At 41.4% G+C, this 144,179-nt stretch overlaps 2 protein-coding genes across 5 annotated transcripts in view; both read right to left on the reverse strand.

Moving 5' to 3' along the window:
- The window catches only part of ITM2C (integral membrane protein 2C), a 12,638-nt gene extending 12,120 nt beyond the window's left edge, over window positions 1-518 (reverse strand). Inside the window, exon 1 of one of the 2 annotated variants that reach the window (XM_036912607.2) lies at window positions 285-518. In XM_036912607.2, coding sequence (XP_036768502.1) covers window positions 285-416 — 132 coding nt within the window. In that variant the 5' untranslated portion in view covers window positions 417-518. The remainder of the gene's footprint in view (window positions 1-284) is intronic. The other variant, XM_036912599.2, reaches the window with a different exon arrangement.
- A 25,006-nt stretch (window positions 519-25,524) lies between these two features.
- CAB39 (calcium binding protein 39) lies at window positions 25,525-117,045 on the reverse strand. Of its 3 annotated transcripts, none has more exons than XM_036912812.2 (9): window positions 116,667-117,045; window positions 80,242-80,397; window positions 49,356-49,520; window positions 47,161-47,279; window positions 41,972-42,140; window positions 35,203-35,262; window positions 31,756-31,821; window positions 28,680-28,823; window positions 25,525-28,113 (listed from the first exon to the last, which is right to left on the reverse strand). In XM_036912812.2, the coding sequence occupies exons 2-9, from the start codon at window positions 80,353-80,355 to the stop codon at window positions 27,925-27,927; spliced, it is 1,026 nt and encodes a 341-aa protein (XP_036768707.1). In that variant the 5' UTR covers window positions 80,356-80,397; window positions 116,667-117,045; the 3' UTR covers window positions 25,525-27,924. The 3 variants fall into 3 exon arrangements, with proteins under 3 accessions (XP_036768707.1, XP_036768697.1, XP_057359428.1); XM_036912802.2 differs by lacking the exon at window positions 116,667-117,045 and adding an exon at window positions 115,880-116,199; XM_057503445.1 differs by lacking the exon at window positions 80,242-80,397.
- Between the last annotated feature and the right edge of the window lie 27,134 nt (window positions 117,046-144,179).

The raw sequence follows: 144,179 nt of genomic DNA on the forward strand, positions 1-144,179 counted from the left end.
CCCCTTCGCGGTATCAGACTCCCCACCCGCCTTCAATTACCCGCCAATCAAGACCCACCGCCCTACTTTGGGGAAACGACGTCCAGCCTTCCTCCCATCCCCCACCTGGAGACTCGCCTCTCAGCCCCTCCGCCCTGGTTGGAAGCAGACGCACACCCCCCACTGAGATTCCTCGAAGTTCTCCGGACCGGCGCCCTCCCTCTCGCTGGGAGCCGGCCGCCAAGAGCCCCCTCCGCCTCTGGACGGGCCCTCGGTTCCGCGCCCGGGCCCTCGGCCCCTCTCACCCGAGCCGGCGTCAGCAGGATCTCCGCGGCTGCGGCCGGCGCCGCGGCCGCGGCCGAGGCCGACGCCGAAGCCTTGTCGGCCTTGTCGCCCTTGATGCCGGCCACGGCGGGCTGGAAGCTGATCTTCACCATGGCTGCGACCGGCCGCGCGTCCGCCCTGCAGCCTCGGCTGGTGCCGGCTCTCTGCGAGCAACCGCCGCTCCGCGCTCCGCACGCACCGGAAGCTTGGCTGCCGCTCAGGTCGCTTTCTCTAGCCCCACCCCCAGCTCTCCCCGCCCCCCTGCAGGAGCGCCTGGGCGCCCTTCTCGCCGGCGCCCCCTTTCCGCCCCCGGGGCGCGCAGTGATCCCTGCCGGGCGTGCTCTCCGACCTGGAGAGGACTGATTCCCTCGACCACTCACTCGCCCGCCCACTCCATCCATCCATCCATCCATCCATCCATCCATCCATCCATCCATCCATCCATCCATCCATCCAATTAGGCATGGACTCAGCCCTCTTCGCAGCTTTACTCCTTCTGGCTTCGTTTCCAACACCAGCATCCCCAAAACACAGTCTTTGTTTAAAGTGTTTGCTAGGCAGATGCAGCTTCTAGACAAGTACCCCATCTCCCCTTCCCGACTTCGTACCCTCTTCGGAAACTGTCGCCTTCGCTGCACCTGCTGGCCCTGCACCCTCCTCCCATCTGGGCCGGGTCCGGGAGGAGCCTTCAAGGCCATGTGCCCAGCAGCTTGCCTGCATCCTGCACCCATCCACACCTCTTTCATTCTCCATCATCCTTTTTCCTTCATGCTTCATTCCCGCAGAACGTTTCTGAGGGTCCTTGGGGGGTGCATGCTAAGGACGCTGGGAGTAGCCTGAGCCTCCATTACTGACAGACCCTATCGCCCACTTCTCATCCATTCGGGAGGATGGTGGCAAATGTGGTGGGAAGATCCTCATGGCCAGTGTCTGGAGGCTTGTGTTTGGAGTTCCAGTCAAGACTCTGTCCCTGCAAAGCATCACAGGAATTGTGGAGGGGCAGGGCCTTCTATTGCTGAGGCATCTCTTGGCACCAATACCCTGGATCTTTCTTCACTGTCCTTGGTCCAACTGGACTGGGGACAATACCCAGCAACACACACACACACAGCCTTGGGCTGAACCCCAGCTTTGTTCCACAGTTGGACTGACAGGGGAAGGCAGGGGAGTCTGAGGCCTTGTTGGGGACAGTCTGTAGGCCTCCACTGACCCCTCCTATCATGTCTCGGTCAGCTGCTTTGAGCCATGGGTGTCCACCCCGCCATCCTGGCCCAGACCTGGATGAACCTAGCAGCCTTGAGGACAGACAGGTTTATAAGGAAGATCTAACTGATGCTAAGGCCAGCCTGATGGGGAACCAGGAGGAGGGATGGGAATGTGAGGAAGATGGCTTGGAGGAGGTGAAGAGAACTTTGGTTGGATGAGAACCAGACCGGAAGATTATATGGACTGTTGTTACTCAGCTCTGAGAACCCCCAGGTGAATCTTGGTGTTTGGAAAAGCTAAGCTCCTGGCCCTTGGTTAGATTCCCACACAGTGACCCCAACATTCATTCCTCCACTCAGAAAATGTTTTTCAAGTGCCTCTGCATGCCGAGCATTGTGGCAGAAAACAGAAAGCCCCAAGACAACCCAGAAGCCAAGGGCTTGATCACGTTAAAACTTCCATCTGCCAAGTTTTCATGTCTCCTCTCATTTCACTCCAGACCCCTGACCTACCATTGCCCACATGCTAGTCATGGAAAGCAGTTGACTAACCCCAGGTCACAGGGCCAGTAGGGCACAGATCTCAGGTGGGTGAGACAGGACCACATGGCTGACACATCTGTGTGTCAGGTTGGCAGGCGTGAGTGCCACCTTGTCCTGAAGGCCTTCCCTGAGCTCTCTGCCCTGAGTTAAGTCCCTTTCTCCTGGGCATCCTTCATGTTCTGTACATCACCCGCATACCTTTCCTTATCTTGACCATGGGCCTCACCTCAGCCAAGTGCTGGGCCCACATCCTACTTCAGTGATCCTAAGCTTTTTGGTTTCAGGACCCCTGAAGGGCTTTTTCTTATGTGGGTTATATCTATCATTTACAATATTAGAAATTAAGCTAGAAAAATTTAAACACATATTTCCTTCACCATCAAAGTACTTCGTCATCATATATTATGTATCCTCTGGAAAACTCCACTGTACGCTCATGAGAGAATCAAAGCGAGACAGGTAAAAAACACCTTTGTATCACTGCAAAAATAATTTTCACCTTGCAATTCCCCTAAATGGATCTTGGAGACTTCTGGGGTCTTCAGATCACACTTTGGAACTTCTGCTCCGGTAGAAGCTCAAGAATCCATATTCCATGGATTCCAACACACACTTTTGAAAAATATATGTTGAGATCTCTGAGATCAAGATATCTTTTACAACTATAATTGACAGTGATTTTTTTTAATTGTTTTTTTTTCATTTTTAAAAAATTTTTTTATTATGAAGGTTTCCCATGAAAAACATTGTGGTTACTACATTCACCCGTATTATCAAGTTTCCCCCACACTCCATTGCAGTCACTGTCCATAAGTGTCATAAGATGCCACAGAGTCACTACTTGTCTTCTCTGTGCTACACTGTCAGTGATATTTCTTAATGTGCTTAAAGTAACGGTGTGTCTTACAACAGACAGAGTCCTCGAGCTGATGGAGTGCAGTGTAAGCAGGCACTAATCCAAGGAGCTCCAGCAGGCAGCGTAAGGTTCATCATCACCCTATGGGTTTTGTAGGTTCAGGTAAGAAGGATGGCAAGGTGAGCCTGGAGAGCAGGGGTGGGTGCAGCTGAGGCTCCATGGAAAGCACCAGGTTTAGGTGGGAGCTGAAGGGTGAGGCGTGGAAAGGTGACAGGAAAATGGGAGGTGTCCTAGTAGGGAAAGAGCGAGCCTGAGCTGGGAGCCCTCACCCAGCACTGCAGCCGCTGCCAGCCCTGTGTTACCCTGTCCTTCTGTCTTTATTTCTCACCCCAGTGACAGAGCGCCTCCTGCCCAGCTCCGTGATTCCAGGGCCTACTGAGGGGTCACTAAGTTCTGGTGGGGGAAAGTGACACCATCCTGCCGTTTGGAACCACAGTGCGACCTCCTCTTCCTTCCTTCTTCGCCGCTGAACTATCCTCTGGTGGTCCATGTGAATGGTGGCCCTCGGAGACTAGCAACAGGCTGGGTGTGGCTTCCTTCTCTAAGTCATTGTCAAAGTGAGGACTTGACCAGCAGCACCTGCAGTCCTGCGAACTTAGAAATGCAAACTCTTAATTCTGAACCTCTGGGTTCAGCTATCCCTTCCTTCCTATCAGCAACAAACATGCTTGTATCAACCTTCAAAGAAAACAAAACACCTCCTTTGACCCCACGTTCCCTCCACTTGGTACCCTCTCTCTCTCATTTTCTTCCTAGCCAAACTTCTGGTAAAATCAAGGCAGAACATTTCCATAATTCCAGACAGTTCCCTCCCTCTCCTTCCCAGTAAACCCTTACTAGTCTCCCTCTATTACCAACCACAGTTCTGATTTCCAACCTTACAGATAGTTTTGTCTATTCTTGAACCTCATATAAATAAAACTGCAATCTGTACTCTTTTATGTCTGGTGATTTCACTCAACAGTGTTTATGAGATTTATCTACAATACTTTGTTCTTTTTTATTGCTGAGTAATATTCTGTTTTGTTAATATACTATAATATACTATCCATTCTAGTTATGGATATTTGGGTTGCATTCAATCTTTGGCTATAACGAATAAAGCTGCTGTGGAACATTCTGGTACATAGCATTTTTTGCTGACGAATGTTTTCATTATTCTTGAGTAAACAGTTTCCACAGAGGGTAAGGCAGGAATGGCCCCCACAAGCAGGTAGGCTGATTTCATCACATGACATTGTTTAGAATGCATTGGTACATGGTGATAATATAGAGTAGACTAATTTTTAGTTGGCTTGGTTTTATTATTGTTCTTAAATTCTCCACAGGCATTGCACCCCCCGGCTGCCTGACTCGAGGCAGACCACTCACACCACACTCTCCCCACTTGGCACCCACTTCCTAGGAGTGGAATTGTACCATTTTCTATTCCCCCCAGCAACACATGAGAGCTCTAGTTGTTCCACAACCTCATTAACATTTGGTGCTGTCAGTCACTCTAATGTTAGCAATTCTAGTTGATAGAACAACTATCTTATTGTGCTTTTAATTTGCATTTCCTTGATGACTAATGATGCTGAGCACCTTTTTATGTGGTCTTGGCCATCTGCATATCTTCTTATATATCTTGTATATCTTGGAAGCATCCAAGTCTTTTGGTCACTTAAAAAATTAGGTTATATTTGGATTATTGATTTGTAGGAGTTCATTGTATATTCTGGATACAAGTCCTTTGTCATGTATATTTATTGTGAATATTTCCTTCTATGAGGTGGTTTATTATTTTTTTTCTTAGCTCTGTCTTTTGATGAGCAGAAGTTTATACTTTTGATGAAATGTAATGTATCAGTTTTAAATTTTTGGTTAGTGCTTTTAGCATCCTGTCTAAAAAGTCTTTGCCCACCTTGAAATTGTGAAGATATTCAAGTCTGTTTTCTTTTAGGTTTGTAGTTTTAGGCTTTACATATAGGTCTATGATCCATTTTTGATTGTTTCTGATGTATGATGTAAGATAGGAGTTGAGGTTTCTTTCTGTTCCTCGTCATTGACTAGATGTTCAAGCCTCAGTTGTTTAAGAAGCTCCTTTTCCCATTGAATTGCCTTGGCATCTTTGTCAAAACTCAGATGACGATTTATATGTTGGCTTATTTCTGGATTCTGTTCTGTTACATTCCTCTATTTTTTCTATCCTTATGCCAATTCCACATTTTCTTGATTGTTGTAGATTTCTAATAAGTCTTGAAATCAGGTAGTGTGAATATTTTTCTTCTTTTTCAAATCATTTTGGCTCTTTAGATCCCTTGACTAGCCATATAACCTTTAGAATTGGCTTGTCCAATTCTACAAAACAAAATGTTAGGTATTAATTGGGTTTGAGTTGAATCTGTAGATTGATTTGGGGGAAACTGATGTCTTACAATATTGAATTCAAATCCATGAACATGGAATATCTCTCCATTTGTGTAGGTCTTCTTTAATTCCTCTCAACAATGTTTTATAGTGTCCAGAGTAAAGGTCTTGCATATCTTTTGTTAGATTAATGCATAAGTATTTCATGTTATTTTGATGTTATTGCACCATTATTTCCATCATTTAAAAATTCTTAATTGGTAGTATATAGACATAGAATTAATTTTGGAAAATTGACCTTGGATCCTGAAACTTTAACATATTCACTTACTAATCACAGTATTTTAAAAATAAATTCCTTGGGTCTTCTAATGCATATTCATGTCATCTGAGAACCAGGACAGTTTTCTTTTCTCAACCTTTATGCCTTTTATTTCTTTTTCTTGCCTTGCTGTTTAGGTCTCCAGTACAATGCTGAATAAAAATGGTGAGAGTAGACATCCTCACATTATTTCTCATCTTACAGGGTAAGTGTCCAATATTCCATCATGAATGTTGCAGCTCAATGAATATTCACATAACTAACACACACAGATAACTAGCACCCAGATCAAGAAACAGAACATGCATGTTCCTCTTCCTGTTATCACTTGTGACCCAAGAAAAACTACTACCTGATTTCCTGCCCAGTGAGGAGCTTTGCCTATTTTGAAAACTTTACATATATGTACCACATAATATGTGTTCTTTCCTGATTCAACATCACAATTGTGAGAGTCATCCATGCCAGGAGTATTGGTGGTTCATTCTCACAAATGTGTGATATTCTCCTGTGCACCACTTTTGGTTTATCCATTCCATTGTTGATAGATATTTGGGTTGTTTCTGGTTTGGGGCTATGACAAACAGCAATCACTGCTTGAGAAGTGCTGTGTGAACATTCTTGCTCCTGTCATACAGGAAAACTGAGTTTCATTTTTTAATATGTGTTTTCCACTTCCCAGGCAGGAAGGCAAGCCTTTCTCAGCAGCAGGCTGAGTTCCGTACAAAAGCCTCTTGAGTAAGGTGCAGGCCAATGGGACAGAACAAAAGCTCTTGGTTAACAGCTCAGAATCTTCTGCCTGCCCTTTCACTTAGCATTTTGCCACATGTGTCCTTAGGTATGACTCAAAGAGCTGGATTTGTGCCGTTAAAATATTTTGGTGGAAGGTATTTCTTTGGTGAGGTGGTATAGTGGTTGGGCTCTGCAGATACACCCCTTGGGACTGACTCTCCATCTCCATCATTTCTCAACTCAGGGGCCTCCTCAAATGAGCTTCTCATTCTCTCCCAGTATCTGGACTGTAGGAAGAGGAGACAGGCTTGCAATGACCCCGACTAAGAAGGCTTCCAGCAAATCATCACACCACCTCAGTCACTTTGGGACGCACCATCGTCAATATAATGCACAAGACATTCTCTTCACAACAGCAACTACCAATGTGACATTCCTAGGACTAAGTCTTATGACCTATGTAAAGACATTTTACTGATGGCATAAAGCTTAAGTAAATGGAGAGACAAACCATATTCCTGGATGGGAAGATCATGAAAATGTTGATTTTTCTCCAAATCAAAGCAAATCCAATCAAAATTCGAATAGGTTTTGGCAGACAAATAGAAACACTATTCTAAAATTCGTCTTGAAAAGCCAATATAGTGCAATTGCCAAGAACTTTAGTAAAAGAAAAAAAAAATAATGATGACTAAAAATTTCAGCATAACAAAATATAATGTTGAAATTTAGCAGAGGAAAATACTGGTGAATATAAAATAGAGATTTCCTACAGGCAAGACATCATGATGGAAAATTTGACATCTGAAAATACCATGAATGAAATAAAGAGGCAGATGTCACACTGGAAAAATTCTAGTTATTTCTGATGGGTGCAAGGGAGGCAGGAAATGTAGTCTTTTTAACTAGGTAACAATGAGCTCAATTAAATGAGTTTCCCTTTCTAGAGAGTTAGAAACAGGGAATCAGAATTTCCTGCCAAAAGAATCCATAATTTAAAAAAATGAGAATTCTTAGTATAAAAATAAATGACTTAAGTATTAACACCAAGAACTTAGGGGGGAAACAACCAAATACACCTGAAGAAAACAGAAACTAAATTAATGGGAAAATGGAAAAAAATGGAAGAACTGATAAGTATATAATTTTTTTCTTTTCTTTCTGCAACATCTTTTTTTGCCCCAACTTTTTTGAGGTATAAATGACAAATAAAACTTGCATATTTTTAAGTTTTAAAGTGTACAATATAATGATTTAATATATGTATATATTGTGAAACAAGTGCTACAGTCAAGTTCTTGAGCACATCCAACACCTCACATAGTTAGCTTTGTGTGTGTGTGAACACTTAAGAGCTTCTCTCAGAGAAAATTTCAAGTATACAGTATTATTAACTATCATCACCATGTTGTACATTAGATCCCCAGGTCTTATTCAATTTATAAATGAAACTTGATACCCTTTGACCAAGGTCTCCCCATTCTCTCACCCCCCAGCCTGTGGTAACCAGTCTTTAGTTGTATGAGTTCAACTTAGATTCCACGTAAGTGAGATCACACAGTATTTGTCTTTCTCTGTCTGGTTTATTTCACTTAGCATGATGTCTTCCAGGTTCATACATGTTGTCACAAATGGCAAGATTTTCTTCTTTTTTATGGCTGAACAATATTCCATTATATATATGTATGTATATATATAAATAACATTTATATACATAGAAAATATTCTTTATCTATCACCACTTAGGTTGTTTCCATATCTTGGCTACTGTGAATAATGTACCAGTGAACATGGGAGTACAGAGACCATTTTGAGATACTGACTTCATTTCCTTTGGACATAAACCCAGTAGTAGAATTGTTCCATCGATGGTTGTTCTATTCTCAATTTTTTGAGGAACCTACATATTATTTTCTACAGCTATACCTGGTATTGAAGAGATAGTTCTTCTGAAAACTTCAGTAGAAAGAGGCAAGACTCTGGAATATCCAATTTAATAAATAAGAGAGAAAATATTAATTCAGTGAGAAAGAAGGTATAACTATAGGTAAGGTAGATAGTACAAATTACAAAGTATTTTATATGCAATCATATCTAGTAAATACAAATATTCTGAAGTGGATGATTTTATGGAAAAGTATAAATGGCCAAACTGGACTCAAGAAGAAGTGGAATATATAATGCTCTATAATCAAGGAAACAACTGAAAAAAGGTATCAAGAGATTATCTCAAAAAATGGTTCTGAACAGCCAGGACACTTAACTAGATAGTTCTGTCAAATTAAAGGAACAGCTGATTCTACTAATGCTTCAATTAACTTTAGGTTATATATTCTGACACAAAAATCTCGCAAACAAAAGAAAAAAACATAATTTTAGTAATGAATAGAGATATAAAAATCCAGCAGCACATTAGAGAGAACAGTGAATTGCCATCAAGTAAAAGGTCTCCTAAGGATAAAAGACACAAATTTCATGTTTGAAGATCTATTTGGGGAGAAATTGTTTTGTAAAAGAATGCTTCAAAGTAATAGCTATTCAACTTGAAAAGCATAGAAAAGCAAAAAGAAAATGAAACAACTATTATGACAACACCCACAAACAACCACCATGAATGCATTGTTACCTTTCCTTCAAAATTTTTTACACTGTGTGTGTGAGTGTGAGTGCCATGTTTTTATAAAACTGAAACACATTTTATGTGTGTGTGTGTGTGTGTGTGTGTGCACTTAACTGCGGGTGATTTTGACCTTCAGGTAACATTTGACAATGTTTGGAGACATTTTTGGTTGTGACAGCTCCGGTGGGGAAGGTTCTGCTGACCTTTAGGCGGTAGAGGCCAGGGCTGCTGCAGAGCCTGTAACGCAGAGAAGAGTCCCCACAAAAAAGAATTATCCATCTAAGATGTCAGTAGTGCCAAGGTTGAGAAAAACTGATTGATGACCTGCTTTTTTTCTCTTTAAGGTAATTTCAACATTTTTCATGTAGTAGGCAGAATTCCTCCCCGTTCTCCCTGCCCACCCTCTAATCTCTGGTTCCTGTCAATTTGTTATCTTACAAAGTGAAAGGAAATTTGCTAAAGTAATTAAGGTTATGAATCTTAATATGGGAAGATAATCCTGGATTATCTGCATGGTCCCAATCTAATCACATGCATCTTTAAAAGCAGGGAACTTTCTCTGGCTAGAGTGAGAGAGACCGGCAGAAGGAGAACGCAGAGAGATTGGAAGCCTGAAAGGCCTGGTTGCTGTTTGAAGATTGGGGTGCGGATAACGTGACAAGGAATGCAGATACCCTCAAAGTGCTCAGAGAGACTCCCAGCTGACTGACGCAAGAAAACGGAGACCTCAGTCCTACCACCATTGACCTTGAACTCTCTGGATAACCTGAATGAGCCTGGAGGCACATTCCCTCCAAGAGCCTCCAGATAAGGAGTTCAAGCTGGTTTGGTCACCTTGCTTTTGACCTTGTAAAACCAGGAGCAGAGGAAACAGCAGAACCCACTTGTACTATTGACCTACAGAACTCTGAGATAATGAGTTTGTGTTGCACTAAGTTTATGATAATGTTACAGCAACAATATAAAATGAACATATCTGGTATGACCAAAACTCACATTCACCAACATCTTGGCGTGGAAATCTTTGTCCCCATCTTGTAGGCGGTTTTTGTAAATGTCACCAAGTTCCTTTCAGGAAACATTTTTTTCAATGTATCATCAGCTGTATTTGAGAGATACAGCAACACCATGCTCTTATCAACATTTAGTGAATTCATTGAAAACCTGTCCTTTAATTTCATAAGTAAAGATGTATTATCTGGATATTATATTTTGTCAATTTTCTTGTTAAAAATATTTAAAGTGCCAGATATTTGCTTATTATATTTTTCCCCCAAAGAACTACTTCTTGGATTGATCAATTCTGGGTTTTTTTTCCTGTTTTCTAATTACTTTATTCCTGCTTTTTAAAGAATTCGTTTCCTTCTCGTCTTCATATGTATTCTGTTTTTTTCCTAACTTCTTCTGTTACTAGTGAAGATGAACTTTTTCTTCTCATGTTCATTATGCCTCTATCTACAAATTGGGGAAAATATTATCTGTTCCATGGTAATAATCATTAAACAATATTAGGCTAAAAAGTGACAATATACAGCACAGAATCTGGAGGTATTATAACTCAAATAACTGTAACTTCTGCTGGTGTGTTTGGATTGCGTCCAGTTTCTCACTGTTAGAAACAATGCTCTGGGGACACGTCACTGCTCTTCACAAAGGGCATCTGCTTCAAACCCACCAGCTCTGTGCAGCTCCTGCCTGCAGCCTCCTCAGTAAAGGAGACTTTTTTCTTTACAGTTGAAATTATTAAGAAAAGAGTAATACTGTTTTATTCTGCATTTTTTCAGAATACTGTTCAGAAAATAAAAATAATCATTAACAGGAATACCAATTTGCAATACACCTTGAAGCAAGTTGTTTTTACCCAATCAAGTCATATCAGAGACTTACTTTTTAATCTTATTTATTTAAAATGCAAATACTTTGCTTTTATAAGGATAAATTAAGTGTGTGCATGTTGTAGAAAATTCAGACAACGTAGAAAGTCAGCTATATTAGGGCTGCTGTAAAAAAGTCTCACCATCTCAGTGGCTCAAATAACAGAAGGGTTTTGTCTCACAGTTCTGGAGGCTGCATGTCCAAGATCAAGGTGTGGATAGGGTTGGTTCCTTGTGAAGCTGTGAGGAAGAATCTGTTCCATGCCTCCCACCAGGTTTCTGCTGGTTTACTGGCAATCTCACCCTGACCTCTACCTGCATCTTCTATGGTGTTCTCCTGTGTGTGTGTGTGTGTGTGTGTGTGTGTGTGCGCCCAAATTTCCCCTTTTTGTAAGGACACCTATTACACAGGTTGAGGGCCATCCTACTGACCTCATCTTAGCTAATTACATCTGCGATGACTGTATTCTCAAACCAGAGCATATTCAGAGGTACTGACGTTTAGGATTTCAACATATGAATATTAGGGAGGCACAGTTCCACAATAACAGCAGCCTTGTCCATAATTACAGTTCCCTAGGATAATTGCCATTATCGATATCAGTATGCAACTGGTGTATATTCTTGAAGGCTTTCTCTACATGCATATGTACATTCTCAAAGCTTATTTTGCAAAAACAAATAAAAAAGGATTTTACAGCTTTCTAATCTGCTTTTTTCACTAAATAAAGTGTTATGAACACCTTTCCATGTCATCATATATAGATGATATTTTAACGGGTATATAGAATTCTATTCTTTGATGCATTATATTTTTATTGATTGAAGAATATTTGTTTTTCCCAAGTGTTTGCCCTTTCAAGCAAAGCAGAACGGAAGAAGGATTCTTGCAGGCAGCGTGCTTGATTCCTAGCTGCTATTTCCCATAACAAGGTTCTGCTTGTTTAAACCACTGTAGCAGCTGGCGGAGCCAAGATGGCGGCTACAAGTGGTTCTGCTTGTTTAAACGGCCTGTATCTTGCAAACTATTTTGACGCATATCATCAACCTGCCCTTCAGAAAAGCTGTGACTCTTGACACTCCCACTTCCCCTTCCACACCTGCTCCTCCCCAGCTCTCTGCGCTTCCGCGAGGATAGCTCTGTTCCAGCAACTGAAGCCAAAGCTTGGCGTCATCCTTGTTGTCTGTTTTTGTCGTACACCCCGCACTGGATCCATCAGCAAGCTCCCCGGGCTCAGCCTCCAGAGACTATGCAGACGGGCTGGCTTCTCCCACCTTGGTCTACGCCGTCCCTTCACCTGGAACATCTCACCTGGTCTCTCTCACCTGCATGTTCTCAAGGTCTCCCCCGCCCCCCACTGCCCCACGAGGTCTGTTCTCCCTGCAGCTGCCGGAGGACGCACTTCAAAACCTAAATCGGACCCTGCCTCTGCTCTGACTTCATTCATTCATAATACACCCCACAGCCCTGGTCAGGGGGCCCCAGAACCCGCTCCACAACGCCCCACCTGCGTTCTGTCCCAGTTTTCCTATTCGTGTTTATCTCCATATACAGAGAAGACCTCTTTGTATGTTAAGAATATTAGCTCTGTCCATCAGAAGTTACAGGTATTTTTCCATTTTGACATCTGCCTCTTCATTACATTCATGGACTGTTTTGATACATAAACCCCCTCAAATTTTTCATTATGCTTTCTTTCTCGCCATGTACACTTAGACGTTCTCCTCTTTAAATACATTTGCCAGTATTTTCTTTTAGCATCATCATATACAGAACACTGACATCGTTAGTCATTTATTTCGTTTTTCTTTGAAAGTTCTTGGCAATTGTATTGGCTTCTCAAGATAAATTTCAGAATGATTTTTCTACTTGTGTGCAGAAAATGATTGGGATTTTTATTGGATGCTCTAATTTGGGGGAGAGGTGACATTCCTATCCAGGAATATGGTTCGCTTCTCTATTAACTTTAAGCTTTACGTTCCCCAGTAAACTTTTGTGCCTTTCTTATTTACATAGGTCATAAAATTGATTCCTGAGAATTCGGTATTTGTTAGTTGTTATTGTAAAGGGATTACTTTGCCGCCTCGGTTTTCCTGGGGCCAGCAGGGCAGGCCGGGCCCCTTTCCCGCGGGGGAATCCAGGCGACGGAGGGACGCACGTTTGCAGCGCGAGAACCCGCGGGCGTTGATCGAGCTCCGGCCTGGGAGCCCCCGGTGGCCACGCAGGGTCCACCCGCCGGGACTGCAGAGGCCGCTTCTCCCCGGGCACGGGCGGCTCGGTGGCGCACCCTGGTGGCCACACACGGGGCGGCGCTTCTGCTATTTTTCGATTCCACCTTAACATCGATTTTCATTCCCTGCCAGACGTTTGAGTCACCTCCCTTGAAGGAAGGCAAACGATTTTCAACATTTTAGATTCAGCAAAATGCTGTTTGGAAGATGAGTATGAAACAGTCTCTCTAAAGCCAAGTCGACTCTTAAAAATGTAGCAGCTGTTTATTCATTCACTCAACACCTGCTGATGGAGGAATCTTAGGAACCAGGCTGTGGGGCTTGAGACGGGAACTAGCCAGACAAGGCCCTGCTGTTCGTTTGCATCTTATGTTCTAGGGAAAGGAGACAAAAAATAATCAAGTAAATAACTGTGACTATTTCCAAGAGCGTTAAGGGCATTGAAGACAATAAAACGAGTAGAGAGAGGGGTGGTGATGGCCAGCACTGGCTGGTGGACAGGGTGGGCTTCTTGGAGGAGGTGCTATTATTCCAGTGGCGAGCTGAATGAGGAGAAGTCAGCTCCGGGAGATGAGTGTGTTAGACATCACTCACTTCTGGCAACCCCAGAGCCTGTATATTTTATAGAAGCAGAAATCCAAGTAGAATATATGTATCCTGTTACCTTGTCCTTTTTTATATTCATATGTTAGAGTGCAGTTATGTTTCACCCACAGGGAACAGTGAAGTTCCTATTTGTCCACATAGAGAATCAGGGTCTTCAGGCCCAGCCATTTATATTTGTTTAGGGAATGTGGAGGTTGGAGCTTCGGCCTGGGTGTGGAAGGCATTTCTCTCTAGACCTTGAGCTGGCTTGCAGGCTGTGCTGAAGGACATTTTTTCTGCTGTAATTATTGTCGTAAATACAGAAGAGCAGGCTAGGAATTAACAACACAGGGTTATGGGTTTAACTGTGCAGACACCCCCATTCGCATGTTGAAGTCCTAAACCCCCCAGTACCTCAGAATGTGACTGTAATTAGAGAGGGGATCTTGAAGAGGTCACTGAGCTTAAGATGAGGTCTTTGGGGTGGTCCCCGATCCTGTAAGAGGAGATGAGGACACAGACGCACACAGGGGGCGGCCACGTGAGGACACATCCAGAAGCCAAGGAGATGCCACAGAGGGAACCAACCCAGTGACAGCGGGTCCAGGCCTTCCAGCCTCCAGAACGGTCAGAGAATAATTGTCTGTTGTTGAAGTGATCCAGTCTGTGATACTTGTTACGGCAGCCCTAGCAAACTAGCTCGACAGGTGAATGTTATCGTTAGGATGAAATTAAAACAAATCAAAGCATGAGGGTAGAAATAAATGATTTACTCTAATACATATTTGTAAGTATGGGCTTAGAAAGCTAGGAGCACCCTACTGGGTGGGGGCCAAGAGATTGTAATGTAGAAAAACCTGAGAAAGCCGAGCACGAGCAGCCCAGCTGCACACGATGTGAGGAAAGGTCATGTTAACAGGGAGATGGGAGAACCAGGCGCTCAGATTGCTGGGACCACACGGCTTCAGAAGCTCCTTCTTGCAGCCGGTGCTGAGTTGGCATCACCCACTTGATAGTAGATGGAGGTAAACCAAACCCATGGGAGAGACACATGAAGTTAGGAGCAAACTAGACAGCAGAGAGAGGCCGTGACAACAGGTTCAGGCCATCAGCCTTTTCTGTCACCTGCTGAAATGGTCCCTTAAGTCACTCACCCCCATGGGTACTCACAGGTTTTGACTTCCAAGTCCCTTTACCTGGGAAAGAGTGTCCAGCACCCACTCTGTGCCAGGCACTGGAGACACACAGTGAGGGATTAACAGGGCCCCTTTCAGGACAGGCTTTATATTCTGGGATATGGAGACAAGCGGGCAGATTCAAGCTCTGGAAGTAGGGTCCGAAGAACGTGGAGAGCAACTGGAGGTGTGGGGAGGTGGGAAGGAAAGAGGGTCCTTAAGGATGACTCCTGGCTTTGGGGCCTAAGCACCAGGATGGATGGAGGTGTAATGGGAAGGCAGTAGCGGGGAGAGTCTAGAGTTTTCTTAGTCACGTTGGGTTTGAGATGCCCTTTCGGCAACCAGGAGACATCCAGTGGCAATTTGATACGTGTTCTGAAAGGAGATTGGTCTGGGATATAAATTTAGGGGTCAACAGCTTACAGATGGAACTTCCAGTCACAAGACTGGCTGAGGTCACTTAGGCATACTGCACAGATAGAGAAGCCCAAGGCCAGGATAAATTCTGATTAGGTTTGTACTTTCATTTAATATTTTCTTATTTTCCTTGTGATTTCTTCTTTGACACATGGATTATTGTGAGGCATGCCCTTGAACTTCCAAATAACTGGAGATTTAAGAGAGATCTTTATAAAATTGATTTCTGATTTATTTCCATTGTCTGCAGAGAACATACTCCATATAATTTCAATCCTTTTCCTTTCGAATTTGTTGAGACTCACTGAATGGTACAGCATATAGCTGATCTTGACAAACGTGCCATGTGCACTTGAAAAAAATGTGTATTGCAATTTGGGATAGTTTCAAGTTCTATAAATGCCAGTTGCAGCAGGTTGGTTGATAATGTTCAAAAGTTACCGGTTTGATAATTGTCAAAACTTACCATATCCTTACTGACAGTATTTTATTGAACTTAATATTTTAGAATGGTTTTAGATTTATGGGAAAAATTACAAAAATAGGACAGAGGTCCCATTTTCCCTGTTATTAACAACATACATTTGTATGGTACTTGTACTGCAATTAATGAATCAATATGGATATATCATTATTGACTAAAGTTCATGCTTTATTCAGATTTCCTTGGTTTTTCCTTACTGTGCCTTTTGTGCTCCAGGATCTCACCCGGGATCCCGCATGACCTTTACATGTCATGTGTCCGTAGGTTCCTCTTGCCTGTGACTGTTTCCCAAGCGTTCTTTGTTTCTGATGACTTTGACCTTTTTGAGATGCTTTGTAGAAGGTCCCTCTAATGGGATTTGTCTAATGTTTTTGTCATGATGAGACTGGGGTTGTGAATTCTGGGGACAACAGCCACAGAGGTAAAGGGCCTTTTCATCACATCCTATCGAAGATGTGTCTCATCAACACGACCGACCCGGGTGAGGCTGATGCCGCTCACCTGGCCGAGGGGCTACCTGTGAGTGTACCTGGGCATCCTGCAGTTTGTCTGGCAGCCCTCTCTAGCAGTTCTCTTGATCTCTGCCAAATGTCCATGTGGAACATCAGGAAAGTAAAGATATTCTGCAAAATATCTGAATTCTTCCCCAGTAGTTTTTGTCTGATGACTGTCTCTTCATTCCTTACGTTATCCAGGCTTCCTCAGCCAGCAGAGCGCTCAGCCCGTCCCCACGAGCGTGTTCTTCCCAGGGGAAGTAAGCCGGCTGCAGGAACAACCCAGGAGTCTTTTGAATTTAATTTCTGTTGGAATTTTGGCTTGTCCTCTAGAGGCGTCCAGCACAGCTGATCTTGCCATGTGCCTTGAAAAGATTCTCCGCTGATGTTCAAGGGTAAATTCCCACTAGATTGGATATTTGGAGCACGTGTGTTGATTTTTCTTGCTGTAATTCAGGAAGAACTTGAGTCTTTGAGTCACCTGGGAAGTCTCCGTTCTCTGGTGTGCCCATTATACCCGATTCCCAGCCCCCACCATCCACGGGGCCTTCTCCCGAGACACCCCCGATTACTGCTCTTTAGCAAGTGACCACCTAGAGGCTTGATCTGATTTTCTTGAGAGCTTTCTAGCATTTTTTGTTTGACGCACCCACTCACCCTCTTTTTCCCGGCCTTGGCTTCCTGGGAAAGCAGCTTCCTGCATTCCTGAGGATCATCATTTTCATCCAAAGCATCTTTTAGTATTGTCTCAAGCTGTTCTTTTTCCCGTCTGATGTATTTTGAAGGCTCTGTTTCAGTTGCAGGTACTTGATATTGGATATATTGTGATGCATTTTCTAAAGGCTGAATGTTTCTTGTAATGCTAGCTATTGGCTCAGCTTGTTCTGAATGTTTAGGTTTCTCTTTGATATGGCCTTTGCTAAAAGCCTCTATTTTAAGCCCAGGTAAAGAATTGGCAGTTTCCAGCTCTTTATTACGGTCTCCAGGTCTTTAAAAAGACTTTATTTTTTAGAGCAACTTTAGATTCACAGCGAAATTGAGAGGATTTCCCATATACTCCCTGTTAGGAACACCCCCACCAGAGTGGGGCATTTGTTATAGCTGATAAACCTGCATTAGTCAATCACTGTCACCCAATGTCCATAGTATACATTAGGATTCACTCCTGGTGTTATACTGTGGACAAAGTGAAGGTTCCTAATACCAGGATTCTCACCTGGCCCTGGTTGGCTAGCTCACTACACACATGGGAGCAATACGTTGCTATTGACTCTATATAAAGAGCTCCGCCCAGTGCTCTGGGCAAGAAGGTGGCAGGGCTGCAGGGCTGCAGGGCTGCATGGCTGCAGGAGAGCAGAGACTGGAGTGGGGGCAGCACCAGGACGGAGGCTGAGATGGCTGCGGGGGCAGAGAGGCCCAGAGGCAGAGGCCGGCTTGCTGCCTGCAGACTCGCTCTGAGTGGATGGAATTCTAGTGATTGACCTGCCACTGTGGGAATAAAGTTGAGTGTAAACCCTTTCACCCTAAGAATATTCCATTGTCATTGTTTGGTCTCATTGAATCCATAGTGAACTTGCCCAGGGCTGACACACATTGGCAAAACATACACATTCTATGGGTTTGGACAAATGTATAATGACATGTATCCATCTTTACATTACCATACAGAGTAGCTTCAGCACCCTAAAAATCCTGGTCATTCTAATAGGTGCATAGTAGCATCACATTGTTGTTTTAATTTGCATTTCTCTGATGACAGATGAGGTGGAGCACCTTTTTAGATGCTCATTTGCATCTCTATCTTTTTGATAAGGTGTCTGTTGGGGTGTTTGGCCCATTTTTCAGTTGGGTTGCTTGCTTTCTTATTGTTGAGTTGTAAGAATTCTTTGTATATTTTGGATCCTAGGTGTGTCTTTGGCAAATACTTCTAGTCTGTGGCTTGTCTTCTCATTCTTTTGATAATGTCTTTAATGAGAAATTTTAATGAGATCCTGCTAACCCATCATTTCTTTCATGGGTTATACCTTTGGTGATGTATCTAAAAAGTCATCTAAAAGGTCATCTAGGTTTTCTCCTCTATTATCTACCAGGACTTTCATAATTTTGCATTTTATATTTAGGTCTATGATCTATTTTTAATTAATTTTTGTGAAAGGTGAAAGATTCTTTTGTTTTGTTTTGTTTTGCCTGTTGACGTTCTGTTTCCATTTGTTGGAAAAATAATCTGTTCTCCAGTGCATTGTTGAGGGGTGAGGGCAAGACTTGTCCAGCCTAACAAGTAGCTTGATGCTATTGATAATGAATCTGTAGGCTCTCTGGGGTTGACTGATTTAGGTCCTGTGACCTCAGCTGGGCTCACTCCTGTGTCCTGGGGGCAAATGAAAGTTGACTGATCTTTGTAGGCCTCTGCCTGGTTCGCATTTGCATGAATCTCAGGATCTGCTGGAGGCTGGCTGGCTCTGAGATGGGCTGGGTGGCCCTGCTGATCTTGGCTGGGCATGCTTGTGTTGCTCAGGGTTGGCTGGCTGGCTGCTGATGTGGGCAGGGCTCAGCTGGTTGCTCAGCAGTTCAAGAATGCTGCGGCTGGGGGATGAGTTTCCACACCGAAGGGAGCTCAGGTGGCCCAAACCTCCTGCTGCAGAGGCCCAGGCAGCACCTACTAGCCCCTCAGGCTCTGCCTCATCAAGCATCTCACTCCTGCAGGAAAGGCTGAAAATCATGGCCGCCTTTCTCAGACTGGTCTGCACATTCTCGAGGAGCCACATGTCTTTCATACTCCTCTGAGGGGTCAGCGATTGTTTCAGGGGCCTTTTCCTTTCTCTTCCTGAAGTCATCATCCTCAGAAGACTGCAGGTTTCTGAAACCAGGATTTGGAGCAGGAACAGATTGCTGGCCATTTCTTCTTCCCCATCCCCCCTCCTCCTCCTGCTCCTCCTTTTCCTTCCCGGCAGCTCTATTGTGGTATAGCTAATATACTCTAAGCTGTGCATATTTAGTGTATACAATCTTTTGTTTCTATGGCTCACCTCACCAGACACTGAACAGTAGGAAACACATGAAAAAAATCCCCAGTCTCATGGGACTACAGCTACTGTGGACCCTTCATCCTTGGCAGGAAGACCTTTTCTCTGAAAAAGCTAGTTTTCGACCATTATAGTTTTCATGAAAGGCTAAGTCAACATCCACATCAAAGTCGCACATATTGATGTACAAAAGTCGTATCTCCTCCAAACCTCGTCCAAAGTTACAAGCCTTTGAGTCTTGCTGGGAAGAACTCCAGAACCGCAGCCAACTGGACCTCCTGCTCTTCTCTCCTCTTGTTTTCACCTCTCAGAGCCACTGGCCCTCCTTGGAAACTTCCCACCAGCCCTCCCTTGGGCTGGGCAGCTGCAGCAAAGGGCAGGGGCTGGAGAGCGGGGACCTGTGGGGCAACACTGCTGTCTCCATGGCCTTTTGTCTGTTTGTTCCATCAGTTTCAAAGAAAGATGTGTGTCTGTGATCTGATGCTACATTACAAACCAGCCCCAAACTTCATAGTTTAAAAGAGTTTATTATTCCCCATCTGTGGGTCCGCTGAGCAGTCCTTGCCGAGGGGCCTCTGATGTCGCTTGTATAGCTGCAGCCATCTGGATGCGCAGCCTCCCAGCACACGTGGGGCGCTGGTCGTGCTGCCGACTAGGCCATAACAGCTCTCCTCGTGGCTTCTCTGTCTCCGTCTCAGTATTCAGTTGTCTGGGCCAACATATTTTACATGCAGCTGACTTCCAAGAGAGTAAAAGAGGACCTTTGAGGCCTAATTTAAGGGCCAGGCCTGGAACCAGCACAGCATCACTTCTGCTACATTCTGTTAGTCAAAGCAAGTCTCAAGGGCCATCCTGGCCCTGCCTGCGGGGACTGAAGCTACCCAGCGACTTTGGTTCATCCATCCAGTCATGGAGAGGCAGCCCCAGTGATATTTCGTGGGCACTAACATCAGGGCACACTTTCCCCAGGACGTTTTACTGCCACCTGCTGGAAAACTGTCAAATAGACAAATCTGGAAATGACATGAGTGTGAATAGCGCCCCCTGGAGGCGTGTGGCTGTGGCTGCCCGGTTGGGATGGGCTCTCAGCCGAACCTTGAGTTATGGCTGACATAAAGGTGTGATACCCGGTGGCCGATCCTGGAATGCTCGTGGTCTGGTGGGGACAGTGCCAGATGCAAACAGGTACCTGTGTTACCACAGGACAAGGCTGGGCGCTCTGCTGAGAAGGGCTGCCCTCGGCCTTGATGCCAGGCTCCAGGGCCCTGTGAAGGTAAGACCTTCCCAGGCTGGCCTGTGGGGGGGGTGCCAGACAAATAGACTCTCCTCTTGGGTGTTTAATGTAACAGTTGGTCAGAGTGGGTGGGATTCAGAGACTCCCTTTGCCTTGATTGTCTGTTCTTGACAATTTTGAAGGAAGGCAGGAACTTGGAGGAGGGGTGAAGAGTGTTGGACTAAAAAGATGCTGCCTGCCAAGTCCACTTCTGGCTCTGCTGCCTACTGCTGTGTGGCCCTGGCCAAGTGGCTTACCCTCTCTGGGCCACTGTTGCTTCATCTGTAAAATCAAGATCATAGAGGACCTATCCGTCAGGGTGCGGTGAGGAATGAGCCTGTGTAAAGTGCTTGGTAATCATTCGGTCAGTACTAATGAGGGTTGTTGGCAGTTAATGGAGAACCTTCAAAGAATGGGGATCTGTTGACATGGGTGTTTTGGAAGACTTGATGGAGAAGGTTAGCAAATATTTGCCTACCAGTTACCAAAAAAACAGAAATCAAATTGATACAACTCCTGTATCGTATCAACTCCTGACTGACTTTCTAAGTCTGTTGCCTAAGAAGGGACAAGAGCTTTCTGATCATTTCAAATGGCTTGTTGGAATCGTTCCAAGGGTGTCTGGTTTGCAACCTTGAGGCTGATGTGTTCCCAGGCAGAACAAAGGATTTGCTGTCAATGGGACAGGAGGAGGAAGAGGAGCAAAGGCAAGGACTCCAGGATGATTGCCGACTGCGGAACCAGAGCCCTGGGCTGGGGGGCCTGGCAGCGGGCCTGCTCGGCTCTGGTTTAGACTCAGTGCATCTGGGATTGTGTTGGAATCCATGGGCGGCGGCCACTGGGTGGTTCTGGAGAAGGTGCTCAGTCCCCTTGCACCCCTGCAAACCACGTGCCTCTCACCTTGTATTCAGCAACACGTGCTGGCCCTGAATCCCTCCCCAACAGCCATTTTTTTGACCACTTGTTTCCACCATTTTATTATGAAATATTTCAAGCCTATAGAAGGTTGAAGGGCTTTTACAGGGAAAAATGATATAACAGGAGAAAAGAGACATGTCTGCCATGAAGGAAATTCCAAATAATGGACGTGATCCTCATCGGGAGGTGGTGGCGCTTAATCCCCACTCCCTGAGTGTGGGCTGCACAGAGCACTGCTCCCTAGGGGGACGGAATACAAAGAGGGAAAACAGAAGAGCGGCTTTACAGTGGAGACTCTGCCAGCACGACCTCAGCCGGCAACCAGGCGTGACATCACCAGGAGTAAGTCATGGTGACGGTGTGCGCACACCCTCGAGGTGATGCGACGAGAGGTGCTTTCTCTGTGCCATCTTCCTCTCCCAAACCATAGTCTCATCCTGTTCATGAGAAAAACACCAGACAGATATCAGCTGCAGTAGATTCTACAAAGTACTTCCTCAGAACCGCCATTGAAAACCAGCTGCGTGCGGGAGACCGCACAGCCAAGTGCAGAGACATGATGCCTGCATGTCACGTGGGGTCCTGGATGGGCTCCTGGCACAGAAAAGGGACATCAGGGAAAAACCGAAGGAGATCTGAATAAAGCATGGGCTTTAGTTGATAGTAACACATCAATACTGGCCCATTTATTAGGACAAATGTACCTTGCCTGATTGAGATGTTAATAATTGTAGAAACCTGGAACTCTCTCTTTGCGACTTTTTCTCCTAAAAAATAAAGCTTCTTAAGAAACAGCAACATATACCCGCCGCCTACACAGTACCCTTCATGCTTTACTGTCTCTATCACACATTAGGTCTGTATTGCACGTCTGTTCCTCCCTGTCTCTTTTTTAACAACCTTCTTTTTATGCCCTGACTGTCCTTTTTGCTCTAAACGGGCATTTTGCTCAAGAAGCCCAGGGCAAGCTGGCATACGACGCAGCCAAGGGGGCTGCGGGCCTATCCACAGTTGCCTTGCTGGATTTGACCTAGGACTGCCCAGGCCCGCCGCTGCTGGGACAAGGAGCTCTGCCGCCACCCAGTGGATTGTTTTAGAGTTGCTGCCGGAGAAGCGGGAGGCGCCCTCAGGTTGGGGAGCGTCTCTGAGCCCAGGATGCACGCGACCCTAGCCCCTTCGCCCCTGATCCTCATCCCAATTCTTATCTGGAGCTGCACATATGGTCTAGTTCCTAATTGTGCGACCATTTTGTAGGGTTATACTACACTTTTCAGAGAAGTCTTTTTTGAAAGGTGCAGAGAATGAGGGAGCTGGGGGTTTTCCAGTTTTTATGATCAGGAGGAACAATTCGGGGGCAGTGGGTGAAGCCGGTCCGGCTGCTTTTGAAATGAGTCTGGAGGTTTGGGCTGACTGGGCCCCAGGGGCGGCGGGCGCGGGCCGGGGCCGGGGCGCTCAGGCCGCAGCAGCTGGGGACTCGAGGCCTTGCTGAGCCTCAGGTGCCTGGTGTCAGGTTTGGCCGCAGGCTCTCCTAGACGTTGAGGCGAGGGACAGGAAGGGGGCTTCCGAAGGGGCGGGAAGACCCCCTTCTAGGGGGAGGCCCGGAGTGTGGTGGACCACAGGGCGGCGGGTCACGCCTCCCGCTTAGAAGGGACAACGTAAGCGTGTCTTAGCCTGGGTTTCTCCGTAAGCAGAGCCTGGGACGGGAGTTTGAATGCTGCTCATGCACTTGGACATGACCCCAGGAAGCCCTGGTACAGAGCACATGAGCCAGAGGAAGGAAAGGGCCCGAGGCGGCATCAAACCATTAACGACTGTGACTGTGTGCGGCCCAGGCCTGCTGGGGGCACCGGTCCCGGCCCAGCAGCTGCTGCTGCGGGGAGGGCTGCTCCTGCGGACGTTAGCTGTGGCCTTTCTGGGGCCCCGGGCCACAGCCAGCAGCTTCTGGAGGGCGGAAGTGCGGGCCGAGGGGACGGGGCACTGCAGGTCCTGTGTGTTCGAGGGTCTGGTCACCACCCTGCGCTGCTCGCCTCACCCCGTGGAAGGAGGTCCCAGGAAGCTGCCTAGCTGCTGGGGAGAGCGCAGGGCCACGGGGAGGCTGAGCAGACAGGCACAGCTTGGGTAGGAGTGGGGCCCGCTTCCATGGGACCCCCTCGGCCCTCCGCACAGGTGAGACTTGTAAGGCGGGGAGATGCGGAGGTCTCCAGTGCATGAAGGGGCCCATGGGAGAAGAGGGACCAGGCTGGGGAGTGGCCTTGTCTGGAAGCTCCCTCAGCCCCAGGCCCCCATCGTCCCAGTGGAACCTCCCCCAAATGGAAGACACAGCCACTGAGTAGAGCCAGGACCGTGCTCATTCCACAGAACAAGTATTTAGGTGGAAAAACGTATCACCAAGGAACAGGAGTTCTGGTGAGCTGCGGCTCATCTTGTGGAGAATGTTGACAAATATAAATCTTTCCCCCAAATCCCTGGTGTGTCTTCCTGAAGCACTACCTAGAGGTCTTCACAACCTGCAGAGGACAGTCTCCAGCCTAGACACCTGGTGGTCCCTGTGCTTGGAGATGTGGATCCCCAGGCACCCGCCTCGGCAGGTGTGCTGCACCTCTGCCACGGCAGGCCGGGCAACAGGACGCCCCAGCTTTCAGTTCCCCTGAAGACCACTCAGGGGACCAAACATTAGAAAGGCCTCAGAGGTCACTGTGCACAAATACAAAGGCTTCCCACAAGCTTTGAAGTGATACGCCCTGTGCAAAGGTCACCATCACTGAGCCAGCGTGAACGCTGGCAGGCAGCAGTCCCGGTGGGAGGGTTTGAAGGTGTTTTATCCCGACGACTATGTCTTGGGTTTTAAGTGCTTGGTGGAGTTACGAATGCAGGTTGACCAGGAAGGAAGCACTGGCGGGTGGAAGATGATGGTCATTCCTTGGCGGAGAGCTGAAACGGAATGTGCTCAGACTGCTCCCGAGGAAGGTCTCTCCACGGGGTGGGCTTCGGGAGCCAGACAAGAGGACCGTGGGATTGTAGTGTGGGGTCTTACCTTGTCCGTACGCCTTCTGGAGACCACAGCGTCAGAGAGAGGGTGTTGGGCCCTGAGCGGTGTGGCAGGGACACAGGAACGCCGGGACAGACACCCTTGTAAGTCTGGAAGTAGCTAAGGGCAGTGCGCCCTGGGCCGGCTGTCCTCGGTTCCTCTGAGAGGCATTTTTGGTGAATTCTCCGGTGGGATTATTCATTTACCTTGGGGTGGCTCTGGCCTCCAGAACTGAGCATGGCAGCCCTCCAAGATCTTTTGCAGTTATCTTGTTTGGTCCTTATGAATATGCAGGCAGGGCAAGAACTATGTTACCACTGAGCAGCCTGAGACTCAAAGTTTGTGGCTTTTTGTGGGTGGGGGCGATTGGTGACTGGAAGCATGAATCCAGCCCTCAGTGCACCCACTGCCCCCTGACCAGGAGTCCTGCGTTCACTCTCAGAGAACAGGCAGTCACAGGGCCTCACCCTGTCATCTGCAGCACACCCAAGGGGACTCAACGACCTGGGGTATCATTCTCCAGACGGAGTGGTTTGGCCAGATGTCCCATGCCGTCACCCAGAGAACGCAGGTCCCGTTTCCCGAGAAGGGCTGAAATAAAAATTGAGGCTGGGGACTGCACACTGCTGGTTACAGCAGCTGGAGGACAGGCCTGTCCCTCCGGGAGCACTTCTGAATACTCCTGCCAAGTGCCTTAGTCTTATCTTAGGGTGTTAATAACAAAGGGTCACAGAACCAACGGGAAAGGCTTCACTCCCCCACTGTTAGGGTCTAAAAAGTGATGCTAGTCAGGTGTAACACTAGTTCACTGAGAAAGGCAGGAGCCCTATACTGTGCTGTCCTGACACTAAAATTCAATTTTTGACATCAAAAAGAAAAGCCTGAGTAGGAAAAAAAGGCATGGAGGGGGCGTGCGTATGAACGGTTTCTGGTTAGGTTGTGGCAGGATCTGTGTGGTGGGTCTCCAGCTGGGGCTGTTCAGAGTGACACAAATGCAACTGTCTTTGAGTCATCATAAAAACACACAACGATGTTTCTTCAAAATTTTATTTTAACTTAAATTACAGGGCCAGCCAGATATTCTGAGAAGAAATTTACTTTTCCTCAAGAGAAAGGAAATGCTTTCATGGCATTGTTAACAACTGTATACATCTCCACCTTTTTTTTTAAAGGGTTAAAAATCACATTGAGTAACTAACTGACATGAAATTAAACCTTTATGACACAAAAAGAAACCACTTCCAGGATAATAGTTTTGGTAATATGTATATATTACATAATCATAACTTCAAGTGTGACTTTCCAACTTTGAATGTTTTCACATTTTTGTTTCAAAAGAAAAAAAAGATAAAAAACCAAAATCCAAAAAGAGTCAACCATCTCCAGATTCCAAGGCGACAGTAACTCGTCCGTGTTTTCTCTGACATGCTGCCCGCCCCCATCTTCCACACAGGAGGCTCTGGTGCCACAACAGCATCCCTGAAGGGGAAAGTGTTTTGTTGTTTCAGGGTCTAAGAACCATCCTGGCATGGAGACCTTTCTTCCATTTGGTGCGACTGCTGTTTTCACACTAAACCCCGATACCGAGCACCAGACCAGGAGACCCGGGATGCTTCATCACACAGCCAACCTGCCTTCCTCAACAACTTGGATATTTTCATTTCAAGGAGCTTGGATCATGGATCACTTTCCCTATTTCCAATAGAAAAACATGAATTATTTTATTCAGATTTTGGTAAAGACAGCCTCGGGAAAACCAATTATAATGTAGACTGACCTTTTAATTAGATAAACTACAGCTATGTTTTATGGAGGTTATTTTCCTAACTGGGGTTCCTAGAAGTCTTAAAACCTGCTGAGACATCAGCTGGGAGTCTCTTTTTACTGGCTGATAAATAATTCAATCAGTAAAAGAGGCTCGCAAAAAATAATTATGTAAATTTCTTAATCAGCTACAGCTATGCTGAATTTGAACTGGCAAACTGATTTGTGAATTGTCAGTCGTGATCTTTGTATCACTAAGATGAACAGATACCATTCTAGTAACTTTACACAGATCTATTCTAGAAGTTGCTCTGCTGTGGTCACAGTAACAAAAAAGTGGTGCAAAATCAGTTACTTTATAAATACTGATAATTTGCAGCATTAAAGAACAGGACGTTAAAAAAAAAAATTTCCCCATAGGACACCTATGACTAGGAATTCCTCTTCCTAAGAAGCGCTGAAGTTTTAATTATTCAGTTTCACAACTATTGTACTGGATTACTTACTATAAGAAAGAAAACGTGTTCTAGAGGTTCCCACACACACAAGGAATCAGCATTAATTTAGCATAATCGGTATCATTCATAGATCTGGCAAACTCGCAACTCATTTTCAATGAGAAAGGCCAATATTATGTAGAAGAGTATAGCTGACTGAGCTCCAGGTCTGTCTTGCAGACTATTGATGGCACCCCATTAGATAACTAAATACAAAGGATTGGTTTACTTTTTTTTTCTTTTAATGCTGTGATACTTAAATGTTAAATCAGCACTTTCATGTGATCTGAAGTATTTCAATTACATATGAGCATTCATTTTTTGCAAAAACTCAATATTAGGTAATAGTTACATACTAATACAATAACATTCCTCTGCTGTACAAATTAAGTCATTTAAAAGAAATGAGCATTCTAAGAATTATATACAAAAGAAACTTGTAAGCATCAATGAAATGAAATGCAAGGTGTAGTTGCTAGCTCTAGTTTTAAAATACCTTCAAAAAGTAATTAACAAATACCCTTCAACATTTCCAGGTTTACAAGTCTCAAGAAAATCAAATGTCAAAAAAATTCTAGAAAGCTGTGAAAAGCATATATACATTTTCCTTATGACCTTATGAAGCTTCACACTTTAGAGAAGTTGCTAAGTTTCAGTATCAATTTAGTTGCATGTCAACTTTATCCACCCAAAAAGCCCACATCTTGGATACAGTTCCCCTCTGATTTCAAATAAAGCTCTGCACGATCTTCCTTTAGTGAAGGCGTATGATCTCACCAAGAATCCATACTCAGATCTTAACAAAGATAAATGCAAACATGTAGGTTTAATCTGATAATATCAGCACCCTTCTTGCCTAAAACCACACTATCATCTATACATTTGCCCTCATGAAACTAGCCATGTTCAAAACTCCTATAGCAAACGGAGTCTTTCAATTCTGAAATGACACAAAGATCAAGAGAAAGTCCATGTGTGCTCTAGTGTGCAAGAAAGCAGCAGCTACGTTCTCCGACTTGGACTAAAAAACAAAAAAGGTAAAATGGAAAACCGTTCACTTAACAGCAGGTTAGCGGTAATGTTCCTCATGAATCGATAAGAGTGCCTGATGCTTAATAGCTAACAGCAAATGCTGAATTTGGATTTAATATTGTAGATGTTTATTGGAAATTAGGCTTCTTGCTGAGCTGGTCTCTTCAAATCCCTGATCTGTTTAACTAAATAGGTCTTCTCATCGTTAAACTGTTCGTCCTCGGTCCTGTCGTTCTGGAACTTGCTGAGGAACTCTATGAGCTTGGTCTGATTCTTGAGGAGGATGTCTAGGATAGGCTGCGTCTTGTTGGGATTGGCTACAAACACCTGTGTGGGGAGAAAGCACCATCAGTCCCCGGGAAGAACAAGACCCAGACAGGCCGCGCCGCAGGGAGCAGGGCACACGCGCCGCATCCAGGGCTTCCCCGGATGCAGGCAGAGCCTGCACAGCAGACGGGAGGGCTTTGCTTTGGAAGACCTACTTTACAATTTTGAGGGAAAAATGAATTACGTGTTTCAGCACAAAAAGAATGACATATTCATTCATGCTCTGAAACTAAGTAGTGGTATTAAACATAGACCTTAATTTTAGAATAAAATGGGCAGAAATTATTTCTGGGCACAGACGTCAGAATGAATTTTAAGTACAAAAACCTTTTAAGAAATAGATTACCCTTTGTGATTATCTTTTTTGACAAAGATAAATGACATTCTTCTGTAAATAAACTTTTATCCAAATTTTTGTCTCTATGTTGTAGTACACAAATATCAAAGTTGACTGAACTGTATTGTGCAGATTACCAAAATGAAGCCAATAGCATTTTGGTAACTGGTAAATGGAATGAGACTAACAACTCTAGAGGAAAATAATCTTTAAGATTTTAGTATCCTACCTTAAAAACATGAAAGGCCTCAAACTGAATGTTACGACTCTTGTCTCGTAGGAGGTTCATCATTAATTTGAGGTTCTCAGGCTTACTGATGTATTTTGTCATAATTGTGAAGTTGTGTCTGTCTAATAGTAGCTCACCGAGAAGCTGTGAAGACATTTAAACAATTACGCTTACATTGAGATGTGAAGTAAAACAAAGTTTAAAAAATAATTTGTTTGATAATCATTATTATTAAGCATAGAATATTAGCAGGCCCTCAAAAGACTGATGAACTAGACCCAGTGATGACCTGAAAGCTGTCGCGGGTCCCCCGTCTGCCACTGGAACACCCACCTTTCCTCTTAGGGATTAAACTTACAGTGGGTCTGACACTGTTCTCTGAAGAGGACATTCAAAGCATATTTGGCCCAGAATCTGAGACCGTCAGGGCAACTCTTTAGATATGCGTTTACATTAACCTCGCTATGCTGTCAGTGTGCCAACTTCGAGTCAAGGGCTTGTGTGCAGGTGGCATAACCTGAGTGGGTGAGGAGCCCAGCTGCAGTCCTTGTGGGCAGACAGAGCCGTGGGGAGCCTGTGCCTGGCACCAGAACACCCGTGTTCGAATCCTGCCCCCCTGTTCCTTGTGAGCTATTAGCCTTGAGCATGTTACTTTACTTCTCTGTGCCTCAGTTTCATCATGTGTATAACGGGTGGATACGGGTGGATAACAGTACCTATGTCTCATGACTGTGTGTGAGGGATGAAGGTGTGAATAGATGTAAAACATGTTAGACCCAACTCTAAGGGGAGACGTGGCGCAAGGCCCAAGGAAAGGAGGTGCATGAACCACCTCACTGTGATGTAACATCCTTTGCCAGCTCCTTTCTGGGCTCCTGGCAATGTGCTAGATAACTTGAAGTCTCCAGATAACTGATCTCACATTAAAGAAAAAATAAGCTGATGTGCAGGAAAATAAATCTATTCTATTCAGGATTTATCAAGAATTTATAGGAAGAACTCAAGAGCTCAGACAGGCTTCATATCAATCTGAATCACAAAATCCACAGGTTTCAAGGAAAGAAACAATCAGCATCTACTCTTACGAAGACTCAGTAGTTAAGTATGTGAAGGTTTATAGCTTTATTGCCATTCATTTTCTATCACAGAAACCCAAAAAAGAATGAAAGGGCTCATTATGGTTTGGTTACCTGGAGAATGATGACTGGCAATTTTTTTAACTTCTTTGGACATAAAAATTTAAAAATTTGAGGTGTTACACCGGGAATATAATTTGCTGGTAAAGTAAGTATAAGAATAAATAAATAAATGCCAATGTGGCTACAGAAAGGAGAGTACAATTAAAATCCACTTGTAAAGTACCACTGGTCCTCAGTATTTGTGAGCTATCACGTTACAAGAGGTGAAAGACTTCGGGGTCTCCATTACTAAGGTTTCCCAAATGGCACTCTTTACCTCCCTTTTCATGTTGGTAATTCTGAGGTTGCAGAAAGGTCTTGAAAGCCTTTCTCTTTATCTAAGCAGTCCAATTCAGAATTTGGCTAAAGTCTATTGATTTCCCCATGAAGAGTTATTAGCCCAGGAAGCTACTATGGTAGGCGGTCCTTTCTGGCCTCCTTGGCCTTGAGAGACACTGACTCCACCCAGCTACTCACATGCGTGTGACTGCTGAGAACAGGACGCCCAGGCCCTGGACAAGGAGAGGCTCCTGGCACAGGACCACTTGGCTGAGCGGAGGATCGAGGAAACCTACACTTTATTACACTGATACATGAAGGAAAAATTCCCTAAACGACTGCCAGAAGCCCTGCACCAACCCCCACAAATAAAAGGGTTCTTTTCAGCAATCAGATCACCAGTGATCATGCAGCCAGCATAACTGGGGTGGAGGCTCAGGTTAAGGACCCCGACTGGACTATGGGAAGGCTGGGAGGCAAGGCCCCCACAACCGCAGGGAGTGTGAGGGACCTTTTCAGTGGCAACCCTTTCCACACCATGGCTATCACGCTATTTCTGGTCCCTGATTGTAGGAGTTACAACCTTAAGGGGAAAGGAGGAAGTACCTGGCCAGATGGAAAAGATTCTTTTGGAAATTTGCATGGTAGAGAGTGTTTTTATCAAAGGACACAAAGTGTAACAATGCTCCTGATGTCCTGCAGTCAATTTCCACAGAACAGGAAGGTCTTCGAGAGCGAAGCCCCACGGCGGGCACGGGGCAGTAATGGAGGCCTATGGGAGGAGCTCTGGGCATGGCAGGACTTAAGTGGGCCTGACAAGAAAATGTAAATAGAATTGTGATTCCCTCATCCCAAATCCTTTGCGATTCCAATTACAGTTCATGTCAGGTTCACTTACTGACCGAATGAAGGACAGGCATTTTTAAACTGCAATAAGAAATTTCTAAAGCAGGGGTCAGCAAATTTTCTGTAAAGAGCCAGATAGTAAATATTTTAGACTTTGAATTTGCTGTTGTAGCCCAAAATGGCCATAGACAACACATAAATGAATGTATGTACTTCTGTAAAAAAAACCCTAATTTACAAAAACAGGCAGTGAGCTGGACCTGGTCCATGAGCTGGAGTTTGCCAACCCCTGCTCTAGAGTTTTACACCTTAAATTTAAGTTCCAAGTGGAACTGTCCATACCCTCGTTAGATACACGCAGCCACACCATGTCAGGCTCCCAGCAGCCCCCTCCTTTCGCACAGCAAGCCCAAGCCACTGGGCAGCAGCCAGGAGCGTGACCCCCTGTAGTGCCTTCCCCTGGCTGAGGTAATTCCAAGGTTTAAAGAGGTTTCAAACTCTAAAATACTGCATTGCTAGGACAGAAAGTGAAGGTCCTTTTCAAAATCTTGCATCTTGCACGTTGGTATCTCTAACTTACAAGGAGGTGGGCAGGTGTCCCGCATGGACACTATGCAGCTCCATTCTGTTCCACAAAAACCTGGACCATGGGTAAGTACATTTGTCCCCAAAGGTCTCATTTATTATCCCAGCATATCTCCCTTTCCCCAAATACAAATTTCAAATACAGGGTGAAGAGAAAAAAACTACGTAAAATAAATAATCCGTCATACCTTGAGTGACTGTCTTTTCGTCACATAATTTTCTGAATGAAGTAACTTCTCATATTCACTGAAGAACTAAAAGACATGAAAATATGTATCAGGGTTATTTTTTTAAAGATCGGTAGAGAATAAACGTCTACCACCACCAAAGCCAGCTGCTGCCACGCCTGCCTCCTCCCGCGGGAGGGGCGGCTGTCGCCTCCGTGAAGAGGGCTCCGGGCTCTGGCCAGGCCCGCGGGCAGCTGGCATCCCGTCCTCTCCTGTCATCCAGATTCCCTGTGCACAAAACATGACTCACATTCCCCCACTGTTTACAGGGGTTGACTCAGCTCTCGTCTTTTGGTGTTAGATTAGAAAATCCAGATTTTTCACAACTTAACTAGCCCAAGCACAACTACAAAGAGAAAAGTTACCTATTCTTTCAAAGGGTCAGCAAGAAGAGAAAGTGACTAGAAGAGAAATCCAGCACTGTTAAGCAGGCAGATGCTCTAGAGAAGGTAGGACTTGGGCTCAAACTGGAATAATGGGAAGGATTTTAGTGAGAAATGGGGAGAAGAGACATTTTTTGGGATGAAAAAAGGACACAGTATGAAGGAAGACCCGGAGAACGCAAAATGGTACCGATTTAAGAACTGACAAGCCTGCACCGGACTTATAAGATAGTGTCACTGGAATGGTGAGGAGAAGCTGGATTAAAGCAGGGAAGCAGGAAATAGAAATGAAGGACATGCAGGGGCCAAGGCCAGACTTCCAAAAGTTAGGACAGAAGCCAGTTAGCTTTAAGACACACACACACATATGATGACAGACATATATTTGTTCTTTTTAATTATGGATAGGTTTTTAAAGTTCCAAAATGTTGCAGTCCGAGTACCACTGTGCTGGGCATCGGTGCTTCAGGAGAGTGTTCACGGGATGTGGCGGGGGGCAGAGGACGCTGCCTTGTGATCTGTGCCCATGCTTTATGATGGGTCCTCATCAGCCACTCAACTGTGCTTTAGAGCAAGGGTCAGCAACTACAGCTCATGGGCCGAATCCAGCCTGCTGCCTGTCTGCACAGACGAGGTTTTGTTGGAACACAGCTACGCTCATTCATGTGCTGTAAATAAATTCGCTTATGCACCGTTTGTGGCTGCTCTGCACTGCAGCAGACTGGACAGCTGACCAAGACTGTGTGGCCATGAAACCTCCGGGACCTACCATCTGGCCCCTGGTTTGGAGCTAACCCAGAACTGCCTATGCATTACTTGTTTTGCTTACGTCTAGGCAGAGGTGGGATGGCATTCTATTTAGAATGCAGGCAAGCCCTACCTTCTCAAATGATCCTCAAAGCGATGATCCACACAACTGAATCTGCCTTTATTAACAACACAGAATATGCCCAGCTTGAGTTACTGACAGAAAAGGCAAGTTAAGATTTTCTGACTGCACAATTCTTGGGATGAGCCTGGGTGGAAGAAACTGTTCTCATGGGAACCGCCTGAGAAGGGTAGACCTGTAGTCCCTGTGCTCCCCCGGGCATGTCAGGCTCTACCCCTGCGTCAGGAGCATGCGACGGGGACAGACTTACTGCAGTCACCCTGCGGACTGCATCCACTACGTGACACTGAAGTTTAATTCTCCGTTAATAATGCCATGAGGAAGAATCTGTTACAGGTTCCAGTGTTAGGAAAAGCTGTTTCTTTTGAGCAACAGCATGTTTTGCTTTTCAGATATTGTGATCTCTCAATTTTGTTGCCCTGTATGCTTTATTAGGAAGCTGTATGTATTTCTGTGTAAAACTCAGCCCTGGCTTAATTTAAATTACCCATATATCCCCCCTTGTCCCTTTCTCAGATCTGACCGTACTGTATATATATTTGTTAGTTGCTTCACATAAATTTTTCTGAAGTCCTGTTAGCCAACATCATCCATTAATTACATGAAGGAAAATATTTTATTGCAAAATTAAAGTGATGTCACTGCCTGTAGTAAATTTTTCAAAAATTAGTTTGTATCTTTGGTAGGTTTTAAATTAAGATACTGATATGTTAAATTAAAAACATCTTTGGGACCATGTGGTGATAAAAGTAACATAGCTATTGTTTATTAAATGCCTACTGTATTCCAGGCCCCTGTCAGGCACCCGGCCCACAGTCTTATTTAATCCTCACGACTGGCAACAATTGTGAAGGTGTGATTATGACTTTGTTTTAGGGCTAACAATCCTAAAGGCACATAGGGGGGGAATGAAGGCAGCTGTTCAAACTGATGGTGGGGCTGGGGCTTGAAGCCAGACTCCAGGTTGCCTGGTGCCAAAGCCCAGACTTCTAACTACTCTAAAAAGGCACTGATGAAATGGCTGTGCTGCCACTTTAAAACAACAAACACACAAAAAGAAAACACACCCACATCCAAATCCAAAGTTAAGTGACCTGCAATGTTTAAGCCACTTAAGAGGCTATCTATGAGGGACTTTGTATTCAGCATGTGTTATGATGTTACTGGGAGTGGGCAGGGGAAGACTGGGAAAAAGGAACACAAAAGAATTAGGAAACATATATTCTTCCTCCAAGAATCTTATAATTTAGTTGAACAGCAAAGTGAACAATGGAGAATTAGTAACACCCAGGATTTCAAAACCTCAAGTGACTAGTGCAAGAGGGACAGCCTGAGCCAAGTCTCAGGGGGCAGAGAGTGAATTTACATGGATCACTGTCTCCATCACCTCCCCAAGGGTACCCACCCACTGGATTTCGGACAACATGAAAATTAAAGCCAAGGCATGAGGATGTGCTTATGGGTGCCGTGGACAGCAGAGCTGGCTCGCGGTGGAGGAGCACATCCGATACTCGGGCCTGGGGGCTGCTGTGAGGATCAAGGGCAGTTAGGTCCTGGAGGACTCGGACTTGTTTACAGACCTCTGTGAGGGGTTCTAGGACCAGGCAGTTTGGCACTGACTCAGGCTGCAAGGGCCCACCCTGGGCTAGCCCGAGGTCCTCATTTCACAAGGACTGGCTTCAGAGCGCCTGAGGGTCACGGCCACAAGGTCAGGGGCAGAACTGGGTCCTGACTCCTCCAGGCTAGCACTCTCCTCAGCCTGCCAGCCAACTGTCGCCCGCCTTTCCCTCATTTGTAAGTAGCGGGAATGTGAGCAGCTGATGGACAGGAAGAGAAAGTTAGGAAGTCAGATAATAATTTCTCTTTCATCTTAACTAGTTTATTTCAGCAGCAGAGTGCTTTACTTTCCTCATCTAAAGCAAGAAACGATGCAAAGGGCAGTGTGTCATCAAAAAAAAACTCTGCTTCTGACCAAGGAATATACTCTGTACCTCGTTTCAGTAGACATGATCATAGCACCATTTAAAAACACTGTATCTGCAAAATAACTTTCTGGCACAAAATTTACTTAAATCTTTCATTTCCAGTAATAAAATTTGTTGTTTGTTATTTGAAAAGAGTATTTCATATACTTACTTTATCGTAATGCTGCTCCAAAAATTCTGCACTGAGCAGTTTATGTCTTGTAAGTAAATCCTAGAAAAAGAAAATATAATTTTTTACAGTTGTTAGGCATTCAAGTTCTTTTAGGAGAATCCTATAACATTCCACGCCATTATACCTGATAAAAACTGTTGTTAAAAATTACTATACTTAAAAACATTTCAGCATGAATTGCACTGAACATGTTGATTCTATGTAAGAGCAAATAACAGTAATTCGAAACTGTAATTGTTATGATTATCATTAGTAACAGGTCTATAGCTCTTAGAAGGAAAAATTAAAAAACAAACATATAAGGCAATGGAAATACAAACTCAAAGAAAATAATGAAGAAATGAAGTGAAAAAAAAGGAAGTGGCTGTGGTAAAACGTCAAATAGAATACTGTTCCTGGTGGAAAAAGAGGAATTTCTTTTAGTAGAAAAGTACTGAAGTCTCTATTTTCTTCCTCCTAAATTCAGTTACATCCAGTTCATATACAGTGCAGAGGTAAAATGTTGTTTAAAACCCCAATATAATGTTTACATTAACTCCTAAGCAAGCAGACTAATGCTGCAAAAATGCAGAATCCAGAATTAGCATAACCTAGAGTCCAATTCTGCATTACTATGAAATAGAGCTTATGCCTCACCCCATGGCTTTCCCTAGAAATACCTCAAGGATCATTCATTCAGCAAATAACTACTATGTGCCAGGTAAAGTTCCAGGTGCTGGAGCTACAAAGACAAACAGATGGGGCCCTTGCCTTTAAGGACCAAGAGCTTAGCAATGAACCAGCCTTGGCCTCACCACGGAGGAATGAGAATGGGAACATGTGAGCACATACGGCCAGTCAGTATTTGGTGAATTAATGGTAAAATTCCTTCAGAGCTGCTTACTGGAGAGGTTAGTGCCAATAATCCCCTTCCTTTGAACCAACTTTCCTTAACTTGTTTTCTTTGCTGTACGTATTTGAGTTAACTCAGGTCACAATTAACTAGTGCTTTCTGAAGTATGTCCAAGTGTAATACTGGTCCTGTGAAAAGCTCTACAAAATGTTCCCAAGTCGAACAAATGTGGGAAGTGCTACAGCTCTGAGTCACTCACAGGATCCACCAGGTCTCAAGAGATCCTGCTTTTGTTGGCAAAAGGGAGGTTTTGTTGCCTAGTTCATGAACGTTCTGCCCCAAAGGCCTTCCGCATACAGGCTTTGCCCTCAGCTCAGCCACCTGCTACCTGTGGGCCTTGACTCAAACATCCCTGCCGCAGGGAACCCTCCCCAACTGGTCACCAGCACCAAAGCTGGTCACAGCTATGACTTTTCATCTGTAAGATCATCTGACTAAGATCTCTCATGAATTCTATATGAATTCTATAAATATGAGGGTCATGTCTGTTTTTACTAATCTTTGAATCCCCAGCACCCATGCAGTGCCTAGCACATAGTAAGAGCTTAATATTTAACAAATAAATGAATGAACCAACTGTATCAGGGAACATGTGTGGGGAAAACACCACATTAAGCAACCTACAAAGTATGCTTTCAAGAAGGCTTCCAACTCCACCCCAAAGATTTACAGGTGTTCAAACTGCTGGATAGGGTATGTATGGTATACCCAGGAAAGACCTATCCATTTTTTTTCCAAATCCCCCTTGGGGATTAAACAAGCAGAATTAGAAAATTTGGAGGTTTATTTTGAATACCTTCAAGAATCTGGAAGGAAATGTGGTCGGGCTTCCCCATATGGGGAAAGAGAAGAGGGCAGAGGTAGGAGAGTCTACAGAACCTGAGTGAACTGTATTGACCCGTGGGGTCACATGTCAGGGAGAGGGGAACATGAGAACCTTAAGGGATTCTATTAAGCACGCTTCTTCAAGTTCCTGCCTGCCTTTTAACGTGCTGCTGTGGTCTGTTTACAGTGGGCTCCCTGTGTAGGTGCCTCAAAGCAGGGGTTTGTCTACACAGTTCACTCCTGAACCCCAGAATCTGAAGAACAGTGCCTGACACAGGAAGAGGTACCCAGAGACTTGCAGAATGGACAAATGAGTCAGCAAATTAGGTGTTTCTGTGTCAGGATCCATGTGAGACTGAGTGTCACTTACACTTTTTTGTGGCTAAATCATTCTGGTGGCCGCTGTGAGCAAGTACAGCTCAAGGACCCAGTGCTCACTGTTCTGTTACAATCTGACGGAAGAGAACAACAAGGGAGGGGCTCTCAACTGGGGCTGAAGTCTCAGAAGCAGGCAGGTAGAAAGTAGTGCTTTAAAAAGCAAAGGTGCTAAACAGATTTCTACTTAAAATTTCAGTAAGGTGACTCTGACGAATAGATCTGAATTAGGAGCAGGAGGCTCATAGTAAAAGGGGAAGCCTCCAACCTCTCCCCATCTAGGGGAGATTCTATTTGTTATCTTGTTGAAGAGACCAAGGAACCTGGGAAACCACCGCTAATCTAGGAGTCAAGTCTCAATGGCCTTGGGGGAAGAGAAACTAAGAGGAACGTCTTGAGACAGCTAAAGGCAGAGGTGGGCCTTTGCACGTCCAAACTGCACGACAGGAGGAAAGGCCTTCATTAAGAAGGGCCATGCCAGGGCCTGGAGGGACAGTCAACCATCAGTCGATTAGTTGGAAAGGAGCAATTACTGAGAGCCAGCTCGGGGGAAAAGGCTGGGAAGAGAGGAGGTGGGACTTGGGCAGAGCCTCTATCTACCAGATGAAAAGGAACCTTACCCAAGGGACTAGAGCCAGGAGCTTTAGAGAGGGCAAACTGGGGTGAGGGACGAAACCAACAGGACAGAGGATGAAAAGAGGTCACACCGTCAGGATCTGGTCAGACCTGGTCAGTGACCTGTGACCTTTGTGGGGCGCATATGGTCCCACGCCAGAGAGTAGCTGGGTCAGCCAGCAGCAGGGAGGAAGAACGGGACTTTTGATTTCCCACCTGTCTAGATTCCAGTATTTCCAAGGCCGTGGTGTTGACTTGGAGAAAGGTCAGGTATCATCTCCCAAGTCCAGCAGATTGAGCAGCCAACTTTTAGGGTGGGATGTATTAAAAAAAGATTCCGAAAAGGTCCATGAGTTGGGGGCTCCAAACATCATGTGACAAGACAGCCCTGGACTCTCTGAAGGAACGCTGCTGACCAAGGGTTTCTTTTCACAGGGCCTTGGCAAGTCACTGGCCCAACTTCTTGCTTGATCATGTCCAAGGACAAGAGACTCAATTCTTCCCACTGTGTGGTTCACCTTTGGAGCTCTTAGAGTTAGGAAGTTCTTCCTGTGCTAGAGTCAAAACCTATCCCCAGGTTCTTTCCAGAAACTGTCAGAGCCGACAGAAACAGGTTTAATCCATAGACCCCGCTTCCAACACAAGTAGTGCTCTCACGGCAAGTCCCTACCGAGTCTTCTCTTCTGCAGGCTAAATACGTCCAGTTCCTTTAACCACTCCTCGAATGACAGGTTCTGAGTCCCCCTCACCATCTACTGTCTTCTGAAAGTCATCTACGTGTCTATGTGCCTCTTAGTGTAGCGCCTGGAATGGAACACATTTATGTGTGGTTACCTCACAAGCTTACAGTGGGGTGAGACCACCAGCAGCTCCTTAGGTCACACACCGCGTGGGCACGTGTGGCTTTGGGGCAGCACCATCGTACTGTTATTTTACTGGACACATTCGGGATTTTGTTTGCTCAGAATGGGCTCTGTAGTCAGACTGCCTGGGTTCAAACTTGGACTTCCCCCATTTGTCTGACTTTACCCAATTTTCTAGGCTTCTCTTTCCTTTTCCATAAAGGAGGTAACAGTACTTTCTTCATAGGGTTGAGTATGACATCAAATTACCTACATTTCAGTAATTATTATACTCAGTAATTATTACATTTAGGATTTCTTATCATGATGCCTTATTTCAACATCCCATATTCAAGGGAGTTGGGTCCTCAAGTGGACGGCCTCCGTTGCCTATAATCAAATTTCAGCCTGTTGTGCTCTGGCTTCTCCAGATCTCTGGGAAGCCTTGTTTTAGGATTGTTGTCGTCTGTTCTCTCCCTTCACAACTGTCATCTACACATTTGGTAAGTATGCCCTGTCAGCCATTATCTATGTCATTAATAAAAATGTTCAACTGGGCTGAGTGGAGACAAGGCCCAGTGGAAATCCACTAGCAATTTCTTGCCAGGGTGATGGAAATCCATTTTCTAGCACCTTTTGGACACAGCATTCAGTTAGTTGTGAATCAGTACAGTGAAACTCCATCTAGTTCCTATCTTTCCATTGTTTCCATGAAAATAGATCTGTCCAATTATTCAACGTCTAGTATAAATCCTCATTGTTATAAAGGAATATGGCTTTTTTTACAGCTACTGTTTACTGCATACATATTGCGCACAGCACAGTAACTCTGACATGTGGGTATTACCTCCATTTTAACAGATGAAGAGACTGAGGTTAAATCAGCAGCAGAGCTGGGAACCGAACCCAGGCAGCCATGCCCTTAGCCCCTGATCTACTAGCATCTATGAGATTAGTATGACTGAACTTACTCTTAGTGAATCCATGCTGGCTCTGGGTACACGGTTTCCTTTCCAAATGCTCAGAAATCATCTCTTATGAAATACTTTCTAGAACCTCACACAGGTATAACATCAAGCTCCAAGTTCCACCAGCCTCTCTGGGGAATCTACTTTCTTTAACTCTGGAAAATTGGAAATAAATTTTTGGCCTTCTGATCCCCCTTCTCCATCTCCTGAATTCCTCCCCCTGCCCAACCAAAAAAGTCATAAAGAAGTTTCTGGCCCCTGAATTTCTCTCCAAGCGCCCATTCATTCCAGCTGTCAATCAGGCAATGTTAATTTCCTTTGAGACAGTCCCTGTTCAGCATCTTTAAATCTGGCTTATGGATGAGCAGCATTTGTTGGCAAGTTTTCGTGTGCAGAGTGCTCTTCTGGGGCAGTAGCTGTGGTCACATTCTGAAAGGAGAGCATGACCCTTGGACCGCTTCTCCTTTTCTATTATAAATATATTCCCTCCAAAGAGGACACCAGCAAACCAGGAGAGCAGTCGTCCGCCCTCCGTCCTCGCCAGCACCTTGGCATGAAGCTAGGAGATTCTCTCTGCCCACCTTTCTTCTTGCCATGGCCGGAGGCTTCTAGGGAGAACTGTGGTAGCTTCCATCTGACAGGTCTGTGCCTCTCTCCCATACACCGTGCTGGTTTGAGCTCTACTTCATTTCGTTTCTGCGGCAGTTCTCTGTTCACAGGCCTCTGTAACTAGCTCTCCCCTTTCTGTGTAGTCAGGACCAGCTGAGATACCGTATCTAAGCCAGCCTCTCCATGCTCTCTCTTCTACAGCTCATCCTTAGAATCCTAGCTCCCATGCACTCTGCCCTACTCCTGCTGGCCCTCTCCTGTGCCCATACCGCCCTGCTCCCCAGCTCACAGCCTTCTTTCCACACAGGAGTATCTCTTCTTGACACATGGCACTATCACACCTCCCTTCATAAGAGGTCTGCTGCTTTTGAATGGAGCATTCCCTTCCATCAACAGACCCCAATCATGGTTCTAACCCACAGTGTGGTGCTACCTGAGACATTATATTTACCATCTACAGTATCATCTCAAATTTATCTCATTTTGCTTTGTATACTAACCTTCTGAGGTCTTACCTAAGGCTTCTAACATCCTCTTTATGGTTCCAGGAAAATCAGTCCTAGGCACCTCTCACACTATTACCTTATTCTCACTCAGTGTGAAACCTTAATGGCAGGGTCCCCAGGCTTTCTTCCCATTTGAAAGGTGTTCATTCATTCTGAGGGACATGTTTTACCCAGAGACCAAGGTGTGTGTTCATCATCTTGGGGGCTCTTTACAATCATAAAACTGAACCCTCACAAGAAAATGGGCTACTTCTCACTGTAAGTGTCTGAGCACAGTAGTCTGCAGGTTAGTACTGTAAATTCAGATTATATTAAAATCATAGTTGTAAATATTTACTTACGAGGCCAGACATTTTACGCACAGGAATATAACATAGAGGCTTGCTCTCATTGTGAAAAACACCAATAACGATGATTGCTTTACTGATACACCCTAAACAGCAGAGAACTTTGCAATCCAAAACAAAAATGTGCATGTTGTACAGTATATCATGTATGTATCTAATCTATGCAAATATATACAATAGGGAGATAAAGTAGACCGGGAGGATAGGCAGTAATTTGAATAGGGCAGGTGATTCTGCCAGCACACCCCAGCCTCCTGGCATTTAATAAACATGTGCTGGCATGAGCATCAGTTGGGAGTCTAAGGACACTGCTCCCTTGGGCCTGCCCACAATGGGGAAATCTCTGTCCTGGATGTGGTTCTAGTATTTAAAGATGTGAATATTCCAAATGAACGTGGTCCTGCATCTGCCGAAGTTAACTACTGCATCTGGTGCTTAACCAAAGAAGCTGCTATAGTGCAGCCCACAGGTGGAAACCTGGCTGTTAGATGTACTTTGTATATATATACCACACTTACTAGGTAATCTAACAGAAAAGTCTACTTTTGACCATACAGAACCTAGGCAGATTTTACACTCTAACTCTTCCACCCTTTTTAAGCTGTGACTGTACTGCTAAATCACACACACACATATAAAATATATCTTCCCTATTCCCACTAGAGGGCAGCCATGTATAGTTTTGGAGGGTAGACAGACTTAAGGAAAAACAGTACAACTGTTAATCTGACTTGCAAGTATATTCAGAAATCTACAGTTTTTATGTTACCTTGAATGTGGCAAATGCATCTGAAGCTATGTCAAATGTTGACATTTCGACATATCTGAAGAAATCATAAAACTGTTCTGACCACAAAATGATTTTTGCAAGTGGTTCATGTCTGATGCATTCTCTTAACATTATTCCACAATTTAGAGCTATTTCTGGAGATTCATATCTGCAAAAAGAAAAAACAAAAACCAAACATGATTGCAACAGCTCCAACACTGAAGAGTTCAATTTTAGAACAGGAAGTTTCAGGTGTGTCCTAAGTGACCAGAGTAGAACGTATACCCAGGTGAATTTACTCTACAGGGCACATATATACATTAATTGGTGATGACTGCTTGAACCCAAAGAAAACTAACAGCCACAACAGTGATCTTATGAATAAAAAGTCATTATTTATGCTAAAAAATTTTAAAGAGAATATTTAGGGTCATACCTCTAAATAGGGGTTACTTTTACATGTGGCACTCTCAACACTTCAGAAAAACCAAAACTGAGTATGAAAGTTTCCCAAATTTATAGTGTCTAAATAGGTCTACCAAGTATACAGCATTTATACTTTGTTGCTTCAATTCTACACTCAAAACAGTACTTTCAGGATTCTTGGCAACACACGACTCCTATGAAGTTGAAAGCCTGGTTCCAAGGACAGTACAAGTGCCTTGTCACGGAGCGCTCCAGGAGGGACCCCTGCGGCGAGCACAGGAGATGGACTGCATTCTCAGTTCTGGGCACACAGCTTTCCTCCGCCCCCATCTCGCCGTAATCCGACTCTTCCTTCCCTGTGATCAAATGAAAGCCTGTTTCCCTGTCAGCCCAGCAGCCTCTACCCTTGCGATGTGCACCAAGCCTCTAGGACTGCACTCTGCCGTCTTACTCAGAAGCACTGCACTCCCGTCCACTTCCTCTTACGCTGCATGCACTGGTGTTCGGTCTTTCCCAACACTCAGTCTCCCTCTAGGTTCCTGCAAACAAATGCCAATTCCCAACGCACCCCAAGCAAAGATCTCTTCTTGGCTAAAACAAATGGTCTTTCCTTATTAACATAAATTCTACTCTTTTGTGTCCTCACAGTGCCGAGCTCTGCATCTCTTTTTTAAAAATTTTAGAAAAAAAAATCTCCCAGTTCTCCTTTCTCCCCATCTGTTCCTATTTCTTGCCCTGCTGGGGCCTGTCTTCTGTTGTCTCCAGGCTGCTGGTGCACCCCAGTACAACCTCATGGCTCACACCATGGCTCCTGAATCTCCCCTGTCCAGGTCTACTCTGGAACTATGGTTAGGCATTTTCTGTTGCCTCTGGACAACTTTGGTTAAATGTCTACCAGAAGCTGTACAGGTCTAAAATCAAATCTCATCTCCTTCCACGAAATAGCCCTCCACCCCTGTGCCTTCAATTCTGTAATATGATATGACTACTGGGTTTCAGATACCCAGGTCTCAAAGAGGTCTAACAGAACTTTCTTTAGGAACAGAAAGGCTCTTTTTTAATCTGTTCTGTCCATGGGAGTAGCTACTAGCCAGCCACATGTGGCTAGTGAGTACTTAAAATTTGGCTACTATGTATGACTGAAGGATTGAATCTTAAATGTTTTTAACATAAAGTAATTATATGTTGTTTGTAGGTATTATATTAGCACAGTCCTAACCCTGCCCCTCTGCCTGTTCCCCATCTTCTCATCTGCAGCATCATCAGTCCTTTGTAATGTTTCTTTGAATTATCTTAGTTTCATTTCCTTTTACCCATCCCACTGCTGTATTAACTCATGCCTAAAGAAATACCAGTTCCCCCTAACTAGCATCTTTGTTTAGCCCTCTCTTAACAAATTTACCAACAGCATTTTCAGCTTAGGAGTTTAAAATGGCTTCTTGCAATCAGATGAACTCCTGGGCTTACTGTTCAGGCTTCCCCTCATCAGCTTTATGCCCTGGTACATCCTCAGCTCCCATCATCATCTCCCATTCAGCATTCTGATGATCTCCTCAAGTTGCCAATCACTAAGTTCATTCCTGCCCCTGTGCCTATGCATATTCTAAACCATCTGGAACCTCCATCTTAAATACCATCTCTTTTATCAACTCTTGTCTTATTGACTGAACCTACATTCGATCCCCTGAAATCCCACGGCACTCAATGTTATCTAGTAGTAGTATCCTTTTGTTGTACACAGGTTCATTACAGATTCTCAACAACATCAAAACATTCCTTTGTATCACTAGTGGCATGGCAGCTAGAATGTTGACAGCTCTTAGGCAATTGAAATGTCTGCTCAAAAAATGGCCAATCACAGTTCATCTTCACCAATCTTTAATAAGCAGGAGACTAGAAAGAAGAGGGTAAGACAGTTTGGAACAAGTTGAGCAGGTTTTGATGGCAGTCTGTCGAGCTTGTCTTAAATGATTAAACCATAAACCAGTAAGTGCAAGGCAAACAGTTAGGCTGTACAACCTGTTAGCACTAGAGTAGAGAGCACATTAACATTTAAATCACCAGAGAACGATTGCCTCCAGTTGCAGTCTAACACTAGCAACAACCTTATTTTCAAATGCACACTAACACTGGTGGTGCTACTCCCCCAAATGTCCAACTTCACTGTACTTACAGCCTAAGTAGATAACCACATTGTATGAAAGTAGTCTAAACGAACTTACCAACTACTAGTAGCCTAAACTAATTAATTAAACTGATTGAAAGTACAAAAAATCTTGAAAGGTAGCTCACAGGGCTCCCTGAAATGGCTGTTCCCTGGTCTGAGGCAGGAATCTGTACAAAATGAACAAAGCACACCTAGAGCCAGGAAACAAGGATCTGCCAGACACAAGCAGGGTCTTGCCAAAAGGACATGGGAGCAACCTGAAGAGGCTCCCAAATGGCCTAAGATGGGGCAACTTGGACATAATGACTAAAACAGTTTAAACATCAGATATACTTAAAAAACAAACAAACAAACAAACAAACCAAAACTTGAGTTTATAATGACCTTATCACCAATTTAAAACCACAGAGGGGAAAGGAACATGTTAAATGAAACCGCAGGGATGCAAATCTAAAACAGAATTTTTCTACAAATGACCCAATTGCTTCAACAAATAAATGGTATTTAAAAAAAGGAGGCAAGAATTATAGACTAAAAGAGAATTAAGTCATATCAACCAAATTCAGTTTGCGGACCTTGCTTGGAACCTACTCAAAACTACCTGAAAACTGACTTCTTTTCGGTGAAAATTCAAGAGAAAGTCCTCATGTGTTTTACATCCTAGGTATGCACACTGAAATGAAATGATGGTATGAGAAGAGGAAAAAAGGGGGCAAGGGATAGATGAAACGAGTGGCTGAAGGTTAATAACTGTTGGAGCTGGTGACGGATAGGGAACGGTTTATTATTCCCTCCAGTTTTCCGTATATTTTCCACAGTAAAGGCTAAAGAGGATGAGGGAGACAGGATCTGTGGGATACCAACACCAGCTGCGCCCTCCATGCTCCTCCTCCTCTCATCCCTAGCTGAGGATTCTGCTCTAGTCAGCTCTGCTGAGGGCTTTAAACTGTATCTTAAAATTCTTGATGTTCTTATCACACCTCTGGTTACCTAAAGTGAAAACATAGGCAACTAATTTATGGATTTTAATAAATACTGCCTCCTATGGAAAAGGAAATAATTGGCTTTGAAAACATACAAAGGCATCTGGAAGCTGCTCTAAGCCAAAATTTCCGACTACTTCTACATGTTTACACATGCACCTATGCATTTTGATGTAACAAAAAATAAATGCCAGAAGTTCTGTATGGCAACATCTGAAGAAGAAACACAGTCAGCAATAGAAAGAAGGAAACAGAATGTTGGCGACTAACATACACACTGAATCATGCTTTGTCTCAACAAGTTTGAACTTGGGGGAAGTGTTACACCACAGAGATATGAATCAGAGTAAGGCAAGCTATAAAGCGAGGGGTAGCAGAGCAAGCTGATTTGTGCCAACAGGCATGCCAGTAAAATGCCTGTCCACCAATTTAACAGAATACCACCAATGCTGGGACAGACAAATGCACACCATACCAAGAGCTGGCAAATGACTCTTGTGTGAAACAACAGGAGGTTACCTTGCCAATCAGGGAGGCTCAGTGATGAAGGAGAAGAGGATTTGTTTTTGAGGTTTAGTTTTTAGGTTTTTGTTTATATTTTGAAACCGACAGACTACACAAACATAAATGGCCTGCTTGGTCCAAAGGTAATTTCAGGAAGATGCACTAAATTATCAAATTAAGTGGGTGAGTGAGTGGACACACAGGGGTAAAAAGGAGAGGGTACTATAAATATGTTCTTTGTTGACTGAACAAAGTTAAGGTATGTAGCATCCAAGCTTCGTTACTAGGCAGCTTTTACTGCCTTAAGACATGTATGTCCAAAGAAGATGCTTTTTAATACACGATATAACTTCATACAATTATGCTTTTTAAGTCTTAGGGAACAGAAATGAGACCACAGTGGACCTTTTTTCTTTGGTCCTGCATGATTTGAGAACTTAAGAGTCCACAATTCACCAACCTTTAAACTCCCATGGGCATTTTCAAATTCAAGTTAACTCATATGTTGAAATTTTTTTAACAGTTAGTATATGATTCAACAGTTACCTGTATTATTGAATCCTCACCCCCTCTAGTATGGTTACTATCAACATAGAAAGATGTTACAGAATCACTGACTATATTCTCCATGCCATACTACTGTCCCTGATCAACTTTATTGTGACTGCAAATTATTGTCCCTTTTTCTCCCATCCAATCCCACACCACCACCCCAACCCCTCCCACTTGGTAACCACCAGTCACTTCTCAGTGTCTATGAGAATCTACTGCTGTTTTGTTCCTTCTATTTTGCTTTGTTTTTATATTCTACAAATAAGTGAAATCATATGGTATTCATCTTTCTCCACCTGGCTTATTTCACTGAGAATAATACCCTCTAGATCCATCCATGTTGTTGTAAATGGTAGGATTTCTTTTCTTTCTATGGCTGAATAATATTATACAAGTTGAATTTTAAGGAGATAAATGTGTTTAAGATCTACAGAAAAATGAGCTGATTGAACTAACAGGAGATGCCTTCCCACATTTATCATCCTGTTTTTTGCCCAACAACATCTTTCCTTTTTATTTTTCAACTGAGAATATAAATCGTATTACAACGTACATACCCTTTCAATAACATGAATAAAATATTCTGTTGGGTGCAGATGTATTCAACAGTAGGAGTTCTTGTACCAATCTGTCTTCTGAGAATATTGTTGAAAATTTGAGCCACATCTTTTTTGCCCTATTAGGAATACAATCATTAAAATGTTTACCTGATAAAACATCAAAAAACCCATCCACTCTTCCAAATAAACATAAATCAAGGCATTGCATATTTATAATTTTGACTGAATATCTGACTTTAAAACACAGACATTACATTTTCTATTTATAACTCTAAATTCTAAGTTTCAATATTATACTGTTTTTAACATGAGGAATATGTCAACAAAGTGAAATCGCATTACATATAATTTCAACCATTTCTAACTCTCAGAATCATGCTGCCTCAGTTATGAAAAATGAAACCTTGCTGTATGTGTACCATGTTCAGGGATCTGATTCCCACCCAGATGCAACAAAGCAGCACCCTCAATAAGATGCTTGTGTTGTAAACAATGCATATACTTTCCTTTTATAGTGATGGAAGAAGAGAAACTGTAGTCTGCTAGTGTAATAAAAATGAAAGAATTCTAAGAAGCTGAGCTTTAATTGCAAGCAGACATACACCCCTATTAAACTAGGTCCAGTAAGAAAAGACTTTATACAGATTAATAACAAAGGTATTAAGTATACCTTTGCAATAGTTCAGAGATGAGAATTACACCACTGTATTAAGCCAAAGAGATGAACAGTGCCATTATACAGTAAGCCTTATACTTGGAAAGCTGCACAAGAAATTAACAAATGGAGACTGGATCCCAAGAGATGCTTCAGAATGGCCGCTTGTTACAAGGCTGACAAGTCTGCAGGTGAGTGAGTGAAACCCTGGCTTTAGCACCTGAGATCACCCTGGTGCCAGCACTAGGTCAGGAGTAGTAATGGCAATCCATCAAAATTAATCTCTTAGGGCACACATTTCTTTTATGTTTCTAAACATTAAATTCAGTGTCCAGGTTGAGGAATGGAATGGGTGGGCAAAGGAGAAGGAACTGGATGTTCCAATACATTCTCACCTTTGCAGAAAAAAATTGTTGATGTTGGAATTTGATACACTATTAAAAAATATGACATTAGCTATCTAAATGGAAATATCACAGTTCTATCTGTTCTATGAAGTAAATTTTTACTGTCTTTTATTATCAATATTATATTCAAGTAACCTATGAACCACACCACCTCATCCCTCTCCAAAACTGCATCTGGCTGTTTATCTGCCATTTTCACCCCTGGTTTTTTAAGCACCTGGACAGATATCCAGTCACTCAGGATGAGACACACTAGGACTTTAAAACAAAGCATACCCACAACAGAGTCACAGAGAAGACTGCTCATGACCGTGCCAGAGCCCTTTATTAGCATATATACTTTCAGACTAGTAAGACTAGGGTCAAGGACCATTATTCTGACTGTTAAATTCACTAAATATCTAACATAGCACAATCTGGCTGTCTTAAGTTTGGGCAACTATCTCAACTGCCTACCAGGGCCAGACAGGAGATGCAAACAGGTAAAGCAGGCCCTGAGAAGAGCACGCTGTACTGTGCACAGCACACCCATGCATGGGTGCCCGGTGTCACAGGACAGTAGCTACTCTGCTCTAAACGAGTCCTATGTAGGACTTATAGGCACAACGTCGCCAAATTTTTCAAGAAAATTCCTAAATTTAAAGACCTGTGGATAAAAATTTCCTGCTATTTAAATGTTACCCTAATTTAAACATGTATGATCCCTGGTGTAATGAGTTCTCAACAGATTAAAAAACAAAACTCATAACTAACTAGATGCTCTCTAAGATCTCATCTACCTCTAAAATTCTAACATTCTGTTTTCTTTAGATTGTTTATTCCTTGAGCTCCAAGGACCACTGAATTATGTAAAACAGCAGATGCTTATTAAATACAACCCAAATGAAAGGGCACAACAAATACATAAGAAACTTCATATACAATATGACAAAATAGGGTGGGGAAAAGCTGGCCTTAGCCGAGATGCCCTTGACTTCCTGCCCTGGCTCTAATTAGACAGGCCACCTAGGCAGGTCACAGCTGAGCCAAGAGCCCAACAGGAATCTTAAGATATTTCAAAAAAAGGAGAGATCACATGAACAACTATGAATTGGCTATTGTTTTTAAAAAATGAGAAATTGATTTCTTACCTCAAAGTCAATGAGCTGTAAATCAGCTACCAGGGTGCTAAGGAGCCCACTGTTATATAGTTCTTGAGCAAGTTGTGCCACTGCTTCCGTCTGTGGCTCTTTTTCATTTGTGCCATACAGAATTTCTTTCATGGCAACCAGATTTTTGGAAACTTCTTCTGTAGCCTGATTTTAGGGGATAGGAGAAAGGCAAATTCATTTCAACAGACATATATAACACACCTACAGTGTTAAATACCTTCTCTCTATTTGTATACCACATACCTATGTGCAGACTGCAACGGTAGGTAATCCCCACCCCTGCCCTCAGGAGCCGAAAACTGTGCATATGTGTGCACATGTGGAGACCGACATACGTGCTGAACAGGCAAGGTTGGCAGACTCGCAACATGTACACTCAAAAACTGAAAACAATGTTATTATGGTAGGAATACAACAAGGAGAAACTGCTCAATTCTGCCTCAAATGAGAGGGAAACAATGTGGAAGAGGCACCTGAGCTGATCCTGAGACTAGAAACACTGCAGGAACTAAGGAAAAGGAGATTGAGGGGAAAGGAGTGGCATGTGTTAAAGAAGAGGGAGGGAGAAGCACAGGGTCTGCCAGAGAACAGTGTGGAGGGAGCAAGGGAACAGCAGAAAATGTCACTGCAGGAGGCTTTGAATGCAAAGTTAAAATACTGACAACAAATAAAAAGTCACTGAAAAGCTTCCACTTCCGACCAAGATGAAGGAGCAGGAGCCATTATTTATCTTCCATTATGAAAAAGACTAAAAAGATAGGAGAAAATATTTGAAACAATGAAGTTTAAATACTGAATTTCAGCAAAGGACTGAGAGAAGGGTAAACAAATGAAGTGAACCTCACAATTCTCTAGCTTACTGTCTGGAGGCCACACCATGGCAGGGGTGGGGTGGGGGAATCAGGCAGAACAGGTGGTCTCCATGACTTGGGGAGGCACAGCTGGGAATCTGCAGAGGTGAAGGAGATGAGAATTTGCTGGGCAGAGAACCTGAGAGGAAGGAGCTCCACTGAAGACATGGCAAAGACTCCCTTGCTCTTCAGTGAAGTACTAATTAGCACACGCAGGAGAGGCAAGTACCAACAGCTAGGGATCAGAACCACGGAGCTCAAGCTCACACAAGGCTGGAAATATTTCTTATTTCCATCAACCTGATGGAAAACCTCATATTAGCAGGGCATCATGCAGAGCACAGAAAGGGTTTTGTCTCATCTGTTACACAAAATTAGCCCTAAATTCTATATGGTTCCACCGAACAAAGCTTAAATGCACGCTTGGAAAGGATCAAAACTGGAAAACACAACCAACAAGGAGAAAAATCAATCAACAAAAACATCCCTGCAGATGACACAGATGGGAGAATTAATACAAGGATATTAAGAGTTACTGTAACCATGGTCATTATGTTCAAGAAAAAAATTAGCATGTTAAGTAAAGATACAGAAGACATTAAAAAAAAATTCCCAAATCAAACACTTAGAGTAACTACACTGCCTAAATAAAACTGACACTGGAAGGGATTAACAGCAGATTAGACACCACAGAAGAATGGTTAGTAAACTGGGGACAAAACAATAAAAACCATCCAAGTGATACAAGAGATGGGGAGAAAAAGACAGCACATCAGTGAGCTACAGGATGACTGTTAAGTGGTCCAGTATATATATAAATGCAATCCCAAAAGAGGGGGAAGAACAGACAAAATATTTGAAGACATAAGGACTGAAAAGTCTCCAAATTTGATGAAAACTATAATCACACAGAGCCAAGAAGTTAAAAAAAAAAAATCCTAAACACTAGAAAAAGAAGAAAACCAGGCCAAGGCAAGGTTCAATCAGGTTGCTTATATTCAGTGAAGAGAAAAATCTTAAAAGCAACCAGAGGGGAAAAAAACATTACAAAGAACTAAAGAATGACAACACATTTCTTTACAGAAGTGATGTAAGTTGAAAGATAGTGGAAGAACATTATTACAATTCTGGGGCAAAAACATTAACAGAACTGTCGTCTTAGAATTCTATACCTAGCAAAACTTCATTCAAAAATGAGGGTGAAATAAAGAGCTTCTGAAACATAGAAAAGCTGGAAGATTTTCTCACTATGCTATAGGAAATATTTTCCTAGGCTATAGGAAATGTTTTAAGTCCTAAAGGCAGAAGGAAAATGATTCAAGATGAAAATCTGTATTTAAACAAAGGAATGAAGAGCACTGGAAATAGTAATGTGTGTAAACAGAAAAAATATTTCCCCTCTATTATTAAAAAAATCTTTAAAAGATTATTGGCTACGTAAAACATAAATATGCATTTTGTGGTTATGAGATATATAGAACAAAAATATGTGGCAACAATAATAGTTCAAAGGGGGTAAATAGAGTATAATGTTGTTAAGGTTCTTATATGTGGAGCAATGTAAGTGACAACAGACTGCAATAAATATTCTGTAAGTCCTAAAAGAACCACTAAAAAAAGCTATGTTACATCTAACAAACCAACAAAGGAGACTCCAGTAGACTATTAAAGATATATAAAAAACATAAAGACTACATAAAGGTATGTAAGCTGAAGCATTTAGAACCAGAAATATACTTCAGGGGGATCAAGATCACTTAGCACAGATTCATAGGACATGGGCATTTGACGGTATGTAAAGAATCACCTAATTCCATGGTACTTGCTTCTACAGCCTTCTAACCTTACCAAATGATCACACTGCTTCACCTCTAATACCTTCACGGTCTAGTAATGCAGTATTAGCAGTTTTCACAATCAGATAGTGGTTAGAAAATGTTATAACGAGACACAAATATTGCTTCACTACAGTGCCTGCTGGTCCTGGGTCTGCACTGCTGATCAGGCAGTATCCTAATTTCTCTTTCACACAAAGGCTCCTCTTTGAAAGTAGCTTGCCTGTTGTCCCTAAAAAGTCTTCTCCAGAAAACCTCCTCTCAGCCTCTTTATCCTCTTAAGAACAGGCTAATATTCCTTTTTTTTTTTTGGCTAATATTCTTAAGGCAGGGTTAATACTCCAACGCTATCCAGAATGAAATAATGCAGAAGACACCAGACCACCATTTCCCTACAAATGTCACACATGTTAATGTAGCCCAAGGCTTCCTTTAAGAAATTTTGCAATTATACAGTTCATTCAAAACCACATCTTTGAATGACACTGCAATGAAGGTTTTAACTCTTCTCACTGATTTAATCTCATCAACAGCCCATCAGTGAACACTATGGAGGTATTTCTGGATTCTAAGGATATCCAATATACCAGCTATCACTCTTATATTGGCATCATCTGAAAATCTGATAGATGTACTTCCAATGGCCTCACTCATTAACCAAAATGTTCAAAAGGAAATGACCATGAGTGGAGCCCATCATTATGCCTTTGCATCATCATGCTCTTTACAGTAATGATCTACTAATAATCTTTGGGCATGGTTGCTCAGCCACTTACATATATTTCACAATCATATTGAAAAAGGTTTTTGTTAAATATTTTGATAAAATATGAATATGCCATTTCTTCTGTATTTCCTGAATATTAAGAAAACGAAATCAAGTTAATTTGCTATGTATGACCTTTTTACTACTACTATCATCATCTTACTAATAATTTATTCCATTATTATAAAACCTTATTCAGTATCAATGTTAAAATGAATCTTTACCTTTTCCGGCCTGCTGTTATTGCCCTATTCTGTGAATGCCTTTGATTACTGACAGGAGTTCATCACTCCATATACAAATTTTAAGTACCCCAGAATATACTGTTTCTGGGCCAACAGATAAAATCATTTATCAACTGTAAATGTTCTCATAATCTGTGTGTGCTGCTGTTTCAATTCCATTTTATTAATCTTTATTTTTAAGATGATTCTCCTTTACAAGGAAGAACCTGACATTTAACAGGCTTTCTGTGTGTGTAATCTGTTGATTTTCAAGCAGTGACCCTAATAAGCAGGCCTCAGCCCCTTTGCATCTCTGACTAGGTCAGTTTTGAGGGTCTTAGCAACCCTTCATATGCCTCAGTTTATACTTTTTTGAAATCATGTGATTTTAAATCTGAATTTTGGACCACACTCTCTGCTCTCTTCTGACAGCAAAAGATGAATAAGGTGGGGTAGGGGTAGTGATTGCTAAAGGTTCTGGGGTTTCTTTCTGAGGTAATGTTCTAAAATTGACTGTGGTTATTGTTGCATATTATCTGTGATTAAACTTAAAAACCACTGTATGGTACACTTCAAACGAGTGAATTACATGAAATTTAAGTTACATTTCAAAAAAGTGGTTTAAAAAGCCAGGGAGCTAAGACAGGCACAGTCGCAGGGGGGCCATCAGGTAAGAAATTGGGGATCAACAGAGGTGAGGCTTAGAACCTCACCCCCCCTGTTTTGAGAGAAATCTTCTGCATCCATGGATGTTTTGTTGCCCTTGTGTAGCTTGGATTAACACTTAGTCTACAGGCACACACCTGATCATCTACATTTGCTCTCTTACAACACTAAACTATGTCTTCTACCTTTATCTTGCATCTACCTACCACTTCAGCATTTTATTAAAAAAAAATAATAATAATAATAAGGGAGAAATGTGGGATTCACATATAAATCAAGTATAAAAATCAAACGAATATTCATATTTGACCTGATGGTTTATAGTTCATAATGCGTGATCAAAACTGAAAGTTTCTGTGATGACTGCCCTTGTACTGTTCACCATGTAAGAACTTATTCACTATGTAAGAATTTGTTCACCATGTAAGAACTTGTTCGTTATGCTTCAGAAGATTGGAGAATGACTAGAATTAGGCTTGGGGTGGATTAATGATTGTGCATTGAGCATTGAGTCCCCTATACAGAATTTTATTGTTGTTAACAACCATTTGATCAATAAATACGAGAGATGCCCTCTCAAAAAAAAAAAAGCCAGGGAGAAGATAAGCAGAGAAATAGAAAGCTACACATGATACTTCAAAGATGAAAGGCAGTATGGATTCAGCAGAAATTCACTTTCTTCTTCCCTTTCAGAAGATGACACTTTACCTTCAGGTGGGAAAAGACACCAGTGGAATTCTCTCATTCGCTAACCATTATACTCATCTCCTTTATTAATCATCCCTGCTGCTGGATTTCACTCATCTCCTGCCCTCTCGGACACTCACCCTGTCTGTTCTCTCTTCTCCTCCTCATACAGTCATCTCTGCTCTCACCTCATTTTTAACTCTGATCAGGACATCCATTATCAAAATCAGGTAAGCTCTCCCTTGACTCCATAGTCCCTCCCATCTACTTCCCACTCCTCATTAAACCTCAGAACATCGACTTGTGCTTGCTACAGGCCACATCTCTTTCTTAAGCACTTGTCAGCCAGTCCCATGTGGCTTTTTTACAGATGGACCTTCACAGCTTTTAGCCGGTCACCAATGACCTGCTTGCCTTTAAATACAATTTTCAATCTTCACTGCACGTGAGTTCTTGGCAGCATTTAAAATTGTTAATTACACTCTTCTTTTAAAACGGCTCCTCCCTTGCCCTCTGTGACTTACCACCACCCTAATTTCTCCTTCCTGTTTCCCTGGTTCTCCTTCTGTGTCTCCTTTTTGGCTCATCATTTAAATACTGGGAATTCCTCAAGGCTGGGGATAAGGTCTTCTTCTCATTCTTTCACATCTCCGTAAGTGATCTCTTCCACACCCACAGCTTTAATTAATACCTAAATGCAGATGCCTCACAGATTCCTATCTCTAATCCAGTTCTTACCAGTACATTCAGCAGCCTACTTCAAATGTCTCCACTTGGATATCTCAAAGTACTCAAACCTGACTCATCTAAAACAGAACTCATGATCTTGCCCTAATGCCAGACATTCTTCCCTTGCTGTCTATTTCAGGGAATGATACCACTACTGATGCTCCTGCACATACATGTCAGAAACTCTATCCCCCCTTTCTCACCTTGCCCTACTATCTCATTTATCATGAAGTCTCTCAAATCCATTCATTTACCACCCCACACTCCCGATCCCCAATTTACCAACATCATCCAAGTGAAATCCCGTAACTCTTAATGGACTACTAAGTACTATTGACTGGTATAATTTATTCTTTACATCTCAAAAAGAATGATCTTTCTGTAACACAAATGTAATTTAGTCATTCTCTCTGCTTAAAATGCTTCAGTTACCTATTGCTCTTAGGACAGAGAAAATTCCTTCTTAACATGGCCTGTAAAACCCTGTATGGTCTCTTTGATCATACTCTGCACTACAATTCCTCCCCGACTACCTCTAAAGCCAGTGCTCTGGTCACATCAGTGTACTTACATGGTCCTTGCACATGTGGTTTCCTATGTCTGGAATGTTCTTTATGCCCATATCCTGTCCCCACCTCCCAGCCAAATCAATATATTTTCTTCATCACTCAACTCAATGTTCACATCCTCAGAGACATCTCTATTGGTAAATTCTATCATATATTCTCCTACCATCATGTATTTCTTCATAGTGTTTCTCACAGTTCTATATAATTCTGCTTTTCCTGTGATTTCTAATTAATGTCAGTTCCCTTCTGCTCCATCAGCGCCCATGCTTGCAGGCACTCCACACATGCTTGATGCATGATTGAACATCGTATTGATCAGTGGGATATGATATCCAGATGAAAACTGGATGTGGGATTAGTTACCATCTATACAGGATAATCAGTGGCACAATATTAAAGAAAAACTAAAATTCATCAACTTCATTAACAGTCCTGATAAATGAGAGAATTAAGTTCATATTTCAAATGACATTTAACTTTATACATATTTCAACTATTTGTGTGATTTCTGTTCCCCACGTGTTCCTCAATTACATGTTAATTAAACAAATCTTTTAAAGAAAGCCCAAGTATCACTAAATGGTGGGTAGCAAAAGCTTCAGTCAAGTACTTCACCAGAAAATGGTGATGCACCAAGGACTTGAGGAACGAAGATGCAACATACAGAAAAATGAACTTGGCTGTTCTTTAGATCTGACGTGGTTTCCTTTATCAATATTCATTCACATTAGTGACACCACAAGTCCCTTATCTGTATCTGGCCTGCCTGCATCATGTCAATACGTTCTCTGCCTCTGACCACATCCTCCTTATTTGCCACCTCCATCTGACCCCTCACACCTACTGAGAAAGCTATTCACACTTACAGCTCCTCCAAACACTGTACCCTTTCAAAGCTGCTGAGGTCATCGTGCCACCTAATCCACTGGGCTCCTCAATTACCGTGTTACATGTCCTGCTGAGACTGCATGTTTCAGTGCTGCCCATGCTCAAGGCTCCAGGTCTCCTGCTCCCCTGAACAATGTTGGACAAAAACTTTCTCTACTTCAGTTCCCAGGGTTCTGAGCACTGTGGAAAAAGTGACGGGACGTGTGCGTGCTTGGTTCACTAAAATCATGTGGTTCAATCCAGTGAGAAACATTCTTTCATCCTGGATTGACTTCCAGCTAGTAACTCCCAGCAGCAAATATTTCAAAGTTGCTCTACTTTTCCCAATAGACTTTGGTCTCTCTCAGCTCCATATGCGAACTTATAGTTTCACTCCTTCCATACTGAGGTAAGAGTTTTTAATGAAAATATCCTTGACTTCCTCTATCCATCTTGATGTATTTCTGCCATCCTCTGTCTCATCCCTGGAGACACCAGATTCACTTAAGGGACGTTAAAAAAAAATGCCCAGTCCCCCACGAGACTTATTAATAACAAAAGGAAAAACAGTACTTTTACAGGGAGGTACCATAATAACCATGTGATCAAAATGAACGTAACAAGACCACTGACCTCATGTGCCTTCTGACAAGATGCTGTCAGTGCAAAGAGTGGTTTTCCTGCCAAAAACGCATCACCTGCATTGAATCATGAGGAAACACCAGCCATACCCAAATTAAGGGCCACTGTACAAAGTAAGTGGCCAGTACTTTTTTCAAAAGTGTCAAGGTCATGAATGTCAATGAAAAAGAGAGAAACTGTTCCAGATTAAAGGAGATTAAAGAGACGTTACAACTATATGCAATGTGTGATCTTGAACTGGAACCTGGTCCAGAAAAAGGACATTAGTAGGAAAACTGATGAAATTTGAAAAAGGTCTACGGATTAGTTAATAGCATTATACCAATGCTGGCTTCCTGATTTTGATCACTGTATACCGTGGTTTTCTAAAATGATAGCATCTGGGGAAGCTGGGGGAAGGGGTACTCTTTTGCAACCATTTTATATGTCTGAAAAGTTCGTCAATCCTCTTAATTTGCTTTTTCTTCACAGATGAGAGGTATCCCTTCTTAGTTCCAAGGCTGATGGCTCTATGTATGTGTCCCTAAACAAAAGCCTGGCATCATTTCAAGTCCTCCCTGTGCAATTTTGCCAGCTATGTGACCTTATGGAAGGTTCTGGGCCAGATGACTGCTGAGACCCATTCCATTTCTTAAGATCCCAAATCCCAAACAAAGCTTCTCCCAATTCTCTTTTGCCCAGTCATCTACTCTCAATCTCTCACCATGCACATCTTGGTCTCTCCTCAAGTGACCCTGAAGTCTGAATGCTCATACTCCTCCTCCCTACTACTCCTGAGTCCAGATGCCTTCCCTCACTCCTCCCACTCTCTCTTCTGATGCCACAGCAGTTCCCTTGTTTCAACCCTTGGCCTTGCCGATCTGTACCTCTCATTTCCCTAATACATTCAAGACCTCTGGAAAGGCTTGCACTTATATTTCTTTACACCCCCCCCCCCACCCCTCCAATGTCTAAGATGGTGATTTACAATTGCCTGACTTGATGATTTTGGTAATTAACTGAACCGTCTGGGATGTTTTGTCAGTTCAAACACAGTGTTCTGAGACACAGATGCTACAGCTGTGTGGCCAGTAAGCCTCCTATTATGTTTCACGGGCACAGGCTACTGTAGTAGCCAAATGCTTTATAAACACGTGGTCATGAAGAGAAACTCGTGAGAAGAGCTCCCCTTGTGATGAGCCCACTCACTTGACCGGAAAACGATGTGCATCGTGCCTTACCAACTTGCTTGCTGCTGCCTGGTGTGGCTGAGAGGCATGCAATTTTAAGTTCTTAGTTATTTTCCTGCAGCTTTTGAGAAGTGGTTTGCCCTGTGGATTTCCCTGAACATACACAGTGGGAGTCTGGGAACACCAGCAGAGCAGTCACAGAGGAGAGAGTCTGGGGCTCGGCAGAGCTTCCCAGAGACAGGCTGAGTTGGCAGGCACTGCGCCTAACCGCCAGAGGGTCAGGCACATTCATCTTTCACCGTAAGCCTCAATGACTTCCACATACAACAGATTGGTAACAACTTTATTTGTAAATATCTTTTAAAAATACTTAACAATTAAACTAAGTTACACCTACTCCCTCACTAGTAACAATATCAGAACCATACCTTCCTTCCCAGGGTGAGGGGACAAGTAACTGGTCCAAATTTTTTAAGGGTAGTAACCCATAATAACTTTCCCATTACAACAAGGGCTGTGAGACTGTCCACTGCCTGCTTTTCCATTAAAAAATACAACAAAGTAGAAAAAATAAGCACTTAGAAAGCCAAACATTGGTACAGATGGCCTATTTAAAGACTTCAAAAAACTCAGAAGGTTCCATATTAAATCTCTTGCCTTAAACCCAATGTTCCCACAATACTCATTACTGTACTATTTTACCATCATCAGTGGCAACCACTCAATGCAAAAATACAACTTTAGAAGGCTAAAGGAGATACTCTCTTAACCCATTAGTGCTTCCAGGTATGTCCCTGAAGTGCTCATGGCCCTTCCCTTATCACCCACTCCTTCTCTGGAACTAACAAGGCCCAACTACTCAGTAGATACCAGAGTGACCTCACTGTAGGAGGTGAAAGGTGACATGGTGGCTACTCACAGATGAAGGTACCGGGTTTTACCTGGTGGGGTATAAGACTGGTTCTGCCCTCACCCTTTATTTTTAATAAAGTTACCAGTTAAGCCTAGTCTTAATGCATAAAGCACACAAAGATAAATATAGCAAGAATAAAATGGTTAAGTATAGATACGCCTAATTCAAAAATTAAAAAGGGAATAACCTTTAAAAAAAATACTCTACTTCATAATAATTAAGTTAAAACTGTAAAATACTTTTTTCCTTCCTAACAGTGGCAAAGACTTAGAAAATACATTGGTGGTGGAAAAAAATTATACGACTTATTGCAAGGCAACTTGGAAAATTTATCAGAAAGTTTTAGAAGGTGCAATCCCTCTCAATAACCCATTATACCTATAGGGAAGTAGAAAATTAAACTAAGATATAGGTACAAACAGCAAAAAATTAGAAATAAAGTTATCCTGCTAAACCAGTTAAAACATGGTGCATCCATAAGATGGAAGACCATGCAAGCCTTAAAAATAATTAAGTACATCTATACTGACATATAAAGATGTGAACATAAGATTAAAAACAAACCAGGCTGCAGAATAGCATGATCCCATGTTTACTTATCTGTACGAGAGAGAAGGCCAGAGCTAGAATAGGAACGAGAATCTGCAAGGATACCCCACCATGTTGACAGCAGTCATTTCATGTGGTAGTGGAGCTAAGAGGGGCTTAATTTTTTTCTTTATACTCTGTTGTTATTTCCTGAACTTTTGGAATGAACACTTATTAGGACATATTATTTCATAGAGGTAGAGATAAACATTGAAATCAATTAAAACTATTAGGCTCATGATGAAGGAAGCACAGATGTGTCACACACACATACATACCCCCAGTAGTCCCGCACTACCTGCAAAGTGCTGTGAGAAGAGAAGGAGGGAGATGCTGCACATGTCAGCCTCCTCTCCCCTCACCAAGTAATTTCAAATGAACAGGACTTGGCAAACAGATGCTAAAGGAAGGAGAAAAAAATCTGATGACTAAGGTTTTGAGCCAGGGACATAAAGGTAACATTCCTTAAACCAGTCAGTCAGGAAGAGAGAGACCGATTCTAGGGCAGAGTACATGAATTCTGCATTGAAGTGTTAAGTCTGAAGTGATGCTGCAGTACAGAACCATGGCACCTTACACGCTGAAAGAGATGTCAGAGGTCATCTAAATCAGTAATTCTGAAATGCTTTTGGGGCAACTGATACCCTACTCTTTATTCCTGCCTGCCACCATTTTTCAAAGTAAAAAGCTTATATAGAATCCCAATATACAAATTAGGACAAAGTAAAACTAAGGAAGTAGATGAAGGGTGAAAGAGCACCTGCAACCAGGCCTATAAAAAGGAATTACCCACTCCTCTACAGGAACCTCTGCACATATGCATAACATTAAGCTTAAAAGCAAAACAAACACATATACAAAACACATTTTCCCTGCTCCTTACCCCCCCCATTTCTAACCAAAACAAGAATCCCTGCTATAATTTATCTCATCAGAAGTACCTATTAAGCTTCTCTAGATCAGTAGGTAGCAAACTTTTTGTGGGTCTTATGGTCTCTATCACAACTACTCAACTCTGCTACTGCAGCAGGAAAACCTGGCTTTCCTGAATGGCATGGCTGTGTTCCAATAAAACTTTCTTTACAAACCCAGGTAATGGCCAAACTGGGCCACAGTTTATTGACTCATGCGCTGGGAAATATTTGGTGGGTTGAAGATAGGCCAAAGGGTATGTGAACCTAGAGTTAACTGTAGACAACTATCAAATACTCTCAATTTTCCCTCAGAAATCTAGTCTCCTATCTTGTTTCTTTTCCTTACCCTTAAGCTTTCCTTGTCACCAGAGTTCCCTTACCAAGATCATCTTATGCCATTATGCCCATCTTCCCCAAAACACTTTCAATCTCACTCCATCTCTGACTTTGAAACATGACTAGTAGGAATGTAAAGTGCTGCAGCAACTCTGGAAAACAGTTTGGTATTTTCTTATAAAACTAAACATGTACTTACCGTAAGATCCAAGAATTGCCCTCTTGGGCATTTGACCCAGAGGGATATGTTCACACAAAACCCGTACAAAAAGTTTGCAGTAGCTTTATTTGTAATAGCCAAAAACTGGAAACAGTCTAAGTGTCCTTTCAACAATGGAGTGGTTAAACACACTGTGGTACATCCACAGAATGGAATACTACTCAGCAATAAAAAGGAATTACTAATAGATACAACTACTTGCATGGATCTCCTGGGAATTAAGCTGAGTGAAAAAAAGCCAACCTCAAAAGGTTACATACTATATTATTCTATTTATAAGACATTTTTGAAGTAAAAAAATTATAGATTTGTTATTTTGAAATAACAAAATTATACTAACAGATTAGTGGTTGCCAGCAAGGGTTAAAACAGGGGCAGAGAAGGACATGGCTATAAAAGCAGAGCAACAGATCAGGCGGAGCCAAGATGGCGGCGTGAGAAGAGCAGTGGAAATCTCTCAAAACCACATATATCTATGAAAATATAACAAAGACAACTCTTCCTAGAATAAAGACCAGAGGACACACGACAACATCCAGACCACATCCACACCTGTGAGAACCCAGCGCCTCACGAAGGGGAGAGGAGGGCCACAAACCAACAAGAAGGGAAGTTCTTCGAGCCGTCACTCATCCCAGCTCTGCAAACTATTCCTATCACCATGAAAAGACAAAATTACAGCAAACCAAGATCACAGAGACAACAGAGAAGGAGACAGACCTAACCAGTCTTCCTGAAAAAGAATTCAAAATAAAAATCATAAACATGCTGACAGAGATGAAGAGAAATACACAAGAGAAATGGGATGAAGTCCGGAGGGAGATCACAGATGCCAGAAAGGAGATTACAGAAATGAAACAAACTCTGGAAGGATTTATAAGCAGAATGGATAAGATGCAAGAGGCCATTGATGGAATTGAAACCAGAGAATAGGAACACATAGAAGCTGACATAGAGGGAGATAAAAGGATCTCCAGGAATGAAACAATATTAAGAGAACTGTGTGACCAATCCAAAAGGAACAATATCCGTATTATAGGGGTCCCAGAAGAAGAAGAGAGAGGAAAAGGGATGGACAGTATCTTGGAAGAAGTAATGGCTGAAAACTTCCCCAAACTGGGGGAGGAAATAATCGAACAGACCACAGAAATACACAGAACACCCCACAGAAAGGATCCAAGGAGGACAACACCAAGACACATAATAATTAAAATGGCAAAGATCAAGGACAAGGAAAGAGTTTTAAAGGCAGCTAGAGAGAAAAATGTCACCTATAAAGGAAAACCCATCAGGCTAACATCAGACTTCTCAACAGAAACCCTACAGGCCAGAAGAGAATGGCATGATATATTTAATGCAATGAAATAGAAGGGCCTTGTACCAAGGATACTGTATCCAGCAAGACTATCATTTAAATATGATGGTGGGATTAAACAATTCCCAGACAAACAAAAGCTGAGGGAATTTGCTTCCCACAAACCACCTCTACAGGATATCTTACAGGGACTGCTCTAGATGGGAGCACTCCTAGAAAGAGCACAGCACAAAACACCCAACATATGAAGAATCGAGGAGGAGGAATAAGAAGGGAGAGAAGAAAAGAATCTCCAGACAGTGTATATAACAGCTCAATAAGCGAGCTAAGTTAGGCAGTAAGATACTAAAGAGGCTAACCTTGAACCTTTGGTAACCATGAATTTAAAGCCTGCAATGGCAATAAGTACATATCTTTTAATAGTCACCCTAAATGTAAATGGACTGAACGCACCAATCAAAAGACACAGAGTAATAGAATGGATAAAAAAGCAAGACCCATCTATATGCTGCTTACAAGAAACTCACCTCAAACCCAAAGACATGTACAGACTAAAAGTCAAGGGATGGAAAAACATATTTCAGGCAAACAACAGCCAGAAGAAAGCAGGGGTTGCAGTACTAATATCAGAATAGACTTCAAAACAAAGAAAGTAACAAGAGATAAAGAAGGACACTACATAATGATAAAGGGCTCAGTCAAACAAGAGGATATAACCATTCTAAATATATATGCACCCAACACAGGAGCACCAGCATATGTGAAACAAATACTAACAGAACTAAAGGGGGAAATAGACTGCAATGCATTCATTCTAGGAGACTTCAACACACCACTCACCCCAAAGGATAGATCCACCAGGCAGAAAATAAGTAAGGACATGGAAGCACTGAACAACACAGTAGAGCAGATGGACCTAATAGACATCTATAGAACTCTACATCCAAAAGCAACAGGATATACATTCTTCTCAAGTGCACATGGAACATTCTCCAGAATAGACCACATACTAGCCCACAAAAAGAGCCTCAGCAAAATCCAAAACATTGAAATTCTACCAACCAATTTTTCAGACCACAAAGGTATAAAACTGGAAATAAATTCTACAAAGAAAACAAAAAGGCTCACAAACACATGGAGGCTTAACAACATGCTCCTAAATAATCAATGCATCAACGAACAAATTAAAATAGAGATCAAGGAATATATAGAAACAAATGACAACAATAATACAAAGCCCCAACTTCTGTGCGACGCAGCAAAAGCAGTCTTAAGAGGAAAGTATATAGTGATCCAGGCACACTTGAAGAAGCAAGAACAATCCCAAATGAACAGTCTAACATCACAATTATTGAAATTGGAAAAAGAAGAACAAATGAGGCCTAAGTTCAGCAGAAGGAGGGACATAATAAAGATCAGAGAAGAAATAAACAAAATTGAGAATAAAACAATAGCAAAAATCAATGAAGCCAAGAGCTGGTTCTTTGAGAAAATAAACAAAATAGATAAGCCTCTAGCCAAACTTATTAAGAGAAAAAGAGAATCAACACAAATCAACAGAATCAGAAATGAGAACAGAAAAATCATGACAGACTCCACAGAAATACAAAGAATTATTAAAGACTACTATGAAAACCTATATGCCAACAAGCTGGAAAACCTAGAAGAAATGGACAACTTCCTAGAAAAATACAACCTTCCAAGACTGACCAAGGAAGAATCACAAAAGTTAAACAAACCAATTACAAGCAAAGAAATTGAAACGGTAATCAAAAAACTACCTAAGAACAAAACACCCGGGCCAGACAGATATACCTCGGAATTTTATCAGACACACAGAGAAGACATAATACCCATTCTCCTTAAAGTTTTCCAAAAAATAGAAGAGGAGGGAATACTCCCAAACTCATTATATGAAGCGAACATCACCCTAATACCAAAACCAGGCAAAGACCCCACCAAAAAAGAAAACTACAGACCAATATCCTTGATGAAAGTAGATGCAAAAATACTTAATAAAATATTAGCAAACCGAATTCAAAAGTATATCAAAAGGATCATACACCATGACCAAGTGGGATTCATCCCAGGGATGCAAGGATGGTACAACATTCGAAAATCCATCAACATCATCCACCACATCAACAAAAAGAAAGACAAAAACCACATGATCATCTCCATAGATGCTGAAAAAGCATTTGACAAAATTCAACATCCATTCATGAGAAAATCTCTCAGCAAAATGGGAATAGAGGGCAAGTACCTCAACATAATAAAGGCCATATATCATAAACCCACAGCCAATATTATACTGAACAGTGAGAAGCTGAAAGCTTTTCCTCTGAGATCGGGAACTAGACAGGGATGCCCACTCTCCCCACTGCTATTTAACATAGTACTGGAGGTCCTAGCCACGGCAATCAGACAAAACAAAGAAATACAAGGAATCCAGATTGGTAAAGAAGAAGTTAAACTGTCACTATTTGCAGATGACATGATATTGTACATAAAAAACTTTAAAGACTCCACCCCAAAACTACCAGAACTGATATCAGAATACAGCAAAGTTAACACACAGAATACAAAATTAACACACAGAAATCTGTAGCTTTCCTATACACTAACAATGAACCAATAGAAAGAGAAATCAGGAAAACAATTCCATTCACAACTGCATCAAAAAGAATAAAATACCTAGGAATAAATCTAACCAAAGAAGTGAATGACCTATACTCTGAAAACTATAAGTCACTCTTAAGAGAAATTAAAGGGGACACTAACAGATGGAAACTCATCCCATGCTCGTGGCTAGGAAGAATTAATATCGTCAAAATGGCCATCCTGCCCCAAAGCAATATACAGATTTGATGCAATCCCTATCAAATTACCAGCAACATTCTTCAATGAACTGGAACAAATAATTCAAAAATTCATATGGAAACACCAAAGACCCCGAATAGCCAAAGCAATCCTGAGAAAGAAGAATAAAGTAGGGGGGATCTCACTCCCCAACTTCAAGCTCTACTATAAAGCCATAGTAATCAAGACAATTTGCTACTGGCACAAGAGCAGAGCCACAAACCAGTGGAACAGACTAGAGTCTCCAGACATTAACCCAGACATATATGGTCAATTAATATTTGATAAAGGAGCCATGGACATACAATGGTGAAATGACAGTCTCTTCAACAGATGGTGCTGGCAAAACTGGACAGCTACATGTAGGAGAATGAAACTGGACCATTGTCTAACCCCATACACAAAAGTAAACTCAAAATGGATCAAAGACTTGAATGTAAGCCATAAAACCATTAAACTCGTGGAAAAAAATATAGGCAAAAACCTCTTAGACATAAACATGAGTGACCTCTTCTTGAACATATCTCCCCAGGCAAGGAAAACAACAGCAAAAATGAACAAGTGGGACTATATTAAGCTGAAAAGCTTCTGTACAGCAAAAGACACCATCAATAGAACAAAAAGGATCCCTACAGTATGGGAGAATATATTTGAAAATGACACATCCGATAAAGGCTTGACGTCCAAAATATATAAAGAGCTCACATGCCTCAACAAACAAAAAATCAAATAATCCAATTAAAAAATGGGCAGAGGAACTGAACAGACAGTTCTCCAAAAAAGAAATACAGATGGCCAACAGACACATGAAAAGATGCTCCACATCACTAATTATCAGAGAAATGCAAATTAAAACTACAATGAGGTATCACCTCACACCAGTAAGGATGGCTGCCATCCAAAAGACAAACAACAACAAATGTTGGTGAGGCTGTGGAGAAAGGGGAACCCTCCTACACTGCTGGTGGGAATGTAAACTAGTTCAGCCATTGTGGAAAGCAGTATGGAGGTTCATCAAAATGCTCAAAACAGACTTACCATTTGACCCAGGAATTCCACCCCTAGGAATTTACCCTAAGAACGCAGCAATCAAGTTTGAGAAAGACAGATGCACCCCTATGTTTATCGCAGCACTATTTACAATAGCCAAGAATTGGAAACAACCTAAATGTCCATCAGTAGATGAATGGATAAAGAAGATGTGGTACATATACACAATGGAATACTACTCAGCCATAAGAAGAGGGCAAATCCTACCATTTGCAGCAACATGGATGGAGCTGGAGGGTATTATGCTCAGTTAAATAAGCCAAGCGGAGAAAGAGAAATACCAAATGATTTCACTCATTTGTGGAGTATAAGAACAAAGGAAAAACTGAAGGAACAAAACAGCAGCGGAATCACAGAACCCAAGAATGGACTAACAGCAGTTCCTGTGTGGTGACCTCCGATGAGTTCTACACAATGGTATAAAGGGCAGATCAAAGTGTGGGCAAAGGGTCTGTTTGTGTTTATACAGAGGACCAAAGCCTAATTTGGCTACCCAGAAGATGAACTAAGATACGATATGAAGAAGAACTTCCAACATCAGCACTCTTTGGAAGAGTCATACCAGAAGATGATCATCAAAAAACCCCAACAAAGATCCAGGTGATGCTGCAGTTGTAGCTGCATTCATCCCACCGGTTCCTGGAATTGCCATTGGAATGAAGAAGGAGATACCTAGGCTGGCCTATGCATACAGTAAAACAACAAATTTGACTGGATCTATACTGTTGGAACTCAACCAAGAATTAGGAGAAGTGCATGTTGTAGCGCTCCAAAATCTTACAACTACAGACTATCTACTGTTAAAAGAACATATGGGATGTGAACAGTTCCCAGGAATGGGCTGTTTTAATTTGTCTGATTTCTCTCTGACTGTTCAAGTACAGTTGGACAATATCCATCACATCATAGACAAATTTTCACAAATGCCTAGGGTGCCTAACTGGTTTTCTTGGCTTCACTGGAGATGGCTCGTAATTATAGATCTGTTTGTTTGTTTGTTTTTTTAAAGCAGAGCAACAGGGGGCTTTGTGATGATGGAGCAGTTCTGTATCTAGATTATGGTGGGGCTACAGAGAAACCACATAGGCTACATGTGATCATACTGTATAGAGCTACACACACATATACATACCCTGTAACACTGGTGAAATGTGAGTTAGGCCTGTGGACTGTACTAATGTTGAGTTCCTGGTCTTGATAAAGTATATAGTTATATGAGATGTTACCACCAGGGAAAACTGGGTGAAAGGTACATGGGATTCCCTGTTTGCTTTTTTGCAACTTCCTGTGAATTAATAATTATTTTAAAATGAACATTTAAAACAACAAAACAACAAAAGATTTCATCGGCTCCCTCAGTGTCTTGTTAGGATGTATACAAGGCTGTTTTCAATCCACCACAACCCTACACCTCCAGTCTCACTTCCCACCATTCCCCTCTATCTGGTTATCACTTTCTGAAAATGCGACCTTCAGGCTGTTTCATATTCCATTCCCTCTCACTTTGTTTGCCAAACACCTTAAAAACAAGTTCAAATGTCACTGCAAACCTACTGCTATCTCTGTACCTGTTTCTGACAGAGGCAGTAACTTTTTTTTCTATATCGTTGGTAACTATAACTTTAATTTGTAGAATAAGTATGTGCAATCCATATAGCTGTTAATTACACGGTATGAGGCAGTAACTTCTTTATGCTCACAGAACTTCATTTATATCTTCAAGGATCCCTATACTATATTATTTATATACCTATTTCCTCTACTAGATTATGAACTCCTTAAGAACAGGGACAATATTTGATTCATGTGCCCATCTACCTGCCCACAGAAGTGAGGGCACTACAATGGTCTGTGGAGTAATTGGTGCCATGGTTATCTTTCACAAAAGAATCTCCTGCCAACTACTGTGCACACGAAACTCAGCACAAGAAAACAGTTCAGATAGGAATCACTTATAAAGTCACCTTTTTTAGAAACAATTTTGAAATGATCTATTAAGCTGAATTTTCTATGCTTCTATTCACCACTAGTTTACTTAGCTGAGTTTATTATAATTTACATGTAACTAGTTATTATTGAGAATGCCTCAAAGAGCCAGATTTTGTGTGTGGTGGGGAGGGAACAAGCTTAAATAATTTATTATTTTGTCTTTTCTTTTACTGTTTCTTTATATGTACTCTCTAGCAAAAGAATAATTTTATTATATTTTGTTAATTTTTAATTCAAGTATGGTTGACATACAGTATTGTATTAGTTGCAGGTGTAAAACATTCTGATTTGACAGTTTATACATTATAAAATGTATATAATTGTAGTCACCACCTGTTATCATACCAAATTATCACAATATTATTGACTGTATACTCTATGCTGTACTTTCATCCCCATGACTTATTTATTTTATAACTGGAAGTCTATAACTCTTAATCCCCTTCACCTATTTCGCCCATGCTCCTACCCTATCCCATTTAGCAACTACCAGTTTGTTCTTATAAGTCTGTTTCTGTTTTCTGTTTGTTTTGTTGCAAAAGTATCATTAAACAAGAGTCCTCTAAATATATACCAATCTGTATTTATTGCCTTAAATATCAATTCATTATCAATAAGGAATCTATTAAATGACCTCAGTGAGAAAAGGAAGTTCTTAAAGTAAATTAAGATAAAGGATGTGAGATGGAATTTAGAATTAAACTGAAGAATATGTTGGTGCCAAATATTTGATGAGAACAATTCTATTATCACATTAATTCCTGTATTACTTTTTTTTTAAGTCTACTCACACATACATGTGTCTCTCTACTGAAGAAAATGTCTGAGTAGTCTAAGCTGAAAGATCACGCACTAAGAAAAACCTATTAATAACCTTCTGGTGTCAAAGATTACTCTAAACAAGTGTAGCACCATGAGTCACTGTTAAATGGCTATGCTATGAAAAGGCTACTCCCTTCCCCCATCTTAAATATGCCAGCAAACTTATTCCTCTCATGAAATGTGAATATAGCTATTCAACACTGTGAAGACATGCATTCACAGCAATGAAGGGAACCAAGCACAAGCTGAGCACGGCAGCCATACCTTCTTTCTACAGCGTGCGGTGGGCAAAGAATGTGCAAATAACCATCACATACACCAGATCTGTGTGGCTGTTAGCAATGAAAGAACAAATTTCACCCACCCCACTCTACCCCCATTCCCCATTTACCTAAAAATAAGGATGGTAAGATAAATCATTGTTTTCTAAAGTTATAAGTTTTCAAATTCTTTTTAAAAGGTGGGGTACAGTTGCTCAGGGACTAATTTAATTTGTGCTATACACAATCCTTAATATGGCAACTGTGTACCATATAAAACAAGATACCAACACATTACAATTAAAGGAATAAACACTCAAATGTTGTATTTATCATTCTGTCTGTAACATCACAAGAAATGAATGAGAAAATGCTTTTGGGTATAACATGTAAAGCAGAAAAAGACATAATTTTACCATGGGTTTGGCAGAGCTAGGAGTGAAGTCTGTCTCTAATATAATGGGTTACCTAGGAAACAATAGCTTTCTTCATGTGGACTATGAGAATCATAAGGGAAAACCATTCTGCCTCAAAATAAGATGAAGGCCTATTCTCTACCTTGCAAAACATGGGTGTTTTATCCACGTGAGGATATGTCAACCACGCAAAGCCTGAATTCATTCTGTAGGACACAGTGGTCACCTAGCCCACACCAATGCATATCCAGAGACAGAAACTTGCTCTCTCGTAAGGAAGGTAACTCCCACCTATTATTTTTCCTAATATAAAGACGAAGCTGGACTCCCTGTTTTACTACCCTTCACAGGTCTTAATTCTGCCTCCTACCACCATCTGGAACCTTTCTTTTCCTCATGAAAGATGACACCCTAAAAACATTGTAAGAGCTCTAAGGGCTCAAATTTTGTTCTCTCTCTACTTCATATCTCCTGTTCAACTATTCCTCATAGCAGAGTTTTGAATTTCCATGCCGGCCTGGTCTCTCCTCTATCAACATACTCTAATTTCTCTACATCAAGTGTGGACTTGTCTACACAGAGCAGATGACCACTTTGAATTTAAATAGTGTATTTCTTTTATTGCAACCTAGGCTTTCAGTAGTCTTTCTGGGTGCTTTTAATACATGAGCTGTTCCTAGGGCAAACATGGGGTTTCTAAGCCACCTCTACCTCAGTTGTACATGGGGAGTCTTTTCTTACTCTCTTTATTGAGTTATGATTGACATACAAATTACACATATTTAAGGAATACATCTGGTAAATATGGACTTAAGTACACACTCATGAAACCACTAAGATAGTGAACATATCCATCACCACCAAGATTCCTCTCTAGTTCCTTTACTCTACCAACACCACTTTAACCCTCCACATCCCTGCGAATCCCAAAGCAACCACTGATCTGCTTTCTGTCACTTGGTTATCCATAGAGTTTTGTAAAAATATAATCATACATTATATATTCTTTACAGTTTGGCTTCTTTCACTCAACAGAAGCATTTTGAGATTCATTCATGTAATTGTGGATGCCAACAGTCCATTCTTTGTTATTTCGGAGTAGTACTCCATTCTATGGATAGACCATCACTGGTTTATTCACACACCTGCATTATTTTTTAAAGTTGCTATGAACACTTATGTAAAGATGTAAAGTCTTTGCACGGACTTATATTTCTTGTTCTCTTGGGTAAAGACCTAGGAGTGGAATGGCTAGATATAAGTAAAGCTTTTAAAGAAACTGCCAAACTATTTTCCAAAGTGATTCTATCATTTTATATTCCCAGAAGCAGTCCCAGTTGTTCTGCATTAGCACGAATATCTGGTATAGCCAGTATTTTTTAATTTTAACCTTTCTAATAGGTACGTAGTGGTATTTCATTATGGCTTTACTCTGCAATTTTCTAATGATTAACGTATTTTCAAGTGCTTATCTGGAATCTGTATATCTTCTTTGGTGAGTGTATATTCAAGTTTCTTGCCCAGTTTTTACTGGATTGTTTTCTTATTGTCAAGTTTTGAGAGTTTTCTTTATATATTCTGGTTGCAATCTTTTATCAGATATATATTCTGGTTGCAAAGATTTTTCTCTCTGTGGCTTATCTTTTTATTCTTTCAAGTGTCCTCTGAAGAGAAGGTTTTAATGTTGGTAAATTCCAATTTATTAATTTGTTCTTGTATGGAGTATCCTTTTTCTTCTAGAAGCTTTATAATATTAGGTTTACAGTAAGCTGTCTGATCTATTTTAACTTTTATATGCAGCATGAGGTATGGGTCCTTTTTTTTTTCCTTTTTGTGTATGTGGCTATCAAATTGTTTCAGCACCAATTGTTGAAACAACTACCCTTTCTCCATTAAATTGTATTTTCTCTTCTGTAAAAATTTTCCATACATGTGCAGGTATTTTTCTGCATTCTGCTTACACATTCATTTACCTATCTTTATGTCAATGCCACACTGTTTTGATTACTGTAGCTTTATAATTGTTAAAATCACATGGTGTGAACCCTTCAGCTTTGTTTCTGTTCCAACTTGTTTTGATTATTCTAGGTCTTTGCATTTCTATATAAATTTTAGAACCAGCTTATTAATTTCTATAAAAAAGTCTGCTGAGATAAAAATAAATCTATAAATCAATTTGGGGAGAAATGACATTTTAACAATATTGAGTCTTCCAATCCACAAACAAGATATATCTCTCATTTATTTAGGCCTTTATTTCTTAGAAATGTTTTATAGCTTTCAGTGTAAAGGTCTTTAACTTTTGTCAAATTATCTGTTTCATATTTTTAAATACTACTCCAAATTTATTATTTTTTTTGAAGCAGAGTGAAAGTTTTATTTAAGATTATTTAGAGAAGTGCAGCAGGCAACCTCAGCAAGGAGAGGCACCTTGAAAGGTTTGGAGAGACAAAGTTTAAGATTAAAAGGTTAAGCACTTAGAAAGTGCAGGCGACCTCAGAGAAAGGAGTGTCCAAATTAATTTTTTTAAACTTCAATTTTAGGTTTTTCATTGCTACTATACAGAAATACAATTGCTCTTTGTATATTGATGTTGTAACCTGTGACCTTGCTGAACTCACATTAGTTCTACTAGCTTCTTTATAGATTCCTTCAGCTTTTCTATATGGATAATCATGTCATGCACAAAGACAGTTTTACTTCTTCCTTTTCAGGCCTTTTATTTCTTTTTTCTTGCCTAACTGCAGAGGCTAGAACCTCCAAGTACACAGTTAAATACAAGTGGTCAGAGTAGATATTCCTATCTTATCCTTGCTCTTAGAGGTATTTGATTCAGCCTTTCACTATTATGTATAATGCTAGTTGCATAGTTTTTTTATTAGATGTTCTTTATTTAGGTTGAGGAAGTTCTTTTCCATTACTAGGTTTGCTGAGAGTTTCTATTAGGAATGGAGGCTGGTCTCTTTTACGGTGGGGAGGGGGGGTTTACTGATATGTAATCTGTCAATACAAATGAATTACATTGACTGAATTTTGAATGTTAAACGAGCCCTGCATTCTGGGAATAAATTCCACTTGGTAATGATGTATCCTACTGTGAAAATTCAGTTTGCTAAAATTTATTTAGAACTTTTACATTTATGTTTGTGAGAGGGTATCAGTCTATAGTTTTCTTGTAACATCTTTGATTTTGGTACCAGAATAATCTTGGCCTCACAAGTTTGAGTTAAGAACTATTCTTTCCTCTTACATTTTCTGGAACAGTTTCTGTAGAAATTGTATTATATCTTCCTGAAATGTTTAGTAGAAATCTATAGTGAAACCATCTGTGCCTTGCTTTTAATTTGTGGGAAAATTATTCACTAAATTTTGAATTACTTTAATACATATAGGCCTACTAAGGTTATCTATTTTATTCTTGAGTAAGTGTGGGCGATTTCTATCTTTCCAAGAAACTCCCCATTTCATCTGAGTTGTCAAGTTTACTGGCATAAAGTTGTTCATAGTATTCCCTTATTACCCATCCTTTAATTATCTGTAGAATCTGTAGTGATGTCAATTCTTTCATTCCAGACACTGGCAATCTATCTTTTCTCCTTCTCTCCTGATGGGTCTTAACTAGAGTTTATCAATTTTATTCATCTTCTCAAAGAACCAGGTTTTGTTTTGTTTTTTTTCCCTTAGTTTTTATTTAACTGTTTTCTGCTTTGATTTCCTTTCTCCTTACTCTGTGTTTAATTTGCTCTTTTTCTATTTTCTTAAGGTAGAAGCTAAGACTTACCTCTTTTCTAATACATGCATTTAGTGCTGTAAAATTTCCTCAAGTAATGCTTTAGCAACATCTCACTAATTTGGTATGTTGTATTTTCATTTTTATTCCACTCAAGTAACTGATTTCTTCTTTGATCCATGAGCTATTTAGAAGTATGATATTTAGTGTGCAAATATTTTAGAATGTTTCCAAGGCTCTTTCTGTTTTGATGTCTGACTTAATTACACTGTAGTCATAGAACATATGTTACATAAATTTATCCTTTTAAATATATTGAAACTTCTTTTAAGGCCCAGATTATGGTCTAAATTTACTAAATATGTTCCATGTATACTTCAAAAGGGTGTAGGAGTGTTCTGCTATGTTGGGTGGAGTGATCTACAAATGTCCATCAGGTCAAATTGGTTGATAATTTCATTCTGGTTTACCAGAAAATACTTGATTTTATATCTACTTGTGCTATCAATTACTAAAGTGTACTGAAATCTCCAATGATAGTTGTGGATTTGACTGTTTCATCTTGTAGTTTATCAATTTTTGCTTTGTTTTATTTTGCTTTATTTTAAAGCTCTGCTATTAGATGTATATACAGGATTGTTATGTCTCTTGGATTAATTCCTATTTTATCACAAAATAATTTTATCCTTGATAATATTCTTCTAAAATCTATTTTTGTCTGATATTAATATAGCTATTCCTGCTTTCTTTTGACAGGTGTTAATGTGGTGTATCCTTTTCTATCCTTGTACTTGTAATCTAAGTATGTCATTATTGTTAGAGCATTTCTTATAGGTGCATATAGTTAGGGCTTTTTCATCCAATCTGACAATCTCTTCCTTTTAATTGGGTGTTGAGACCATTTATATTTAATGTGATTATTGTCTTTCTATTTGTCTTCCATTTGTCCCATCTGTTCTTTAATCCCCCTTTTCTTCTTTTTCTGCCTTCTTTTGGTTTAAACAAGCATTTTCAGTGATTCTGCTTATTTTCTCCTTTGGCATCTAATCTTTCTTCTTAAGGTCTTAGTATAGAGCCATACTTTTATCTGTATTGCACTTTATGAGTTAATGTCATGCCCTTCCTCCAACCTCTGCCCCACCACCCCTAGCTCACTGACCCTTCTTTGGTACTGGATTCAGTCACCTACAGAGTTTGCTATGCTTCTCCAATTTTTGTCATTCACAAACTCTGCTAATTAATCCCTTTAATTATCTTCATATAAATCAAAATTATAAACATCAAACAGTTCAGAGTTGAGGACATTGTCCAGCAACAGATCACTGGAAAACTGCCTAGAAGCTCTGAGTGATCCACTAATAAGATCCATTGAGTATACTTATTCATTCATCATGAAAAATTTCCTCTGAGTATCTTGACTTAAAGGGTAAGATAATTAATGAACACAAAACTATATGGAAGAAACTAGGGCCAACAGGATAGATCTCTTGAGAAAGGTAATTTATCTCACAACTTCTGTAGCTGGTAGCACTTTTTAAAAAGGGAATGTAACATGTAGCTACCATCATAAAATCCAGAATACACCTGGCTATGATACCTCTTAATAGCCACAAACTCAACATACAAACTGTTACAATACTCAGTAATACCTGTTTTATACTATACAGTAAGAATTAAAAGTTCAGAAGAGTCACAAGGCAACAGTGCTTTGCGTTAACTCTATATTCCTTTTCAACAAATACAACTAATTATTGAACTCTGTCTTTGGAAGGCTTATATTCAAATGTGGGAAGAAATAGTAAACAAATCATTATTAAGTATATTAAAGATGTTAAGTGCTCTACAGTTAAATAGAGCAGGATCAGAGGGAAACAGGAATGCCAGAGGGCAGGGATACATTTTATAGAAGGTTGGGTGAAAAGTGGCACTTCAGCAGACTTAAAGATGATAAGGGAGCAAGCAAAGCAGAGAGCTGGGGGAAAACATTCTAGGCAAAGGGACCAGCCAAATGCAAAGTCCTAAAGGCAGGAGTATGACTGGAGTATATGAGGAGAGGAAGCCAAAATGGAGGGAGTATTAGGAGAAGGAACCATTGAAGTCATGCGTCTGACTGTCCACGGCAAAGGTCGGCATTTAATTTTCTGTAAGAGGACAGACTGTAAATATTTTAAGTTTGCAGACCACTTAAGATCTCTATTACATATTCTTCTTTGTTTTCTTTTTTAATCAAATCAACGCTTTAAAAATGTAAAAACCATTCTTAGCTCATTAGCCTTACAGAAACAGGCCTAGGCAGGATTTGGCCTGTAAAACTTACTCCAGGCTCTTGAAAGGACTTTGGCTTTTACTCTAAGGAAAATATTATTTGACTCATTTTGAAAGAATTGCCATGGCTGTAGGGAGGAAAGGAAGACCAATTATTAGGACACTGCAGTAATCCAGAGCAGAGATAGTGGGAGCTCAGACAAGGGTGGTAACCAGGAAAATAAGGAGACGTGGTTAGATTCTGGCTTTTACATTTTCCCTACTCTCCAGATAAAGTGGATGGATTTGCTCACGAATTGGATTCGCAAAGTGTGAAAGGAGTCATGGGTGACTCAGTACTTTTGGCCTGAACAACCAGAAGAGCGTTTTATTACCCAAGATTGGGAAGACTGGGAGTGGATGTATAAAGTGTGTGTTTTGTTTCAAAATAAAGTAGAATTCATATTCCTCAAGTCCCACCACAACTTTGTAGCTATTTTATTTATTCTTCCAGAACTTCAGAATCATTTTTTTGTAAAGTTACAAAAAGATCCTGTTGTGATTTAATGGAACTGCTCTAAGTGTAAAAATTAATTTGTGAAGAAATGGCTTCTTAACTATCTTCCATTCTATAAACATGGACCAGGTATTCTTTTTTGCCTCTGAATAAAGTTTTACAGTTTTCTTCCTATAAGTTCTCCATACTTCCTATGAAAGTATTCCCAGACATCGTATACTTTTTTGTTGCTACTGTAAATGTTAAAAAAAAAAATTTCTAGATAGTTTCGACTGGATTTTAGGGAAAATATGAAATTTGTTTACTTAGCTGTTGTACTGAACTCTTATTTTTGCATTGATCCTCTTATGTTTTGTTAAGATATATAACTATTTCAACACTGTGATTTTTTCCAGTATACATTTGCAACCGCTATATTTTTTCTATCTAAACCATTCCTTTACGCATTGGCTAAAATTTCTAAAACACAAGTCATAGCAAGCACTCTGGTTTTAATGGGGCTTCCCTCAAGTTTTCAGTCTTGAGTGTGATGTCAAAATTGTTTTACATGGTTTTTAATCTAGTGATTACGTTTTCATCTCTTGTTTTCAAGTCTCTTCACTTTCTTCAGGTCTCAGTTCCCTCTTCTTTGCCATATGCATTAGTTGCTAATTTCTTCTGAATCTTCATAAGAAAGTGAATCAGAAATTTCAGGGTATTCCTCCCTATTCTTAATGTATTTCAGAGTAAGTGATTTACATGGATTGCTCTTCAGAGCTGTCTGTTCCTTTCTTTTGAAATGAAATTTATTCTTCATAAATTTAACTATCTTTCTTGCTGTTTGTCCTAATTGCAGGTGTATTTTTGTAGGTTTAGAGCAGTTTTCAACTTTGGCGTTACTGACATTTTGGGCCAAATAATTCTTTGTTGTGGGGGCTGTCTCATGTTTAGCACCATCTTTGGACTCTACTAACTAGATGCCAGTAGAGCTATCTACTGTTACATACCCAGTACTCCATTGGGGTATACAACCAACAATGTTTCCAGACACTGTCAAATGTTCCAGTGGAGGGCAAAATTGCCCCCAACTGGAAACCAATGATTTAGTTAAGTAGATGGTATGGATTCTAACAGAGATTAAAATTGCTTTCTGTCATTACAGAGTCATGTCCAATGCCACCTCCTCAATGAGACTTCCCTGTATTACCTATCTACATTAGGACTCCCCCTACTCACACACATACCTTCCATTAAATATCACAGTAGATTTCAATATGTAGACCCTTTCAAGGAGTCCATGAGGTCAAAACTGTTTTCATATCAATACTAACACATGCTTTGCCTTTTTCCACTGTACTGCCATTTGCAGTGATGGTGCTGATGCCTTAGGCCGAGTCAAAGCAGCGTCAACCGACTATACTAGCCATCACGGTAGTCTTCATCACCATGTACTCCATTAAAAAAAAACAAAAAACAAGCAGTTTCACTTAAGAATGTCATGAGGAAACAGAAAAAGATAGCCATTTTATTAAATTATGATTTGTGTGCACACACACATCTGTTTTAACATTTAGTGTCATAGACAGGAAGTACGTATACAACACCTTTTGCCCTTACTGAGATACAACTGGGGGTCTTAAGGAAAAGTAGCTGTATGACTATTTGAGCTATGTGCTAAATAAGCTGTTTTTTTAATGGAACATCATTTTTACTTTAAAGAAAAACTGACACATTATCAGCCTTGAATATTTGGCAGACATTTTCTTGAAAATGAATGAAGTGGACCTGTAACTTTAAGGAAAACAACCAACAGTATTTGCTGCCAAATTTGAATTTTGAAATTTGAATACAACATGAGTAAATCTGATCACTTCCCAATTCTTAGACTTTTCTGATGAACTCAGTGGTGATATTTTAAAATGTGAATGTTTGATAATGTATATGTCAACATTTGGTAGATGTGTATAAGTCGGTGATCCAATACTTTCTAAATGATCAATGCATGTTAAAAATCATGCATTTAATAAGTGATCTTTTCAAAGCGCAGAGCATGAAAAGTTCACTCATAGAGTCTATCACAACCAAAATTATTGTCATATTTTGGTGTGGTGCTAAAAAATATTCAAAATTATCTGAAAGGCTATTAAAATATTCCTCCCCTTTCCAACTATATACATCTGTATGAGGCCAGATTTTCTTTATATAGTTCAACCAAAATAACAAATGACAGCAGACTGAAAGGGAACTGTGAGAATATAGCTATCTTCTGCTAAGTCAAACATTTTTAAAAGGAGTTTTTTCTTACTATTAGTATTCATCTACTTTTCTTACTATAGGTATACAAGAAATTTTCTAGAATTTCCATGGGAGATCTAAAGTAAAGTTGAATTATAAACAAACATACTAATTATAGACTGCTTTATGACAGAAAGATAGTACTAACTCAGTAGCCTGTAATTACAAATCTTAATCCATGACTTTGGACTACTTTTTCCTCGTCAGAACACAGGTACACTACAGAGTCTTAGATTGAAAAAGATGGTAGCAGTTAAGCAATCTAATTTTCAACCCAAAACAGCAAACAACCTCCTTAAATAAAAGCTAGGGTGAAAAAATGATGTTCCAATCAAACACTCATTCAATAAATACCAGGCATCCAGTGTCTCAGAGTCAGGTACTAGGGAGATCACAGGTGGTCTAAAAATGACACATGGATCAAAGAGCTCATGGGCTAGTAAAAGAGACAAAAATATAACACAAATAAAATCATGTTTAACATGCCAGCAGTCCTGGCATTTCCAAAGGAGATGGCCAATGGGTAGGTATTTGTTCGGGGGCAGGTGAGGCAGAAGAGGAGTATTCTGGGAAGCCATCTAGGAAAAGAAAGGTAAATGGTAATTCTGAAAGATAAATGGGGCTGGGGTGGAAATGGGATGGGGGTAAGACAAAGGCATTAAAAACAGGATAGCTGATTATTTGCTTTAGTTGCTTTAAATGAACAGAAGCAAGCTGAGATTGCTAGAGCATATACAGTAAGGGAGAGAGGGATTCAAATTCACCTAGAGAAGCAGAGACCAGGTCACAAAGGGTCTTGTGTGCCATGTGAAGAAACTGCACTCAAGGTTTAAAGCAGGCGATGTATTCTAGAAAGAGCGTGAAGGACACTACTGCTAATATCCATAAGGATCTTTGCCAAGTAGGAATGGAAGTCATGGTCAATTCATACACCCCTTAGGAAGAAGGGAGTCATACTACTTAGTGAAAGATGCTGTTTTAGAGACAGGGGGAAGAAGGTTGGGATGAAAGTCAGGTTTTGGACCGTGGTGACTGGGTAGAGGGAGATACTCGTCATGGGTACAGAGAACATAGAAAACCAGGAGAGGTTATCTCCCCAGGAAGACTACCAGTGGAAACACTGATTTCAGGAATCAGGTAAACCACTTCAAGAATGGAAAAAAAAAAACCCCAAAATTTAAATAAACTTGAAAACCTCAAATGAAAAAAGCTGGAAGTTTATTTGTTAGATGACAGTACAGGAGAAAATGTGGTTAAGCTGCAGCAAATACCACTTTAGGACTGTACTTTAAGAACACAAAATAAATCCAAATTGGGATTTGATTAATGTTTTTTAAAAATTCACTTCAAAATTTGCCTTACATTTGCTCCTAATCAAAAGACTAAAAATATAAAATAAAGCCAAATACATACTTTTTCTGCTTTTTTGTCAGAAATGTCTTGCTTTTCCAGAACGGCCATGCTCTCCTTCAGGTTCTTCACAATGTCTGCTGGAGATTTGTGAGACTTCCCAAAAGGGAACGGCATGGCGGCAGCGACAGGCGCCTCACTGCACTCTGCCTGCTTTACCTGGGGACACAACACAAGGCACCACTGAGAAGAAGTAGGGTCACCAGAGGACATACTGTCTAAATCCTAATCTGTAAAGAAAATCAGTGTTTGAGAAAGTCATTTTATGTGACTTTTTAAAATCAGGTTGGATTGGGAAACCCACAAATATATGAATGAGAGCGATGAAAATACAGACTTCTCAGGATTATAGAACACTTTGTACTTTTCACAGCAGCTTTTTTATCACCTGCTTTCCTAACTACCCATTTGAGGAGGGACATGTTGGTGCTGATGATTTAAGGCAACCAGTATTGCCAGGCCACATGCTCAGCACTTTAATTCATCATCTCATGGGATCTTTTCAAACAATTCCCTGAGGGACATTATTATTCCCATTTATAAGTGAAGTTCAACAAGGTTAATAAACTGGTTCAAAGTACCAAGTGGTAAAACCAGCTCAAGCTCAGGTCTTTCTTGATCCAAAGTGTCCTTAATCATCACACTATACCTCCAATTAATAGGCACCTCTATTTTACAGCTGAGGAAACTGAGGCATAAGTTAGGTAAGGAGCTTAGCCAAACAGCACTAGCACACATGACTAGCACTATCTTGGTCTCTACAGAGGCTCCGGTGCTCATGCTGCTTCCCCCCACATCCCGGATGGGCGCACACCTTCTCAGCACACCCATTCTCCTTTTCAGTCAGTCACGGGGTCTCCAAGCTGGAGAGAACCTTGGATAGAGCCTTGGCCCAGTCTCCCATCAGATCCTCAAATCCCTTTAAGTGACAGTTTCAACATTTGGATATGACTACCTCCTATGAAGGAACTCACTGGACAAAACCCTGGTGATAATGAACTTCTGGAAGTTCTTAATTTTTTTGTGGGGAGTAGAAAGCAACATTTCAACCACATAAACCACAATATTACATCATGCATAAGGAGAAAGGACATCAACTATTCCAAGAAGTCACCATGAAAAACAAAGTACACAAGACAATGGAAAATAACTTGGGAACATGTCAGAAGTTACAATTTCTTTCACTAAATAAACTAAAAGAAGTTATACTCATAGGCATTAAACAGCCTCAGACACCAAAGATAACACTTTTGAGAAGATCACTTAGATAAGTGATGTTCAAACTGGGAGTTCCAAACTCCCCTGGTGCTCACCACCCACCTCCACTAAAGCAGGGAGAGGTGGGTCTCAGATATCCCAACCCTACTTTGTTTTTCCTGCCTTTGCCAATATAAAACATCTCCGTTGCACAGCAACATAACAATTCTTTTGAACTTTGCCTGACTTTATTTGAAAAGAGTATATGAGTTTTTTTCTCTAAAGTTTGAGATACAGTGACCTACTTATCTGTTTATAAGCAAACATTTAGGGAAAGAGCATGCAAATGAATGCTAATGTGAAAGTTACCATTAAATCATGAACAGGTAATGTTACTGCTTGACATATTTTGATATGATTTGTTCTGATCAATCTCTATGCCCAAATATTATATATATATACATATCACCTTCTGTCACCTTGCAAATCCTTTTTTGATCAAATTAAAACCTTACTTAACCAAAGGGAAATGTCCTCAGACACAGGTTCTTAAATTCAAAGGCACATAAATTTACTTCTAAATATCTTTTCTATTACAAGTTGGGATCAAATATAGGTAAGTTATTCCCAAGTGGCTGTTATATTATCTCTCTGATTACCTGGCTAGATGAGACACAATTCCTGTATCATTCTTTTCCATTACTTCTCTCTTTTTAACCTTTTCTTAAAGGGAGGTGGGCAGTAATGCAGGTTGCATTTCCATAAACACAGTGGATTCACACTCACAATAAATCCTCTGAAAATACAATTTCTCCTAGTTGTACTCTGCGAATAATAGCTGTGATGCTACAAGTAAATGCTGGGTGGAGGGTGGGAATGTTTAATGGTATTTTGCAGGAAGTGTTATGGTGCTATGCAACAGAGATATTTTCAGCTCTGGCTCAATGGTGGAAGAAGTGACTTTCTAGGGCAAAGGGTTTTAAAAAGTCCTACCACACACCAAATACTGGTCATAGAAGAAAGAGTACAGCTGCTGGAGAGAATACATAGATAAAAGGCTTCTGTGACAGAAAGGGGAGGCATGGTACAATCATTCCTCTTAATTAGTACACTAGGCAGCAAAGAGTTTGCAGAACATACAAATGAAAAAGCCTGTACTTTGAGGAAATACAGATAGTAACAGTACCCTAAACAAGCAGGTTTCATACCCAGGATTCATCACAGTGGTGAAATTATTTATGACTTCTTCATGTTTTCTCTCTCTGCCTTCCTCCGTTTCTCTCACACACAGTATACATCTTTTATGATGTATTACTTAAAAAATAGAGTTAAAGTATATTGAGTATAAAAATAAGAACTATATAAATGACTCTATTATAAAACACAATAACAAAAGAACTAGATAGTTCTTAAAGCATGACTGCAGTAATTTTACAAAATCTTTCTTTCATTTGTGTCCTCAGATTCATCAGTTCTTACACAATAGTCCAAGATTCTGGGGGGAAGGAGGCAAGGACAAAAATACCCCTTAAAACTTCTACATTTGAATTTGGTTATGTCTAAGCCTGCATGTATTAAGCTTAAATATACTAATATTGTGCGCCACTCAGTGATCCAACTTTTTAAATAATCACTTGAAAACAGAGAAGTTTAAAATTTATGAATAGTTCTTATATAGATAATGCATGTACCTAGAATACTGCTAAAAGGCTAAGAGTAATACTTTAGGAAACAATATTTTCAAAAAGCATGTTAGATTTATATGCATAGAGCTACTAAGTATTCATTGTGTTACTGAATTTACAATGAGTAGAATACAGAAAACAACTGTAGCTATTGAGGCAAATGTTACAAGTACTATGGTGAAATCATGGATGTGTCATGTAAGCATGCTCACTAAAGATGCAGAGAAAGATACCAGAACAACTGGTCAAAAGAGCTGAAAGTGGGACCCCTCTGGGGAGCAGAAAAAGGGCAGAGGACTGGTATTCCTTCTTACAAGCCTTTTTTGTAACAATTTGCCTCCTTCATCTATACACATGTTGAATTTTGATAAACATAAAAACTAAGTTTAAAGAAATCAATGAATAATATAAAACAATCTATCCTTAATACACAGAAAGTACTATTCATAAAACATTTGCATGGAAGGCTGAATGACATAGAAAAGTATAAGGCTGCCACATATACTATGGAATCCTGAAAGTTAAACAGAGCCAATGGAACCGGTTGTGTTTTTCAAACTTTGATCATGATCTGTAATTAAGAAACTATTTAATATAGTGCACACACATACACACAAAGCTAAAACTGATATTTCTTATTTTAAAAAAATACTGATGACTAAACAGATTTCATGAATCGAATTAATTTTACTGATAATAGAGAGGGAATGAAGATTTGGAATCCACGAATTTCAGTATAAAGACTTGAGTCTCATGCTTCAACTCTTCCTTCAGTCTCGTAACATCAAGCCTTAATCACAAGAAACAGAAGTTAATCCCTTCATAGAACAACATATCACTTCCCAACAATGCTTCAATGATAGCGAAGGCCCACTATGAGCCGACTGCAGCCCACACTGCTTTCTCCCAGGAGGGAGGCAGTGCCTTCAAAAGGGTCTGGTCCACCATCAAGCAGTACTATTCAAAGTGCTCTGTGACCCTGAAGGATGTGAAACACACAGACACATGTCTTGAGTTTTGTCACTGATAATCCCAAGAGTATAGAGATGCCCAAGCTGGAAGTAACAATGGTTACACAAGAGTTAAGACAGTTAAAAGACAACATTCACCGTAACCATCAGCCTACCTTTCTCATTTTCCCCTTTCCTCCTTTACCTGCAGCAGTATTTCATTATAAGCAGCAGTATTTCATTATAAGCATTTGAGGGAATTTTACAAAAAATAACAGGTCCACTCATGTGAGTCCTTCAGTAACTTTACACTGCCCTTATTTTAAAAAATCCAAATTCCTTACCATGGTCCTCTAGACTCTTCCCATTATCCACTTGTAGCACAGCCCTCTAGCCTTTATCAGAGGTCCACTGACAATGATGTCCTTTCTGCTCCTTGAATATGCCAACTACTTTCTAAGCTAGAGTACTACATTTACAAATATGGTAAAAATTTTAATTTTTAAATCTAGATGTTGGGTGTATAGGTTGTCATTGTTACTCAACTTTTCACTATGTTCAAACTTTTTCTTAATAGTGTTTTAAAACTGCTTAAACTATGTTTTGAACACAACTACAGTTTGTGAAGGAAATGGACAAAAGCACATATTATAACTCAAAAAATTCATTTAGGTTTTAATACATTAATTCCTCCTAACCCCCATTCCTTCAAAAAAAAAAAAATTCCTGGTTCACAATAAATTTTGGCAGGGTTCTTTGGGCTGAGCCAAAATTATTACTGTAACTGGGACAAAGTCAACCACTGTTAGGATTTGAAGCTTGCTCCTGATGATCAACTGTGGCATATGTTTGAATCCTCAAGATTAAAAAAAAAGAAAAAGTTTTGGAGGAGAAACTTAACTTAAAAATTTGAGGGGAGAGGGGAAGAGGTGGGGGATAATTTAATATACTACTTTTATTAAATTAACATTTATGGAATTGTATGCTAAATCTGCATGAACATGCAGCACGGAACACCCATTAGCTTTCTTGCATTGCTCTCCCCTAGATGGGTTCCTCTCTCTCTCTAAATACTCTCTTTCTGCATTTAATTCAATGACTCATCTTTGCTCCAGTGTTGATGTCCTTCAAGTTTCCACCCTTGGCTGTCTTCTTACCCAACATTCTCTGAGTGATCTCATCTACCCATGGTTTCAACAACCTGAACTCTACCTTCTGTTTCAAACAATTAGCTTACATTTCCAACTTCTGTTCCCTGTAAGGGATCTTCCAGGCAACTCAAACCTCATCCCCAAGTCCTGCTTCTTCTTCTAAGTTTCCCTTCACAGTGAGTGACTGGACACCCGATCATAAAACAGGGTCATCATATCAGACTCTTTCTACTTGTTAACTCTTCCATATATAATCAGTTCACAATTTCAATCAGTTCTATTTTCTAAATCTCTCTATCCCTACAGATGTTAAGTGTAGACCTTCACTATTCTGCACATAGGGCAGTGGTTCTCAATGAGGGCAATATTACCCCTAGGGTGTCTGTTTTGGGAAATGTGGTTGTCACAGTGATTGGGACATTTACTGACCATTGAAATCATAAAAATAAAAAATATATAAAAACATTGTTTTGTTGTGTTGTTGTAGTTTACATAAGCATAGCCTTTGACTAGCTTCTATATCCTTGGGGGGTTGGGCTGGGGGTCAGAATAATGAAGTCTTTCTATCTACCCCTGTAGCTATATCCATCACTGAGAATCTAACTTCTAGCTTTTAAGTAATGGTTACACTGTTCATTATGCAAAATTCAAATGTAAAGGTCTACACAGGGAAAGAGTGAAAATCACCTGCAAGGCCTATAGAAAATCACAGCTGGTATTAATAGTTGGCTATATGTCCTCCTGTTTATTACTTGCTCTGTATTTGTGGTCTTTTGCAATGGGAGTCTACTCTCCTCTCCAAAACATCATCAGATGGAGACCAGAGGATACTAGAAATGGTCACTTCCATCTTACAAGGCACAAAAACCTCAAATCACATTAATACTCTCAAAAGTACAATGCTCCACCCCAACAAAATGCTGTAGAACATACATGACACCTACTGGGAAAATAAAAGTTGGATATTACTAAATTCAGTCCTGTTAGATACTACCCTTTTTAGGCAATCTGATTGCTTTTGGCTTGTGCAACACATTCTTAATTCTGTATCTCTATTCACCCATGTACTTAATGCTGAGAAATAGTCAAATGATCCATAAGCCACTAGTTGGGATATTCATTCATTCAAATACTAACTGTACAGTCTTTATATGCCATAAATTAGACGCATCAAGAGTGCCTGCTCTCAAGAAAACAACATTCTGGTGTGTATGATGGGGGTGTATGTGTTCAGAGACAATGAAAAGCTGCTGAATGACAACACATTCCCAGACGGTTAAGTTCACAGTAGTCTACACTAATATTATCTGTTAGATCTGATTCATAAACTTGGTGGTTAAATGCAAAAATGGCAAACAAAAACTCCATATACAATAAGATTGTTGCACATAAGGGCTATTAAGGTACTTAATTAAGCAGTCACAGAAAGTGTGAAATGTGGTACCCACCTGAACCCATTTTTTATATAGTGGCTCTGAGACCTAATTCCTGCTTCTAGGGTTAATGTTACTTAATTGAAATAAATTCTGAATATCTACAATATGCCAGATAATGTATTATGTGCTAGACTATCAATATAGTAGTGCAGGGCAATTATGTACTGCACAGTATTTAATTACATGGGTTTTAAAGATAACCTGAGTTCAAATCTTGAATTTACCACATCTTAGCAGAGGTAGCCTTTTCTAGGCCCCCTTTCCTCATCTCTAAAACAAGAAAAACAATAGCTACCTTAGAACTTGGTATAAGAACTATTGAAGTGCTTACCACAACATCTGCATATGCTAGTATCTGAATATAGTAGTAAAGGACAGTTATATGGGTCTTCCAAAATATGAATTGTGACTATTATTTCCATGACCAAAATGGCTTAAAAAAAAAAGATATCTACAGACTGGATAGCAATTAAAATGAGTGATCTTATCATTTTTAAACCTGAATCAAAAAGGTGTGATTTAGCTTTTGGATGGATATGATACATGCCCTTCTTAGCTAAGATGCAATGACTTAGCTCAATTAAAACCATGAGTAACTTTTAGAAGCAGTTGACTTTTGGTTAACTATTAAAGCTACCAAACACATGGCTCTTCATTAACTATGTCAAACCCAAAATTAAGTGTTCAAGAGCATTTAAGACTTTGAAGTGTATTTCATAAATAATATATCTTGACCAGACAGACTTTCAGGGGCCAGATGTTTCAACACCTGAAATTCTGCAGGTGTCAAAATGACATTCTTTTGTAGCCTAGATGGTAAATCAGGTGGCTATAGTGGTGGTAACAGTAGCAGTGTTCAATAAATGTAAGATCTCTCTTCTTACTACACTTTACAGTTTACAAAGCACTGTCACTCTCCTGTTCAATTCCTCCCTTGATGACTTCCCATTTCACTCAGAATAAATCCAAACTCCTGACCAAGGGCCTACTAGGACCCTTGCAATCTACTCCTCTCTGTTCTAATCTCTTATACTCTAGGCTTCAGTCATACTTTCTAGCCCAGTGTGGGCCAGGCCTAAGTACAACTCCCCATAATGTTTGTGGAGCAACTTTAAGCTCAAATCACTGTGGCTTGCTCTCATTTTACTCACACTTTCACTACTATGACACCCTATCAATAGGGCCTTCCCTGGCTGCTGTTTCCAAAATAGCACCTCTCCCTAACTCTCATCTCCTTCCTGTTTCATTGCTCTTCCAGAACTTGTCACCACAACCTGATGTATGTTTATCTGTTTTCTTCTCTATCAATGTTAATCCCATGAAAACAAGGACTTCATTGTTTTCACTCATTCATTATTGTATACCCAGAAACTGGAATCATGCCTGGCACATACTTGTAGAGAATTTGTAGAATGAATGAACTATTTCTTTTGATCCTCAAGGAAATAATAAGATTGTTTTGATCCTTCATTCCTAAAAGAAGATTTATTTTTTCTGCTCTATAGAGTAAACTAAGGGTCAAAAATACTGATGATTATATCGAATTTACCAAGTATCATAATTCTTCCAAGTGGTAAAGACACCTCAAGACAAATGCTGGGCATAGAAGCCACAGGGCATAAATATGCAAAGAAGTAAAAAGCTAACCTTTTCAAACAATAAGGCTTCTCTCTCACTTACCAACTTTACATTTCCCTGTATGGCCCCGGAAGATGACTGGTTAGCCAGAGACGGGTAAGATTCCTCAAGGGAGGAACAACCTAAGACAGGCACAGTCACAGGGGGGCCATCAGGTGAGAAAAAGGGGGATCAACAAAGGTGAGGCTTAGAACCTCACCCCCCCTGTTTTGAGAGAAATCTTCTGCATCCGTGGATGTTTTGTTGCCCTTGTCTAGCTTGGATTAATACTTAGTCTATAGGCACACACCTGATCATCTACATTTGCCCTCTTACAGCACTAAACTATGTCTTCTACCTTTATCTTGCATCTACCTACCACTTCAGCATTTTATTAAAAATAATAATAATAATAATAAGGGAGAAGTGTGGGATTCACATATGAATCAAGTATAAAAATCAAACGAATATTCATATTTGACCTGATGGTTTATAGTTCATAATGCGTGATCAAAACCGAAAGTTTCTGTGATATGACTGCCCTTGCACTGTTCACCATGTAAGAACTTATTCACTATGTAAGAACTTGTTCACCATGTAAGAACTTGTTCGTTATGCTTCAGAAGATTGGAGACTGTTGAGAATTAGGCTTGGGGTTGATTAATGATTGTGCATTGAGTCCCCTATACAGAATTTTATTGTTGTTAACAACCATTTGATCAATAAATATGAGAGATGCCCTCTCCAAAAAATAAAAAATAAAAAATAAATGTTTCTTCTCTCTAAAATTTATGTACCAAGATGGCAACTGGATCGTTATCTAAAACAGTGGAAAAAGGGGAGAACAAAAATCTTCAGAAAATACAACTGAACATTTTTAAAAGTCATTTAAAATCAATGTTTCTAAAGATTTCTAATATGAAAAATGCCCACAATTACTCTTAACTGCATATGTGGATATAATCACTTTAGATACAAAGGTATATATTTTTAAAGTAATAACCCCATGTATGATCTCTAGCTGCATACATAAGCTGGACCAGGAGAAAAAAATACCAAAGGTTAGTAATAGGTAGTAAGAATTGAGTTGCACAGTAAATTTGTCTGAAGGCTACATATTTACAGTGATTAATGTAATAACTGTTTTTTTTCCTGATTATAAAAGTGCTATTTAAAAAAATTAATACAAGATTATTTCCAGTAAAAGGAACCAGGGTTCTATAAAAGAGCAGGAAATACACAAGATGAGCCTGGTCGGACATGTTGCCTCAGAAGCAAAGATGAATGGGGTCATGCCAAAAAAAGGAAAATTATCACAATGAATTGACATGCAAATTAAACATCTGCATATATTATATTATATATACAACAGTATTAAGTATACATAACACAGTTAATCTAAGTAAAACATTAAAATTCATGAAAATTATAACACTAAAAAAGTGAATGGATTGGTCACTTTGGAATTTGTGAGAGCAGCTCAATACCCCAAAAACTGGTAAATACAAAGGGAACAGCACATTTATCCTGTCTTTTCTGTATAGCCTGTATTTGAGGGTAACCAAATAGGTGACAAGAAAGCTCTTTACAAATGATTCACAAAACAAGTTAACTATACAAAAATAGAAAATTATCATTTTGTAATCCTTGATGAAATAATGGATCTAGGCAACACTCATCAAAGGCCATTAAAATCACAGGTGACACTTGGAACACACTGATCTGTTACTAAAAACAGGGCAACCAGACATCAATGTGTCTCATGATACAATGCAATAGGAACTACAAAGCTCCATCTATGAAACTATTTGATCTCCTTTCTCCCACTTAAAAAAAAAAATCTGAATCTAATCAAGTTCCTAGATCATCTAGGTCTAGAAGAAACACGGGGTAGAGAGAGAAACAAATTAAACATCATAAGGAAACAGTAAAACAAGTCCACAAGGGACACTTGACGAGACAAATCCTGGGTTTCTACAACAGATTAATTAGTACAAGGGGAGGGGGGCAGTGGGGAATGTTAAATAATAAAAGAGACTTAGAAGACAGTCAAATGTACAGACCTTCTCTTGACCCTGCTTCAAATAAACCAACTATAATAAAGATGTACAGGCAATCTGAAATTATACACTGGGTATGATAATAAGGGAATTACTGTTATTTTCAGAATATAGCAGATATGTTAAAAAATGTCCTTATCAGTTGGACACACATATTGAAGTATGAGGGATTTGGGATTTGCTTTAAAATACTCCAATACCATCCCTCCCTAATATTAAGGTGGGGAAATAGATGAAACAAGGTTAGCAAAGTATTAATAACTGTTGACACTGGAAATTCATTATACTAGAGTCCATTTGTATATTCTTGAACATTTTTGTAATTTGTAAAAAATTGGTTAAGGGAAAAATGTCTATTCTGAAGAATTTGTATGTTTCTTTTACAATTAGTTTGTCCATTGCGCTTTGCTTTTTTTTCCTCCTTACTTGCCAATGGCTACCTTGTGTTTCTGACATTAAAAATAACCCTTTTTCCTCTATAGCCTCACAGCTCTCTTACTTAACTGTTCCGATCTACATGTGTTTTCATTTTGTTCTGCCGCAATTCAATAAATAAACTTATCTGTTGATGGCAGATGAGAAAGAGTATCTCTAAAGAAAATAGGAATATGGGCAATGCCTTCAGCAGCTGCCTTACAGAGCCCCTGCCTGAAATTATTCTTGGAAAACTATAGCAATTGCCAACATAGTACCCCTTCTTGGGAATGCCCTTACTTCTCTAAAACCCTGCCCATCTCTAACTCAATGAAAATTATAACACTAAAACTTTTAAATACTAGCTCCTCCATGAAGAACACCATAAAAGTAATCTCCCTGCTCACAATCCTATGCTTTTAAAATCTTGATTATAGTATGCTATTATTATGTACGTATGTATCGCCCTCAAAGAGTCAGGAAGCAACCTTGGTGGAAAAACTAAACATAAATAAAGCCATCATGTTATATGCTCATAACATCTGGCATACTGCTTTATATAAGACTCAAGACACATGTATTGACTGGAATTGAGAAACTTTTCTCAAAACAGAAAAGGCCATAAAAATGATTGATACATATATAACCAGGAGTTTACTTAAAAGTTTTCATCTGAAAGCCAGCCAGAAAGGGAATAGGGGCTACCACCTAGATGGTCTTGGGAGGGTAAATGAGCAAGAAATCTAGGAAAGCACCTATAATTTACTTATTGCTATGTACAAAGTTGGATCCATACTTGTTGAGCAAACCTAATTTGTCCACCTGTATGTGCCATGAATATAAACATAGCAAAATTCTGACTAAAGTGTGATAGATTCATGTAAATAATAACTAAGAGGGAATACTGAAAGGGTTGATCTGAGTTCCCAAGATTGTGGCTCAATTTGTAAAGCCATCCTCTTTTAGATCTTCACTTTTTTGCACTATTTTCATTAATGTTAAATTAGAATGAACTTAGCACTAATCACTTGGGCATTATATTGTGATGTGTATTCTCTAATCTAATGCCTGTGAGTATACTTTCTATCCACAAAACTACTCCTCACTCTCTCCAATTTCATATATATATATTACATACTTATTTTACAACTTAGATTCACAAAGGCAGATCCCATACTGAGTGTGTAGACTCAAGGCAAATCTCTCTGACTCCAAATCCTCTTTATATTTACTTGTCATGTCTTCTTATACACAGATGAAGTATTATAAAAATGTACAACATAAAAGGGTAGTTTAACTATCAAATGCAATAACAGAACATAAGCAGAAATAAATGCTGACTGACTTTTTTTAATATTAATTTTTAAATTAATATTGATTGAATTAAAAAATAAAAATACTCATTTTAGAATTCTGATCAAATAGGCAAAAGACAATTTCTAAAAATAAGAGTTTAGTAAATATCAAAAGGATACTCCCTCAATGTCCTCTAACTCCCTGCCCCCCAAAAAACACAAAAAATCAGCCACACCTGTTTTCATATGCTTTGGACAGGATATTTATTGCTTATCACTGACAACCCAAGTTGTTTTTCTATTAAAGATCAGAAATGCGCTGCATAGTGAGCTAGGCTCTGAATGCTACAGAAAGCTTTATAGGTTTCACCAAGTCTCCCAAATACATGCATAGGTCTGAGTGACTGAGCTGCTCCATCCATTCATCCTTTGGGAGACGCAGTCTTAAACTAACCCAAAGTTCCTTTAGATATATGCTTACATTGCCTTCAGAACATTTTTTTAAACAGAGAGATTTTCAGAGCCTTCAAATCTTTTTCACATTTTCAGACTTTAAAGGTGTAAGTAAGGGTAAACAATTATTAGTGGAACATTCTCCATGACCCTAAAGTTAAAAGTACCTATAATATGTGTCACATGGACTGTTAATTGCATATTTGTAATCTCAATTGAATGTGAAGAACAATTCTTACGTGAACCTATCTTTACCAGTATTGACACAAGTTTAAATTTTTTTTAAAAAGATGCCATTTTAAATTAACAGCTTTTCTTCTGAATAAATTACAGAATACTTAATGAAATGGGCTTAGTAAATGTGACGTTAGAAATAATTTTTTTGTGTTCTTCTAAACATGCTTTCTGTTGCTAATCCTGGAAAGTTTTCTTTTACTCACAATAAACATAGGAATGTCAAATTATGGATGTTTGTGAAATATGATCTAATGGTAAAGTTCACTCTATTCGAGCAACAAAGCAAAAGACATTTGCTTATAGGGAGAGGCCTTTGCTGATTTTTAGACAAAATTACACAGGATTTTTTTTTAGGTACCAGATCTTACAAAAAGAGAAAAAAAACACTGTGATAATTTTACAAACAGCAACCTCATGTTGCTCAAAAACTTATTGAGAGACTCATACTACTAGTGTCAAGTTTGTGGTAATTTCAGTGTGCCATGCAATCATGCACTGCCAAGACTAAAATTATGATAATGAAATACAATAGAATATTTCAAGCTGCCTTAAATCCTTTCTGGCACAAGGCAAGGCATGTATAAGTATCCTCTTGAATAGTTCCAGAATTCACTTAAGGATATAGTTTGAAGTATTTTAACCAAACATAACTAAGTAACTCTTAGGAGTTAGGAATGTATCATGTATCAGAGCTCTATGACTTGGTTCTTGTAAGGTTAAATAACCTTTAAAAACACACACACACTAACTTGATTTCTGACTTGCAGAAAAAAGTGTGATTATGTATTTGCTTTTTGCTCCAATTGAGTATTGGCCCCAGAAGTAGTTTTTAAATGTCTCTTTTTTTTTTTACAGAACGTAGTTTGCTCAGGACTGAATTAAGCTTCCATGAATGGGAGTGCTCTTCTAAATTTTTTACTTCTAATTGTGATTAAATGAGTATCAAGTTCTAAATCTGCTTAACAGTATTATAAATAAAGTTGAGTTTTGAAAATTAAGGTCTATGTCCTTGTTATTTCAATTTTCTGTATGAATGTAGCTAGGCAAAACTTTTAATATTTTATATCAATAATTCCACACAAATATTTACTTAAATTCATCATAAAAGTAAATACACACTTTCTTCATAGCTGAAATTGTTGGACCAACACAGCTCTTATTCCAAGTCAGTGTGGGCGGGGGGTGGGGGGGGTGGCGGGGTTGTTGGGGAGGGGTGGTTACTGCAACATTTCTCAAAAGGACAAGCTGTTTTATAACTATTTCAGCAAAAGTACTCAGAGGTTATAGGCTTTGGGTCTTATTTCTGATGCATTATTTTATGTCCCTTCCCTTCTGTTCAGGACCTGCCCAGCTTTACTCTGTCTTAGGTACCAACCCAGTTGTCCCTGGAAGACAAAGGAACTGAGTGAGGGTAAAGAAACTCCTTGTCTTTCTCTCTACAAGTCAGACCTATTTGACCCAGGCCAGTTGCTGAATACGTCAGTTGTTCATCTTTATAAAAACAGAGAAATGATCCCTGACCCGCCCACCTCAGAAAGCACTATTTCATACAGAAGAGAAATAAAGAGTTGCTCTGGCCACAAAAAGACCACATTATGTTCTGTGCAGTTCTGGATATCAGATACCAGAGTAAAAGAAGACAAGATTCTTAGTGACTCTAGTAAAGTAGCAGTCTGAGTCAAAACATGAAGATTCTTAACTTGTACCAAAAGCTTATGCCATTTTATATGTCATCAACAGTGCATGAGGACAGCCATTTCCTCAGTAGCTAACCAACGAAGGCCCTAGAAATCCTTGAGTTTTGTTAATCTCTCAGATTAAAAATTCTATTTTCTTAACCTCATCCTCTTCCCTCCCTCTTGCTAATTTTGATCTAAACTGCTGATCACTGATAACAATGATCATATTTTCATTCTTATTATCCACTTGTATTTCCTTAGTGAAATTGTTTGTAATGACTCTACAGCCCATTAATTTGGAGTCTCCTTTTTCTTATTGATTTGTGTGTAGGGTATAATGTAATTATGAATATTATCCCTTTGACTTTTTTTTTTTTTACAAACATGTTCTCAGACTTTTCCATTGTGTTTCAACTTTGTCACTTAATGTACAGTTTTCATTTTCTTATAATTTGATCTGTAATTTTTTTCTTTATGAATTCTGGCTTTCCTATCAGACTTGTAACATCCTGTTGAATATGAAGGCAAGATTTTACACTTATAGGTATTAGGCATTATTTACAATTAAACAATGGTATTCTTTTCTGAAATAAGTTCTAGTAGAATCTAATTTTACTAATCTTACATTACGCAATTTGACAAGTGTGGCAACTTTCACACTAGCACTCCTTAGTTGTGGGAAAAGGTTGATCAAGAAATCTATTGTAGCATGAATTCATGACCTTTCCCCAGTTAATCACCAACTAATTAAGTTATTAGGGTGGGGTGGGGGTGGAGCAGGATATAGTCTTAATATAGTCTTAACTATATTAAAATACATGTTAAGTAAGGGTGATGTTAAATAAACTTATTTAAATTTAATGTTTCAAAATTATAGGTCTATGATTTGATAATATATAAAAAAAATTACAGACATGCCTTTTAGAAATGGAGTCCAACTAATGATGTGACAGACTTCCCTAGACTTTATTCTAGTCTATGTCAATCCAGAGGCAAATACTAGAATTAGAATTAACAGAATATACCATCAAACCTGGGCAATTTCAGCGGGCATCAATAAGAGTATTTTGCAGTAGACCTGTTATCCTCATGTCCTAAGCTCTGAGGCATCCAAGACTGGAGTAAACTGAAAGTGAGAGATATCATGAAAGAACTCAAAGCATTCTGAACTGAACAGTCTAATCAGACATTAATACATAAATAATCATTTCCAGACTAGCCTGTGAATTGTCTGGGAGGAAGGCCATATATTCATTCACATTTAATCTGCACTACATTTGGCATAGCTGGCAACCAAATTCCTGTAAATTTATCAGTTGTAGTTTTGTTATAGATAAAGATGAGCCTTGGGGGAGCTGACTTAGTCAGAAGACCCCTCCCTCCCCTGCACCTTAGTTTTCTCTGGGCGTTCTAGTTTATCACCATCCCTCTTAAGAATATAGTGTTTCAAACTGGACCCTGCACTCCATATTTGATCTGACCAGCCAAGGCTACCTCTCCATGTATTTCATAAATGTAGTCTTAAACTCCAGTAATATTTTTTTGAGTCACATTACATGGCTCCTTTCTCCTGAGCAATTTAATTGACCTTAAATCTTCTCCACATGTTCTGTAGTGAGCCATGTCTTCACCCACTGCTTACTATTGTATTTTGGGACACACTTGCAGGACTGAACAATTATTCCTACTATTTGCTTCAGATTTAGACATTTCAAAAATTTTCTTGGATCTTGAGTCTATTATCCAGTGTACTATTAGCTTTCCCTACCAGATACTTGTCAACTATAAATCTGATCAGCAACTCACACAGATCTTTGTTTACTCTTTGCTACAACTACAAATACTGGAGCTTTCCAATTAAAGTCTGCCATCAATATGCATTGTGTGTACAGCCATGTAAACAACCACAAGGCCTCCCCATCACCGAACTACATTACCACCAGCAACAATGGCTTAGATTTCTCTGACCTCATGACACACATTCTTACATTAAAAAGTCTCTCCCTCCTTACCTCCACACAGTATCCCCAAACAGCACTTATCCTTACTATGTTCCATTACACGATATTCTCTAGTCTATTTTATTCTATCCTCATACCCTGCTCCCTTCCCACCCTTTTCAAATGCTCGTTGTAGCCCACCAAGCTGATTTCACTACCAACTGATAGGATGGGACCTGCAGTTTATAAAACAGATTTATAATCAATCTGAGTAGCTCTTGTACTAATGATAGTTATTTTATTCACAATGCTGAACTTTTCATTTTATCACAAGGCAAAAAGACTTCATCATTTAGTTTAAGAATTGAAATTACAGCTACATATTACAAAGCATTATTTAGAAACATCAGTAATACATGACTAACTGATTTCCATGAATATGTTAAAGGCCTTTTTTCAATGTGGATCTACCATCTTTAATTTTATCTATACTGATTCATTCAAATATTCTAAAGAATTAAGAGTTACATTAACATAGTTTTAGGATTAGTTTCAGAAAATGAGAACTTCAACTATATATCTTTACAAATTAGCACTGCATTTTAACAATATAAAAGGTTAATCAATGTCCACATTTTAAATGTTGAAACCATCAATCTTCAAAGCTGAAACTATAAATCCACTTTTCTTCTGTTTAAATTTACTACTCACTTTGCCACAAGGTTGTATAAACATAGTCCATATGATCATGAACAAATATCACGGCCTCACCCCCGTTTTGGTAAATAAGAAAAGCAAACAGCCAATCCTGCTCTTTTAAAAAGATGATAATTCCTTAAAAAGAATGTGTAACTCAAAACTTGAACAAGCGAGAAACAAAGTTCAAATATAAAAAAAAAGCCCTTTAGAATACAAGTTCTCAGATTCAAAAAGACATATGCACCCCTATGTTTACCGCAGCACTATTTACAATAGCCAAGATATGGAAGCAACCTAAGTGTCCATCAATAGATGAATGAATAAAGAAGATGTGGTACATACACACAATGGAATACTATTCAGCCATAAGAAAGAAACAAATCCTACCATTTGCAACATGGATGGAGCTGGAGGGTATTATGCTCAGTAAAATAAGCCAGGCGGAGAAAGACAAGTACCAAATGATTTCCCTCATCTGTGAAGTATAACAACGAAGCATAACTGAAGGAACAAAACAGCAGCAGACCCACAAACTCCAAGAAGGGACTAGCTGTTACCAAAGGGGAGGGTGGGGGAGGGCAGGTGGGGAGGGAGGGAGAAGGGGATTGAGGGGTATCATGATTAGTACACATGGTGTGTGGGGGATCATGGGGAAGACAGTGTAGCACAGAGAAGACAAGTAGGGACTCGGTGGCATCTTTCTACACTGATGAACAGTGACTGCAACGGGGTATGGGTGGGGGACTCGATAATATGGGTGAATGTAGTAACCACATTGTTTTTCATGTGAAACCTTCATAAGAGTATCAATAATACCTGAATTTAAAAATGTGTTAAAAAAGAAGCCTTTCAGAAAACTATTTTTGTGTCAAAATTTTAGATTGGAAAAGTGAGAAGATACTGTGGTTCTAAGAAGTTACACCTGAAAGTGACAAAATGACTTTTGTTTTTTCCTTTTTAGTCATTCCAATGAAGAACTGTATTTTGAAAAAACAATTTCCTTTTTAAAATTTACAACCTTAAAACTTATTTCTAGGGGATCAGATGTAAACCTGGATAATCACTCTCCATCAAGGTCCAGCACTGCTATTTCTGTTCTGGCCAAATGCCCACAAAAGCAGAGACATGCCACAAAAACCAGTCTTAGCTGAAGTCCCATAGTTGGAGATTTAAAGTTTGTTTTCTTTTTAAACTGCTCAAAGGCTGCTGTATGGTGGTATTTAGTGTAAACAGACTTTTTCCAGTAGAAGTATTTAGAGTCACAGAATACACAATTACATGACCCTTTAGAGGATCATGCAGGACATTTTACCCAAGGATGATTTGAGAATTCTCCTTATCAGCCAATGATTGGATACTTTCTACCTCTCCACATCAACACACTAACCGGCATATGGAAGCTTGTTCCTGGGTTGAGAGAAAGAAACATTCTAGATGAAATAATGAGGCTGAGAACATTTCATTTCAGAAGTAGTAACTGAAGGTCATTTGTCAACTGAATGGCATGATCAAATATAAAAGCTCTTACTTGTGTTTTTAAAGGTAAAAATTTCCCAATCCTAGTGTCAGATTTCCCAATCCTTAGCTTATGGACCCAAAGATGTTGTCATGCCTCATCTTATGGTACACATTCACTAGCTTTTGTTTTGGGACTTAGAACACAGCTGGGGAGACAAGGCACACACACACAGGAAGATTAACATCTACAGGAGACTAACACATGCCACCAGACCCTCTGAAAAACCCCCAATCACTAAGTAACAAGTAACAAGTTCAGAAGGTAGACAAGGCACTGTGTGCTGTTCTCAGGCTTCAACAGAGGAGATACTTCTTGAGCTGCCTTTTGTAGACAGGATAAATTTGGTAAGAGTCAGAAAATGTATTACAGTTGACTGGAGAGCTTTCCACAACAATATGAACCATGATAAGGGAACAAAAGTTATTTTGTAATTTCATCAAACTCTCGTGTGTAATAAAGCATCAAGTGAAAAGGCAGATGGTGAAAAACTCACCGTAGACCCATGTGCTGTTTACAGAATAACCACTAGCCTTCTTTTATTGCTCAAAGAACATTCCACACTTGATGGAGTGGTGCTTTCCAGGAGAGTGTTGATATCACAATACAGTCACAATGGAAAACTTCCTTTTTAATCTAGTAAACCGTATCTAAAATTCACAACAAAAACATATTATAGTCAAAGAAGTATACAGAGTTTTAGGTAGAGGCCCCAAAACATTCAGGAAGAGCTACCATGGCTACATTTACTTACATTAAAAACATATTTCCTTCCACAAAAATTTTGAACGTGAGATTCCATTTTTCCTTTACTATTTCAGCATTCAGAAGAATGCTACTAACTCAATTGAATGTGATGACTAAACTATGGGTAAAAGTGCTCTATAATTGCAAAAAAGCATACGAAATAGAGATTGTCATTTTTGTGCAGGCCTCAAAATCTACCTTCTTGGTTTTTAATTTCATCTTCCAAATGTTTGGGTTATTGTAACCATACTGCCAAGTTGTCAGAATCCTAGTGGCTCAAACAGAACATTAATGTCAATTATAATCAGGTTTTCTACAGATGTTCTTGGGGATAGGAAGGTGCATAGGGTGAGCTTGTTTCATTAAAGTCGGAGACTGATGATTCAGGCTTTGAAATTTTTCCAGACTAAATGACGTTAGCCATGAATCTGACAGTGGCTTTTAAACCTTACTCAAAGATCTGGAGGCAAGTGATGGTTTATCTCCTCTCTAGCTCAAACATCTCACTCTTAATCAGTTTTTTATAATGGCCTTCTGTGTCAGAAATTTATCAAAAAATTTTAAACTATTATTTTATGACTTGAAACACTGTCCATTAAAAATGCCTTTATGTTGCACACACAACTATTTTCTATGGAAAACAGTGACTTGGTTTCCAAGTTAACTTATACAACTAGATTTGAAATCAAGTCCTTGATAAGTTGTTCTATTTTTTAATGCAGTTATTAGTGCTATCAGCCAGATCAGCTAATTGTTAAAGCAGAGTGGTTACTAGAAAACTATAACCTTGGACTTCTCTGGTATGCAATTTTAATAAAAAGCTCAGTGGTATGAAAAATTATACAGGGCTTCTTCCAGAGCTCCACTGCATCAGGAAACTGATGATTTAACTAAACGGCACTCTGGCCTACTACTACTCCTATGTCTTCTGCTAAGATTCTTTAAACTTGAACTCAGGTACTTTACTTTTACATACACTGTACAGAATTCACAGAAATCTATTAAGGACCCAGGGCCTGCATTGATAAATGATCCATGGGGCCTGAATTCTTGGAAAAATTATGTTTCTCCTAAGTGGCTGTTTTTTTCTTTTTTAATCTCATGAATAGTTTTGGAATTGATCTTGTTTTCCTCCTTGTTCTGGCTACTAAAACTCAAAGCCAAATGTGCTACTGTAGAAGACATGTATTTATTTGTGTACTAACCATGCCCCAGGAATAATTTTGTCTTTCCTTATTTTTCCTTTGCTCCTTGTCTAATTATTTGGTGGGGGTGAGAAGATGGGTCCGGAGGGAGAGGAAAAGAGAAAGAAATACACCCCTGATTTTTTCCATTTCCCTAAAATGGAAAGCAAGAAACATGAAAAAATAGCTAGCTAACTGTGGCATAAGGGTGTAGCTTTTAACAGTACCACCATGATAAATTTGTTAAATACTTCAACATCAACTTGCTCAGGTGGAAATAGGTAACATGGCTTGGGGAGATTATACTAAATTAATTCAAACAGGGAAAGTATATCAAGGCAATCAACATGTATGGCATACAGCAAAATAAGGCACTTCCATCCTTTTTCTTCAAAGTCAAATAATTTCTATCTGTGAATAACAATGGCCACGACCTCCTTTATAATGTTACAGAGTAGTCACAGCTCCCTTATTTTTCAAAGAGCTCCTACTCCAGCATGCAATGCATGTTTAGTCTGTCATTCTTTCTGGCGAATTTAAGGATAAAAAGTATTTTCAAGTTTATTCAACGTATTTTTCAATCCCTTATTATGCATGAGACATTACAGATGTTAAGGTCTAAATCACTGCCTTTATAGGAAAATATTTTTTAACCAGTTTACACAAAATGTATTCTATTCAACAAATTTAAGAAATACCATTCATAAATTAATATAATGGTTGAGCTGTTCTTCCAAACCTCTGTTCTGTACCCTACTACAATCTCTTCCAGGAAATTAGGAAAAACAAGAATACGACTGGGGGTGAGGGCAGTGGAGGCAAAGTGAACAATGTAAATGTAAACAAGCAGAATGATAAGATAAATTAAAATGCTACCTAACCAACAAAATTGGTAATTTAGACTAAAAGCAGATTAGCAAAGCAGAACGATGTTCCACACCCTTGGGTAGCAAACATTCCAGGCCCCGCTTCTCTATTTCTGGGACTGTTGAGGGGACAGAAGGGTAGTAGCTCTTCAGTTAGGGGTGGAACTCCTTTGGGATCCCGTGGTCCAGTCTTTCACAGACTTCTCTGGACCTTGAGGATATCTATGGCCAGACGAGCTAAAATAGAACCTGTTTTTAAGGCCAAAATGAGAGAGAAAGGACAAAGTAAGAACAGGAAGGAATATGGCTCCAGGACAGACAAATAAACCTAAGTCTACTAGAACAGCTAAACAAACTGGACAGGAGTGTAAGAATCACAATAGCTCTCTTGTTGGAAAGGTCACAGGGTCAATCTATACTTCTTCCAGCACCATCTCCTTCTGGCAATTGCCCACCTCCAGCTCTAGTAACACAGCTCCAATGGGAGGTGCTGTAGTCTGGTAAGAACCAGACCATTGCTGGCACAGCAAAGTAACTTAGAGGGGCAGGTAGACCTCCCATTAAAGTTGCTATTGAAGGGCTGAAGCTCCATGAGTGAACAGAGGCAATGAAGGTGGCCAGGGTTTCTACCAGGTGGAGAAAGCTGGTCTGCACGAGGATGAGATACATAAGCAGAAAAACGCAGCCACAAGTGCCTCGAATGTGTGACTCTTCCTTGACATAAACTTTCACTAAATTCCTGCCCTGTTGGAAGAAACAAGAGTTCAAAGGCATTACCACCCTTGTCTTGTGCCCCAGAAAGGCAGCTGCAATAGGGCAGGGCTGAAACATTTCCCCTCTTAACCTTTTTGAGGGTTGAAACTGGCCTGGAGAAGACTGAGTGGTGCCATCTTTTATTCTACCAGGTATTCTGCACACAGACTCTTGGGATCAGATATCTGAGATGTGTCATTAAATGATAAAGGATGAAACATGACAAAATGAAAGTGCAAAAACTGATAGGTCTGTGAAACTAATGTAATGTAATACTGTGTGTCAACTACCCTTCAATAAAAAAATAATTATCTACAAAAAAAAAAAACTGATAGGTCTGTTTACTCTCACAAACTGAGAATAATGTTCAAGATTCTATAAGCAAATGCAAATTAAATGCAATTTTTCCCCTGGCCACCCTAAACCAAACTCAAGGTCATTTTATGAAACTCATAATCTTTTCCTTGGATACCCTTGCCCTAAAACTTGGAAGAGATATGGAAAAGTTAAGTATAAAGAATTAAAGATTACATAAATATTTATGTGTATGAATCTGGTATATTTTCTTCCTAAACAGTCCTTTCTAAGACTTACATGGCATCCAATAACAACATTTAAACTAACAACCATTTAAAAACTAGAACTCCCCCATTTCTCTTTCTTCAACAGCTCCTGAGAAGCTACAGATAGAGTGGAGAAAGAGTGAAGGAGGGAATCTGGGCAAAAACAAGGTGTTTACCTTTAGAATCTCTCCTTTCAGTATCTGACTTGAGGCAAAGCAGAGCATTTTAGAGTTAGAACATTACAGTTCCCATTCAGAGAGAAAAGTCAAGGCATCTACTAAAAACCCTTTTGGTTCCAAAGAGGACTGGCCAGGTAGCTGCTATGGCTCCAGAAACAGTGCCTCAAAATCAAGCCACTTTAGGGGAGACACGAGGACTGGACAGGCAGCTATGCACCCTAAGTATCAAAAAAAGTGAAGGGGTATGGGTGGCAAGAAACAGCTAGTTTTGCAATTACTGAATGTTAGATGATAAAATTTATCATCCAAACCAAGACTATTTGGGGCATGAGGGGGGACACAATAAATAAATACGTGGGACAACAGGCATAAATATGGACCTTCCCTGGCAAATCAGGACATTTGGTCTAAACTGTGGGTATCTTGCTTCTCCTATGACCAGCTAACTTTTCTATTTTATTTCCCCTGATCTAGCAAGGGAAAAGTACCCTCCACTTAGAGCAGGGCTCTAAGCAGGGCTAGCAGGGTTACCTGCACGTAAATATTTGTTAGTGATGATAAACATAAGTCTTTCATAGCAACATTTGGTATTTCAAATCAGTAAACATCTACAATTCACCAGGTTTACAGAGGAACACGTTCATGTCACGAAATACCTGTGATACTTCAACCTCTGCCAAACTACTCTTTGCTCCAAGCCAGGGGGTCAACATGTTGCCCTACAGGTACATGCTTAAATGTTATCATCTTTCATCCCATCCTGCTCTCACTGTTCTCATTTCCCAACAACTCAGTATCTCAATGTAACCTTTCCAACCTCTCAATGAACCTTTGAGCTTATTTACCATCTTACTATGTACCTTTGTATTTGAAAATTACAAAAAACACTTTACATGCATGCCCCTAGAAAGCAAGGGCTTTCACAAGGTGAGATCAGAGAAAATCAACAGTGAGAGAAGGTGTCTGTGTGCACGTGAGTTTTAAATGAAGGTGAAGTGTAAGGAAAACCTCTGAGCAACCTGCAGGAGATGGCTTTACTGGGCTATCAGCTCACTCTACTTTGACCCAGGATATTCTCATCACTAATTCCACCTTCTTAAGGTTTATGATGCTGAATCAACTAGGATGTACCAATAAAATTAAATTTATTAAATAAAATTTAATACAATTGAGTTTTAACTTGTTTGAACATCTTTATCAATTCAATGATTCAGAGAAGCAAACTCAATTTTCTTCTTTCAGCCAATATCTAAAATAGCTAGATAACTTAAAATAACTGCCTTATTGACATAATTCACATACAATATAATTCACCTATTTAAAGCATACAATTAACAGGTTTTAGTATATTCACAGAACTGTGTGGCCATCGCCATAATCAATAAAATAGCTGGATTTTTTAAGACATTGGAGATCACCTGTAGCAAGGATGAAAAATAAATAAATTGTTTTTCCCTGGCTTACATGAAGTGAACATCTTAAGAATCTGGATATATACTGGACCAAATTATTTCCCAAAAAGAACAAATGTGTAGTATATGTATTGTCTTTATCACATCTCAGTACATCCCTACACCATAAGCATAGCCAATTAAAAAAAAAATCTCTTATTTAACAGCTCCCCCCATTGTTTAGCATGTCTTTCATTTAGCCGTTATCTGAATTGACTGTTTATTTACCAGTGTTTTGTTTGAAAAACAGTATGTTTAAAAGGGTTAAAAGCATAAACTCATCAGACCCAATTCTGAATCCTAGTTCTGCCATTTAGAAGAGGTGTGTACCCTTAGGTACAACATTTACCTTCTGAGTCTCAAATATCTTTTAAAATTATAGGATAACTGTTAAAATTTTAACATGAACAAAATGTCCAGTGCGTAGCATTTAAAACGTAAAGAGGAGGTTACTAATAAATGGCAGTTAGCAGTTTGTAAGGACTTTTACCAGATGAGGAAATATTAGCCTTTTGTCTATCATAATGTGAAATTTTATCTTAGGCTTTTTTTTCCCCCTTTCAATCACCTGACTACAATGGAAAGAAGCCTGCTTCCTTATCCAAAGGTCTGATATTCATATACATGTTCTTCTAATTCATGTTTTTAAACTCATTCTTCCATCAGATTTGTTTTCATAAAGGGCAGCTTAATTATCAAAAATGATTTCCCCAAAGAATAGATAACTAATTACCTAAAAATCTTCTACTAAATAATCCTTCCTCCTTAACGCACCAGTATGTGATTTTGCTCATGTCACAGCGCACATATGCCTTTTACAAACCTAAAGTTGACTTAAAAAAAAATCTGATCGTACTCTCTGGCCAAGGGTACACTAATTTAACTGGGGAAATTTTCTTGCCTCATAACACTGTCTGCACATTCAAGAACATGGTAACTCTCCATTCTTAAGTCTTTTTTCACTCAATTAAGTTTATAGTTTTCTTTATAGAAATCTCAAACATTTTATATAGATCCTTCTATCTTAAGCACTTCATCTTTTGTTGTTACAATGAGATTTTTCTCCCAATATTTTATAACTGGATTTTGTTAGCAAGAATAATGCTAACAACTTTAAAATATCTTTATGCAGCATACAACTATCTTACTGAGCTTTTATTTTGTTTTTCTATTGATTCTGTTGGTTTTCCTGGGTTTAAGGTTGTGACAATGGCAAATACTGCTATTTTTCACTATTTTTCCCCAATAGTAACACCTTTTATTTGATGCATTCTTGCACGGCCCATGGATAATGTCAAATGGTAGAGATGTAACTGGGCACACTTGTTTCACTTTCTGCTGTCAAAGGAAATTTCACCAGTGCTTTCCCATTAGTAGGTTGCTTGCTATTGGTTTAAGACAGATATTCTTTTATCTTCTACCAGCTTTTAAAGCATTCATAATCAAGAAAAACTGTTCCTTTAACAGTGTTATCTTGGCACATACTGGGATGATACAGCATGAGAGTTAAAAATTCACTGGTGCTGGACCCCAGAGGTTCAAAACTCAGCTCCGTGACTTACTAGAAATTTATCATTGGGTATATCATTTAACCTCTTGGCCTAAATTTCTTCATCCATAAATGAGGGTAATAATGATAACACTCACTTTCTTTGGGGTTGCTGTGTGGATTAACTGTGATAATGTATTAGAACAATGTCTGGTACACAGTAAATATAAAGTATTACCATTTACTTGTCCTCTTTAATTAAGATAATTCCCTATTTAATTAAATGTGCTGGTGTTTCACTTAACGATTTTCATGGCTACTTCCATAAGTGATACTGGAACATAGTTTTCTTCCTTTGTAATGTCTTATCAGGTTGCCTTTCTTATATTTTATTAGTTTTCTAAGAGTTTACACTGACTTTAAAACATGAACTTGACATCTTTTGATACTGTTCTAGGATCTAGAATAAATAAGATAGTTTATTAAGTTTTCCCAAATCAAAAAGAAGACTTTTAAATTCTATACTGTCTAGGTCTGGAGCTCCCCTCCCTCTTTTGGTTGGGAAGACCATGGTCTTTAATTTATATTTACTATATTCCATGATTAATAATCTATTCAGGTGCTCCACTTCATAAGACATTTCTGAAAAGCAACCAGTTCCACTTTTATCATGAGATCTTTCAATGTTGTACATCTTGCAAATTCAGACCCAGTGTCTCTGGTCACTTCCTTTGGATATACTGTATTGTTCCTCCTCTCTACTTCTTATTTGTTCCTTCTTTCAACAACAAAAGCCTCTGTAAAAGACACTTTTGCCCTTTCCAAACATCTATTGGGCCTAGAACAAACTATCCTATGCTAACGACACTCATCCCTATGTCTTCCTTTCACTACACCAATTTTAAAAGTGGGCAGACCTTCATAAGATAAACAAGAAAAAGCTGACACTCTTCACCCTCACCACCCTCACCCCCAGCAAGTTTTTAGCTTTTGTGAGGAAGGAATGCACTCTCTGTCTACCCTTCTTCCCATCAATTTAGCTTCCACTCACTCACTATGCAGTCTTCAGCAATAAGAGCCAAGACTAGCTCATAAGTGACAAATGAGTTATGATCAATCTTAAAGAACAGGGATGAATGATTTTAACAATATAACGAGGAAGTATTTATTGTGCTGTGTGCACATACCAGGAAAACGTTACCACTTCTAGTTCCTTCTTGCCTGCTTGAGAAGGCAAGGCACAGAGATGTGGGCCACCGCATCTGCAAACCACATATACAGCTTAGGAAAAGCATACCATATAACTGTATTCTAAGGCAATGAACATAAGTAAAATGACCTGGTAAAAACTTAAGTCCTAAAAAATATTCCAACTTAATTATATGATTTAACACTTTTCAGATAATGTCAAATATGTATGAAATTCTGAATCCTCCCAGATAGCCATATCCTGCCTACATGCATATCCACGACACTTAATAGAATCCTATTAGGAAAGGAAACAATTCATAAAAAAGTATGTTAGCGTCTAGAAATCAACACTTTACTAAGGACTCATTTCCTTCTGGAATTTGTCCAGCAACCAAGTTCAGTCACTATGATTTATGAATTCCACCTTTTCCTTTTTTGAAAAAACAGTACATTAGCTTCTCTCATCTTCCTGTCCAGCTCCCTCTCCTCATAGCTCCTCAGACCACAGCCAGCAACTCTGCAATGCGCAAGTTCTCTCATGTCTCAGGATATCACACATCCCAACCAGAAGACTTGACCTCATCTGTTTCTGTAACAGAAATTTCTTATGCTCCAGGATGATTCTACATTCCACCACCTCCAGTGGTGGAGGCAACAGAGCATGGCAGGTTAGAAGCGCATGCTCTGGGACCAGGGTCTCTTGCCAGGTGTATGATTTCAGACCAATTACTTAGCTGCTTTTCTCTGTTTACTCACCTGAGAATATGGGGATGAAAGCAGGGTTATTATAGGATCAAATGAGGTAAATATATGAGGAGGTCTTAAACTTTACACCAGCAGGTAACATGTATGTGTCAAGTTAGCAATTATTTATTCTTTTACCTCATTCCTTTGACTTACACAAGTAGAAAACCTTCATGCTACTTTAATACTGAATTCATATACCTCAATGATGCTGACTGGAAACGCATTTCAGCAGCTTCAGGCCATACTGAGGACCAATGGACAATAAAAAAGAATAAAAAAGAGATAAACTTTTAATCAGGGACAGACAATGCAAATGCCTCAGTAGGTGACGTAAATGTATAAGGTAGCCAGCTATGTTCAGGACAACAGAGGAAGTGTAGACTCAATTTGGCCCCCACCGTTGTTAATTCCCTCTGAACGTCCCTTTTCTTACATGAGGACACAAAATTAAACTCCCAATAAAATACTGGGGGAGGCAGGGGGCAGGGGAGGATTTTTTAAAAACTGCAAAAACAGGGATAAAACAGGAAGCAGCAACTTTTACCTTGTTCTTCTTTTAGTGGATTAAAAGTATAAGAATGCTAAATTAATCACTGATGTACGTACACACATATTTATATTTAATTGCATACTATAAAGTTTACTCTAAATTTAAGATATCGTTAAAAAAGAATAGTTTAAAAATATACAGTAATATAGCATAGAGTTCAGCAACTATGAGTCCACTGGAAACTATGAGGCAAATAAACTTTAAGTGGGTCCTGGCTATTTTAAAACTTACTATTCCAGGGGGCTGATATCACAATAAATGATAACATCCAACTACAGATCAAGAGCCCAGGTTCACTTAAAGGCTGCTTTAACACTTTCGAAGTCCTGAAATATTCTTGGAAGCATATGCAGCAGAAAGTGTTTTCAGTAATCAATAAAAGCTAAAATGTATTGGGCACCAGACACAATGAGCAAGGCACTTCTTACTGAATCCTCACAAATACTTTATGCATAGGTTCTACTCTTGCTATTTTACAGATAAGAAAACTGAGGCAAAATGCACATTAAGCCCCCCACCCAAGGAAAAAAACCAGAATCTAAACCCAAGAATTCTAAGGCTAGAGCCCTTCCTCTTATCTCTACACTAAGCTCTAGGTTTCTCCTCACAGAACAGTCTACAGCATCTCCTCAGTCCAACATCTTAGGAGTTTATAAATTCACGTAACTTCACAGTGTTTCTCAAATTGCATGGTGAATTATTTTAGCTTGTAACATACATTAAAAAATAGAAGATAAAAAGTATTAGAATACATTGTACATAATAAGGCCCAAGTATTGGTTCATGGAACTTTTTTCGGTTTTGACTGTGTTTATACATGTGCTGGGTCACTGATCAGAAATGTAATTTCTCACCAGAGGTTGAAGTTTAAAAAAATAACAATAAAAAGCTTGAAAAGTCAATCATCAGAAGCATTCATTCTTTTACTTAACAAACTGAAAATTAATCATTCCAACCTTAGTTGAATTCCAAACCAAAGTAATCGTCCCGATTGAAAAATAAATGCTTTGAATTCCACACTAATACGTATGTGAATAAGAGGGTTTCCCAAATTGTGTTTCAGTAGAACCCTCCTTCAAGATGTTTGCTCTCAGTACCTAGGGTGTTCTTGCGACCAAATAAACCTGGCAAAGTGGGAAATACTGCACATTATATTTCCTTCCTGGACAATCACAATGCACATTATTAAAAGCTCTGACAAGCTCTGCAGAAAAACAGAAACACAACCACCAACAAAAATTCAAATCTGATTAAGTACTTTTAACTATTTTCCCGAACACATTTCATTCTGGAACCTCTCTCACCGATTATTAATCTTTCCTAAGAGTAGCGCTCTTCAAAACAAAATTTGGAAAACACTGCTTTATGTGAACTGATCTGGAAAAGGGACATCCTAATAAGCTTCATTTTTGATATTTAAATCTCATTCAAAAGAACACAAACACAGCAGAGATATAAAAACTACACAGAACAAAATGTATTTTGCTTAAAATTTTATCTCTGCTGAGCAGTTTTTATAAGAGTATTATGTAGTTGTACCATTTAATAAATATTTAAATAAACAATGTATTGTACTCTAAAAACACAAGGTGGTCGGAAAGATGACAGAGATGAAAAGAGGTATAAAAATGTGATTCAAATTAATTACAATCTATCGTACAAAACTTATATACACAGGAACTCTGAGATAAAACCTTACACATACAGGAAAAACTTCCAACTCACACATGAACAAAGGGTGAATAGAGAATAAATCCATACTGTAAGTAGAGAGTCAAAAGATCTGCAAGGATCATGTTATTGACCTGAGTTTCTATCTCTGCTGAAGAATCCAGAAGAAAATGAACTGGCTGACAGCATGTCAGCAAAGAGGGGCGAGCTGGTTTACTTAGACTAGGAATCCTTTGAGACTGGCTTACAGAACAGGACCCAGCATAATGGGCAATAAAAACTGCTTGTGGAACAAATTAATTCATAATAGATGTTTGAGGAGTCATGAACACTCAGGGTCGTGAATATTGCGGTCATCTCTTATCAGTGCTTGAACTGTGAGCTAGAAATTACCCTAAGATCTAAGAGAGCATACTACCTTTATATAGGTAGAGGATTAGCATGCACCAATTATAGCCAAAGAATACTATCTTAAACATTTTCTTCATATCATCAAATTTGAGTCTATAATTTTGGTCCTCCTTTTTTTTTTTCCCACTCTCATTGCCTTTGGTTAATGTTTTTCCTTTCCCCAAAACAAAGAGCTCATAGAACTTCACAACATATATACTTAAAAAGATGACAATGAAAACTTGAGGATTTGTTAATCATTAACTTGCTTTACCAAGCTTGAACTTTACAACTACTTAATATTTTGTTCTTACCTGTTTATTCATAAGTATAAAAGTAGAAAATGTGAATATACACATTTTGATGTTACATTACCCAAAGCAGAGAACTATCATACGTAAAATAACATCAGCACATGACCAACCAGGAGAAAAAAATTTTAAGCATGGTTACATGCCATAAAGCTCTCATAAAGAAACTGACTTGAAGACCATGGACAAGAGGAGAGGTACCTAGTACAGGAAAAAAAGGCAAGTCAGAAAGTCTGCATATCTATGATCACTGAAAATAAGAGCAAAAGAAACTTAAGGGATTTTCAATCTGGCCCCTTTAGTATCATAACAACCTAGAGAGGTGGAGTGACTTGCCCAGAATGACATGATTAGTCAGTCAGTCACTGAGTCAGGACTCAGCCCAGATCGTCCCATTCCCAGACTTCTGCACTGCCCACTCTAACACAAGGTATCCTGTTTTCTCTATAAGACGAACATGAAAAATAAACACTACCTAATGGCCTAATGAAAACTAAAAACCACTAATCAAATGATGAGTCTATATAGCTACAACATTTAAAATAAACCATCTCATTTTTATTATAACATGTGGTCACTGCCTGGAAACCTATTAAAATCCTCATTAAGCTATATTTATAAACCTTCATTATGAAGTACTGAATCAAAAATGGTCAGCAAAAAAAAATAAGACCCTATGGAGGAAAATAAAACTATTTTGTATGTGAGTCATACCCTATTCCAGGGAGTACACATTTTGAAGTGCAGCAGATCTGGGTTCAAATCCTAACTCAACTGTGTAATATTTGTGTGACCTTAGCCCCTACATTTCAGATTCCTATCAGTAATGATGATGGGGAACAATAATACCTAATTCAGAAGTTTGCTCTACATTTAATGTTACTCAAATGGATAATTTTCTTCCCCAGTCTATTTTTGTCCATCTCTTCTTTGTCTATTTCAACTTTTAACTTCATAAGACCATCTCCCAAAAACTTGCCAGCTACATCATGATTATAAACATTAACATTTTAACACCTTAAAAAAAGATTGTGCCAAACAGCATTTAATGCATGAATGTAGTAAATGTTTGTAAATGTTACTGAAAAGGTTCAGAGAAGACATTACTGTATGAAGTACAAAACTGAATTTCTTTCAAATAAAACTGGATCAAGAAGAGAACTAGGCTCCTGATCAGCCCTACGGCTAATAAGCCACACAACCCTAAGCAAGTGAGTCCAGAAAGCTCCACGAGTTACAGCCCAAACTTAGCCACACACTGCTCTAGCTACAGTGGACCTCAGTATTCCCATAATCATTCCAACTAGAGGGTTTCTTAAGTTCCCACATTTCTTTTACCTTAAACAGTCTATTATCAGCATCATCACAAAACTTATTATGTCTGGCATTTGATATGTGCAAGGCCTTGTTCTAAGCACTTCAGACATTGTAACTCATTTAATCCCCCTACAGTCTTCTCGGGTATGGTCTATATCACTCATATCCAAGGTATCTAAACTACAGAGAAGGAAAGGAACTTGCCTGAAGTTACAGAGACTATAGGAGAGGTGAGAGTCCAACAATCCAGGGGTCTGGCTGTACCTATGCTTTTAGCCACTAATGCCATTCAGAATTCTATAAATCCCAGAGTGGGTGTTACCTATAGACATGTAAATAGAAACCTGTTCATGCTATTTCTTCCTTGTGCCTAAATACAGCTAATACATAATCTGTGGATGGAGAGAGCAGTGACTAACATGTTAACAGTACCCTGTAAAAGAGCAAGCTACAGTTCATTAGACAGTTATAAAATAGCAACTTAAGATCAAGCTACAAAAAGTTTATTTTGTTTCTCATTTTATCAAAGTAACCAAAGTGTAATGTTTTAACATTATCATATACTTCCTTGGTCATCAACAATTTATCTGCTGGATAATAATCCTAAGGGATAATTATGTAAAACTAGACTAAATACTATTTTTTTATTAGAAAACTAGCTTTTCTCAATCTCTGTAACTATGCATTTGAAAATGCATAAATCCATATAAACAAGCAAACAAAAGCCTACAACTTATCAAACGCTCAAGTTAGACACAATGAATTAAGGATCAGCAAACAGGTATGTGCTGGACACTAACTTAAATGGCAGGGCAGGCTTTACCTTCCTCCTTTGGGGCCACTTCACACTTGACTGACCTCTTGCAATTCTCTGCATGCCATTCTTCCTTCCTTTGCCCGCTTAACATCACAGTTGCTACTAAACCACAATACTGTGGCCCCCTCACCCCCTTCTAACTCAAGAGAAAAGATGAAAGCACAGTGGGGTCAGAAGCTCAGTGAGGTTATAGGAGAAGATACACACATCATCCACCTACCAAAAAATGCTGATGGCAACAAGCTGTTAACCTTAATTTCATCACCATCAGTGTAGCTTCTGCCACCAATCCTGCAAGAACTCTTCTCACAATCCTTGGAAGGCCTAAGAATCAAAGCAAACAAACACTCCCAACTGGTCTACTCTATAAATGCCGGTAGTAGAAATATCTGCCCCATTTTGCTCTGCACCATACTCTGGACTGATAAAAGTACCAACTAGGGTCTCCAGTTGGACAGTCATTAGAATGGTGAGGCACACAAAGAATGAACTCTCATACAGGTCATTTCCTTCTTTAAACAGGACGGCTCCAATACCAGTCTTTTCTCTAGTAAAAACCAAAATACAGACTGATGGCTAAATTGTTATGCAATTTTTAGACTACTTGGCTTGATATGCATTCACACAAATACAAGATCTTTACTCCTCACTAATTAAACAACAAAACAAGTCACAAGCAATTTAATCCAGTGGTTCAGAGATTTCATCTTTTTTCCCAAAATGTTTACCGCACAAAAAAGTTTTGCCGATGTTTTGCCATTATCCATCCTAATAGACCAATTACAAAAATTCCTATTCTATAACACCAGACAACATCCATAAAATTAAATTCCTAATTAAAAGGAGCTATGGAAAAGTGGAAAATGGATTTTTAAAACAGAAACACCTCCATAAAGGTGACCAGAAGGCACTTGTTGAAATAAAATTCTGCCTATATATATTAGATCTTATTTTTGCATATTGTGGGGGTGGAGAGGGACACAATTTGGATTTGTCTATCTTTATGGCAGATGGTGAAAATGTGAATGATCAGTGATAAATCCTTCTGGAAAAATGGTTTTTGGGGAAGTATGGTAGTAATTACAGAAATCTGTAATATACAAAAGTTGATCAAAGAGAAGAAACTTTAGTAAATATTAAAAAAGTAATAAAGGATGCCTGTGGTATACAGATTTGCGATATACAAATAAAGATTCAAATAAAAGCAAATTATAAAACCAAACCCCGTACTTAAACTGGACTTTAGTTATTTTTTATATTAACTTTAGAAAACGTGTACAGTCTAACTCTGCATTTCCAATACACCATTAGAAGTAGAAACAGAGACCTCATAAACAACATTTTAGAATGTAAAGCAAAAGGGAAAAAACTAGTTTAGGCAAGAATCTGCAGTCTGAAATGTTAATACAGTGAACAGCCTTGAAATTAAAAACAAAAAGATCCTTTTGTTATATAACACCAAACTATTTCTTGCCAAAGCCCCTATACTTAACTAAAGAAATACCAATAGGAAAACTAAATACATCTAGCCTCGATCTTTGTGATGTCATGATCAGTAAGTAGTTAACCTACATGGATGGCCCTAATTTTATATTATTTATACTATTTATAAGCGGGAGTGGTGGTGGAAAGGGTGTGCAAAGGGGAGATGCATCACAGCGTATGGGAGATACTATACCACTGTCAAAGTCTTTTTATAGTGTCCCTTTTCTAAAATAACCTTTTTGAAGTGTCTTTTTATAAAGTTCCATCCGTTCAGACTGCAGAGATGTGTGATCTCTTCCATACCTAATGACAACAGGAATCCCATCTTTATTCAACAAGCAATAGGATCTAAATCCTACAGAGAAGTTAATAAAGATACTTCAAACGAGAAACCTGTGGAAAAAGTTCTGTTCACAGTAGCAGTTATTAAATATGACTACTCCACTTTATCTGCGGTAAATAATGCAATGTCATAAAAGAAATACATTTAAGATTTCCTTTACTTGGGTAAAAACATTTTTATATGAAGATATTTAATGACAAAAAAAAGAAAAGCTTAAATTATATATGTGAGCGTTTATGTTGCAGTTAATTTCATTATGTAAAGAAGAAATAAGCAAAAAGACTGAAAAGGAAATATGCAAAAATGTTAATAGTAACCAAAGTGGTAAGATTGATGATAATTTTTTTAAAATTTCCAATACTTCCTGCACTTTACAAGCTTTTATTTCTAACTGAAAAAAGTTGACATTCATTTGTCATACAAGCAAACAAGAAATGAGTGCTTACAAACGAACACAAGTTCTAATATGCTTCCACTGATCATATATTCTAGATTTCAAATACAGCTGCTAATTACTTGCTAGTAATTTGAAAAAAATGTACAAGATAAAACTAAGACTTTCACTTATGGCTCTCATAAGGATTTTCATTAAAATAATTACTACCTTTCTATAAAAAAGTTCTATGTCCAACTTCACATCCCAGAATATTAGCACCAATCTAGTTTTTCTAACCATCAATTTAGAATGTTTTACACAAATGCCATCTCAAAGATGTTCAGCTCAACAATTTCAAAGTCTAGTCACCCAAATACACAGTCCAATAAGTTTTGATGCATTTTAGTAAGCTGCACCAACAGAAGAAACCCCTTATGTGCAGAGCAATTTATTTTCTACACTTTCCATTACTTAAGAGCCTGACATCTAATGAAGCTTTTTGCAAAAGGTACTTTGCTTAGCTTGGCCACAGATTTATTTGAATATCCGGGAATCTGTCAAATTGATCTCAAACTGCATTATATTAAAGGCACACAATGTCAACTCTTTACTGGGCCTCCTTTCCTTTCCCTTGCAACAGCGCCTTCAATATCCCCCAGCTTACATTTCCGGGCTCATGAGTCACTGAGAAATGAGTTCTAAGTTTTCCTTACAATGCCACTCAAACAGCTTCTCCACAGCATCCAAGGATCTGGTCCCCAGTTACCTCTTTAGCTCACCCCCACCTCCCCAACATGGCCCTAGGCAACAAACCTAATTATCCACTAATTTCTAGTCGATGCCTTTTTACCTTTATCCTCTAGTTGCTCCCCCTCCACATACCGTGAGACTCTTCTTCAACCTCCTAAATCCCATCGGGCCTTCAAGACCTGGTTTGGCACCGCCTTGCCCAGGAAGCCTTCCAGATTGCTGCTAGGCGGAAGTGATCGACTGGTCCGGTCTTCCCTGGGTGGCTTCCTAGCACTTGGTAGTTCTTTCACAGGACTTACCACCCCTTTCCTGGTATCAAGGTTATTTGTGTACTGGTCTTATCTCCCACACCAGAGAGTAAGCTCCTCGGGGGAGGGGACTGCGGGCCCCGGTTCGCCTTTGAATCCCTCCGGCGAGGACCGACCACGGCGCTGCGGGCAGTCAGCGCTCGAGTTGGTTCAACCGAACCCGGGAACGCTCCGGCCGCACAATTCCTAACCAGAAATCAGGTAGGCATTTTCTTGAAACGAAGATCACTGCGATGCTACCTGCCTCCCGACAACAGGAAGTTTACCAGGGGCTAAGACATAGGCGGCCGAAGCCCGGAGGCCGGGCGAGTGACAGCTGGCTAGGCCCCAGGCTCCCTGCCCTCGCGGCTCCGGCAGCCGACACCCCCGCTGCCAGCCCGCGGAGCGCGGCGGGAGAGCGCGGAGCTCCCAGGCGCCGCGCCGGCGAGGGCTCCGAGAGGGGCCGGCAGGGCCGCTCCCGCCGCCTGCCGGGCCGGAGCCGGAGCCGCAGCCGCCGCCTCAGCCACCCGCGAAAATGGAGGCAGCCCCGGGGCCGGTGACGGGCCGAGCAGGGAGGGCGGAAACCGGGCGGGCGTCCGCGCCGCGAGCAGGGCCGGGCCGGGGTCACTCACGGGGCTGGGCCGGGCGGCTCCCTCTCCGCCTCCGAGTCGTCGCCGTCCCCGTCGTCGGCCGCCGCCGCCTCGGGCTGTTTGCTGGGTCCCCGCGGCGCGGCTCGGGCGCTCTGCCCCTCCGTTGTCTTCCGCCTGCTCCTGCTCCCAGCGACGGGCTCCCGCGGCGGCGGCTGCGCGGGCGGACGGCGACCCAGGGGCTCCCACGACGGCCGCCGCACTGCTGTACGCGCTCGCTCGCTCCGGCTGCGGCTGCGGGGCCCGGCGCCGCCTTCGCCTTCGCCTTCGCGTTTGCCCGGCTCCCAGACGCTCAGTGTCTCCCAGGCCGCGCCGCTCCCCGCTGCCCGCTCCCGGCCCTAGCCCGGCTTTGACGTGCGCACTGCGCAGCCTCCGAGGGTGCGACGTCGGGCGGCGCCCCAACGCCTCCCCCGACCCCTCTGGGCTTAGAGCGCCCCCGGGCTTCTGGGCGGACTCAGGGCGCTGGAGTTCTTGCGAAGGCCAAAGCAGGAGGGGACGCAGAGAACCGGGGTCCTCTTTCACCTCCCACTTAAATGTTGTGCGCAGTCCCTTCTGGTCTAAGCACTCTTCTTGGAGGAATCCTATGTCCACTTTTTACGACCACTTTCTCAATTCTTAACAGAGCATTCTGCTAAAGCCAAGGGCTGACTTTGTGCAGACCCATTCTGTCAAGCTTGCAAGGGACAGATAGTTCTCATTTTAGCAGCCTTGGAGAGAAAGCATTGAAAGTGATGGAATGATCCAGATTAATAGTATTCAACAGCATGGATTTAACCCCCCGCTCCACCGTTTAGTCACGTTGGCTATTTCATGTCCCTAGGTCTGGGTTCCTTCATGCACACACGTACGAAAGTATAAAAATATAGTTCTATAGGCTTATGAGGATGAACGAGGTAATGCATTGCAAAACTTTGACAGCAGAGTCTGGTACATAAAAGTGCCATACATGTATATTTTCGTTTTTCTTTTTCTTTGTTTTAAATTTATAACTGAACAGATATTTTTGAAGCATCTACTGTGTGCCAGGCACTATTCTAGGTGGTAGGGCAGTAAACAAAACTGTTGCTGCTCCTGAGACAAACAATAAACAACCCAATACATACATGGGTGGTTTTCAGTGCTAAGGAGAAAAGCAACAGGCGGGCTAAGCGGGGAGGGGCAAGTGTGAGTATTGTTATTTATAGCACTCTTACAAGGAGCAGCTGCTGGAAGGAAAAAACCTGCTGTGAGCCATGAGTATGGAAAGGCAGAGGGAACAGCAAGGACCAGGGTGCTGAGATGGGATGCCCTGGAGCCCAGCCAGGCAAGGTCACTGGGATGAGGGCTGTGGCAGGGAGGGGGAGCATGTAGACCGAAGTGAGGACTTTGTTTTTCACTCTGAATGAGACGGGGCAGCTATTTGGATGGTTTTGAGCAGAGAAAGTACGTGGTCTGGCATTTTAAAAGGATCACTCTAGTTGTGATGTGAAGACCAGCCTGAAGGGTCTGAGTGTTTCAGTCAAGATACCAGTTAAAAGGCTTTTGAGATAATTCAGTTGAGAGAAGACAGGCTGGGTCCAGGATGGTCGTGGCAGCGGAGGGAAGAAGTGTTCAGGTTCCAGACACATTTAAAAGGCAGAACGTACAGGATTTGGTTTAATTTCTGAAGTGTTACAGTTTTTGTGTTCTCAAGCAACTAGAAGATAGATCTGGTAAAATGGGGAAGACTTAAACTGAAACAGAAGGGAGGAACTTGGGAATACATTTGGGGGTATATTAAGTTTGAGCCTGTTAGACACCCAGGTAAGAAACTGGATACAGAAGTCAGGGTTTGTGGGGAGAGGTCCAGCCTGGAAACAGAATTCTGGGAGGCCTCAGGGTAAGAAAATTCTCAGGACTCAAATGATATCATTTAAGGAGTGAGTGTTAATAAAGGGCAAGGCCAAGAATGAGCCTGAGGCCCCCAACTTTGAGAAGCCAAGGAGATGACAGGGAACCAGTAACCAGTGAGGATTCAGAGGAGAGAAGCAGGGTGGCAGGAGGAGACCCAGGAGAGCTTCATGTACTAGAAGACCAGGGATGGGGGATGGATCAATGCCTCCAAATGAGGCTGCTAGTTAAAGTAAGGTGAGTATTGGTGATTGATCATTGGTGTCAGCTCTATGGAGATAATGCAGCCTTGGGAAGAGCTGTTTCAGCACAGGCGGGTGGGAAAGCAATTGGAGTGGTCTCTAGAAAGAGTCCTAGAAAAATCTCTGGAAACAATAGGGCTCTAGAAAGAGAGACCATGAGTGTAGACAACTTTTTCATGAAGTTTTGCTCTAAAGGGAAGCATTGAAATGGGGTGGTAACTGGAGGGGAAGGTGGTGTCAAAGCAGAGTTTTTGTTTCATTTCATTTTTTTTTGTTTCTGGGATGGGAGCTCTTATAACCTGCTTATGTGTTGATGGGAGTGATTCAGTAGTGAGGGAAAATTTGATGAGGAGGAGTTGGGTGGGGGTGGGAGCACCTTTTCTGGCGAGCTGTTCTTGAGTGAGCAAGGAGAGAAGGTTGCAGCTCATGGTGGAGGGCCTGGCCTTGGACACCAGCAAGGCGGCATCCACACACAGTAACAGAGGGCAGGCAGAGTGTGAGCACAGACTCCAGAACCTGATGCACCAGGCGCTGGAACATCTGGACAGTTCTTTCTGTGGGCTTCTATTTTCTCAGTGCAAGAGGAAGCAAGGTCTTCAACTTGGAGTGAGGAGGGGGAAATTTGAGGGGTTAGAAGAGGACCAGTAGGCAAGGTTATTCTAAAAAAAAAAAAAAGTTTTTCACTGGCCACATTTTGCTGGGAAGGTGCAGGCACCGGAGAGTGGGGAGTTGGACTCACCCAGGGTTATTTTCATTAGATAACACCAGGGAGAGAGAATGGGGGAAAGGGAGGAGAGGATACATACAAGGAAGTGACTTTAATAATGGCCAAGTGTTGGATCCAAAGCAGATAAGGAGGGAGTGAGAAAATGGGGGCTGAGTGAGAAAAGGGGGAGCCTTAGGAGGGGAGAAACCCTGTAAAAATGGTTGGAACAATGAGCAAAAGGATTGTTGGAATCAGCATCACGGGAAATGATCTAGAAAGAAGAGGGTGCTGGCTGCAGAGCCAGGTTGCTTACACTAAGGTAATGGAAGGAGCAGTTTCTAGTGTATGACAAGGCCTAGCGCGGCTTCTCAAACCCCAACATCCATGTGCATTCCCAGGGGATGCAGTGGAAATGCAGATATTGATTCCTTTGCTCTAGGGTGGGGCCCATGACCTGCATTTCTAACAAGGTGGAGGTAGGATGGGGGAGAGTGCTGATTATCCTCATTCTTATTAGAGCCGTGATGGCAAACCTCAATTAATGGAACATGCTAAAAAAGAGAACTAGACTTCCCTCGCCAGTGACTATATACGAAAATCCTAAATACAAAGTATGAAATACATGCAAAATAAAAGTAAAGTCCATTCAAGAAGGACAGTTCATCTCAAGCCTATTAGAAGCTTTTGTAAAACCATAGCTGTCTAAGGACTGTCTAGGCTGAGAGAGAGAGATCAGCTGATAGGCAAGGAAGTCCAGGACATGGTGAGATGAGAGGCTGTTCCCTGGGGCTGTCTCTGCTTCTCTCTAGTTAACTGTGGAATAGAGGTACCTGGCCTCGCTTGTGAGTGGACTGCAAGTTTTATCTAATTTTGAAACTTGTTCAATAAGGATTTTACCCACACAGCTTTTTTCTTTTTTTTTAAGACAAGAGTTCTTTTTATTTGTAGTTCCAAAAGGAGGCCTTTAATGTGCTGACAGTCCACAAAAACAAGTCAGGACCTACTACTGACCCACAGAATAAAAGAATGCATGCAAGTGGATAATCCCACATGCAGGTGTTTGATTCCTTTAAGGGTCAGAGCAGGATTTCCAGCCTAATCTCAACTGGCATAAGCCCGTTAGAGCTAAGAGTTGTAGCATCAAGAAGGCAGAAATTTCTGGAGCAGGGGCTTGTAACAAATTCTGAAGCCAAAGTGGAAGGAGTTATGTCATCTGGCCTCATGAATGTACTCTGGGGAGACACGTTGTCAATCCTTCTATCAGGCTTTCTGGAAAGCCCTTTCTATGAGTATATTTCTTCGTAGGCACAACCTCATTCTGGGAAATTCCACCACCTCTTCATCTGGAAACCCTCTCCACAGAGGCCCCTCACCCTCCTGCGCATGTCCACAGATCTCAGGGTCGCAGGGCAAGGTCATCGTTCTCCGCCACATCACCACCAAACTGGTCCTGTATAAATCTTTCATCACTCTCATTTCCCTTTCTCTCCTCGGCTGAAGCTGGGCCAGGAGATGAAGGCACCTCCCTATGTTAATCACAACATCTGTGAAAGGATTTTGGAACCTGACTCACACTTCCTCCCCACCCCACCCGGAGCCCAACCTCTCCTGGACAGCATAAGCGCCACCCATCCCAAAGCTGGGTCACGGTTCTCTGTGTTTGCCACCCCAGGAAGCTTCACTGCCATTCCACTTTAACTACCTCTTGGTTAGCCCCACCCTCGTCTCTGCAGTCACCAAGGACTCACCTTTGAAGCTTGAACTCTGTAACTCTCCTATTTCACTGCTCCTCCCGTCCACTTTACCCTTCCCACACCCTCATACCCACCAAACCTGTTCTAAATCTCATTGAAACTTTGTTTACTCAACAAATAATTATTGGGAACACATAATTACTGAGCATAAGCAGTGGCAACGAGACACTGAATAGTAGATGGTCCCTGCTTGCAACGATCTTGTAGTCCAAGAGGGACTTTTACAGGCAATTACAGAAGAGTGGGACATGACACATGAATGAGATTTAGCCAATTGAAGATGGGGTAAATGTTCAAGGAAAATTGTGCAAATAGCACCAAAAGTAGGAAAGCATGGTGAATTTGGGGAAGTGCATATGAGTAGCTCAGTATTAAGCTTAGAGTTTTTGAGGAGGGGAATTTTTTTTATTGCTATTTTCTTCCAGCGTTATCTTATTAAAACATGATATATATAAATTTAAGGTGTGTAATGTGATGATTAGAGACATGTATATATTGCAAAACAATTACCAAACTGCAGGTGGTGAGCACCTTTGTCTCTTCACATAATTATGTGTGTGTATTGTATGTGTGTATGAGTTCAACTTTCTTAGATTCTGCATATATGTAAGAACATATGGCATTTGTCTTTCTCTGACTTATTTCACTTAGCAGAATGCTCTCAAGGTCCATTGATGTTGTCACAAATGGCAGGATCTAAGGATGGGAGTTGGCACCCGATAGGGATGGAGAGATAAGCAAAGGTCCAATAATGAAAAGCCATATCATGCAGGCCAAGGAGACTGGGTTTCAACGTGAAAGCAGGGGGATTAGATTGGGTGGAGTGGGCATTGAAGCTTGAAGCCATAGAGTGAGAAGCTCATATGTGTATTTTAGGATTAGAAATACCACTCTGATCCTGTGCGCTCTGTAGATGGGAAAAAGACCAGATTAGAAGTAGTGAGACCAGTAGGAGGCTATTCTTACTCTGGTAAGGAAAAACAGGGCCCGAGCAAGGACTGTGGCAGTGGGCATGGAAAAAAGTGAACCAGATAGAAAAAAAATATTAGAAGGTAGTATTTGGTGACTTGATGGATACAGATGGCAGGAGAGAAGGGGAAATACAGGATGAAAGCAAGGCTTTTGACATGAACAACTGGCTGGATAGTCAGGTTATTTACTTGAATAGACACCATGTAAGAGCCATCAGAATGTCAGAGGAAAACCAGGAGGGCCTTATGTCCCACTGACTCGTTCCATGAGAAAGAATAGTCAGTAAGCCAGTGCTGCAGCAGGATCAAAGATTGGAAGTTACGGGCTGGGTGTGGCAACAGGAGAATTTTGGTGACCTCAGAGAGAGCGATACCACTGGAGTGATGGTGAAGAAGCACCCAGAGGGCAATGGGCTTGAGGTGTCAATGGAAAACATGGAACTGGAAATAGTAAGCACAGGGTAGCACTGTCAAGACAGGGAAGTGGAGAGGGAAGCCTGGTTAGGAGGGGTCTGGAAGGTAGCAGAGAATGGAACATGTTTAAAGGCTGGTGGGAGGGAATAATTCAAGACGCTGAAGATACGGGAAAGAGAAGAGATCGTAGATGCCTGGAGCCCTCTAAGGAGGGAAGAGGCTTTATGAGAGCATAGGAGCAGGAAAAGGGCTCCCTGTTTGTAATAGAGGAAGAAGAGGATGGAGGTCCAAGGGGAGGGTGGCTGAGTGAAAATGGGGAAGTTCCTGGGAGCTGAGGTATGCAGGATGTGTTTTGTTAAGGAAAAAAAAAAGAGTAGTTTTGCCCTAAAGTACTAGTTGTTGCAGAAAGAGCAACAGGAAAATGTACAACCCAACCTGAATGGATATAGAAAGTGACAGAAGGTTCTAGAAAAATAGATTTTTCCCCTATTTTTTTCTAGAAAAATAGAATGATCAAAGCTAGCTAAGATTTGATGGATTTATTTATAGGAGTTTCAAAAAGAGATTTAGTATCAAATATACTGATGCAAAACCAGATTTTGGTTTTCTGTCTTTTAAAATGAGAAGATTATTGATCTGCCCGTCATAAGGGTTTGTGTTAGATTAAATAATGGCCCCCTAAAGATGGCCCAAACCCAATCCCTGGAACCTGTGAATATAAATAAAAGGAACTTTGCAGGTATGATTCAGTTAAGGACCTTGAGTCAGGGAAACTATCCTGGGTCATCTGGAGGGCTCAGTGTAATCACAAGGGTCCTTATAAGAGGCAGGCAGGAGGGGCAGAATGAAAAAAAGGTAATACGGCAACTGAAGCAGAAAGAGACTGGAAGATAATTCGTTACTGGCTTTGACGATGGAGGAAAGGGCCATGAGCCAGGAATGAAAGGGGCCTCTAGATGCTGGAAAAGGCAAGGAGGTGGGTTCTCTCCTAAAGCCTCCAAAAGGAAAGAGCTTGCTGGCACCTTAAATTTATTTAACCCAGTGAGACTGATTTTAGACTTCTGAGATCTAGAACTCTAAGATAATGTGCTGTGTTAACTCTAAGATAATTGTGCTGTTTTAAGCTCTTCAATTTGTGGTGATTTGTTGGAAGTACCAATAGGAAATGAATGTAAGCTGGTACTTTGCAAGTATATTGTTTACCTTCCGTGTAGTTGCCTGGATGACAAAGATTCTTTATTTTACCTAAATGCCCTTCTACAGTTTATGTTGACTGTGTGTCCTTGATCATGTCCTTGATTTTGCAAAAGAACAAAGTTTTCTCATTAGGAAAGAACTGAGATTCAATCATATTACCTCCTGTGTTTATTTTTAAAATATCCTTTATTGTTGCTCTAAGTAAGTAGCCAAGTATTTCTCAGGAATTCATGATCCTACCTTCTTCAGGTGTTCAAATCTCCTGACAACTTTTAATAGTTTGCCTTCCCCAAACTGATCCTAAATGATAGCTTTTCCACTTAAAACTCTTTGAGATTTCCCAAATAAAAAAACCACAAAGGATTATTCTTTCACCTTGTAAAAAGAGAAATGCTAGGAAATAATCAGGTTTATTTGATGGTTACTATTGATGAGTTTCATGAGAAGAGTAGTTAAATCAGAAGAGATGCTACTTAGCTTGCCCTGGGTTAAATCAGTTTGGTAAAATCTCATCATATTTAGATTTCAGGAACTGTATGTTGAATGGGAAATTCCTAGAGCGTTGTCAATGTCCCACTGCCCCAGATAGTTCTTGGTGCTGCTGTACCTGGTAGTAGACAACCACAGTGAGTGTTACCAGTCATAATTTCAGCTATTTCTTCAAATGGGAACTCGGTCACAACTTCTTTACTTTGAATCTGGCATATACAAGGATGGCAGTTTTCAACTGGAAGCTCACATCACTTAACCATGGAGACATATTAATATGCAAATTTATTGCAGATTTACAGAGTCTCTTTACTCAGTATTCTTATATATCCTTAGGGTATTCTAACTCCATGTTCAGTAAATTCATGGAATATTATGTCGGGATTATTCCATGCTGTATCTGAAGATTTATACTTTCGTGAAGATTGTGTTCCTCCAAATTAGCTATAATATCTACTCTTCTTTGAAAATAGACTTACTCATTATGTTAATAGATATTTTCTCTGAAATGTTTTCTGGATTGACTTTATTACTTTGGTGTGTATGCCACACAATCAACCAAATTTCCTTCAATTGTGCTCTTTGAAATTGTCAGCAATAGGTTAACCACACCCATTTTATTTTGTCATCAACAGATAGTTTTTTTATTTTTTCTCTGGTGCTCCTCTGAAAGCATTTGCAGTCAGCTACAGATCAGAGTATTTGTCTTGGACAAAGAAAGGCTTTCTTAGAGCTCTGGGGAAAAGGACTGTGTTAGGGACTTTGGGGTACAGGTTTCTGAGGGCCTCGTTTAAACAACTTGGAGACCACGCTAGTGGACCGAGTCAGGATTTTTAGAACACTAGTCAAGTCATCAAGTCACAGATGAGCTCATGAGACTACTAACCAAAACCCAAGGGAAAAAGAATGGATTACCTACAAAAATGAACAGATGAGGGATGACGGTGGGTTTTGTTTGGAATAATGTTGACCTTGCTTTAATGCTCTGTTTTCTGGATATAAGGGACCTCACTCTCCTTTTTCTTAAACTATCTATGATTCATAAAAATTTGATAGACAGTGCTTTGCTAACCAGAAATAAGCTTTGTGAATATCTTATTCTCTCTCCTTGACCCTTCCAAAATCCAGAAACTTTTGTGTGAATCTTAATTTCATGGCAATATAGTTATTTGCATAGGTTCAATAAGAATCTGTCTTCCCTGTTAATAGGACATAATTGGAAACATTGGTTATGAAACCCAGGCTTTGCTCAGAATATCATATTTGAGAATGATGTTCATTTGATCAGAAATGACCTGACACTTTTAAAGAACTAAGGTTGATTTTATGGAGACAATGATTACAAAGCCTTGGGAAAAATGTCCTGGTACTTGGTTCACAGAGATGCAAGCCTTACAGGGAAGTAAGGATGGTCACTTCCCGGCAGGCCTGTGAACTTTAGGATACTTGGGAGACCTTGAGAAGAGAAAAATTTGCCCAAATTTATAGGTGCTGCAGGTGCATTTGATGGCAAGTTCGTGGCCTGGCTTCCTAGCCTCAAGACACTTTTAATAGTCCAATCTGAGATTCCTTATTAAAGCTTCCAGCAAACTTAAGAAGGCCTGTATGGGAAATAGCCATTCTTGCTACACCTTTGTAAATTGGCCACATCTAATGAGACCAGCCTTATTTGGCGATCAAGAAGAATCTACCTTTGTCAAAAGATCAATGACTAAAAAAGAGAAATAGTATGTTTCAGTTTACAGCATACCCACCTCGGTTATCAGACTCTTTCTTGCCCTACTGGTTGCCTTTGAATTTTATTGCACCTCTTCATAAATTGCAGGTAGCTGATGACTGTGTAAACTCTGTCTTGTCTGATGACATTTCATTGACTTCCTTCCCCCACCCCTTGTGGAGAAATCAATTTGGTTACCTACCTTCGAATTGGACTGGATGCTGTTGCCTTATCCAAATTGTTGATCCTTACCAAATTTTCAGCTCTTCCAGTGTTCTTCAATATCTGACTACAATCCTCCAGACTTTTCAAATTTTTCCTTCTTGTGCCTGACTCAACATCACCAAGAACAAAAACTTGGCTGCCTGGATCCCTATTGGCACTCAGGGTTGCCCTTGCAGCTGGCTTTTCCCCCCGGTAACCAAAAATGCTCTGCAAGCTGATGCCTGGTAATGCGGCACAAACCTTGAAAGGCTCATCTCCTCAGTAGACCATGAGTGGGCTGGAATTCTGCCTGGACAAACTGCTGCTGGACTACTAAGGAAGTCCAACAAAATGCTTGGGTCACGCATGCCAAGACTATGAACAACATCACCAAGAGCATGGCCATCTTACCTTCAAGGAACCCAAGCAGTGGTGCAGCAACATTTTCTCCAGTTGACCTCTGGGATCCATTGGACTGATTAATTCTCAAGGTGTAACCTCTGGCTTTTTACTTTCAAACAACTTTTATGGTATTATTTCTCTGTTTTAGGCATCGCTCTTTGAAGATGTCTGCTCTCCAGGACTCTAAAACAAAGGATCTTTTCCTGCCTCTCCACAGATGGCTCACCAGTTGTGTAGGAACACCAGCACACATCCTGGAGACACTACTTCTTAGGCCCTGCTTCATCCCACTTGGGAGACCTGTGCTTGCCTCTGGGTCGTTCACTGACAAACAATACTCATCTTGAACATAAAGCAGGACTGACAATGTAGCACTTTATCTGAGCCTTGTGCCACCTCAGCAGTGATGGTTAAAAAATCCCCCCACCCCGTTGTGTTTCAGAAATGATGAACCATCTAACCACAAAGGACCACGCTGCCCTCAGAGTTTCTGAGAGAAGTTTCACCTCCTTCTGTGACTGAAACTCCCATAAGACTCCAAGATGACTCCTTTGTTTGCATGTAAAACCCCAGGCCCCCAGCCTTTTCTTTGAGATGTTCTCATTACTGAACGCTCACCTCATTGCAATAGCCTGAATAAAATCCTCTCCTTAATTGTCAGGTGGATTTTGTCACAGCTCCAATGAGGACCTCCTTTTGATGACAGCCAGCATGCCACCCCTGACTGTCCTGCTGGAGTGACAGCTGTCTGTGTCCTGAAGCTCTATGCAGTCCTCCTATGACTTAACCCTGTGGACAACTACCCTTTCAACAGCTCAAGACATGAGGGAAGGGTAGTGTAAACTGAGGCCACTAGGTAGTCAGTGGATTAGAACCCAACCTCAACAAGCGGGGCTGTGATGGCCGGAAATGGGGCTCTGGTTCAGGAGCACATGGACATTGACTTGATGATGTCATCCAGCAGTGGTGGAGCGGTGGAAGGGAAACTCCCACATCCTATCTTGATTGGGACAGAAAGGAATCAGGCTGAGTGCTTCTGAGCTGAGCTGAGGGTAAACACACCCAGTTATGTCTTTAAAGGAAAGAGGAAATGATATCAAGGCAGCAGAGGGCCCAGGCTGGACGGGCTGGAACAAGCACAGGCCAGAGCAGGGCAGGATGAGTGCAGGTGCCACTCAGGTCAGTATGACTGCATGGAGGCCCAGGGTGAGCCTGAAATTCAGAAATGCCAGGAAGTAGCCGTAAGAGTTTGGGGGAGGGGAGGTCCCAAAGAGGGAAGGTCCAGGGGATAAAACTGGCCAAAACAGTTCAAGGTGTGCATACCTTTAACCAACCCTGAGCCATCTCCTGCCTCTTCTTGGTGGGGGAGCAGGGCCAGGCCGGGAAGGTTTCACTTCCCTGGACAGAATGTGCACAGCCAGGGCTGTTGGCAGGTAGCATGTGACAGGACGTGCCACCTCTGCAACTTTGCAGGAATCAGAAAGTGGCCTTCCCAGTTTCAGCAAGGGCATGTTGCCAAGAAGGGTGAGAACTCCAGATGATGCCTCCCTTCTGGAATCATCTCTCTGGTAGCTTGAGGGCTGTAGATATCTTTGGTAGGTTTTCCTCTGATGTGTCAGATATCTGATTCCCTTTGGTGAAGGAAGCATGTCTGGGGCAAGGTCCCAGGGGCCAGTGATAACCAGAAAGCCTCTGAGGATTCTCAAGGGATAGTCTCTGTGAGGTTCCCACACCTGGTACAGGGCCTGGGATTGAGGAGGCATTTCATGGTGCTGGAGAATCTGTACTTACTGTGCAAAGTGTGTTCTGGGTCATACAAAGATTGACAAAGCCAGAACTCATCAGAGGTGGGGTACAGGAATGGGTCATGCCAACTGTATGACATGTAGCCAGGGGTCATATTAAAAACTTTTAATATCTAGAACTACACAAGCACATACTAAACAGAATGGGTTCTGGCTGAAAATCAGCCCCTGTGTAGCAATGGTAGGACCTCTCTGGAGTCTGGCTCAGTTCTTCTTTTAACAAAACTGGAGACAGAGATGGTTGGCATACATTAGGCTTTGAACCATGCCTCCAGTACTGGGGTGTAAACTGAGGCCACTAGGTAGTCGGTAGATTAGAATCCAATCTCAACAAGTGGGACTGTGATGGATGAAAATGGGGCTCTGGTTCTGGAGCACATGGGCATCGACTTGATGATGTCATCCCAAATACTAGCAATTCAAGGGGCCAAGACCATCACCAATTTTCCAGGGGCCTCTGGCATCAGACATGGATAAAGGAGACGTCAGGGCCTTCCTGGCCTGCCGCTAGACCTGAGCATGTTCTGCCGGAAGACCTGACTTCTGGGTCCTTCTGGTGAGTGTCCTGCAGCTGTACCACCTGTGTTCTCACTTTTCCCCAAGGAACATGCTCGAGGGGTTGTAATGGCAAAGCAAGCCTCCCCTGTCCTCTGCATCCTGTAGGTTCCTAGAGAAGAGAGAAGGACATTGTCTGGGGCCACCAAAAGCAATACTGGCCTGTTGCTGGTGTCTGATCATGTTGCTGGTTCTCAGAGTGCTTAGTTGTAACTTTTTCAGGAGGGAGGATCTTCCTTGAGTTAGGGTGCCCTTGGCTGGCTCCTGTTATTTGGGCCTATATGATAAGGTTTTAGCTGCGTGGTTGCCTAGGCAAGTTGTTTGAAAAGTCCTATCATTGAAAACCAAGTGCCCACTCTAAGTGACTGTTTTCCTGTCTGTTAGAGTTGTTTCAAACCACAGTGGTCAGCCTTCATGGCCCACTGGTATCAGTTTCCACTGAGTTCATTTTTCCAAGTCTTAAAAGCCTTTTTAATGTCATTCATGTCCTGGGAGTTGGCTTCACACAGAGCTAGATTCTTAGAAAAACAGGCATAAGAGCAAAGTCCTTTAGTAATGTGGTGGCTCCACACACATGGTTGGGAGTCTCCAAACCAGGCAGCTGGGGGGCTGAGCTAGGATAGTGTTTTGCCTGAGGGTTTCAGCCCCAGACAAGTTCATTATGATTTGGTGAGACCAATAAATGACAATGAAACATTCTTGGGGTAAAAGGGTTTATATCCAGCTTTATTCTCAGGCTGGTAGGTTGAGCACTAGGATCAGTCTGCACTCAGCAGTCTGCAGGTCCACAGTGCACCTCCATCTCTGCCTCCACCCAGAGCTCTGTGTGGGACTCTTTATATAGTGACTCAGTCAGTAGTACTTACTGCATATGGATGCGGAAGCCTTAGCTTAGCAATAAGCCAATTGCATCATCAAATAGTTTAGGGGCAGGTGAGGATCCTGGCCATAGGAACTTCCATTTTTGCCACAGATAGGCTTAGATGAGGGTGAAAAAGAGTAGGTTCATGGTTTCCTGGGGAGCTTTGGCTCACTTTAGGGTCCAAAGACTATTCCTTTTACTTTGAGGAGGTCCGCTGATATGGGGGTGATGGAAAAAATGAGTTTTTTAATACTTGTGATAACCAGAGAATTCTTATTATTCCTGATGCATGGAGCACTGGCCAAGTGTTTCCAGTTAGGTGGGACCAGGAGCAGTGGGGCTTCAGCAGGGCTTAAGGGTAGTGGTCAAGGAGCTTGTGAGTGTGTTTTGGCAGTGGTGGGGCACTCCAGTAGCAGGGACACATCTGTGCTGTCTGTCTATCCATACTGGTGTGGCCCAGACTTCAGAAGGCTCTTTGACACCCTGTACTCTGTGATGACAAAGATTATAGTTACCTGCAATTCCACAGGTAGGCAGATCCTTTCTGCCCTGGTTTTTAGGGGGGAGGGTTGGGTTTTGATTCTTGGTGAATGACATCATTCTTGGGTGCTGGGAGAGGATAGCTGGAAAGGAGCTTCTATTAAGCTGAGGGAAGGCCATGCATGGTTCCCTTGGGTGGTTGGTCCATTTGGCTGGTGGGAATGTATGTGTATGTGAGGTGCAGACAGGTGAATGAGTGTGTGTGTGAGTGAGCATGAATGTTTATAAATGGGAAGAAGGTGCACCGGGAGGTGGCCTATTGCACTTACATAGGAAGCACACTGCTCTGCCCAGGCAGTGCATGCTGGTCTGGTCAGGAAGGCAAGAAGAGGCAGAACTCTATTAACCTGACATCTTGTCCCCAGTTAATTCCCAACCGAAAAAATAATGAGTTGAGTCTGCCAGGCTGAACAAGCCCTAGTATAGGCATACTTGGCCTCCCACTGGTTTACCTCCTGGAAGAAGAAGGATCTCGGGGTCAGGGCTGTCCAGGGAATGGGATGGAGATACCAGATCCCCCCTCTAGCAGCAGCCCTGGCTGGAATCCAGTTTTCTCAAGATTCTGCTACAGTGGAAGAGAGCCTAGGGAAGCTGCCAGCCACTGTTGCTTAGTCCCACGGCTTCCAGAAAGGATTATTCAGACCTAGAATGGTGCAGGATGGGCTCTCTCCTGTCCAGGCATCATCTGGGTGACATCTCACTGTGGCGCATGCTTGGACTGGCACAGCTGGGATGCAGCTGATGGACTTGGCACCTGGCTTCCACTTGTCAGCCAGGCCCCCAAGGAGCTACAGTATCTACAGCTATTTTAGGATTGATGCAAAAGATGTGATTTGTATTGCCAAAGTGTCTGAGGAACAGTACATAAGGTACATAAACTGTGCTGGAGATGGCCCAGGTCCAAATTCATCAAAACCAGGAAGCTGGATTTCTTACAGGCTGAGGATCTGTGTGTATAGTGACAATCTCGGTCCAACTTCTGCAAACTGCAGTGTATCCAGCCGTGCCAATTCCACATCCATAGCACACTCTGCTAGCCATCCCCAGGATCAGGCAGATCTATTTCCAGCCATTTCTGGAACCACCCAAAGGATAAATAGGGATGACTATGCCATAAACAAGTTCCAAATGAAAAGAGATAAAAAATTACTTTCAAAATATATAGAGTATCAACAATGTAGCATCTTCATTGAAAGTGTTTGTAGTCTGTAGATCTGAGTTGAGTGTTTAGTGGTCCAGGCCTAGTTAATGGTAATTATACCACAAACCTCCCCAGAACACAGGCCAGGTTGTGGGTAGATGAGATATTGCTAAAAACATAAAATCCTATCCACTTCACCAATAATCATGGCATGCCCCCATCAGAATTGCCAAGCAGATTAACCCTAACACTATGGAATGTTTTTAATTAAAATTACATTAAAACAGTTCAATTTCTGTCTCAGCATTTCAAACATAAGTTCCAAACAAAAATTATTTCTGACAAAAAGTCATCTTGATTAAATTAAGGAACAAATGACATCATAGAAAATATTTATAAACATGTTGCTATTTGCCAAGCTATCTTAGTATGAAAGACTCAGTTCTGCATTTTTGGATGATCTGTATTTTCTGGATGTAAGTCTATTAAACAAGTCTATTTATTCATTGAGCAGAATTGGCCAAACTTATACAATCATATGCTGAATTACATGCAAAATTGACTATTTTCACCTTTGCTCTATTCAACCATAAAAGTAACATAACAATTGGCAATTCTACCCCTAAACTAATTCAGTAGTGATTCCCTTCTCCTAGAATAGTGACTGTCCTGAATCACTACTTACACATGTTTCTTTGTAAGTTTATTTATCTTGATGTTTTAATGTCCTTCCCTAGTGCTTATAATTGGGACCTGCAAAACCATAAACACCTGACGTCCTGCAGAACTTTTCCAGATCCATACAGATGAAACCCTGATCTTGCTTTAAGTGTGACCCCTTCTCCCTTAAGTAATGAGATCCTTTCATGAAAAGCATTTCAAAAACCAAACTGAAACAGACTGAATGAAAACTTGGCATCTCTACCTTTATATTGTGTCTATATCACTGCCCTAACCTTGGGTTAAGTAATTTTTGCTCATCTCGGCCTGTAGCTTATGGCTTATTTTTGTATTTCTTCCTCTTACCCAGAACTTGTTCCCCCAGGCTCAAGAGATAGGGAAATATGTATAAAAATAATGATTGTCCTGTCAAAGATTTATAGGAGCGTGGTGACCAGACCTAGGTCAACAAGAATCCAATAACCAAGGGCAGAACTGATACCATCCAAACTGAACAAATCACTTGTGGTGGGTGGGTAGGAGGTGGGGTGGGGGTGGGGATGGGGACAGCAGCTGGATTCTAAGCCAGAGGTAAATGTAGGCATTCTTTCCAGATCTACTCCCATGTACCTCATAGTATTCCTTCATTTCTTTCAAAATCAACAGAGAGCTTTGCACCTTTCTGACCAAAAAAAGAAAAGAGAGAGAGAGAGAGAGAGAGAGAAAAGAAAATGTTTTATATTTTCAGTTGCTAGCTTTACTGGTCCAACTTTACTAATTGAAGTGCATGGTTTCTCAACTTTTTCAGGCCTGGTGCTCTGAAGCTAACATTTGTTCTGGATATTCTTCTGTCCTCATTGCTGAGTCATTCATGTGGCTTGATCCCTTCATTTGGGCTCCTTTGCCTTTTCTGGGCTTGGAACCAGCATCTCTTACAGTTCAGTTGCCACTGCAGAGCTCCGGTGAGGTGACCAGTTCACACTGCACCTGTAATTCTCCCCCTGCTGATCTCTCTGGTCTGTCTCCTACCCCTCTACCTTCTTGCCTTTTCTCCAGTGCCAACTGCAGAGTCAGAGCGCTTGGCCCACGTCTTGCAAAAATGCCTCCTAAGGCCAATAATGACAGTACAGAGTCTGAGGGTAGAAATCAAACAATTCCCAAAGTCTTTGAAAACTGTTTTCTAATATTTGAATAGGGTTAAAATAGCACTTTTTTTTCTTTGAGACTGCTATGTGCAGGTCCAGTGCCAGAGGGTTTACCTACAAGATTGCTGATCTTAAAACAAAGGGGAAATACTGTATTTCACTGAATCCAGGACCCTAAGACTCACCATTACTAATGTTAAGGAAAAAAAAAAAATCTCATCTGTAACTGGCCATTGATTGTAAATTGCATTCTAATTTTAGAGATGTTAAAATGTGAGGGGAAAATTGCTCATAGAATCAATGACAAGGAACTTTACAGATGAGGAAGCTGAGGCTCTGGGGGCAGAGCTGGGTTTAGACTGTTCCAGAATCCACGCCTCTACAGAGGGTTTTTTTCTTTTTTTTCCTGAGTGCTTTCTTTTTGCTTGCCTGTCTGTTCACAGGAACCAGGTCTGAAGTCATCTGTCATGGAAAATAGGATCCGCCCCCACCCCCACCCCCTATTAAGTTAGCTGGACTGCTAACAGAGCTAAAACAGCGGCCCTTTTGAGACCGCCCCCTTCCGCATGGCCCCTAATTATAGAGGCTGGTAGGGTCAGAAGGGAAGGAGTGGGTGCTGGGGATGGTATGCAGCCGTCCCCTTCCCCCCAACAGCAACTTGCTCTGCTGCTTCTTGCCCTGAGGCAGCCAGGCAGGGTCCACGGCACTTGTAAGTAGATGAATAAAAGCTGATTTAGGGAGCTAGAAGCTGCTGGGCTGATTCACCCACGCCTCTCCTTGTCACATCTTCTTGCTCATCTCTGTCAAAGTGAGCTGCCCTTCTCATCCCTAACTCAGTGTCACCTCTGAGACTTCAAAGTTGTCTTCCCCTTGATTGATGCTCTTTGTCTCCTGAGGTGAACTCCTAATTGCTGAGCCCATTGCCCACTTACTCCGTTTATCCATTCAGTGATTTGATCAATATTTAGTGAACACCCACGATAGATAGATACTCTGAAGACGAATGATAAGCCAATTTACAGTTCCTGTCTCCTTGGTGTTCACAGTCTTGCAAGAGAGACATGTGTCATCAGAGATGCTTGTAAATAGATGTAGAATGTCAACTATGATAAAAGGTTTTCAGAAAAAGCTGTGGCAGAGATGGCACCTCCCAAAATAGCCTGGGTGCTCCCCCATATTTCCCAGCCCCATTCCCCTTTACACTTTGGATTGGGGACGTGATTAATCCTGGTCAAGGACCTTGAGTGGATGTGATGTGTGTCACCTCCAGGGAAAGACTTTAAGAGCTGGTGTGTCTCTTTCAATTCTCTGCTCTGCTTTGATGACCCCAGACACTGTGTTCTAGACGGTGTAGCTACAACATTAACCCAGCCCACACCGCACTTTACTTCCCGGGGAAGTAAACCTCTGTTGTGCTTGCTCACTGAGACCTCAGGTTGGACTTGGCCTTTGGTGGTAATTACCTTAACTAACACAGAATCCCATGCCCCTGTGAGGAAAAACAGGGAAAGAACAGACCAGGCAAAAGGCCAGGAAAGATCTCCCTAGGGAAGTGATATTTAAGCCAGAGTCTAAAAGAAGAACGGGCATTAACTTGGAAAACAGTATGGGGAGGAGCATTCCATGTAGACTGACAACTTGTGCAAAGGCCCTGTGGTTAGAGGATGCAGGACACATTTGATAGGATGGCCAAAGGGCAGAGGAACAAGAGGAACTCAGCATGGGCTCATCCACCCACCACCCAGCTGATCTGAGACAAAGCCTGACAACCAGGCCACACCTGGGATACCACTGCTGCCCAAGCGCCCTGGACTGCCATGGGCTGTCACCAGGCTCAAAATGGGATCAGCTTTGCCCTCCCACCTCCCTCAGACCCTCACAGCCAGTTAGTAGCCACCCTGGGTAGTGTTTCACCCATGGTTTGCCCCTCTGTGTTGCCCTGCCTATTCTGCTCATGGGAAGGAGTGGGGGCAGGAGTCCTGGTAAGCCCTTACCCAGCATGGCAGGGGGATGGACCCAGAATATTGTGAGCAGGGCCTGAGGGTGGACAAGAAGACCAGCCTCAAATGAGAGGTCCATGGTGAGCACCACAGGGCTTGGGGGTCAGGGGCACTGAGGCCTGTGGAGGACCAGTGTGACCCAAGCCCCCTCTGGTGACATGCCACAGGGCTTTCCTCTTGTGAATAGAGCAGTGTATGGGACGTGGCAGCTTGGGTTGCTTAATTCACGTTTCTGGCATGCCGGATGGCTTAAAAGGGGTATGGGAATCTGGGCAGCCACTGCTTCCATCCAAACTGTTGCTGTGGTCCTCCCGTGCCTCTTTTTTGTCTGACCAAGGCTATCTCTTCCATCTTCCTGTGTGCATCTCTACCTGTCACACAGATGCCCAAAACCCTGCTAAGAGCTCCCCTCTGACCACCTTTCTGTTACTTCCCTCCCAATCCTGCTCTCAGCTGAACCTAACAACTATGTCATCCGTCACTGTCTTGAGTCCCAGCACTCTGCAGGAGGTCAAGATTGCATTCCCTACACAGAGGACCTGTTGTGGCAGGTCTTACCTTTGCCTAGCTCATACCTAGTCCCACTTTTTCCTTGAATTTAGTTCCACGAAGCAGTGTGCCCAGCCTCAGGGTTTAAATCTGTCAAGGCAGCCTCATGTTCAGTTCTCTCAGTTTTCTTGCAGCCAGGGAAGGCCATGTAACTCAGTTCTCTTAAAGACACCCAGGTGGGAATCTGCCAGGATGAGGGGGTATTTCCTGGAAAACCTTTTGCTTTCCTGGGACATATATGACTGGTACCACCTTTCCTTCACTGAGGATGTGATGGCTGGAGCAGGGGCAGCCATCTTTGAACATTGAGGAACTGGTTGACAGAGGCCACCCTGCCATCAAAAGGTGAGTGAACTCTTACCAACATCTGTCTACCTCTGGAGTTCTTATTATAAATACCCATTACTCATGTAAGCCACTGTAGTCATTTTCTGTTGCTTGCATCTGAATGTCACTTCTACACATATCCAGAAGCCTAGCCTCAGATTTCTTTGATCCCCTCACTTCCAGTGACTCTTGTCTCTGCTTCATTTTAGCACCATACCACATCCCAATCCTGGACCTTGTTATCACCTAGAACTATTCCATGCCTGCAATATCTGTTATAAACTGCTTGTTTCCGAGCCAAACTTTGATCCTTCCTTATTCCTGGGGTGACGGGAAGAGTGCTTGTTTATTTGGAATGGGAAAGTTATTCTGGACCCCCTTCAGAAAGGGTCAGGATCCACAGTTGAGCTCTTGCTAATACCTCTTCCCAGTGTTCACCCCGAATTGAGCGCTGCTCCAGCTCCCGTTTCACACACACCTGCCCACCCTCCCGTCTCTGAGGACTGGGCATCCTTCCTCATAATCGAGTCCAGCCCCTCTGCATATGTACTCGATTCTGTCCCCCTTGGCACCTCCAGGATGTGCTCCTTCTACTTCTGTCTCCCTCTGACATCTTCAGTCTCTTCCCCCTTATCCTCTACCAGGAAACATACTCAAGCTTCCCCAACCCCCAAATATCTTCCCTTGGCCCTGTATGTCCTTCTCCTTTCCTTTTGCTCTGAGCTTCATGAAAGAGCCATCTTCACCGAGTCATTCTGCCCCTCAACACTCAATTGCTCCCCACCCCGTGGCCCTCTGGTTCTGTTCCTGCCACTTCAGGTAACTATTTACAGAAGTCTCCAGCGAGTTCTAGATGATCAAGCCCACCGGATGCGTTTCGGTCCTTGTCCTTCCGGCCTGCTTTGTTGATTCGGCATGCTGACCACACTCTTATTCTTGAGACCTCCCGCTTCCTTGGCTCCCCGGACAGCTTTCTGCTGGTGTTCCTTCTATTCATCAGCCGGTTCTTCCGAGACTCCTCGATGGAGGCTTAGTGCCTTGAGGCCCGGGTCTTGCTCCTTGGGGTTCTGTGCTCAGCATGGTGCTCTTTTCCTCACCCCCTGCCTTATTGCTCGTCCACCTTCAAGTTTCTATTGCCTCTTTGCTGCCAACACTCTAATACTGCTTCTAAAAAGTTACTCTGTTGCCTGTGGAGCGCCTCTCTAGCTGCCCCATGAGCATCGCCATGTGGCGGATCACCAACCCTAGTTCCTCTGGATGGCGTGTGTGCCCTCGGGTCTCTGTGCCTGCTCTTTCCTCAGTCTTGTCCCCTGCCTCGTCATTCTAGACTCACTGGCCTTCCCAGCCCACACCACAATGCCTCATCCCTCCGAGTTCTGGGATGTGCAGCCTGAGACTCTGTTCTGCTCCTTTTCCTCTAGGCCTCGTGCTTACTCATCCTGAGTGCTCACCTTGGGCACCTCCGATCTCTGCCAGGAAGCTTTACCTGTCTGGAGTCCTCGGGCAGAGGGATATGCCCCTCTTCTGGGCATGCCTCCACCACTGCATGTACTGCAGCACATTATCTCCGACGGTCAGACCCAGCTCCGCCTTCCCTCTTTTCTCCACCTCTCCGTGCCTCTGTCTCTCTTGTAGCCCCCACCCTCTACTCCACACTCCCCTTGGCAGCTGGGGGAGCCTTGCAGGTGGTACGGACACCAGCTCTGTCACCTTCCCGTAGCCGTGCCCACGAGCCAGCTTCCAAGTAGCAACAGCATCTCTGGGACCGAGGACTCACTTCTGCATTCCCAGGAGAAAGTGACTGGGCCACCCTGCGGCAGGGATGACCCATGGGCAAATAGGGAATGGGGGTAGGAGAGAGAGATCTCCTGGAACACAGGCTGCCTGTCTGAGCTGTGACTGGGAGAAAATTACACCCCTCTCTAGTATAATAGATTAAAAATAACTCATGTGAAGAATCTTCTAGAAAGCAGCACTAAAGTGGCCCCTCTTCCTCATGTCTAGAGTCAGCCTCCCCAGTTATGGTTACTATGAAGTTGTCTGAGCAGGGCTGTCTTCTCGTGCATCTGGCTGTTAATGCTGCATTGTGATTCATATGTTTGTTGAAAATCAAAATTTTCTGCCCTTTGATTTTTGCCTGAAGTCCTCTTCTTGAAGGGAAACCATATTGACTCGATCCCCAGAACTGGGCGCAAGAAGGGTTTGCGTGGGTGGTCCTGGGATCCTGCGGAAGCTGTTCCTGGCTTTGTGGGTCCGCACTCCTAGAAGGCTGGTTGGGTGATGTGGGGAGGGAGAAGCAAAGGTCCAGACATGCAAGGGGTCTCTGGGCTCTCAAGGGGCAGGTGGCCATTGTGTGGCAGCCCTGGTGGATAAGACCACTAAGTAGGGTGCCCTGCTAAGCCTGGGGGCCCAGGAGAAACACAGCCAAATGCCTGTCCTCTAGGAGCACACAGTGAGAGAGGCACATGAATGATCTCACCATGCCTCACCTTTGCTGCTTTGTTGATCTTCATAGAACTTTGAATCTGACATGCCATACAGCTTACTTATTTATTTAGGTTTTTTATTTGTCTTCCTCCTATACACTCTAGATTCTACAGTCTAGAGTGTAGATTCCGTAACAGCAGGGATTTATTTTTTATTTTTTATTTTGTTCACTGCCGCATCCCTGGGATCTAGGCCAGGTGTGTAGTAGGACTTAAGTATTTGTTGAAGGAAGGAATGAATGACTAGGAGCAAGGTTTATGCAGGGTGCTGGAGAAATTTAGTCCGTACTAGGGATTCAGAGGTGGCTTTCTGAAGTCAGGGTGCTCTAAGCATCAGCCAGGTCTCTAAGCATCAGCCAGGTCGATCCAGGGAGGCAGATGAGAGAGGGCATCACAAGCAAAAGGCTCAGAGGAAGGAACAGCCTGTTTGATGCTTGGACTGGCTGCCCTCAGAGCAGAAAGACTCGCGGGTGTGGGTGCCGTTGTACCGGCTACGGGGCAGGCATCCAAGCAGGTAGATACTGACTGGGTGGAAATAGAGCTAATGCTATAGGTGTTCCTCTTTGGGGTGGGTAGGGTTGGGGCACACACAGGCACTCGCTCCTGTGTTGGGACTCAGTGTCGGACCAGGAGAGGGCCAAGGCATGTGCTGAACTCTCCTTGTGACTGGACAGCCGAGCCCCTCTGCAGTGCATCACACAGGACCACAGAGCCCAGGGCACTTTGGGACTGAGTCTGTAATAGGAGACAGGCTTAGGACCTTGGTCAGCACAGGGACAGAGGGGCCAGGACATGGTGGCAAGCACCTCTGATAGCACAGGACTGCAATTGTCAGGGGCACAGTAAATAGATGGCGGCTTCAAGCCAGCTCCTTGTTTTGGCTGCCATTGTGGCTGCTCCTGCCACATGGAGTTGCTGCCGGGAAAGAGTCCCGTGCAGAAAAAGGCTTCCTTGTTCTGCTTGGGGTGATGCCCTTGCTCTACTTTTAGCCCAGGTGGCAGTGGAGCCCCACCCTTGGCTTGCCGAGGTATGAATGTTCCATTTACAATCTCCTGCTCAGCTGTGGTCTCTGAAGGCAACTCTGGGGAAGCAGGGTCAGTCCACAGGCTGAGCTCCACGTTCCAGCCTTTGTGTTGAACCTGGGCCCCAAGTGCTGTCACCACCTGTCCCCATGGTGAGTTTTCTTCTGAGGCCCTTCCTGCCACCAGTCCTCATCTGGGACAGTCTCAGTTCATCAGTGATGCTCTTGTGATGCTGAAGGTCAGAGGCCCTAGGGCCAGGGTCTGGATTGCTTTTGTTCTGGGAAGCTCCTCGGCCCCTGAGCAAATGTGCCACCTGTCCCCAGGCCAGCTCTACAGAGCAGGGGGACAGGCGGTGACATTGGACACTGGCTGCTGCATCCATGGGGACTGTCCTGTGGCCCTGCAATGCTCCTTGCGCCACTGACTCTCCTCACCCAGCACCCACAGGGCAGAAGGCCCTTCTGAGGTCAGCCTGGGGCTCGTATTTGGTCCCACTAGCAGTCTTTCACCCTAACCCCCCTGCTATGATGGCCCCTTTGGTAAACTCCCTGTCTGCTGCTCCTTCAAAGTCCAGCCCTGACCCCAAGATCCAGCATGGCTTGGCAGAGCTCAAATGTGGAGTGGGCCTTGCCTAACCCCTCAGGTGGGCACAGATGTGGCTGCATCCCAGGCAGGCACAGACAGCCTTTCCCCAGAGGCCTAAGTAAGGAGTAGGGGTGGGACAGGGTTTTGTGGGGAAGGGCTCCCCTCTATCCTCCTCCTTGCCTTTGTTTATATTTCCCTCCGCCTCCCATGGGTTGGAATAGACATTGTATTTCTTTGAACTGGCCCTCGCCTTTCTCTCTGTTCCCTGGGCTGGACAGGGCCAGCTCTTCTCTTGCTTCCACACAGGATGGGGAGAGCACGTTTTGTTAAAAGCTAACTTAGGAGGTAGGTGGGGTAGAGGGGAGATAAAGTAATTCAGAATATCTTTTTCAAGGCAATAACCTAACTTGCAAGACTTTTCTCTTTAAGTTGAAGAGCACCTAGATTTTTTTTTTCCTCATTTAACTTCTGTAACAAATCCTAAAATTTCCCCATGCTAAAGTGAAATTTCAAGGTCTCATTAATATTTTTCAAGCAAATCATATGCCTTCCTACTCATCCATTCTTCAGGTACAAATACAAAGTTCTTGCTCAAGAAATCCACAAAAGGCTCAGTTTGGCTGTGTGAGGAAAAGAACTGAGCTCTCTGTTTCCTTCTTCACATTTTCTGGACAATGAATGAGTCAAACAATGAAGGAATCTGTTGGGGGCAGCCAGCCCTTTGTTCTCTTGTCTCAAGTTCCACTATCTCCAATCCATTTCTGGCCTCCCTTGTAACCCACACAGCTGTCCTCCGTATTAGAGAAGAATGTGGGATATCTACCTCTGGTCACCTGCTGTGGAAAATCCGTTCCCCTGGGAGACAGTGCCAGGATCTCAGGACACAACCTGAACAGCAGCAAGCACATGCATGGCAGTTGTCAGGAGGCACAAATGGGTGGGTCGGGACATTCCGCTGTACCCGGCCATCCGGACATTTGCTTAGGGGCATGGCAAAGGAGAAATAAACCACATTTCTTCATACCTGCCTGTATTTGCTTGGTGTTTATGGAACACCTGTCATGCGATGTCCAAGGAGAAGGCTGGAGAAAATTGAGTCCCTTGCTCGGTGGGACCCCCTCTCTAGGAGGATGCAAAACTTGCATTCAGAACAGAGAATCATAGCAATGCTGCCCCGAGGCTGCATCTGCAGGGCCTCAATCTTCTCTCTCACCCCTGCCCACTCCTCTCTGCACAAGAACCCAGACAGGCCCCGTTGCCTGACGTCCCATCTTTGGTACCTAGTGGTTACAAATCTGGGACTTAGCTCCTGAGCGACCAGCCTCAGATCCTGCCTCTGCAGCAACGTACTAGTTGTGTGGCTTCTATTAATCTCTCTGAGCTCAGTTTCCTTGTCTGTAAATTGGGGATTATGCTGGGACTTGCCATAGGGTTTTGTCTGCAATTAAATGAGACAGTTTGGAAGGGGCTTAGCACAGCATCGACACATCAGGACTCAGGGATTCTATGATGATTCTGACCTTTACCTGCCTGGAGTGTGTAACCGACTCTGGCTGTGAGCTCCCAGCTGCCCAGGAGGGCCTGAGGCTCAGGTTGGGGAAATAAGACTAACCCATGGAAAGAAAACAGAGGATAAATTAAGAGCTAACTTGTGATATTGGCCACAAATAAATTAGGGATTTAGATAAGAAGAAAAGGGAGGACTTGGGTGGCTAAGAGGGTCTCCGAGCAGCTAGAGCTAGCTCTTTGTGGGACTAGAGGAGGCATCCTTGGTGAAATAAGGGAGACTCCTGAGAGGCTGACTTAAGGCTGATTCAGGCTGAGCCATTTCCGTGCAGACCCAGATCCGAAGACTTTCTTCTGCCCCAGTGCAGTTTGCACTTGGATTTATTAAACACCTACTATGTGATAAGCATATATTTAGAGAACAGTTTCAGGGTCACAAAACATTATTTTGGGAAGTATAAATATATGACTTGGAGGCTTGCTGTTAAATATATACCCAGAGGCTTCCTGGATAAGATGTTTGGCAGAGCTGAGAAACTCACTTGTTATTCTGTGATGAGAACCCAATTTAGAAGTTTTTCAGAACAAATCTAGGCTTGGTTTCGTGGGATTTTACTCTGTAATCCTTAACCCTCCCTTATTTTTCTAGCCATGCAAAGCATCTTTATTTAGAAAAAATTTTACTTCCAGGTCGTTGTTACCCTTGGTTTTGTGGTTATGCAGGAGAACAGGCAGTTCTTAGTGGGCGCAGCTGAAGGCGTTCGGGCTGACCCGTCACAGTAGCTACTCACTCTCAAGTGTTTCCAATACAAAGTAGATAGAGAAGAGGGCAAGATATGAGCGACTGTTGACTCTAGATGGATGGTCATGACTGGTTGTTTTCTTGGTGTTTGGAATTTGTCAAATAAAAGAGCAGGGGCTGGGGGACATACCCATTGAACTAAAGGGGAAGAAATGAGGCAAGAAAAATGGGGGTCCCTCCTGACTGGCGATTTTGGCTCTAGCCTAGGGCACTTCCCCTTTCATGCCTCAAGCCAGATAATGTTCCTGGAACACTTCAGGGTTCTTCCAAAGTGGGGCATTCTGGCTGTTCACCGCAGGCCTCCAGTTTCTGCTCTCTGCCTTGTGGCCACCTCTGTGCCCCTTGCTGGCTTCATCCTCGGTCTGCTGGACTCTCTGAGGACCCACCAAACCCTGCCCTGGCTGCCATGGCAACCCTCTTACTTCTAAGTAATCCATGGAGACCCTCTTAAGAATTCTAGATGCGGGTTCTTTTGGGGACACATTGCATAAACCTTGAGGGTCCCTGGGAAGCACCTGTTAGCCCCAAGCCTTGGGTTGAGGGACAGGAGTCTAGGGGTCTGGGTTGGGAGGAAGGACCAGGTCCCTCTCCTTAGGCTGGGGAATAGGGATGTGAAAGGCAGGTCTTGGCAAAGAAATATGGGTGCATTGGGCTTATGGAGAGATTTAATTTATGCCTCCTTGGTGGAGTTTCAAGGGTGATTTGAACTCTGAGTTCTTTTGACCTTGCTTGCTAACTTTAGACCTCACGTCCACGTAGCGATGCCACAGTGTAATAGAGTGCTCATTCATTCGTTCTTCCACCCAAGCTTACCTAGTGCTTATTTTTGGCCTAGCTCTGTGCCAGCTCTGGGGACACAGCGCCACTGTACCTTCAGACCACATTTGCTCCAGGCACTGAGGGAGGAAGGCTCTCTTGGGAGGTGGTGGTTAGGGCAGGTTTCCTCAGAGGGGTGGCGCTGGGGCAGGTTAAAGAGGGGTTGAAATTAGAGGGATGTGCTTTCTTGCGGGGGGCAAAGGGGGAACACCGTGAATGAAGGCACCATCTGATTGCTGTGCATTCTCTGGGTGCGTGGAGATTAGTAGGTCTCAGTCAGGCTGGGAAAAGCCTAAAATTAGTCCAACCAGCTGGACCTGGACTGTGCAGGACTCCCCTTTGCCCTCCAGGCCTCCTCAGGTTTCAGAAAGCACGAATATGCGCAGGAATGGCATGCTTTGCCCAGGTTACAGCAGGCAGAACAGGTCACCTGGGGCCAGGCAGGGGGTACAGCTCCCAACAGGGACACGGTCTCCCATGGGGGGCTCCCCAATCTTGAGGGCCTGGTAAGAGGGAGGGGGAGCCCCTGCCTGTCCCCTCCTTCCTGATTCTGCTTCCTCTTTGGTTTCCCGTTCCCCTTCCAGATCTGCAGGCTCTGGCAGCATGGCCTAGGCCATCAACCCAGGGGCAGAGGCCTAGATAGGCAGCTCCCTGGGATGGTGGGGAGAGAGCAACCAGAAACCCTCATGCCACCCACGGTGCCTTGTGCCAGCCTCCTTCCTGGCCTTGCCT

This window comes from Manis pentadactyla, chromosome 6 (assembly GCF_030020395.1).
Source record: "Manis pentadactyla isolate mManPen7 chromosome 6, mManPen7.hap1, whole genome shotgun sequence".
NCBI classification, from domain to species: Eukaryota; Metazoa; Chordata; class Mammalia; order Pholidota; family Manidae; genus Manis; species Manis pentadactyla.

What these genes read in the sequence shown, in the direction of transcription:
- CAB39 (XM_036912802.2), bottom strand. Translation starts at nt 115,912, where the DNA reads ATGGGATTTAGGAGGTTGAAGAAGAGTCTCACG. An exon ending in TTATTCATGTTATTGAAAGG is followed by an intron (nt 42,141 to 47,160) that starts GTATGTACGTTG and finishes TTCTTTTTGCAG; the next exon opens with ATATGAATCTCCAGAAATAG. An exon ending in AGGCCTTTCATGTTTTTAAG is followed by an intron (nt 28,114 to 28,679) that starts GTAGGATACTAA and finishes CTCCCCACACAG; the next exon opens with GTGTTTGTAGCCAATCCCAA.